Raw genomic sequence first — 123,921 nt, 5'->3', positions numbered from 1 at the left:
ACAAGTAGCTTACTCCAGGCTATGTGTATAATAGTTGTTATAAAGAGTAGTAATAACAGTAAATCTTGAAAACATTTCAAGAAATAAGTAAATTTTTGTTTTTAAAAGATTGCCTGATCCTCAATGATCACTGCTTCAAGCTGCCCTTTTGCTTTGGATGTAGGACTAGAGTTTGTTCATTGTTTCTTGCTGCCGCATGAAGAGTTGCACAGTCCTTCCACTCTCTCCAAGGTTCCTTTTTTTGTTCTCTGTCCAAGATTGATGTTAAAGCACATTAAGACAAGAAGCAGCAGGAGAATGTTGCTCTGCCGTGCTCAGCAGTTCAGTTGGAAAGTTTTCATGAAGAGCTGCACTTAATGAACACGTGACCTATGCAATGCGCGATCCTGCTGTCAGAGCTTTTGAAACACAAGAGGACATGTCCAGTGTGTTTAAAACCGCAAAGTTTGAGTGTTCTGTAGTTGGTGATGTCACTTCATAGCACTGTTGTTTACCAGCTTAGCTGCTTGGTTTATTTTTGTACAGGTGTGTTTTCTGAATTGTTTCAAATCATGTAGACCCTCTTAGACAGCACACAGTTGCTGTCACCTTTGCTATCAGTGAGGTGAGGTATAGGACCTCTGTTCCTTATTGCCTCACACTGTTCTTTCGCCTTCTTCCCCCAGCTGTTTTCATCCTGTTATTACCAGTGTGTTTCACCTAATGCCTTTGTGACAGAAGTAATATTCCACTCTGTGACTAAAGGGATTTAAATGCTGTCTGTGCAAAGCAGACAACTTACAATGGAGAGTTACCTGTTCTGTTCTCCCCTATTTAAATTCCACAAATAAGTAACAACAGCGATGAACCTTTTTATGTTGCTACCACTCTGTAAATGCCTACAGTTCCTTATGGAACTTTCTTCTGTGAATTTGTGACAGGAAATTACAGAAAATACACATGAAAATTTTACTGTGTATTTCATGAATCAGGGCAATTTCCTCTGATAAGGTGGCCAAAATGTCAGAAGGTATTCTCTAATAGTGTTTCAGATCACACTGATCTGGTTTGGTGGGTCAGATTACATTTGTTAAGAACCAGGGATGAAGGAAGCACACAGTTTTGAAATAGAATTGAGGGCAAACAGTACAGATACATTTCTGGTCTGATAGCCTTTCATATTTTCTTATGTAAGGTGACTGCGTGACTGTGGGCTGCCCTTCTCTGTTGCCATCTGAACTGATAGCATGGGCTATGTGACCAGACAGAAAATTTCAAGGTAAAAAGCAAAGGAGCCAAAACCTCTTGCTGGCTCACCTTATTAAGTTCTCTGTATCTGTTGTTTCTGCACAGTCAGTGGCAGAGATCCATTGCAGGGAATCTTTCTGGATGATACTTGTACCCTTGGATGCAGACCCTGTAAATGAGTTTCACTGACTCTTTTGTGACTGCCTAAATCACAGCTGTGAGAACAAGGTGGGTAGCAGCGAGTCACCAGCACTGTGTAGGAGACACACTCAGAGCCAGGAAGGTCACATTCTGTGCTGTGGGCTGTCACCACGGAGTGTGCTTGACCTGCACAGCTGATATGCCAGAGTTCAGGTAGGTTTCATCTGTAGCAGGTATCACTGCCAGGTGAGATGCATTCAAGTGCTACTGCAGTAACTGCAGTAACAAGGGAGGTTGCCCTTGGTTTTGGTCTACATTTCCAGTATCCAGGAACCCATTTACTCAGGCTTTGCTTCATGAGTGGTTGGGTTCAGTCCCATCACTGGATGAAACTTCCCAATCGGTTTACTCAGATGCGTGTATGATTTTGGAAGGATTTAGAGAAGGAGAAACTAAATTTTCCCTGAGGTAGAGATTTTCTACTTCCTCGGGATTACTGAAGTCTAAACGCACAATTTGTACAAGCTATAATACCACCTCCTAGAACTGTTCTCTGACTGAGAAAGATTGAAAGACTGAGGGGAGACACAGCAATCACATTCAATTAGATAAAAACATCAATAAATTATTCTTTTTCATTGAAGTAAAAATAAAACGAAGGATGAACATATGAAGAAATGAAAAGCTGATTTGAGAGAATGTTGAATACAATCTTTTTCTAAAGCCTTTCTAAGGTAAGCGACATTAAAATGGTGGAAAGATTTAGCCTGGCTAAAGCTGTATTTCCATATACGTGACAGCCTAAACATGAGTCCATGCTGGGGGCTGGTTTTTCCTTTCCTCTTTGCCTATGGAATTTTTTCCCATTGACATGCTAAGAAGCACTGATGGCTAGGTCCTTGAGACAGGAGGAGGGGGAACCTCTCTGGTTTTTTGGGAGTTTCGGAGGGAGGGTGTACACCACGAGATTAAAGCAGGTAAAAGGGGAGCGGGGGCAGTTGCTCTCTCTTGTTCGCTCTTAGCTTCAGAGGAAGAGGGTCGCTGGTACCACCACCATCCCAACGCTGGGAGCTGCCTCTTCTTCCGCTGCTTGACCCCACACCCCTGCCCTGCTAGGAGGCCCTCTGCTTCAGCTTGTTGTTTCCAAGCATTCTGCTGAAGCACCGGGACCGACACTGCCCCAGGGTTCGTGATGCAAAGCCTCTCTCCTCCATCCCTTTCCGTCTGGGACACAGCCACCATTGCCCCAGCGCCCCCTGCAGGCGCGGGGAATCATCGCACCAGCCCTGCCCACCGGGAGCCGCCAGCGCCTCCTGCCGGCTGTGACGGTAACTGCACCAAGGGGAAAGTGCCTGCTGCCGAGAGAACTGTTACTGGGTTCCTGTTCTGTTTGTTATTGATTCCATAGTTGCTGTTGTTTTGTTTGCCTTGTTATATATACTGGTAAAGAACTGCTATTCCTATCTCCATATCTTTGCCTGAAAGCCTCTTAATTTCAAAATTATACTAATTCAGAGGGAGAGGATTTACTTTCTGCATTACAAGGAAGGGCCCTGCTTCCCCTAGCAGACATGTGTCTTTCAAACCGGGACAATCCTACTGATGAATTCATTGTTCCCCAGCCAGCTGACATGCCAGCATGAAATTTCATGCAGTCAGGGCCATAAACCAGATCAGGAATTGGTCCAGATGAAACTCATCTGGGAAAATAAATTAATTTTTTTACATCAGCTGAGTTTGTTGTCTCATTCATCTCACAGCTACAGGAACTCCAAACGACCAAGGAGAAAAGGCACAGAAAAATACATGGACAGGCAACCAGCTTTTTTCAGTAGCTGCGTCAAACAAGACTGATAGATGCCTGGGATGCTGGACCTTCAGAACAGCTGTGCTCTCTCAGGCCCTACCAGAAAACTTCTGAGCTCTTGCCTAAGTTCAATGAAATTTGATGGGGAGGTAGAACTCTAATAGGATATTTCATACAGGTTTTGGTGAAACTGGTACACAGGAGGAAGGCAAGAGAGGTCAATGTTTCCTTCTGCACTGCAAAAGTAGAAGAATCCAGCTGCCTGAATACCTCTTCCCCAAAACATTGTTGTCTCTGTTCAGGTGTAGTGAGGACATGGGAAAAGGGGGTTATGATGGAAAGGAGAGAAAGCTAAGGAGAGCAGGCTTTACTGTTCATTGGGCTATTAATTAGGTTTTTTTTTTCCTTTAGAAAGTGCTTATATTTCAGAGCTTTTCCCCACAGCTCTGCACATAAGAAGCAGAGAGAGGTCTCTACCTTGCACTGGAATGATCGAGATGCCTACAAGGTATCTATAAGGCATATTGGTTGCATCAGCCTGATTTTAAGATTTTATTTCCGTCCTCATACTCCAGACAGAAAAGCCCCTCTCCCGCCTCATATTTGCAGGTTGTGCTGGAGGAGTGTATGCACATCCCTGCCCCTTTCGTGGCACCCCCACAGCTCAAGGGCTTGGAAGTGATGGCTCCAGCTGCCACTCCTATGGAGCACTCCCAGCCCTTTCTGAGTCAGCTCAGGTGGGACCAGCACCTGCTGCAGGGAAGACCCAAAAAAGGAGGCTGTCTGAATGTTGTTTGAAGAGTTGTGGATATTCTAGCAAACTACCCGGTGGCCTACAGGGACTGGAGTCCTGCTCCCAAGGGCACAACAAAAAGCCACAGAGGACTGCAGGTAGGACCAACCCAAGGTCCTGTAAGCTTGCAAGGCATTAGCATCAGCACAGGCTTGGAAGGAAAGCTATGGAGCTGAAGCATTTCTGTGGGTCTTGTGAGGTGCACAGGTTCAAGGGGACTGGCTTGGGGACAACAAGGATGTGGAATGTCTTTGTGTATGTATTTGACCTGCAGACTCCCAGCTCTGGAGGAGACAGTGATGTGTGCTTCTCTAGTATAGTGGGTTATTTCCTAAGGTGAGGTTGAGTCATATTTATCCCCTTTATTACCTGCTGATAGTTTAATTAAGTCAACCAAATTTAAGGGTGAGCAAGGCTTTCTAGTTTGGGCCCCTTCACTAATGCAAGTGGAATCTGCTGCAAAGGGCTGAGCACTTGCAGCTGTCCATGAAGCCACTAGAAAATTTGACTGGAAAGTATCGGTTTAGACCAGGTGACGCAAGACTCATCTTCTGTGTCCATAGAGATGGAAGGATGGGCTTCCTCACAAGGGTGTTGGGGACATAAGTTCATTTATGTGTCTAATGTAAACTTGTGGTGTTATAAAATGTATGAAATAGAAATCTAAGGCAGCACATCTGAAAAGCCTAGAGTAAAAAAGGCATGTGGCCACACACTGAACATTTGGGATAAGGTAAACTAATGAAATAGAATTAATCAAGGTAGCCTATTTCATGTGCTGTATAAATCAAATATATTTTGTGGTAGTAATTCTGTTCTCTAACATATGTCCACATGTAGAAAGAATGAATAAATTAACTGTCACACCCAACCTTAATTTTGGCTTGTGCTAGTTTTGGAGGGATTAACTTTGACACATTTGTGGGTTTTCTAGGGTCTAGGCATGCATGTGCTGTGTGGTCCAAGGGCATGCGAATAGTGGATTTCTGTTAGGCAAAATGCTGGATCAGAGTCATCCACAGTACCCTTACAGTGCTTTGCCCTCTGAGTACATTTTAACAAACAATTCTTTTGGAAAGCTTTGACAGCTCGAAAGGCTGCCTGCCTTCTCAGGACAAAGCCAATGTCAGCAGCTCCACAAACTGGTGTTGCTGGCTCTCCACCTCCACCATCTCCTTTGGTTAGCTGAGGCATTCCTGCAGCTTTATAAGGAACAGGATATAGGAAACAGGTCAAGGTAATACTTGGTGTTGCTGAAAATAAAGTTAATTTAAGGTGCTGGTGCAAATTATGTATAGGCATGTGCAGCCAACAACTGAGAGATGAAGGAAACATGCACGCTGGAAAACCTCTAGCAAGCCCTCTATGACATTTACTGTATGTTGCAAAGTCACACCCTAAAGCCTGAATTGGTGAAAAATGTTTGTTATGTCGAAGTTGAGTATCTGTGAAGATAAGCATTGTGAGGTTGTGAATGTGTTCTGGGTAGAGACCTGATCACAGCTGAATATCTCACCAGCTCTACTTGAGAGCTCTCCTGTTACAAGGAGAGAAACTCCATATGAAAGCTGCAGATAGTTTTTTCCATAATTTATAAAATTTTGGATGTTTCATGACAATTGTTCAAGCTTATATTCAGATTGTTTGGTTAAGAGGGGACAGAGAGTTGCATGATAAATAAGGTGCATAGCAGTCACCAGCCTGAGTGTCCATGCACAGGTGAAGGGCATGAGCTTTAATTGTAGGATGGAGCTGTATCCAAGATACCCTATCTAAGGTAAATGTTTTGTTCTTTTTATTTAGCATCCCCCCCCTACTCTTCCTCAGATATAAAGAAAAGAAAACAACTGTGTGATATGTAAAGGAAAGCCTCAGACTGCAGAAATGGCTAAAAAGGGGGAGAACAACATTATGCCATCTCATGTCTTGTCAACAGCTAACACTGACTTGGGTATGAAAATCCAGAACAAAATGTAAAGTGATTAAACTGTGCCAAATAGGAGAGGAGAAAATTTCCGGTCTTCAGCTCAAATAGCCAGAGATTTGGAGAGAAGTCAGGAGATAATTGCCAGGAGGCATGGGAATGATAAGTCTTTTGGTTATGGTACATGGTTGTGTTAACAAAGCAAGCAGGCTTTGTAGTGCTGTAGGTAGGTGCCACCTGTATCAACCAGAAGGACAGGTACTGGATACAGACTGCCCACCCTGGCACTGGTCAGCTGTGTCTATCCTGGGGCAAAAGTGTTTTAGAATCATAAAATCATTTTTGCATTGAAAAAGCTTTAATATCATTGTGTCCAACCACTAATCTAGCACTGCCAAGTCCACCTCTAAAGCATGTCCTTAAGCACCACATCTATGCCTATTCTAAATATTTCTGGGGATGGTGATTCAACCACTTCCTTGGGCAGCTTGTTCCAGCACTTGACAACCCTTTTGGTGAAGAAATATTTCCTAGTATCCAAGCTAAACCTCTCTAGTACAGAGGTGTAAGATTTTTAGCAGTTGTCCCAGACAATGAAGTGCTGAAAAAATAATGACTGATGTGTTGAACATGACTCAGAACCCAGTAGCAGCCCATATGGAGTAGGATAGATCCCGCCTATTATGCAAAGGCTTGAAGGAATTTCTGGAATCTTGCAGATCTAGGATACCTGGCACCTAGAAGACCTGAATTACCGTTGTCTGGTTGAAAGACTGTTTATTTTTTAACTGAGATCCATTTGTTACCTGGCAGCATAGTGTAGCATCTGCTAATTGACTGGGAATGAAGCTCAACTGGCAACAAGGAATTTGGAAACACTGAACTGAGGGAATGTGTATCATCAACTTCAATCCAAGGGTACTTAATCATGGTACAAAGTGGCTGGGGTTTGCTTTCAGTTCAATGTTTCATATGCTCTTATCTGTGTAGATTCAGTATGTCAGAGCCCTAGAAAATTGCTTTTCTTGCCTTTTCATATTCTCCGTATGTTTTTACTCAGGTAAGTGCAGAAACATAGGTCATTTCAGTGTAAAATTTCTTATGTCCATATTTTATGCTTTGTAAGCTTTATAACTAGATGAAAGGTTAATATGTAACCCAGAGAATAATTCTCACTTTAAATGGAAATGCAAGAGCAATGGGATTTTGCCATTCTGGAAACAGTTTTTTTCTTTTGGATTTAGGCTGATTTAAACACTCTCTTTTTTCAAGTGCTGACTTACAGCTAGGGACGAGGAGTGAGCCTGAAACCTGCAGCACTGGTGCTCCTTGACGTGGTGTTGCTGCCTGTGTACAAATAGGGATGGGGCAGGTAAAGGGCTGAGAGCGTATGACTGCAGGATTTAATGATCGTAGCTGGCATAAAAGCAGAGGCACAAAGCTTTCATCTCAATATCTCAAATGACAAAGGCAAAGTAGCTGCTGCAGCGCTGGCCCTGAATGTTTAGGCAGACATGCATCTGAGTTGCAGTGGTCTTGGTATCCTGCCCGGTCAGATAAAAAACCACCTCATGTGCATCTGTACAGCAGTATTTGCATCTCTAACACTGCTCTGCCAGTGTGACAGAGGGCAGAGAGATTCTCAGACGTCACTAAGGGTCCTTCACCTCCTGCAGCCCAGAGAACAGCTGGCGACTTTGCAGGAGTGTGGGGCTCTTGTCTGAATTGCGAGGAGGCTGGGAAGCACAGCACTGGTTCCTACTTCCAGACAAATGTATTTCTAAGAAGGTAAAGAAACAGCCTCAGAGCCTTGCAGCAAGTTCAGTGTGGTGTAAATTCTTGAGGCAATGCAAGGAAAGAGGAATTCAAAGTGTAGTTAAAGGTTGTGAACTTTGCTGTCAGTACTACAGTACAATAGAATTTAAAAGAGGCATATAAATAACAAATATGTGTGTCTTGATGAATATAACGGCATTTTGAAAAAGACAAAGGATTCCCCTGAATAATATTTAAACTTTAATGTTGCAAATTGCTTGAATGAATAAAAATGACATTTTTAGAAGGTCAAAAATTGCTTCAGAAAGGTACCTAATCTTCAAAGTTCAGTAAAGAAATCTGCTTCTTAGAGCAATGCTTCTGCTCATGTTGCTCTGGACTCACTTCCAGCAGAGGAATCTGAGCTGTGGTGGAACTGAACTTCTTTGTCTGTGGATTGAGGTGTATCAGTCTGGACAGTGGCCCTTTCTGGATGCTTTTCATTAACACTGGTGACTGTGCAAGCTCAACAAACCTCTAGGTAAAACCCACCCCAAAGAAAGCTCAGGGTAAAATTCTGAGCATTCTGTGCAAATCACAGTCTATGTGGCAAAGCAAAAATAGCTGCTGTAGCTGGCACAGGAGGCTGATAGGATTTTCTGTAGATGTGTGGTTGGCACTATTTTCCTTCAACCCTGTATGGAGCCTCTTAGTGAGCTGCCTGAAGTGTCCCTGCTCTTGCTTTTGTGTTTTTGTTCTCAGATTAGCAAGATTAGGGGTTTCCTCACTTTCTGGGAGATGTTTAGCCAGGGGCATAGAGTGTACTGTAGTTGGGGAGCTGGAAGGGTGTGGGAGAAGTAGGGGCTCCCCCAATGCAGGCAACTCAGTGTCCAGTACCAGGAACCAATGGAGTGAACTTGCATTTTGGTGCTCAGCCTGTCTCCATTCAAATACACACACAAATGTGTTTCTGGCATCAATGGTGTGGCAGACAATGCAGTTAATTTCACGTCACCATTTCAAAGAAGTGTTCCTGCTCTTAAACCTTATCCCCCTGAAGCAAATATTCCAGGGGAATGCAGGAGGATGGGGTTGGAGAGATGGTAGCATGACATTTTGTGGAAAGGGTAATTGGTGGGATAAAGTTGCATTTTTCAGTACCTGTCTGAATTACAGCTCTGCTGGTGCTACATTGATCCAATGTATGGAAGGGCAGTGTCTGGCTCACTTCGAAAAATGTCAGCAAGGAGAAATGTTGTCCTGTTGGAAATGTCCTCTTCCTCCTCTTCCTCCTTGCCTGGCAGATGAGGTGAGCAAGGGATAAACGTTGCCATCACTTGTACTGAGTTAAACAAATGTTGTGGGAGTTTTGAGCTGACAAAATAAAACTCAGTTTCCCATCTGGGAGGGGAATGTGGCACAGATACAAATCTGGGGTCTGACCTCCCTATGACAAATTCTCTTTCTTGGCCAGTCTTGTTAGTGTCTTATATAGTAACTGACTGTGCCTCACCTGGAAATGGCATGTGTTGCTGTGAACCTTGTTCTTTTATTTTTATCAGTTTTGTGCAATTCCAAGGCATAGTTACAGTGTGGACTGAGTAATTATGTTGCTGCTTTGAGATAATATCGGCTTCCTTCTCTCTAAAGCTGTGCCATGCTAAGGTTGTTTTATTGCTGTTGCATTTTTGGTAATTCATCTGGTCTGCTCAGACTAGGACTGACTTGTAAAAAATGGATTTTTCTGTGCTATCACCAAAGGGTAACATGCATACTTGTTCTTGGAGAGTTCCAAGGATGTAGGGGTGGATGGCACAAGCTACAGCAATATGTGTGGTTAGCACTAGATCAAAAAACAGAATGAATAGGAAGGCTTGGCCTGATCTCATCAGAAAATTAGATTAAATAGACTTTGCAGGCTGATTGAAGCTCTAGTTGTCAGAGTGTCAGTGAATCCTTGTTCATGAGCTGATTGGGAAATTGCTGTTTTCCTTCTGGTAACTGAATGCCTTCCTTCCCTTCATCCTGCTATTGTTTCACTCTAGTGTTTCAGAGCTTGCTCATTGTGGTTGATATTTCCAAGTAAAACAAAGTCACGTTCAGCAGCAAAAGAAATATTGTTTGGAAATTTGCTGTAAGAACAGTTGTGAGAATTGAGTTTTTCCGGTAGATGTGTAAATAACTGAAACTTGAAGTTTGACCATCTGCCCTCATCTGTTTCAGGCCAGCTTACTTGAGTACACCTTTGGATGGGTGCTGACATATTGGGAAGGCAACTTCCTTTCATCTTTCCTGCCACTCTGTACTGACAGACTAAAAAGTCAGCTCAAGGTTACTGTGTAACCTGGTAAGTCTGACTCTTTTCTTGCAATGGTGATGACCTGCTGCTGTTGGACTACTGAAGATGTATTATGGCAGTTTCACAAGTCTTTGGACCAAACCTCCCCATCCTCAGTGTAGGTTTGTCAGCACATTCTTCAGGAATTGTGGTGGGAAGTTGTGGTTAGGTCAGAGCAATACACCCACCAGCTGTTGTCTTGTGTGCTGGTCTGGTCACAGATGCACTCTGTGCAAAGTGGGAGGCTCACTTTGGGGAAGTCTGAAGTGGCACTGGGGCCTGACTCTGCCTTTGTCTTGCAGTGTTAGAGAAATTTTGTCACCAGCCTCTCATCTCCACTAGATACTGTTTTTTGCACAGACCAATCACAGTCTTTGGTAGCTAGAGCGAGGTGCCTCTAAAGAGGAACCCAAACAAAGAAGTCCCTGGCCAATTACACCCTTACAATTTGAACTCCTCATCCTTCATGTGAAAGCATGGACTAACAGACAAATTACAGTCTAGGGTGTTATCACTCTTCATTGGTTCACTGTTTTGTTACCAAATGTTTCAATGTTGTTATCTTCATACTTCCTTAGGTAAGACTTGGTGAAGGTTTCATCTGATTCTGCAGTCAGTGTTGTAATGTGTCTGTTATAGTTCATATACCATGACCTGGGGGCTCTCCATTCTACCTATTAATTTTTAAGTAATATTTAAGCTGCTAGCTTTGTCTCTCCTACTCCTTATTAATGTCCAGACTGTTAGCTCCAGATTTCACTTCAATCCACCTTTGACTTCCATAACATAACCATAGAGTTGAGGTAAAGTTCAACTTGCAGCCTAACAAATCTAAATATTTATGTCTACTTTCAAATAATATAAAAATGTCAACATGCAGGCTAGCCAGAGACAGGTCTTACCTGCAGCACCCATATCTTTGTTCATTTGGTGTGTCTACAGGGTTAAAACCTTGGCAGGACCACCCTGTGTGGGAGGGAGGCAGGAATTTGTGTAGTGTGAAGAGTTTGCTGCTGGTGCCTCCAGTTTTCTGTCTGTTAAAGGTGTCTCATCAGGCTTGACAGTGTGCAGGCAATTTTGCACATGGATATGTGCACCCTTTCAGGCATCCTGGTGCAGAACTGACAGAGCCACTGCAGTTTGACCTCCCACTGTGCTCCACAAGCATGTCCTCACCACCTCCCAGCATGCTAATGGTTCTCAGAAACAATCTGGCTAAAAACAACCCTTACAAGAATAAAGTTTTCTTTTGGACAGCCTAATGGACATGACACCTTAGATTCAGACTGGCTTCAACAGCTCTGAGAAAACCCATTGGCTTCAAGCCCTGTGGAGAGTTGCTACTCAAAGGTCTAATAAGCTGTGAGCCTAAATGCTGCTATGGGATCCCCATCCCTTCTTTCTCAGCACTCCTGTCTGTAAGTGCATGGAGATGTAGGTGGAGCAGTCTGTCCTGTTGTTATCTTCTATGGAAATAACGAAGAAGAAACCAAAGGAAAACAAGGAAGTGGGATTTATTCCATCACAACCAAGGGTTCTGCTCATGCTTCTAGATGTCTGCAGTTTGCAGAGACTATGCAGAGACTATAGCCAGAGAATTTTGAAGTGAATAAGTTGCTAAGAGTTTGTTGTGGTGGAGGGTGGAAGAGAAATTAGATCAATTTTATCAGTCAGAGTTTAGGTGACATTTGAGAAATGCTAAATTAGCCTTCAAAATGTCTTCATATGTCTTGTTTAGGAAAAAAACGGAGGACATTCAGCCTGGGTAAAACAGACAATGAATGAGTGCATATAAACAAATTCCCTAAAGCATTCATAAATGCATTTCCTCAGCCTCCACTATTACATCCAGTAATGAATTATTTTCACATCTGTCTTACTGAAGAAAAAATACCACCATCTGAGCTTGAAGATGAAGAAGGAGCAATATATTTAAACTAAACCTGGATGCATTTGAACCCAGAGAGGTTATTAAAAAAAACCCTGAACATTCGCAATATTGCTCCCCTGTTCCAATTAGAAAAAAAGAAAACAGGTTTAATTCTGTATTTTGTTGATACTACAACTTTGCCATTAGTTTGTGTGGTTCCAATTTCAGACCTTAAAAAATCTGAGATGAAATTGAATGAAATATTTACATATGTTAACTCTTGTAAAGATCATTATGAGGCTTGCCTGGTGCTTGTAGGCCCTGTGCTAGTACTCTCACACATGAGATGCTGTCAGATATACATGTCCTTTCAAAGACAGTCTGTCTTTTGAGGATAACTCAAGCATGCTGGAGCCCCAGTATTGTTTCTGAAGCCATGAACTGAATAGATTTTCCTTGCTGGTCTAGGTGTCAGAGTTCTGTCAAGGGAAAGCCTGGCCCATTGCTGCTTGGCTACAGGCATCCTGGCACATAGACAAGGCCAGTTTTCAAGATTTTCTGAGGCAGTACATCTCAATAGTCAAAGTGGACCACACTCCCCATGCGGATCAGCTGAATACACTGCCTGCAGGAAGGATTAATGCCCACTAATCCTCCATTCAAGAGAAAAAGACTCAGGTGTTTGCCAAGCACCAATGAGCCAGTTTAGTCCCTTCCTCCCTCCCTGCATTTCTTTAAAAAAAAAATCCTTCTCAAAATTACAAAAGCAGATCCAAGCAGTCATGGTGACCCAGCTGTAGAACCATAAGCAGTCCACATTGCAGATTGAAATTGCAGTTGGTAATATCATTGTGTGGCACTGCGAAAATAAAATCACTCTTTTCCTACTTGGTACATGCAAAGTATCATATGCAAAGATTTACATCAAGCCAGAGCAGTTGCAAGAAGAGGAAAAAGAGGAACTGACATCCTCAAAGGGGTTAGAAACCATCTTCCCCAACGCCCTGTTTTACCAGTACTGTGATCTTGGCTGGGTTTATCCTAAAAGGAGAAAGGAGACTGACCCAAAAGCAATATATGACAGGGCACCCATTCACAGATGAACGTTGCAGGGAGTGGTATTTCACCACTTTTCTGTGTTATTTTTTAATTCCAAAGTTAGCAATCATGGTATTTTTAATCTGAAATCCACCCAGAGCTACAGTAACTGCAGGTACTGCTCATTTCAGTCAAGCATTTAAGAGTTTACAAAGATTTAAACTGATTAAGTGTTAGAGAGAGTGATGAATGCCAGATACTGATACACTAATTACAATAATGCATTTGTGGTGATTGCTTACAAGTGTAAATGCCTTACTCATTGAATCCAGTTCTCTTTTTTCCTTGGTCATGGGACAAAATAGATAGGAGTGTCACCAAATCTCCAAAAACTGGAATAAAACTCCTTAATAACAATTTATTGTTAAGAAGAGCATCATTCATTCAGCTATGTGGTTTCACAGTCTGTTTTTTATCTCTTTTATATGTTACTGCTGTTCTCATAAGGCAGCTATCCCAATAGTGCACGAATAGTATCACAATGTTGTCCAAATTCTGTCTTTCTCCCAGATAAACTAAACAATGTTTGTGTGTTCCTTTTGATTTCAACGGCAGAATTTCCATTGACAACAACAGGAACAGGAAATCTCCTTCATAATCCTATGAGTTTCTTCCTGCTCCCAACCATGGTCTTGTTCATCCCTTCTGTTAAGATGCTCTGTTTACTCTGTGTCCTCCTGGGATGAGGTTAGGAGTTTGCTTTATGCAGACTTCACACAGCCACTGTTTTCCCTGTGCCACTTCAACATGTACTAGAAGATACTGGGACACTTGGCTGATTTTGATTCTACATTAATAATCATTATTTTCTTTCTGTCCCAAACCAAGGATGCAAAAATCATGTTGGAAGCTGGATAACTATTTAACCTTTGTTTCTTCCATTATCCATTGTGGCTAATTATTGCTAGAAGAGATGAGGCAAAGCCATGCAGAATATAACTCTGCTTTTCAAATACCATAAACTGAAGAAGGCTTGCTGAACTGTGCTTACAAAAGAGAAACTCTTCAGCTTTGATAAGAAAACAACCAGGATGAGGTACCCAATATTTCTTCTTCATAGTAATTCCCTCCACTAGTTAAAAACACCCAAAATCTGTAAAATCTTTTTGAAAAAGGTGTGATTTTTATGTCTGTCCTTCCCATTGTGTGTGCAAGGATATTGAATGATTCCTTGTTTCTTTTCCTTGATCTCTTTTGATCCCCTGGTAACACTGGGAGCTCATGCTTTGTCGTTCATTATTATTATTATCATCTCGAGTCCCTTTCTAGTCTAGTCTCTGCATCCACAGCACCATTTCCTCTGCATAGAGGGAACATTATTTTCCCTTTGATGCATGTTGGGGGTTGGATTGTTCCCCTTTTCTTTCTGTGGAATTCCTCCCGTTGTTATGCTAAGTAATTGTGGCTACACCGTGAAATGACAGATAATGTTCTCTCGTAGGGGGGTAGGTGGAGGGCGAGGTGGGGGGAGGAACCAGAAAAGGAAAGGCGGGATGGGGGGTCTGGAGCGGGGCTCTCACTCTTGCTTGGCTCGTGGAGTGGGAAGACAGCCTGGGCTCCGCTCTGGCATCTCCCCCTGCCATCCCAGCACTGAGATCCACGCTCCCTGCCTTTGGACATCGCTCTGCTGCTCTCCCATCTCACCCTACTATCTCCGGACACTCTGCTGAGCACCATGACCAACACCGTGAGGGGGAGTCACTTTCCCATCCCCTCTCACCCCTGGGCCGTGGCTGCCATCACTCCAGCCCTCTTCAGCTGCGCAGGACCTGCCCTGCCCCCACAGTACCGGTAACTGAGCGCAGGGAGACAGCCTGCGGCCAAAAGGGACTGGAGCGGAGCTAGACTGTTCTGCTCTGTTGTCAATTTTTATAGCGGTTGTTGTTTTCTGCCTTGTTAGATACCAGTAAAGAACTGTTATTCTTATCCTCATATCTCCTGCCTGAAGGCGTCTGATTTGGACCTAAAATAGTTAAAAGGGAGGGGGGTTGCACTCTGCATTGCAGAAAAGGGGCTCCTGCCTTTCCTTAGACCATACCTGTCTTTCAAACCAAGACAATGCATAATTTGGTGCATGATCGTACTAATACACCTTTCGTATAGGACTAATTTACTGAATGTCCTTGTCCTACTCTTGTGAACAGTCAGCCCACATCAGTGTTTATCTCTTCGACATCTGCATAGCTTAGCAGAAGTGATTTCCTATATATTTTCTAATCACGGATAAGTATACTGAATCAGATCAATATGGTATTTTTCCACTTTCTTTTGTGATCTGCCTACAGGGTTCAAATTGCATAAAACTTGGTAGCAAAGCAATTGCACGAGCCCTGGGGAAAGGACCTTCAGTGGTAGGTGATTCCTCAATGCCCTCTTTGCCTGCACAGTCCTGGCAGAGGGCACCTAGAGCCAGCTCTGCCTGTCCCCCACTAATCCTCCACATTTCCTCCTGTCCCTTTTCTGTATTGCAAGTGGAGCTGGAGGATTAGATAGAAAGGAGAGCCCTGCCATCAGGGATTGTGTGGGGATTGCTCTGGATTTCAACACACTGCAACCTGGTGACAGGAGAACTTCTGATGCACTGTAAGGGATTTATGAAGCTGCAATGGGGTGACAGGAGAAAGCTCTAAAGGGGGGGCTTGGTATGCCAAAATGTCATGCTGCAGTTCTGATTGTAGCTGTGGGTTGTAGTAAAACAAACTTTCCTGATACTTGAAAAGTAGGGTTTTTTTCCCCTCTGCTTTTTAGCAATGCTTTAAAGACTTAAAAACAGCTTTAGAGCAGAAGTGCCACTTCTGTCTCTCCTTGCAGGTATGCCACCTGAAATAGTATGAACCATAAATCACTTTAATAGATAGCAGCAGAAGCTTCACAAATCCTCGTGATTCAAACTTCAGAGGCAGATAACGTAGCAATTCAGAAAAGGAAAACTGGGAAACAGCAGTCGTATTTTGTGCTGCTGGCTGAAAAGCTAATGAAATGAATTCAGCTCATCACACAAAGATTGTCAGTCAACAGAGCAGTGGTTCTGTGTTTAAACGGTTTAATGACTTGACTGGTGAATGTCCTGTAGCTTGATAATAATTTGTCTTTGAGTTAATTATCTGAGTCATATTAGCTTTATGAAGCAGAAATGGGATGGTGGGCAGCTTTTATTACACCATGGAAATATTAAAATCAGACTGCTATACTGTTAATCTTAAATGAGAATATTTTGGCAGAGGCAAGCACTTAGGGCACTTTTACCCTGAAGCTCACCTTCTCCTTGAACAAACAGAAGAGCAATCAGGCATGCTCAGTCTTTTATCCAAAAGCTTTTACTTAACTAAAAATACAGATGTCAGAGTTGGTGTGACTGTCTCCTAGACAGAAGGGTGGTATAGATGCAGAGGCAGTGTCTAAGGATGCAGCTGGATGCAGAAGCATGCAGAGGTATCCAGACTGGTTCTGAATATGGAGTAGAATGACCAGGGTACTGTGGCCCCTGACTTTTTGCCTGTAACCTCATGCATGCACAAGAGTGCCATACGGAGGGCTACTCAAATGATGGGCCTGGACATGGCTTTTGACCATGAGTAAGTATTTCCTGGGCTTTTTCCTGTCTGATTCCTTCTCTCTGCAAACCAGGGTTCAGGCTGCAGGCACAAGTGCATGGTACAAGTTACCTCACAGAAACCAGGGTTCCCTGGGGTGAAAAGATGAGGAAGAAGATGAAAAAGAAGATGACAATGAATCCCCAAACTCTCCATGAAGGAAGTGGTGCCTGTGAAATACTCCAAGCCCACTTTTGAAAGCCTATCTATGACTTTTTGTCACAGTCTGAGGGCAGGATAGCACATTTTATTGAGTTTAAGACTTTTTGTCTATTTGGACCTTTAAAGCATGGATTTTATGCTGCTTAATCCCAGTTTGAGGTGGGAAGGAGTATTCCAATCTTGGCTAGGGAGGGGGTTGTATTTTCCCTGAGACTGCCTTTAGTTCCTACAGATGTGACTCTGAGCATACTTGGTGTGGTGATTTTGGTTCACCAATTTGAAATTTCCCAACCAATGCACCAATTTTTGTTGTGAATTTGGCATAGGCCAAATCGCATCTGCTAGAATTATCTACTCATTTCCTGCTGTGATATAGGATTAGGAAGAAGGTAAAACAGGCTCAAACTTTGAAGGGTACAAAGAAAAACTTTATTACTAGAAACGATAAGAAAAAAAGGATAAAACTCAGAATAAAACTTTTAGAACACTTCTCCTTCCCCCACAAGTTCTTTTCTTCCACTCTGACAACATACAGAACAAATCAGTCAATTTACCATCTTTTTAAAAAAAGGTCCTTCACCAATTTACTTGTGAGAGGAGACTTCTCTCTTCAGTCTACGGAGATTTCTACACAAGAAACACTTTTCTCATGGCCTCGATGTCACAGTGGATCAGCTGCCTGGGAGAGTGGAAATCTAATCACTATGTAAAAATTCCTTCCTTGACGAACAGTCTTCCCACAAGCATTACTGAGGACCATATCAACTTATGGGGCACACTTTAAAGACTATAACAATTCAAACAAAAGCTCTCTTCATCTTTGAAAACAGAAGTCATTCTTCTATTTTCTTCTTATTTTTTCTTCCCTGGGAGGCAGCAGGGGTCTTCTCTCTATTCAAACTAATGGGACCACAGCCGTTTCAACATCTGCTCACTTTAACACAAATGCCTCTGTTCATATTTACAATTAGAACATTCATCCACCCCATAACACTTCCCTGAGTTACAGAGAAACAAGAGTCTTTTCTCCATACATTTAAAAAAAGGGAGAAATTTCAGTCCACGACTCTCTTCTTTCCTTCATCTGGGACCTGACTCTTCCTTTTGTCTGACCTCAGTGTTTTCATGTTGTTTCTGTGTGTATCTTCATTCTGGTCCTTTTCTTTCACTTCGGAGAGAGAACAAAATGTCTGCAAGTCTCATTCTGGGCAGTCAAAGAGTCAATACGTTGCCCAGGCCTGCAGACGGTCATGTGATCTCTTCGGCCACGGCTGGGAACTAGAGTATTTTCAGCATTTGTGTTGGGCTGGACTAGGATCTTAGCATGTGCCCAGCAAGAAATGGCAGTGTGTTGCTTGGCTGCATTCCATTTGATGGGGGGAACCCGGCTCAGCCCCTCCCTGCCTTGCTGCAGGGACCATTGCAGGCAGGCTGGGCCTGACCCTCCACTGGGCCAGAGGGGCATGGCGGGGCGGCCCCTGCCCAGAGCTGCTCCTGGGGTGTTGGCAGCAGCAGCGTTTCTGCAGCGCTGTGGGAGAGGGGGAAGCAGCCAGGATCTCAGCGGCCCAAGGGCCTCCTCTCCCTTGCCCGCCCCGGGCTGGGGATGTCCAGGCCCGTGGGCTGCACGGGGCCTGGCCCCAGCCAGACTAGTTACCTTCTGAGAGGCTGGGAATGAAAGAGAGCTTTCCCGCAGTTTGTTTGCTTTAAAGTGTGACTCTCACAGAGACGTGTCCATCTCTTTCAGTGGTTTAACCAGTTGTCAGTTCTCAAGACCAATCAGTGATTGGTTTTTGTCAGACATAAGGAAGCCTAGCTGCTCCTCTCAGAAAGAAAAAAAAAACAGCAAAAAAAACCAAACAGAAAAAAACACACTTCCTTGGGCTTTCTTTAGTGCTAAAACCAGCGCACTTGGTGATCCAGGAATTATACCACTGCCAAACCCATAAAAATATCAAGAAGATACCTGATATTCATACAAAAATCCTGGAAAGATTTGTGTCCCATAGTGTCATCAACTATATGTTGTTTCAAGACTGGTATTCTGTGATATTCCTATGATACTCCTCTCCTATCTATAGTATGATTTGAATCCACTGAATTTCAGCAGGGTATCAGGGCAGTCTTTCAAGAAATAGGAATGGCCTGTGAAATAGGAAGCAAGCATTACTTGTTTCACGATTCTGTCACCATTTCAGTGGTTCCTCCCATCGCATTTCTTAGGTGTTATGTTAGATAATTCTATGTCAGTGTGCACTATTTTTCTCCTAGCATTTTGCTTGGCCAACCTGAAAAAAAGTCTCTGCAACCTGTATTTTAAAATGTCAGTTTGTTTTGAGGTGGCATTCAAATCAGTTCAGTCCTGCCTGAAATAGTAAATGTAAACACATTAAAAAGGTCTTGTGCTCTTCCTGAACAGAACCTGATCAACTCCTACTGAAACCAACAAAAAGAATCTTCCTGACTTGTAATAGAGCTAGGTTAATCTACCAGAAATATTTATTCATCACCCAACAGGCCTCCTCCAACAATGCAAACTGAAGTTCATGCTGCTATATTTTGAAATTAAATTGATTAGATAATTTCAAAATATAGCAGCTTTATTGCCTTCAGGCTTTTGCAGTCTCCAGCTGGCTAGACTAGTAATCTTCTGCAATTATTCTCATAATTATAAAATAAAAATTATGCCAGTTTTTGATGATTGATTGTGGTTCAGAATGGCTTATACTTGCATTCCTCAATATATGGATGTAGGCCTGATCTAATGAACACACCGTATCTTCAGTGAAAGGTGATAAAGACCAGCTGAGACACATAAACAGAGAACCTGGCTCCAAATATTAAACAGGTTCAAATGTGTAATGCTGAATTCCCACCAGGCCTTTTCTGATATCTGAGTCCCTGAGTGAGCCATATCAACAGCTTGACTCCATGTATTGTTAATTAGGTATCTCACCCATGGCTTTGGGATTTGAAATGAATTTACTGTATTCATGCAGTATGGTGTGTTGCTGTTGGAGAGTTAAATTGTTCCCTTTTCTTTCTGTGGAATTTCTCCCATTGTTATGCTAAGTAGTTGTGGCTACACCTTAAAACGATAGATAATGTTCTCTCGTAGGGGGGTGGGTGGAGGGAGGGCGGGGGGGGGGGGGGAACCGGAAAAAGGAAAGGTGGGACGGGGGTCAGGAGCAGGCCGGAACTCTCTCGTTTGGCTCGTGGAGGGAGAGGACGCCCCGTGCTCGGATCTGGCATCTCCCCTGCCACCCCAGCACTGAGATCCACGCTCCCTGCCTTTGGACATCGCTCTGCTGCTCTCCCACCTCACCCTACTACCTCTGGACACTCTGCTGAGCACCATGACCGACACCGTGAGGGAGGAGTCACTTCCCCATCCCCTCTCACCCCTGGGCTGCTGCCATCACTCCAGCCCTCTTCAACTGCGCAAGACCTGCCCTGCCCCCAGCACCGGTAACTGAGCGCAGGGAGATGGCCTGCGGCCAAAAGGGACTGGAACTGAGCTATACTGTTCTGTTCTGTTGTCAATTTTTATAGCTGTTGTTGTTCTCTGCCTTGTTAGATATCAGTAAAGAACTGTTATCCTTATCCCCACATCTCCTGCCTGAAGGCCTCTGATTTAAAACTAAAATAATTAAAAGGGAGGGGGTTGCATTCTGCATTTCAGGAAGGGGGCTCTTGCCTTTCCTTAGCAAATACCTGTCATTCAAACCAAGAGAGTTGCAGTGATTCTTCCTGGCCAAGCAGCACTCTTCAAGAAAACTGAGGCAGAGTAGTTTGCCCCCTTTTGAGTCAGGTTATACTCATTTACATGAAATTTCTCTCTTTTTTTTCTGTTTTCATAAGAATGTATAAGTTTTTGCAGACTCAACAAGAAACCCCAAGCCACATGAAAATCTTGGTGTAGGGGGGAAGATAGGCTAAGAACCAGGGGAGGAGCTGCAGAGGTGTGTGAAAGCAGAGGCAACTTTTCCTGGTTTTGCCTGAGATAAAGTTAATTTCCTCTAAGTAGCTGGTAGAATGATGTGGTTTGGATTTAGCATGAGAATGATGTTAACAACATACTGATGTTTCAGCTGTTGATGAGCAATGCTTACCCTGAGACAAGGACTTCTCTGTATCTCATGCTTGACCACTGAGCAGGTACACAAGAAGCTGGGAGGGAGCATGGCCTGTGCAGCTGACCCCAACTGGCCAAAGAGATACTCCATACCACAGAATGTCATGCCCAGTATTTAAACAGGGGGAGTTACCTGGACAGAATTACTTGTTGTTGGGATGGGGTTTTGCATTGGTCGGCACATGATGATCAACTCTATTGTGCATAACTTGTTTTTCTTGGGCGTTCTCTCTTTTTCTCCTTCTTTTTCAATTTACTACTATTATTGTTATTATACTTTACTTTGTTCCAGTTATTGAACTGTTCTTAGCCTATAAGTTTTACTTTTTACTCCCTGTTCTACTGGGGCAGAGTAGCTGTGTAATGTTTAGTTGCCATCTGGGCTTAAATCACAACACAGCTCCAGGGCGCTCCTCTGTGAGGGTCTTTTCCCTAGAATGGGGAGTTATGAGGTGGGTCTGAGGGGTTCAATACCACAGAGTGGATGCTGGACATCATGTGGGAGTGGGAGTCAGGAAATGTCTCTTTATTTCCAGCCCTGGGCATTTTGGATCTGAGAAGCTACATGAAGAGCTTGCTTAAGCATGTTGCTTAACCCTGTGGCCAAGGCCATGGTGATGCTGAAATGCCTCTTTTCAATTTGATCCAGAAAATGTTCTCTGCATGCAAAAAACTTCAAAATCAAAGTTCTCTCAAAAATAATAATTTGCTGCAATAGTTTGATTGGCAATAACTATTTCCAGATGACCCTATACCTTGTCCCACATTGTCAGTCCATTCTTTGGGGAATATTCTAGGAATTGCCAAGTGTTTGATGACATTTGACTTTCCTCTATGAATTATCTGCCATCCACTGCATCTCATAAACACCATAATGCTGAGTCACCTTTAAATTGCTATTTTGGTGCCATATTAAAACTGAGCATGCTTCTTCCCCTTACATTACATATGTATAAAGCAGTTATTCCCTTGTCTAGGTTTTTAAAAACTCTATTGGAATAATCCTCCCAAAGAAAAGATTAAGCCATGAGGTGCAAATGGGACTTGATGATATTTTACTACTTGATCACTTTAAAGTCTCTTTTCTCTCCCTAGAAGCTACATGAAGTGCCTTTTAGCTTTTAGCATGATCAAGGGAGTCTGACTTACCTTTAATTTTCTGTGTAAAGCATTTAAGGGACCCAAATCCTTTAAGTTAAGGACACTTTATCAATTTACAGTTACAATAATTTTTCCCTTTGGCATTAGTCTTTCCTGCCCAGGAGGCTGAGTTCTGCTGTCACTCCATACATAACTTATGCAATTAAAGGCTCTTAGTCACTTCTTTGTAAAACCATGAGCACATGTGAAGGCAGTGGAGTTAGAACCCAGACAGTGGTGAGTGCATCCAGGTTGTCTGCAAGCCATCAGTGTAGCCATGGGCTGCTGCTCCAACACAAGGTTGTCATGTGAGACTGAAGAATGTGAATGTTTTGGGGAAAGAGGACAGAGGATTATATTTCAAAGAGCAGTACTTGTATAACTCTGTATTGATCTCAGCCTGAAAGCCTGAACACAAGCAAAAAGGCCAGCTGCTACCTTGTACTTTCCTGAAATCTGTGATGTGAGTTGGCAGGGCAGAAATGGGAAGACTGTGTTCATACCTGAAAGTTCATTGGCTTTTTTAGCTCTCTCAGCTTGACTTAAGAGGATATTATCTCTCCTAATAGAAGTCCCCTTTGATACTATTCGTTTTAGGTCTCCTTGATGCGATGTTACAGAGGCATGGTCATTAGCAAGATCCAAAATGAGTCCCCTTGAAAAGCTTGTAGAGAAAGCCTTGTCTTGCCTTGCTGTGTTTAGATCTCAATAAACAGCCATAGCAGAAACTAAAAAGGCTCCCTTATAACCCAAAAGCTTGCTTCCAACCCATGCAACAAGGTCTGGGTAGGCTGATCATTGTATTGGATGAATTTATTAAAATTTATTCATAGTGAGATTATTTCAGGGGGCAGGGTTTTTGCCCCAGTTAGATTTTTAAATAGTCTTTTTCCTTTTCCTCCTTTTCCCACTGACATTATTGTCTTAACAGGCAGCAGAAATACCCCTTTTCAGCTTTCCATTTTACCAGCTTCAACAAACCAAAAGCTCAGATTGTTTTTCACGTTCCCTCTTTCTCTTGTTAAACACCAAGTGGTCTCATCAGAGACCACTCACACAGTCTTAGAGTTCTTCTGACAAATGCTTCATCAGATACCTCTGGAGATCATATTAGTCCCCTGACACCACTGACTATGGTGGTGTCAGTAACCAGGCATCATCTGGCTGAGGGTGCTCAAGACTTTATTCTCTTCAGACATTTCTAGCTGATGACTTCCCAATTTACAACAAAATTTCTCATAATTAATGTAATTGATTATCAACACAGGGTTGTACTTATCACATTTCTCCAATTTGGGTCCTGAAGATCATCTTTCTATGTGATGCCTAAAACTGTTCATTTTTACTGAGTTTATTAAAGTTGTTGAATTTTAACCCATTTTCATTTGCCTTGCTTGAGACAAAATCAACCACTAAGATTCTAATTATGTACCACTGTAACCAGCTCAGCCTGAGGAATCAGCAATGTCTATTTGTAAATTCATGCATATGCTTGCGTGCCTAACCCTCTACCCCCATATTTTATGCATACTCAGGAGATGCCATCAAAAATGACAAAATGCAATCTAATGAACTATTCAGCTGTAATGCTTATCTAAATTAAACACTGTATAAAATAAATTAGTTTACTAGAAAAATAAATTAGTTTGCTAGAGAAAATAAAGCATATTTTACCTTTCACTAAATACTGCATTTACTCCACAAATTAATCATATTTCTCAAGGTTGATAAATAAAGTAAAATCTCTTCTCCTGTAAGCATTAAGGCTCTATGTTGGAAGGTACACACAGATAGGTTCTACACCAGTTTATTTTTATTTATGGAATGATTTCTCTCTTAACAAAAGGCACTTGTGCTCACAGCATATATGTATAGGGATTTTTTTTAGTGTGCTTGCTTCAATTTCTTTCTTTTGTTATTCTTTTTCCATCAAGTGTTTCTGAAAAGTACATGCAGTCCTTGTGAGGGGTGAAGTGGTAGGTAGTGTGATGCCTTCTGTGTTCTTGTCTGAAACATATCTGCACAGAGAACTAGGACTTCTGAAGGGACACTGAACTTGAGGCCTCTTATCAGCAAGTGTATTCCTGTAAAAAGAGCCAAGAGACTATTCTCAGTTATCTTGGTTCAGAGTTACCTCTAAGTTCTCATATCTTGAGAAATTCTTTGCCAGTGTTGTGGGGAGGTTCAGTTGGGTTATTTTTCTTGTTTTTCATAGAGCTCTATGGTTTGAGAGAGGATTTTCCTGATTTCCTGAATCTTGTATTACCAAGAAAATATGTAATCTGAATAGACATAAAGATTTCTGATATTCAAATGTCAGGGCTTGAACTAAAATAAGTATTAGACTTGCTTTTACTTCTGTTTATGTGTTTTTAGAGACTATTAGGAGCGCTCTGGTGCTTGCAATACCTTATACTCCAAAAACATATTTTGTAAGTCCACTTTTATAATAATATGTGCTTGATTCCACAAGTCACATTTAAATGATTAGGTAACTTGTAGAGTATGGACATTCATTCATTTATGCCTCACAAAAATTGGAGATGTGTAAGAATAATTTTTTTTGTTACTCTGTGGAAGTCAAATCATCCTGTATCATCTCAAAAAGTATAATTATTTTTCCATGAAAAATATCTTTCAAAAAGATCCTCACACCTACAAACAACAAAGTAGTGGCTACATTTTTCTTTTCTTGGACTGATAATGTCTGCACCTCTAGTCACTGGGTTGGCAGCGTGCAGGAGGGTGAAGAATGTTTCTAGGTAGAGTTTTGCTTTGATGACTTTCAATGGTCACAATGGGCAATGTTAAATTTTGTTGCCTTGCATTAGTTGTTTCAAAGTAAAAACAAAAAGAGGAGACAGAAGTTTCTGAAGCAAAACCAAGTTGAAAGATGAAATACTGCTTTACACTTTTAGCAAGAGATGGAAATCTAGTCTAAGAGAGTGGAATTTTGAATTACATGAAAAATATCCAAGAGAGAATTAAATAGCTTTCTCATTCAGATTTTATTAGAATCTTGCACAGAAAGCATACATGTTTTCTTCTATTAGTGTTAGTTTGGAAAGTATCCTAGTCCTATACTGTTTAATGTGGCTTCTCTGAGGGATGAGTATCTGATTTTTCATGCTTCTCAGGAATCTACCAGTCAAATAGGACTTTATCATCATACAAGGCTTTATGTCCTAGCAGTCATGCATATGAATATTTCTGTTCACTGTGGGAATGTCAGAAGGATCTCACAGATGCCTCTTGAAGTGTTAAAGCTGTTGAAAACCAGAGCTCCTTCTGGGCTGTCATGGACAAGCCAGCTGGGTACCCTCTTCTTGTTGTGTTCAGCCCCCCCTCTCTGGGCAATCAGACCTTGACACTGACTTTTGCTGCCTCCTCCTAAGTGTGGGGTCTGTCGGAGCAACTCTGGCACTGTTAAGCAACTAAACAGTAAACAGATGTAGAGTGAGTTGCAAACAAGGAATAATAAACCTACTGGAGACACATGAAATTCCCTAAATCTCCCTCCCCAGAGACAAAGGAGTACCTTTCCAGACTAACTACTAGGAGTAGTTTTCCAGACTAATGGAAAAAACTCAGCTTTATAGCAGAAGATGTGGAGAATAGAAAAAGGTAGTAAAATGCTATCTCCTGCACAGTAAGAAAGCCACATAAAAAATAAGATGAATTATTTATTCCTATATTTAAGCACTTGGAAGGGATGCAGACAAAAGCAGTGTGAGGCCATATAAACGGAAGGATTCTCATATGAGGAAACACATCACAACCATGTCCAAAAGAAAAATGATAAGAGCTTGTAAATGGTACATAGTACAATAATGAATGAAACAAAAGCTGTTTCTTTGAAAATAAATGGATGATGACTTTATTTCAGTCCACAGTCCTACATTAACTCATGCATATGCTTAATTTAGATGGATGGGATAATTAATGTGGTCACCCCAGTAAATATGTAAATTTTAGTGGGATTGAGTCATACTAAATTTGCAAATCAAAGTACTTGCTCAGATAGTTATCTGATTTCCAGGTATTGAGTCTAAAAACTCCATTAATTGCTCTAAAGTAGGTATTGAGTTTATCAGATGAAAAAGCTAAAATCTACAATCTATGGAGCTTAAACAAAGCAGTCCAATTTTAGGGAAGTTATTAGATGCCCATGGGGAAAAAACATTGTCTGGTTCTTATATACAGTCTATCCAAGGTCGCTGCTGTAAAGGCTGCTGTAGATTCATAGTTTTAATTAAGCAGTAGCAAAATTTAGACATAGAGTCTAAATAACAGAACTTCATGGTAATAAAAAGAGATGCCTTATTTATTTTCCTGAGAACATAAAGCCCCATGATTTTATATATCTCCTACTTAGGAAAATATATTTTTGTAATATAGGCAATTATAAAATAATTTTATTCAGTTCTTGCTTTAGAGGGAAGAAACTTGTTGCAAAAGATCCTAATAATAAAAACTCCTTTTTAAACTGAGTCCACTTAAGTAAGAATCATTTTTTCACTGAGAGGAAACAAACTCAATTGCCATACAGCTGGTTAGAGTTAATCTTTAATACAAACATTTCAAGCTGCCTTGTAGTAAAATGAACATTGAAGTTTATCACCCCCTCACCTGCATGAGAAAATTTTCACTTCATTTGAGAACAGTGTGGTGGGAAGATGCCCAAAGGGCTGGGGATGGGAGATACCTAAGTGCTTGGGTGCACAGCAGCAAAGTACTGCCTGACTACTGGTCCTCTGAAACCTACAATGCATTCACAAGACGGGCCCATCAACAGATTCTTTTTCCTAAATGTAATTTGAGTTTTGTGGTTTTGCTTGGGTCTTTTTCCCACTATGAGTTTGTACAAAGATGTGTGTGGTTCCCTACACGATTTAAGTGACAGGGATGATTTACAGGGGGTATGGGATAGGAAAATGCTGCTGTGTAGGTGGTGAGAGAGATCTGCACTGGCTAAGTGCCCTTCATGGCAGCTCCCCATAGGATTCTGAAGAGGCTGCTCAGGGCCTTTGCCACAGAAGTATGGAAGGATCTGCACATGGGGTACACCATGGGATCTGTGAGGGGCTGGTGAACCATTTGCTAGTAGCCCAGCAATAAATGGCTGTCCAGATGTGTCACGTGTGAGTCCTGCTGGGACACTGGCGTGGCCACTGATGTGCCAAGGTAGGACAGCAGGGAAATATCACACTGGAAGGGGAGGAAGAGAGACAAGGACAGTGCTGCTGGTGTGAGCTGAGAAGCTGGGCCAGATGATGTGGCAGGCAGTATCCCAGCCCTTCGTTCTCCTCTTCTCTTGCTATGACTTAGTAAGTGGTTCTGTATGAAACACAGATACAATTACATAGAGTGACAATGGTGCTTTCTCATTGGAAGAGTGCCTGTGTTTTCATTTTAACTGGGGTCCTTGCTCTGTAATTGCTTGTAAACACTCTATCTGTTATAACAGCCAGATGATTCAATAGATGGGTTTTAGTGACTTCTGAACGATAGAGAAGACTCTGACTAGACACCATTTACAATTATTTTTTCTGTTTGGAGCACATAGATTACAGCTTGCTTTAAACAGAGGGTCAAGATGAAGCCTCGCAACAAAGGCAGGAAGCCCCTTATACTGAGCTTGGCACTGGCAGATGAAGCTGCAGTGCCCACCCAAAATATACGTGCTATAAGAGCACAAGGTGTGAGCTCTTGCCAGTCAGCGTCCATCCACTTCACAGTGCACAGGCCTTGTGGGGGACCTCTCTTTTCCTCTGTACAGGTGCCAGTGTGGCTTTGCAGAACACTGTCTGTGCTAGATGTATTCTGGTTTCGACAGGACCTGCATCTCCTGCCCCCCATCACTCCTTTCCCGAGAAGTCCCCCCCAGCCTTTGAGTTCTTCTTTCCCTACAAAAAATAAAGAAAGGTCAGAATTAAAGGAGTCAAAAATAGTTAATCAATTTAGGGACTGTGTTTATGTGTTCCCTCCCTTCTTATGGGTAGTCAGAATGACAGTAAAGGAGCAATACTCAGAAGAGGGGCAGAGGCTTTTGCTGAAGAAGCAGTAGATGAGAGGGTTGACAGCACTGTTCAAGGCTGGCAGGTTCTGAATAATCACAGATGCGTAGAAGCGCTCTTTGGTCTCAGGGAGTATGTTGAAGTTGTCCAGGATATCAAAAAGAAAGTAAGGGCTCCAACAGAGAATAAATGCTGCAGACAAGACAGAGAGAGGAAAAGCTTGACATTTGATAGTTTAGCAGTTTAAGGAGGTAATTACACACTCATGGAGCAAAACTGTCATAATGCATAAATATTTGTTCATGCAGAAAAAAAACAAACCTCTCCCCATTCAGGATCTTATTTAAGAGAATAGTTATTAGATTGTGCTTTTATTTGTCTTTATTTTTATTTTAATGGCTATAAAATATATTACATGTTTCTCTAAGTGTTTAGAGTGCTCCCTCTAGACATATTGAGACATTTCTGAACAATAAACAACACATAAAGGGTAAATAGGTAGCCAGTTAAAGCATCATCAGTTATAGTGAAGTGCTCTTTTAATGGTCCCCAGAGTGAGCAGCCAATTTAAATGTATGTTCAGCCAAAGTGCTGCTCCTTGACAGCACTGCCCATTACAGACACCTATTAAAATAAGGTTCTCAGACACCCAGGAGCAAGGAATGACACTTTCACACTGCATTATGGCAAACCAACATGTCATTTGGCATGCTGGCTGGAAGTGCTGTGTATATGGAGTGTGCAGGATGATTCTCCTAATTTCCTGTGCTGCCACTTGAGAGATTAATTGGAGGAAGGGAAGAGAGGACTGTACTGCTCATAGCTTCTGCTTTTGTTCAGAGGTAGTAGGGAAAAAAGGTGAGCCACAGATCTAGCTTTATTTGCAGGCGTACGGAATTAATCTGTCCCTCACAAATCTCTATGCTATTCCTTCTCACAAAGGTTTTGATTCAGGATTTGCATAGAAATGCACAGATATATGCAAAATAGCAATACACAGTGTCAGAGTGTGGATCATAGCATTCACTATGCAGAACTTTAAGTGGCTTTAAAAAATCCATGGATGTTAGATGTCAATCTGTTTGCACATCAAGAGATGCTGGGTGCCTAACATTCTCAAGGTCTGCTGAAATACTTGAGCATCCATGTGAGCTCTCAACATCTGATGCCCTTGCAGTAGTAGTTGTGTCTGACAAAAGCTTTCTCTGATTGCCACACAGAAAAGTTCAGACATGGAGAAGCTGTTCTTGGGCTTATGAAAAGTATGAATCACACTGGCCTCTTTCATGCCTGCAGACGCTGCCTCTACACAGTGAGCTAAGCTACTCAAGTGGCTGTTATCACAATATTCTCCAATCTGAATTTTGCACAGTGTTGGAAAGAGAAGCAATCTCTTTTTCAGTGTCAAGGGATGACTGTCAGCCCTTGGGAGTAAACAGCTTTGGTTCCTTTCCTGCATGTCTCTGGCAGCTAATCACAAGCTCTGTGTGATGCTGTCTTTATTTATTGAGATAGAATATCAGCCTCCTAATTGTATCAGAATAATATCATTTCCCTAGGAGACTGAGAACACCTGCATTAAGTCATCTGCTGCCCAGATGGGAAAGGAGAGCTCATTCTTTCCATCTCGGCAGGCAATACACTTGTAACATCAAATACAATTGCTGCACATCTCACCTCTTCTCTCCCTTGCACCACCCCAGCAGCTCACATGCCTTGCAGTGTCTCTAAGCCTAAAAGACAACTCAGTTGCCAAATCTTTTGGCAGTCTGGATAGGAAAGAGATGAGTTCTTCCTTTGTTCCTTTTAGACATTGTCTCTTTACTTTCTATGCACACGAGAGGCTATGCATCAAATTTAATTCAAGGCTCATGTCAGATACCTAAAATAGAAATGTATCAGCCAGAAGAGAGGGGAAGGACAAGCTCAGAAGGCAAGTCAGGTGTCTAAGTAAAGCTCCTTCTCCAAGCCATCAACTTTGTCTACTGATGATAGAGGTTGCTGAGGAAAAGCAGCTTCCTCATGTCAGCATCATCCCAGCTCTGGGGCTTTTCACTTACCAAGGATAATTACAATGCTGTACTTGATCGCTTTCATCTTTGCCCTGGATATGAGCCCACGACTGGTGTAGCCACTGGAGGTTTTGCCACCTGGGAAAAGGACAGTTCAGCTAGTGAAAGAATAGGACTGGTGTGTGGATGTGTCTATGTGTACCTTGACAGGGAAGACAGGAATACACTATCCCGTCTTTCCCTGGTGACAGTCAGGACCTCAGTAGTTCCTGAAATTTGACACTTGCAAGTCTGCTCAAATTGGACAATCAAAACCTGAGCCAGCCAAAATAAAAAAAGTAAAAGTAAGCAGAGTAGTTCTTCCTGAAGCGTTGAGGCATTTGTAGTCTTGGGATGGAATACTTAGATCATTTTATAGCTTTCTGTGGCCAGGAATTTCTGATATTGAGCAAAATTCAGACTTGCAAGCACATGTGAAGACATGGAACAAGTGTTGCTGAGCACATGGTAGAAAAAAATTATTCTAGAAATGGACAAAGTTCAAGGAATAGGAATTCTGACTTCTCAAATAAGTAGTTCATATTTTTAATTCATTTTCTCACAGATGTTTCCTATTATGTCTCTAAAGAGAATTTAGTGTCAAAGGAAAGAAGGTAAATAAGGTAGAAATGAGTTATGAATGAACAAATACAGAAACCCCATTCCCACTGCAGCAATGGGGGCCCAACGTGACACTGCATGTCCGAGCACTCCCAGATTTGTGAGGATCAGCTGGAATTGAATCACAAAGCTGTTGTCACGGGTACGCTGAGACTCACCAGGACAGCTGGATATGATGACAGCCTGAGCTTTGCTCTTCATCCAGATAGTTCGAATCACAATTGAGTATATGATGCTGCAGAAGAGGAAGAGTTGCTGGTATTGGGCACAATAAATTTAACAGGTCATAATCCCAGTCATTTGTGCTCTAAGTGCACTCTTATCTATGTGTAAGGAGTTCACAGAAATGGTGGGACTGCATAGGAATAATAAGAGTAAATGACAGTAATAATGAATATGAGTCTCACACAGTATTTTTTCAGAAGGAGATCTGAACACTTTTCACCATGGAAGCCGTTATGGTTGTCCTGGCTTTGTAGATGTCAAATCTGAGGCTCAGAGGAATGCAGTGATTCAGCCAAAAATCTTTTGGCTCATTGGTGATTTTGAGCCAGCCAGTGCCAAATCCATCTCAGTGTCAGCCCTGGAATGCAAGCTCCGATGATGGAAGCAAGCGAGAGACCCACTTTTTCTGTATGTACACTTTGATTTTGTGTATACTTTTTGGGTATGAAGCTGGCGAATAGAATTTCACCCCGGGGAATTTGATAAGGACAAGATCCATGAGCAATGCAAATAAATCTAGCAGTGCTCAGTTTTGGGTCTCAGGATCCTGTGGTGGAAATCAAGAAGGACAGAAGTGTCAGATAAATAGGAAGAGTTAAATGATTCAAAACCAAATCCACCACAACTTGCATATTTAGAGAGGTTTATATACTTTCAATAGGAAAGATGAAAAGGGCCCTAGTACACAGTGACCTTGGATAGTTATAGACGTTCCCTATGCAATAGCCAATCTATTGATTCTATTGATTTAATACAGAATAGATAAAAATATTTTCTTCATGATGAAGAGCTGTTTAAACCCAAGTCCTGCTTGAGGATGTTAATTGCCATAAAACTTAGTGGTCCTTATGTGAAAAAAGTGCAATGAAGGACATAATTTCAGGGTGTTTCTTAGAGGCAAAAATTTTTCTTGCTGTTAGGTGGCTTATTTTTACTATCAGAAGAGGCATTCTTATTAGTCCTTTCAGACTGATATGCAAGTTTTTTCCTACAGCACCCTCAATTGCTAGACATGCTTGCAAAGGCAGAATTTGTGCTCAAAAAATGATGAAGGTTTGGAGGTTCCCTTTCTGTGGAAGTTTGAGCCATCTGGTTTCCAGGCTCAGCATGTGAGAGCTGTAAATTCAAGGTGCTGTCTGGGCTGTGCAGTGGAGCAGTAGCATCCTTGCCCAGTGAGGAGTTTGCTTACATCTGCCATGGACTACAACTTGGTCTCCTTAATTCCTTCAAGAGTCCAGCTGATTTGAACATTTTCCTTTTATCTCATGGCTTTTCAAGAGCCTATTTATTTAACAGATCATACACTTGAGAGTTTGTACTTTTTACAGACAATGGTAGAAAATTCACGTACCATTTCTCATTTGATTGTCCCAATGAATCAGAATGTGTTATAATTATAATTGTTGTAATCTCAAAAATTTTACCAGCTCACCCTTGAAAGTCCTGTTTCTATTTTCTTCCTAGCCTGCTGTCTCTAGCCTGACCTCTTTATTTGCAGTTGAGACTATGTGCTCTCTGATGCAGATTTTCCTTTATCCAGCAGGACACATTCCGAGTTTCTTAAGCATCAGGACAAAGGAGTCTAACTCTTTAGACAAAATATTCAGACTCCCTACTTTCAGCAGAATGCCATAAAGATTGAAATATGAGGCCAGGCTTCTCACTTGCTTTCCCCCGACCCCAGAATTCCTGCCCTCTGGCTGCAGAGTCTGGTAGGGGCATGTCTTTTGCCAGACACAGTTACAGCATCTGTCTTCTCATTGGCATTTCACATATGAGATTACATGCTGATTCATTCGAATCCTTAATTTTTAGAACTCCAGAGGAAAACTGAATTGTTGTTTTCATCCGTCACCCTGTAAAGTGCTGCCAGCTTAGTGCACCTATGTGGGTGCTTTTGCCTCTGTTCATCTTTTTTTCTCTGTAGCTGAAGCCACTGGAGGCTTCCTTATCAGGAGTGGACTAGAGGTGGTGTAAAGCTGCTCAGGGTGGGTGTCAGGAAAGTTTACATGCTAGGTAAACTTCTGAGCTACTCTTGTGCCAGCCACAGCTATTAATTTATGATTTGATCTCTCTGGGACTCGAATTCGTAGTAGTGCCTAACCCTTTTTTTTCCCCCCCAGCAATGTTGACATGAAGCTGAGAAAGTGGACTTTCCAGAAACATGTTACCTAGAGCATAGGATCATTAACAGGCAACTGCATGTGTGTTTCAAAGCCACAGAAGTAAAAAGAGGGCTCTTGTGGAAGAGAATTATTTTTCTTACAAGGAAAAAGCAGCTTTATTTTCAGACTACATTTGTACCTCCTTTCTTTCTTGTAAAAAGTGGCTGGAGGAGGATTCAGAGGTTGATCAAATCGCAAAGAAGTTCTCACTTGAAAAATGAAGTAGTAGATGAGCAGAGAGTAGCAGGAAACAGATGACAAACTGGTATTCAGAGGAGTGTTTGGAAATAGTCTGCACCATTCCAATCATATCCTAATCCCACACAGCCTCGGTATTTTCTAGGAAAATGAGCCTTTACCATGGCAAAAATGCACTTAAGCTTCCTGTTAATTACTTCTATTTATCATCCACTATTGCCTATTGTTCCTTATACTTCATTTGTACAAAGTGATGCAGGTGCTTTGTTTTATGGGAGCTAATTTACAGCACAATTTGTCTAAAGAGAAAAGTAACCTCACCTGAACAAACCATTGCAGGCACATGTAATGAATAAGTGAAGAGATGAGACTGGCAGATTTTAGAACGTATGCGCAAGATCTAGGGTTTTTATTTAGAAATTGAAATTGCAGGCAAAAAATAATAGCCTCACTGAATCAGTTCAAAAAGTGACCTTCAGTATTTTTATTAATGTCATTTCTAGTCCCTTTATTTGATTTAATTCAGAGAAATACCTTTCATTTAATCTATTTTTTTATTTCATTGCAATGCCTTGGGTTTAATTCCATATTTTTCCTTTTAGCTGATTTTGGTATTTTTTCTCTTCTAATTATTTTTCAGCTTCTCCAAAGCAAGTGTTCTCTTTGGAGTTTAGATTTGAAACAGCAGATGGATATCTTTTTCTTCTGTGCTTCAAGAGGAGCTTTAGCAATTGTTTTTAAAACATGAGTTTGGAATTATATTAGGTAAATGTCTATGTATTATATTTATAATATTAAAATATAAAAAGTATATTTAGCAATCATGAATAACAGCTAAAAAAATCTCAGAATTTCAGGATATTCAAGTGCCAAAACATAATTAGGTTCTGGCACAGAATAGCAATGCAGAATAGAAACACAGTAGCTCTTCTGTCTCTCCCTCACAGGTTCTGAGGGGACCAGGTGCAAATATTTGCAGGAGAGCAGTGTGTAATCTAGATTTGACCCATATTTAACCTCTGTTCAACAGTGCCCCAGAGGTTTTCAACTATCACAGATACCATTTGAGCTTTGCTTGGTGTATTTCAGAATAGGAGAAAAGGCTTTGGTTATAGCTGATGACACTTGTCCCAGAAGAGGAGAGAACTAATTACTGCAGGTTCCCTAATTACTTTTATTGAATTTTCTGGGGTTTCATAGATTGATAATATCAACTGCAGAAGAAGTGTTAGAATAATGTAAATAAGAGGGAGCAGGCCAAATTTTTAAGCACTGTACAGAAATACCTGACTCAGGATCTGTGGCTCTTCTTGTACAACACTGAGACAGTGAGGACAAGGGAAGTTTTAATATGAAAAGAACAAATATTCTCCACTTTTTTCAGCTCTCAAAGATATCTACACACTTGGGTTAAAAATATTAATCATAGCTTTTCATTTTCTTTCCATTATTCAGGTCTTGTTCATTGGTACTATAATCAGATAAAAAAACTTGCTGAAGAACCCATAAACTCTTAAATAACTGATTGCTGATTCTCTAGTTGTGAAGAAGTGGTAGGAATAGACCTCAGAAGTAGTAAAATCTTTCAGGCTGTTGCAGTTTTCTTCATAAATTACCTTTCTATATATACATTTTTTTTTTCAAGCAAGGGGTGAGAATGCTGAGTTCTAGTTCATGTTTTGGCTTGGAATCTGTAGAGTTTGCTCACACCACATCTGGGGGTTTAGCTTGTCAGTGGAAGGGTTTTCCGGAGTGAGGATAAGGTTATCAGCTAAATAATTAATTCCATGGGCTGCAGTGTTATGAATAACACAACTCCTGTGAGTTAGTTGAAGGCTATCAGGACCATGTGAAATCAGCTCTACTGAGAGAGCTGAGGGCTGGATGAGAGAAGCTTAAAAGATGATGGTGTCTGGACTGTAACAAGTGAAAACAGCTCAGCCACAACAGCATATCTAGCGTGGAATTAAGTCCTGCACCTGAAAAGTAAGATTTTATCCTTTGTATGCACTTCAGATGAACAGCACCAGAAAAAGTGCTGTCATCAGTGAACTGCTTTGCTCTAGAGGTTAGGTTTTCAGCAGATTCATGCAGCAGAACTAATTAAGAATTAACTATGCCAGCCAGTGTCCCACATTGCATCAGACACTTGCCATGCAGTTAAATCAGAGTGCTTCAGCAGAGAAAATAAAGTAGCTGTGCAAACAATATGAATTCTTGCAGAAAAGGTTATATTTTTTTCCCTGTGTGCACTCTGCCTTGCCTCCTCACTAAGTGTGGTGTATGACACGGTTTCTGTCTTATATGTATTCATGGCTTCTTCTACTCATCCTTGACTTTTCAGTTGATGTTTATGGATCTTCGGTCATTTTTATGTTGTGGCCTTTTTAAAATTCATCTTTGGCTAAAGGTCATTAAATTAAAAAAAATCACAAAATACCTTCCTAAATTTATTAAAGAACACCTTTCATTTTATAAATAATCTCTTGACAGAATTAACGCACAACTGGAACATACGTGATCTGTCTCACCCTTATGAAATAGCATCTCCTTTATCATCAAACCTCCTGTGCATCTGAAAGTATTGGGTGGAACAAAACTTTTACAGAGAAACCGATGCCCTGGAGATGTTAACAGCCATTCCTGCTGTTCTTGAGCCACAGACTGCTTGCCAGAGTATTTGTATGCTGCAGCCACATCAGGTGGATTAGCTTTAAACTCCTGGACTGCCAATGATTTTTAAAGAAATAGATGTCACACCTTTAGGTTATGTTGCCAGATGTTTTACAGAAACATCAGCTGGGAAGTTGCAACCTTCACTTTTTTGCTTGAGACTTTAAAAATTGTTCTAAAAAATAGCCATTTCCTTCCAAATTGCATGGCATTTTTTCATAATGTCTCTGCTGACCTTGCCCTGTTGCTAATCCTCTTTTTCTGTGGCTTTAGACAATCCATGCTGTTCTGAATAAAATAGTATCACTGACAGCTAGAAATAAATAAACATAAAATAAATCCTTCCCTGCACCACTCTCCTTCCTTCCTTCCAGTACCAGACACACTTTGGACCTGTCAAAAATCTGACTTCTGCTGGCAAGGACACAGGAACATTTGTGTTAATAAACTGAATCCAGGAATGTTTCTGGACAGGTGCCAGACACTGTGCTGCCCCTGGCTCCAAAACCAGTGGTTTTAGTTCCTGTCCTGCCATAAACTTCTTGTGTGAATATTGCTTAAGGTTTAAGCCACAAAATTTTAGGATGTTTTATTCATGTCTCAGACGTCATGGCAATCTCATGAAGTGCCAGTTTCACTGCCTTTTGTTTTCCCTCATGTCTTCATCACCTTCTTGCTTCTGGGGATTTACTGTAAAGCAAGTCACAGAGCTGATCTGGTTTGAATATCTTTCTTTGTCGGGAAGGAGGGGAGCATAATGTCAACAGCTCTGATATATTTCTTGCTCTGTAGCTTGCCTTTTCTTGCCAAACAAGTATAGATGGCGTGTAAAAGGAGTGGCTGGTCTGTAACAGAAACCATGCAAATCTGTATGTTTAAGCGTGAAAGAGACGTTTCACACACCTATGAAATGACTCGTAATTGGGCAAGCTGTGGGGCTTTTTTCCTGCAAACACTTATGATGCTGGCTAGAATTTCCCAACTGCTACCTGTGTGAGAAAGCTCATAAGAGAACCCTTTTCACAGTAACAGCCAGCCTCAAAATTTTCTAGTTCCATTTCCTTTCACTATTAAATTGCTTTTTGTCTCTGCAATATATGTTTATTGTTTTTGCTGCTACTGCTGGGCTGCAGATCTACCCACATTTTTATTTATATATTCCCAAGAACATTTTTTAATATTGAAAACTAGGCTGGCTTTCAGATGCAGGAAAACATGCAGAGAAATTATCCCACCTAGGAAAGATAACTTGAGAGTAGTTTTTCCTCTCTTGTCATCCTGTCCTTTTTTAAGGAGAACTTTCTTGATTTTTAAAACTATATCTATGCAATCTGGCACAAGAAATGGAAGGTTTAGCAAACTGACATGTTATGAAAAAAGTGTAAAAATCCCTTCTCTCTAGGAAACAGCACTTGTCCATTTTGAATCCATATCAAAAAGTCAGTGAGATGAGTTTAAGCACCACATGGTTTTGATTCTATCAGAGCTAAACTTGTTGCCATAAAAAACTGCAGAACTTAATCTCTGAGATAAAACAGTAATAAACTTCAAGGCATTTATTTAGGTTATGTAGTCAGTCCTGCCATCATCTAGAAGAGATGGGCTGCTGCCCACCCCATTCTCACCCAGGGTACTAATGAGCAGGAAGCTAAGGGAGACTCATGACTCATCACTTGTTGGAAAAGCAGATGGATGAAGAGAAAAATCCAAGTGACATTGCAAAAATTGCTATTCTCTCAGAGTCCAACCACCGTGTTACCAAATTATGGGGGGAAAAAAGGAGCCCCAGTGAGTCTTTCTTGCTGCTGACAAGAAGAGATGGACACCAAGAAACACAATTGTAACCTTGCTAGTGAAAGAAAGAAAAATAAAGGCTCTGAGAACTCTCACTGCCACTGGCAGCATTTTGAGGCAGTTAAGAAGCTTCAGTCCCCTTCCACATCTGATTTTGACTGCTCTTTTGCATTGGTGGCTCCTCATGGATAGTTAACTTCTATTTAATGGCAGTTAATGGCAGTGCCCTAGAACGAGGCTGATCACTAAGCACAGTCTGCAATATTGATTGACCTCAGTTTAATACAGTTTCTGCAGATTGTCTCTGTGATTTGAGGCAAATCAGTCTCAAATATCTGCAGCTTAGGTTTCCCATTACAAAACAGGAATAATTACATTTGTTCATATTTTAGGACTAGATGGCAACTTCAACGCTTGGAAATTTCTTTCCAGTCCTGGTGAAGGAACACTTGTAGAGTACTGTGAAGCTTAAGAGCACTTCAAGTTAATTTTAGTTTAATTAGTGTTAAGTGCAGTTTCCTGTTCTTCTATTAAAATAATCTTTTGTAATAATGGATAAATACTCATATTGGGTTTATAAGAATATCTTTTAAGCCTGAAGCTGTGGAGATAAGTGGACACACTTAGAGATTCATTCCTTTTTTCAGAGAAAATGTTTCTGGCTGTTAATATCACACAGAGAACACCCAGGGCAAGTAAAACGACCTGTGTATTATGTGATAAAAACCAAAGCAGCTATACAGCAGGTAGGAAAATGAAATTGTAATGAATGAGTAGAAATTAAAGCATTAAGCAGATTGCACGCTTGATAGCTTTCACCACACACTTGCTGGCTGGGGTTCAACCTTACCTGATAATGATCAGAGGAATGAAATACACCAGGAAAGCCACAACTGTCATGTAGGGGATCCAGTAGGAGTCATCAGGCCAGAGAGCCCAGCACTGCACTTCCCCATTGGAGAGCTGCCGTTTCCCAAAAATTATCAGAGTTGGTATGGAAAACAGAAAAGAGAGCGCCCAGGCAACTCCAATCAGCATTTTCGCCTGCCTTTCTGTGTAACGGAGTCAAACAGACAGTGTCAGTGGGGTTGTTGGTGTGAGTGAACTCTTGCAGTATTGACAGAAAGGCAGGGAGGAGGAGGAAATTCTATGAAGAAAGGGAATTTTAGGCTGCAGCTGGCTGATGCTGAACAGGCTTCAAAGGAGAAAAAGGATTTAATCTCTTTCTCGTGATAAATTGTCTTGCCGTTATGAGCTTGTATTTTGCAAGTTTTATTTAAGGATGGTTAAGGCCTGTTGAATCTGAAACACTATGAGAAAGGCACTGGTCGGATTCAGCAAGTCAGAAACATGAAATGCAAATGGTACCTCTATGCCACCAAGAGAACATAATTTATGGATGTAAAGGATATCAGGCCTGCCCTACTGCATGCCTAGTGATGCACCTAGTGAAGTGAGAAAGGTTACAAAACATTTTGTATGAGGAAAATGAAAATGCCTCTGTTCAGGATCAGAACAATTCTGCACAACCAGCTGCCTTAAACTCCATCCGCAACTTTATTGTCCCAAAGAAACATGGGCCTGAAGAGCCTGGGCATCTCCTGCACTTCTCTGTATGATGATGGGGGTCAAATTTAGCTCCTGCTGATGAGCCTAAGCCATGTCAGGAGTGGACTGCTAACCATGAGACAGGGCAGATGATGGCGCTCAAGTGCCCAGCCCTGTTTTATCTGCTGCAAAATACAGGAACTGGGAGACCCTGCTGAACTTCATGGTAAAAAACAGGAGCTAAAGGACCCCAAAACCTCCATCAGGTTTGGGTCTGCATCCTCTTGATTTCTGGCCGCTGCCAAGTGAGAAAAAACAAGTGGGAAATGAAATGATGCCAAAATTTTGTAAATATCAATGGGTTAGAGCAAAAAGTCCCAAGGCTTTAATTTTGAAAAAACTGCATCTTTTGGCTAAAATCCAGTTAGCTCTAGCTGAAAAGTGTGGGGAAAAAGGGCTTATCTGTGGACTACCCATGATTATCAGTGACACTTATTGCTCCTCAGCCAGACTGCAAGAGGAACAGATGGGGACAGATTTTTTTTTTTTTTTTTTTAATCTGGGGAGATTTAGTGTTCAAATACTTTATTGTCCTAAAATATACCCAAGGTTGTGTGTGAAATAGAAAACCACTTTAAATTATGCATATCAAGAAAAATATCTTTCCTCCTTGAAGCTCAAAGAGCAATACAAAAGCATGTGGGCGAAACATTCAAAAAGTAATTTTATGCTTTATAAAACATCAGTTGCAATACTCAGTTATCCTGCTCATTTTTCAATGCTACCCACGTTCAGGAAAGTATGGTCTTGCTAATCTAGGGCTTAAGGGATCTCTGATGACATCTGTGTAAGTGAGAGGGTTAGATTAAGGCCATAAATATTGTACAGGCAAAAGAGAACTGTGAAGTTTCCCAAAGCATAACAGAATAAGCTGAGCAAAAGTAATATTAAGAATAAATTTCGCAAAATATTTCCTGACAGAAAAGACATTTCAAATGTAAGCTAACTACTTAAACTACAATCATGCAAGCCTCAGTGGGGCCTACCTGTGTTTTTCTAACTAAAAAAAGATCAGAGCTGGAAAAGCAATCTTATTTTTTTGTGCTGTATATCGAACAGAACTGGGAAATTTTGGTTGGGCAAGAGCAGTATTTCTTTGTGTTTCATAATACTTTTCCTGCAATGTTAATTTATTTTTATTTTTAAATGTCCCTTGCATTTGGTAGAATATGGCTTTGCTAGTCTGAAGGGCTTTACAGGGCACTGATAGTAAGCAGATATTTGTTTTATTAGAATAACGTTAATTTTCTGCCTCACCAGCAGGGCTTTTTTAATGCTGCATTTTTAATAGTTGCTCTAATATGCTCTAAATGCCAGCAAATTACATAACTAGAGCTGTATCAGTTATAAATGAAATCAAATCACTTCTGAAATACAATATTCTATTGAACCAATCTGACCATTTTCATTCAGAGTTTTTCAACCTGTGGTGGCCAAGACTAACTGCCAGGGCTGGAGTGGGAATCTCAGTTGTGAGCTCTGTCTCTGATTCTCTTAAAAGGTGTTTCCATGTGACTGTCCCCTTTGCTCTGTTCCCACTATACCTGCACTGTGACAATGGATTTGAGTAGTCACCTCTTGGGAGGATCTTTAGTTCCTGCCATCAAGAATGTCAATGCTATGCAATCCTTTCATAACTTGAGTGCCACCTTAAAATTAGGTTTTAAATCCACAGAGAGCAGAGCTGTTCCAGAATCTCAGTGAAAGCACTGTTTTCAGCCCAAAGCCACACAAGGATCACTTTACACCTTTTTTGGGTTTTGTAATTTACATAATGAGCTCTTTTTCCACCTGTTGTTTAGTTTTCATGTTGTTTGCATATACCTTTCCAACATGATGAAGTATTCACAAAATGTTTTCTGCTATAACTTCTCAGTTTCTTTTCTTTTTGATCTTTATTTTACAATTCTTTTCTTAATACCCTTTTGGTTGTAGAATTAGGTGTCTCATAGTAAAAACTTTAGGATTAAAAGGCATATTTATTTCCCATACTGCACTTTCTTTGGTCATTTATGTATTTTTAAAGTATAAAATATGCAGCTGTTGAAGTTCATTTTCTTAAAAACCATGCAAAGAACAGCTCATTGCAAATACTTTTTAACAGGGCTTGAGGCTAGTAACTAAAACACAATTTTAAAAAATTGTTTGACATTTTCAAAGTGGAATTTTTTTTTAATGATATTTCAAGACTACATGGAAACGTGATTTTTCAAATCAGTAAGAAGAAAGAACTGTTTTGTTTCTTGACTGAAGAATTTCAGAGGAATGCGTGTTTCATTTTGCAAAAAAATTTGCCACAGGTTGACTCAGAACTGTTCATGAAGTTTTTCTGCGTCATCACCAATGACAAAGACTTGTAAATCTCTTTGTTCTCTATCTGTAGAATAGCTAAGATGGCATTTCAAAAGCATCCCACATGGCACCTTTGCAAGGAATAGCTGGGTGCAAAAGGTGATTATTTTATGTATATTCTAGAGAATTGCTATGATAAATATACCTCTCTAGAGCCTTCTTATGCATTTATAGTTGCCTTCTTTTTTCCTTTGAACATGGTCTTTGCTTGTGCCTCAGTGTGTAGCCAGACCTTGCATTAGGCAGATGGGAGATGGGTTTTTTCAGTGTTCTCTCTGCTTGTGACCTTTTTCCCCTGACCAAAGCTGCACCCAACTGATGATTTTGCTGCCCTTGACTGGAAGTAACATCTGCTTTACTGCAGTTAAAAACAAAAACAAAAACAAACAAACAAACAAAAAACCCCCAACAAAACAAAACAAAAAAAAACCCTTTATGGTATAAGTATAGAAAATGGGATTTTAAAAAGGCTTTTACAAAGATTTGAAGTGATTTTTCATGGATTGTTTTTCGACTTCAAAGCACATTTCAAAGATTACCCATCAAAATCTTTACTGTACCAGGGTGGTAATTGAACAAGCGCTGCTTTTCCTGTACCATACATGAAGAAGAAATGCCAGCAGGTCTGTCCCACAGCTTATCCTGCTCAGCCAGGTTTATGAGGTGCTGCCCTTCCTGCTTTATGAGCCCTCCTGAAGGAGCTGTAAAACAATGCCACCCCTCCCAAAGCCTGCTGGGAAAACCTTGATATCCATCTCCCCATTTTGAAAGAGTTCTGCACACTGGGGAATATAAAGCTAAATTTCACAGAAGCATTTGAAGCTTTCAGACCTTAACATCTGCCAAAGCTGCAACACTGTCTCAGCTGTGATTGACTCACTGGTTTTTAAGGCCAGGAAGGACCATTAATCTGATCCCCTGAATAGAACCGTCTGGCAAAAGCCATCATTACTCCAAAACAAGAATGACATTTGCATCTGATCAAAGCATCCTCCAGACTTCATGGTTCTTGTAAGTGTTCTTCCTCCTCACCTGCTATTTCTGGTTCTTGACTCAGTGCAACATATTTTATGCCCCACTTTGGCTCTGTGGGAAAGAAATAATTTTGTTTAAACTATGCTGCTAAGAGGCCAGGATATATATGAATGCTGTAAAAAAACCTGAAATCAAACAAACAGAGGAAATTATAAGAAACAATAGATATCCAAACCTATATGCTATCTCTTTTGAAGATACATCAAATGAATACATGAATTCTCAGTACCACACCCTCCACCCAAGTTATTTTTTAATGTGAATAAATAGACAGTATAGATGTTACAGCTCCTACAATCAGTATAGTGGGACAAGGGATAGCTTTTGCCCATTAAAACTTAAAATTGCTGGAATATATTGATAACCATTATACTTTTAAAAATGTCATTTCATTCTTTGCTAACACAATATTTATAAAAATTGCTGAGGGCTAAGGGGAGTTTAATAAATCTTGAAACCACAGCTACTTCGTCATTTGGGAAACTGTAACAGAATTCAAATGTAGCTAGAGCAGGAATGAATAATTCATAGCAACAAAGTTAAGAATTTTGAAAACTAAAAAATGATCCAATAAAGTCATAGCAATAACAAGGTACTGAAAATCTCCTACCTCCTTGCAAGAACTTCATGGGGTAAACTATGGCATGATACCGGTCTATGCTTAGTGACACGAGGACGTAAGTTGAGGCATAGAGAAGTACCACCTGGGGCAATAAGTATAATGAGACAACAGTTGAGAAACATCTATTGCAGAAGGTGATGTCAACGAGAACTCTGAACTAAGAATGTTTCAAAACAAGAAAAGAAAAGAAAAGAAAAGAAAAGAAAAGAAAAGAAAAGAAAAGAAAAGAAAAGAAAAGAAAAGAAAAGAAAAGAAAAGAAAAGAAAAGAAAAGAAAAGAAAAGAAAAGAAAAGAAAAGAAAAGAAAAGAACCCCCCCTTGTATATTCACCCAAGTATTTTTACTTTTTCCTGTCCACAAAATTTAAAAGATTTAATATACTTTAACATGTTTCACCTTTAAATTAGCATTTTGCTGCTAGAAAAAAACTCTACACAGTGCTTTTGTCAGAGTTTAGTGCTATGGGGGCACAAAGCATGAAGTTTTTATACCTGGAAGTAGCGAACGACCCTGCAAACGATATCAGGGGCCATAAAATCTCCAGTGTAGCGCCAAATGATGTCAGTCATTATGTTGATGAGTCCTGTGAATGAATCTACAAGGAAATTAAGTGAAGAAGCATTGAAAGAAGCAAATACATGACTTTAGGTGAACCACAGAGGCAGGAAGGACCCTTGAGATGTATCAGCTCCCCAGTCCTGGGGCAGTCAAGCCATGATCACTCAGCCCAGTATGCTAGAGGAGCTGGGAAAGCCTCAGAAAACACCCCATAATTAGTGTCTAAGTGTGTCAGCTTGATTACAGCTGTGACAAATACTGAACAACTTAACGTCCTTAATTTTTTATCTGTTATTTCACTTTTAAAAGTCTGCGAAATCACCTGGAGTGGCAACCAAATGCTGCTAAAGTCAGTGGAAATTTTGTCAGGAGTTAATTTGCAAACTTAATTAATTAATGACTAACTGTACCTTGTCAGTTTGAAGTTAACCTACTTATGCCTGTACTTTTATATTTGCCAAATTAAATACAAGTCAGGCTATCTTTTATTTTTTCTTCTTCTTTTTTTTTTCTCCCACAAGAAAATCTAAAGAGATATTCCAGCCTTTGTTCTGCTTCTTATTGAAGAAGTAAGTGCTCACAGAAATGCACATTTTACAAATGAATCACAAGAACTAGTACTCCTGTTTTACATACAGGTGATATTAAGTTTTGTTTTTAAAACCAACTTCTCTCTCTTGGACAAGATAATTGTTTTCAGTGCAGTCCATGGAAGAAAATGTGTACCAGTCCAATGTCCTGACACTTCAAGTCATATGTCATGTTGCTCTTCTTGCACAGATTACCACAAAGGGAGAAAACAGGTAAGGAAAAGTTTTCATGCAATTTTTCGGGACAAAACCAAGCAATATGAAGAAACAGTTTCCATCTTTATTTGAAAAAAATTAAAGTGATGAGGTAAAGTGCTTCATTTTGCTGCCACCATTTTACACATTCAAAAACCATCTCTAAAGTTTATTGTGATAAAGATATTTTAACCCCTGTATCACAGGATTTTGATTTGAAATTTATGCCTTTGGAGACAAGATATTTCAACAATCAATTGAGAAATAAACAGTTTGGGACAGTATTTTCAAGCAAATAGGCATGTGTTTCTAGTTGAAAATTGACATTTCAGCTTAATGCTTCAGAAAATTGTTTTACTGAAAAACTTGTTTTGCTTCACTGGAAAATCAGGGTTATTTTTTCTGTATCAGTAATCCTTTATCTCCTCGTTTTCTTCTTTCATTTATCTTCTTCTTCAAGGCTCATTTCAAAATTAAATTAGTCTTAACTACATTGCCTCCCTCTTTATGACCACTGTTCAATTAATACTGGTTTGCTCTTTATTCTCACAGGGTTTCCCAGCCCCATTTTCTCTCTCTTCTCTCTTCCCCTGCCTCTAGAGAGAGGCTGGATCAGAGACAACCTCTGAAAGGAAGTCTGTCGTTTCAAACATTATGTTAAATGTTGTTCATTGATTAGGGTGATGGGGTAAGGAATGAGTGTTCCTCTGATGAGTACAGTGGTTTTAAGACTATTGAAAAGACCATAACTATATCATTAAGGTGGTCTTTGAGAAAACTACAGAGTTTAAGTGTTTCAAAAAGTGAAATGCATCCCCCAGCAGTGGTTCCTTTCCCTTTCCTTACTCCTGAATTATTGATTTACATTCCCTTTCTCTACAGTAATGAAATATATATTGGTTCAAAGTATTACACATCAATAGAGCTTCACCTCAGGGTATCCTCCTGCTTTTGATGGTCTGAGCATCTGCCAAGCAGGTGCTAAATGAGGGTACAGCATTCCTCAGGAGGGGGAGGGTGCAGAGGCTGCCCTCCCTCCTGCGAATCTCAGTGCTCTGAAGAGGAAAGGGAGGGAGAAGGGACAGCACATCAGGCATCTCATTTCCCTCTTCTCACGGCCATCTTCCTATCCCTTTTCAATGCAATAGGAGAGTGCTTTATAAGTGCATCCTGCAGCTGTGGTGGGACATCATCCCGGTGGTTTCCTTCAGGTAAGCAATCTGGCAACAGACAACATACTTCCAGCTTATGCCCACGCAGCTTTTTAGTTTGCATCAGGAGTGTGTTTTTTAACCTGTGGATGGCCCCCACCTCACTGGCTTAAGTGATGGAGATCCACAGGGGAATGAGCCTTTGCTCAGCTGATGCTCAGCCCAAAAGTACTCTCCAGGGTTGCCCTCCTCGCATCTCACACCATGCAGCTGCTAGCCAGTGCTCAGGCTCAGGAACCATGGCAAAGAAGCAGATCCCTCTCCAGAAATACAGAATATGGATATCAACTCTGTATTTTTCATGCTACAGGTCTCTACCCATCCTGTGTCATTACCTACAAATGTATCTATAGCCTTAAATACTTCAGGAGCTTTAAAGACAACTCAGAATTGTCTTTCCCTTGAGAGCTGTTGAGTGAGGTTTTTCAGGTGACTGCAGACTGCAGAGGCTTTTAAATGAGGCTTAAACTTACAGCTGCTTTTTTTTTTTTTTTTTTTTTTTTTTTTTTTTTTTTTGTGCTGGCAGCCTCAGCTCCTCTCCCCCGGCAGTATGTTTTAAGAGTTCCCTGTGCTGAATTTCAGAATTGCTGTGGAGGGCTTGGCATGACCCTCCAAGCACGTGCCTCTGAACACAACACACATGTGCATACCAAAGCCAATGCACCCAGCTGTGAGTGTGGGCCAAATTTAGCCAGATTTCTCAATGCCCTTTAATTATAGAAACATTCCCCCAGTCAATGCCCTCATGCTCTCCTCAGGTTTTAGAAATATCTCTTGTTTTTTCAATCTTAAAAGTACCAGACTAACTTTTCTCAAAGGATCGTTCAGTCCTCTGCTACCTGCTCCAGAGGGTGTTTCTTATCCCATCTCTGCAAAGGACCAGGTTCTCTCAGTATCACACACATCTCGAGGATTTGTCCCGAAGACTTTACATAGGGTCGCCAAGTAAAAATGTGCTTTTTGCTGGTGATCAGACAGCATGAAGGGAAAATGCAGCAAACCTACAAATGATGACAAAGGATTGCTATATACTCTCCAGAGACACAAGTACCTAGTGCAAAACTTTATTAGTGATTTAGACACTAAATGTGATGCCCATTAATCTTTTATCTTATGCTCATTGCACCTTCAATAACTAGACTATATTTTTCACACCTTCATAACATTTTTTTCTTACAAGCCTCTTTTTACACAAGGCCCCAGTGTGCCAGCACTATATACCTGGTACAGAGATAATGAATTGCCAGCAGATCTTTTGCCACTGGTAGATGAATCCTCCTCACATCTCAGATGCAATTATATCCATGACCACAACATCTTGAAATCTTTATTTTTCATGTAATTTTAGTTGCTGTAGTAGAGGTCAGTGCATGGAATTCAGTCAGTTTCAGCAATGAGATCTCAGCAGATCACACACTCCCTGGCTGCTTTTGGCAAGCTTACACCTAAAATCGTGTCACTGGGTTGCATCATTGCCGTCCTAAGTGGTGAATGTCAGGTACAGAAAGCTGACAAAGCCAATACATTGCTCTGAACCTCAGTGTCCTCATTACTTTGAGTATCCTCACCACTCCTAACGAAGCTGGTGGCTCGCAGTGTGTTCTTTCACTCATGAATATTCCTTGGCCAAACAGCACCAAGATAATTTCTGAAAACTATCCTAAAAACCTTCACTCACAGCTGTGTGCAAGTTTGTCATTGCCACTGCCTTCTTAATAATCTTCTAAATTCTTTTACTAAGCAATGGTGTGTTTACTGTCATACTGTGTCACCATTGCTAGGCAACAGTGAGGTTATAGGCCCTTTTAATTACTCAGAAAAATAGGCAGAAATTCAATTAATGAAACATACTCTCTTTTGATCTAAAATAAAAATGCCAGCAAGTGATAATTTCTGACTTTTAAGCCACATGCATATTCAAAGAAGGATACAGATGAAACAATTACTTGTTGAAGAGAGGACATGGCACCAGTTGATAGGAATGGAAGACTAGCAAGTCTCTCCCCCTCAAGTTTGCTCTTGAGGGAGAGTGGGTTTTCTAAAAATAAATGTAAAAGAAAAATTCCATGATATTTCAATAACAGAAGTAGAGGAAGATAAGGAGTAAAGATGACTTTGCCTGGGCAGAGGGAGGGAAGAACAGTTTTGTGGTGTTTGTGCAACTGGACAGGTCTGCAAACCTTTATCTGCCTCCTCCCTGTCACCACCATGGCCACAGCCAGTCCACAAAGGCAGAACTAATGTGTCCCTTTACAAATCTGTCAGCATTTCAAAATGCAGCATTTTTAGACACCATTAATCAAAAAGGCCAAGAAAATGCCTGAGAAGGAGAAGCACCCTGTTGTTTCCAGAGGAGACTGAAACATGCTGAATATAGAGCTACAGCATCTGTTGTTGGGAAGTATGTCAGGTACTGAAACAACCTGTGAAAATCCTGGGCCTTAAAGGCCAACATAACCCAGGTTTCCATCACATTCAGCAAAACGCCTTTGGATTTTTTTATGGGCAGGACTGAGTACAGGCATTGCTTCTACACTTTTGAGCCCAGGAACCACTTGGTTCAAGGAGGTGATTGCAGAAGCTTGGGTGATGGGTGCTGCCTCATATGACTGATCTCAGAAATTTAAAAAAGAAATCACTGCCTTTGGAGGAACAAATCTGAATTTCAGCTTGCTGTTGATGTGAGTGAAACAAATTTTTGTGTCAAAAAGCCCTCCACAGAGAAAGAAGTCCATTCTAGAAAGCAAATGGAGGTAATTAGCAATCTGGCATAGGAATAGACAGGTTACAACTGTCTCAGATATGTTCATAGAAAGTCATTGACTTGATGGTATTGCCAAAGGGATGTACCTGTACAGACTTCAGGGTATTCCTTTCTGTACTGCTAAGGAGGTTCAGACAAAAATCCGCACTAGCAAAAACTAGCAAGTCTACAAGAAGATACCTCTATCATTTGATTATTAGTACTGACACCACTCTTCACTCCAGACACTAACCCTGAGGATGAAAGTTTTTTCTGTCAGAAATGGAGAGCAGATTGCTGGTAAGCTGTGATGGGTTAAAAAGCTCCATATGTCATCTCAGCTCCAGTTTTATTTTCCCCTGATGAGAACAGTTCTATTAATTTGGATGTGGTGATCCATGATTTCTTGGTGAAGCTGTGCCTCTTACTAAAATACTCTCTCTTTTCATGTCACTTACAGAGTGATTCCATTTTAACGAGGTATATTTTGTTCTGCTTTGTAGACAGCACCAAGCTGCACAAGGCAACACAACATTTTGTAAGGCAAGACAAAGGGTGCAAGCTCCTGATCAGGGATGAGCATTTCATATGGCTTGGTTTTTTTTGGACCTCGTGATGTACATTCCTGTCAACTACCACTCCCTAAGGAGTGTTTCCTCTGGAGGCATCAGAAGCAGTAATTCACTAACACCTGCCTGCAACGGAATGATAGACCCTTAAAAACAAAAGTGGCATCATTGCCCTACGACAAAAATAAGGTCCTGTCCATGATTTTTGAACTGATGAGGCAGCCACTGCTCAATCAATTCAGTCGTCCTAAGTTCAGCCCTCCTCAAAAGGACGTTTACTACCAAATTGTGGGCACCCTTCTTGTTGGGAATTTCAAGTTTTCAAAAGGGGAACTTAAAAAGTTCATTCATTGGGTTTTTTAAATATTTCCCTAAACCAAATCATGATTCTGTTCATTGGTGTTCATTTTGGGATGATGTGGGGAGAAAGTTATATAACATTCAAGCAAGTGGGGATCTTTCTATTGCAAAATTTTTCCCTTTGTGTCATATGATTGTTAAGTCAACTGAGTTATTGGGGAATGGTTTGGGTGTTGTTTTGGGTCCCTCATTAAAAACTCCTTCCCCTCTTTCCTCTCCCCGTGTTCCTAAACCCTTTTCCCACTGAGGGGCAATCAGCAGGAGGTTGTCACTACAATGCACAGGGTTGCTTCTGACTCCCTGACATCTCCCAATCCTCTCTCTCTCCTTGCCAGAGTGGCATTGGCCATGCCGCTCTGGATCTCTCCCCCAACATCCTACCAATGCCCACATACCCAGTTTAATTCCCTACTACTGCATTACAAAATGGCCCCGCCATTTTGCTTCCTTCATATCCCAGTCTTCCCACCCCACCACCCCAAAATGGCTGCCTTCCTACCTCTCCTCTGCCTTTTTCCGCACCCTCCATTGCACCTGGTTCCTCCCCGTCCCCTGCGTTGATGGGTGTAACTGCTTTGGGACCTTCCCCTTCCATCAGGAAACCCCTCTCTATTGTGGACCCCATCCACTCCCCTTCCGTTGATGGCTTCTCCCTCGCTAACCAACTCCCTTCCGCTTCCCATATCACCAGAACCAGAAGTGACCCAGACAGTGACCGGAAGCAGGCCATCTTGGCCTCCAATGCCACCCACCACCTGGCATCTCTGGTCTGCCCAAAAAAGCCTCACTCTGTGATCAAGCGCCCTCCATCCTCTTCAGATTCCAACCCCGAGTCCAAGGACCACTGGGCAAAAATCCAAAGAGAGGTCATCCGGGAGGGACACTGGGAATTTGCAAACAAAATCACAGCCTTCCCAATTGTTTACAAGCAGGGGAGGAGGTCAACAACTCCTCCATTATGGGAGACCCTCCCCTATGGGGAGCTTAAGGAGCTGTGCAAGGTGGCTAAGGAGCATGGTCGGGGTTCACACTACTTCAAAAATCTTTTGGAAACTACCTTCTCTGCCCATGTTTTAGTACCACATGATATCAAAAATATTATAAACTGCCTCCTTTCCCCAGCTGAATATATGCTGTGGGACAGGCAATGGAAAAGTAATTTAAAAACCTTGTCTGACACTTACTCAAAAGATGCTAGCAAACCAAATTTATCAATTAGCCAAACAGCAGGAGAAGGAGACTTCCAAAAACCTATAGACCAAGCCCAACAATTGCTGGAAGCTGCACTCTATGACATAGCCACTGCAGCAAAAACATCACTTCTCCTCACCCCTGATGATTCTGTCCCAACCAAAAGTTTTGCCAACATTAAGCAAGGGGTAGATGAATCTTTCGTAAAGTTTGTAGCCCAATTAAAGCTTGCAATCGAAAAACAAATTGAAAGTAGCGAGGGATGGAAAGAGGTTTTAAAAAAATTGCTACAGCAAATGCCAACCAAGAATGCAAGACAATCTTAAGGGCCCTACCCCTGGACTCTGAACCCATGAACAAATGATTGAAGCCTTCACAAGACATAATTCCACTGAAAAAACAGTATCGCAGGCTGTGGCAAACAGCATTGCAGAAAGGGTAGCAGGAGCCTTTGCAGTGGTTGTGGCAAAAGAGAACCAAAGATATTTTAACTGGGGGGAACTTGGTCATTTCCTAAAAGACTGTCCCAAGAGAGCAAACCATACAGGACCACTGCAGATGCAACCCAGGACTCCAGCAGCAGTCGCCTTACTAACCGCGCTCAGGAAACTCCTATTGGAGCATGGAACAGCCCTGCACTACAACATCAAATCAGAAGCCATTTCACCCTACTCTGCCCACCATCACAGAGTGACAGGAGGACCAAACATCAGCCTCAACAGCTCTGGAAATTCCAGCCCACATCCAGGTGATGTTGCATACAAAGCAATTCAGGTGGGAACCTGGAGTCAGCTGGTAAGTGCATTGGGAATTAGTTTCACTGATGAGTGTGTATATTGGGTCCCAACAGAAAAGTATGGACCACCAGATTGTCCTTGGGACATTTTGATCATTAGGGACACAATTCATGGGCCTGACGATATTTACGTTTTCCCTGAAGTGCAGACATTAGGCCTCAAAGACGAAATCCTTGTTCCCCTTGCTGCACTGATCCACCATTTGAACTGTATCAGGGAACACCAATAGCACAAGTTTTTCTTTTACCCAAAGACTTCTCAGAACAGGTTCTGCTTAATCCAACTGTGATGTGGGTACAGACTGTGGGCTCCAATAAGCCCAATCCAATAGAGTGTAGCTTGTTCTGTAAAGGGGAAAAGATCCACCGCCTAGGTATGATGGACACTGGAGCGGATGTTGCCATCATTGCCCACTCCGGGTGGCTATCAAATTGGGAGCTGTGACCTGTGGCGGGAATGACCTTGAGGACTGGAGGAGTTGATGTCCAATGAGAAGCAAACACAATATAGTAGTGGAAGGTCCCGAGGGAAAAATGGCGACCATCAGGCTATATGTAATGAGGGCACTTATCACCCTCTGGGGCAGGGACCTTTTATCCCAATGGAGGGCTTCCATTCATATCCCTAATAGGGATTTTTAGCTGGGGCCACTGTACAGCATGCAACACACACCACCCCTCAGCTCACCTGGAAACAAGATCACCCAGTGTGGGTCGATGCATGGCCCCTCTCTAAGGAAAAATTGCATGCCCTGGAAGCCGTCGTGGAGGAGCAGCTTTCCAAGGGTCACATTACCAAAACCAATAGCCCTTGGAACTCCCCTGTCTTCATTTAAAAAAACCTGTCAAGGATAGGTGGAGGCTTCTCCACAACCTCAGAAAAATCAATGAGGCCATTGAGGATATGGGTCCCTTGCAACCCGGTTTGCCATCACCATCAGTGTTGCCCCAGTACTGGAAGCTAGCTATCATTGATATCAAAGATTGCTTTTTTAACATCCCACTCCATCCCCGAGACACCCCAAGATTTGCATTTTCAGTTCCCTTTCCCAACAGACAAGCCCCTCTAAAGCATTACCACTGTCTAGTCCTGCCACAAGGCATGAAGAACTCACTAACCATATGCCAGTGGTACGTTGCCCACATTCTGTCACCTGTGAGGAGCTTGTTTCCTGAAGCAATCGTCCTCCACGACGATGGACGACATCCTCATTTGCACATCAAAACAGACTTACCTAAACATGACTCTTAAAAAAACTATCCAATCTATCAAAACAGCTGGTTTTGAAATCAGCCAAGAAAAGATCCAGTACACCAGTCCTTGGACATATCTTGGGCTCCGGATTCGAGAGCTCACCATGGTAGCCCAGCAGCTGGCCATCTGAGACAACCCAAAGACCCTGCGAGACCTCCACCAGCTTTGCGGATTAACTAGGTACATCCTCTGCTGGGAGTAATGATGGAGGACCTTGTGCTGTTGTTCAACCTTCTTTATGGCAGTGAGGACCTGGACTTACTACGCACACTCATGCCCAAAGCCCAGGAGTCCATCAGGAAAGTCCAAGAAGCCTTGTCATCACAGCAAGCACACTGCTATGACCCAAGTCTGCCTTTCCAGGTGGCCATCCTAGGTAAAGCCCCCCGATTTCACGGTCTCATTTTCCAATGGGATGCCCAATCAAAAGACTCTCTAATTATCCTAGAATGGGTATTCCCACACCATCAGCCAACAAAAGTTATCATCACCTCTCAAGAATTAATTGCTGAATTAATACAAAAGGCTAGGGCTTGCCTCCACTCTCTTGTGGGGTGTGAGTTCACATGCATTATTTTACCATTGGCAACCATTGGGGATTTAAAGTATTTGCTTCAATCCAACGAGAGCCTCTAGTTCGCCTTAGATAGCTACCCAGGCCAAATTTAAATTCATTTACCTAGCCACAAATTGCTCAAATCAAATTTTAATTTGGTCCCAAAATTCAGACAAAGTAAAACACCTCTCAGAGCCCTGACCATTTTACTGACAGCTCTGGGTCATCCCACAAGTCAGTAATGACATGGAAGGATCCCAAGACACAGAAGTGGGAGTCTGATGTCAGGTGGTCGAAGGATCACCACAAGTTGCAGCATTAGCAGCTGTCGTCAGAGCCTTTGAGAAGTTTCTAGAACTTGTTAATGTGGTCACTGATTCAGCCTGTTGCCAACGTAGCTATGAGGACAGAACATTCTCTTTTAAAAGAGGTCTCCAACCAAAATTTACACAAGTTGCTTTCTAAACTTACTCATCTCATCTCACACAGAAAGAAACTTTATCATATAATGTATGTGAGGTCACACACCAACCTCCCAGGAGCCATCACAGATGGCAACAGGAGAGCAGATGCACTAGCCATGCCTGCTGAGACTGCAGACATGCCAGGCATCTTTGCTCAGGCAAAGATGTCCCACATCTTCTACCATCAAAATGTTCCTGCTTTAATTAAAATGTTTCGTTTCACAAGGGAACAGGCCAGAGCCATTGTAGCCACCTGTCCCAACAGCCAATCCTATCAATTGTCATGTTTAGGATCTGGGGTCAACCCCAGAGGCTTAAACAGTTGGCAGATTTGGCAAACAGACATGACTCATTTTGTGGTATTTGGAAGAGTGAAATATGTTCATGTGTCTGTTGACACATTCTGAGGAGCAGTGTTTGTCTTGGCCCATGCTGCACATACCATCAAACATCTTCTCCTAGTGTTTGCCACCTTGGGAGTCCCAAAAGAAATAAAAGCAGACAATGGACCTGCTTATACTTCCCACAAATTAGGAGATTTTTTTAACCAGTGGGGGGTTAAGCACAGCAAGGGCATTCCCCATAATCCCACGGGGCAGTCAATTGTGGAAAGGACCCATGGCACCATCAAGCAGGTCCTTGATCAACAGCAGGGAGGGACAGAGACCATGTCTCCAATTGAGAGACTCTGTAAAGCTCTATATGTAATAAATTTCCTAAATGGTTCTTTTTCTGAGCCAATTTCCCCCGTACTCCAGCACTTCTCAAATTCAGCCTGAGCTAAGCTCAATGAAAAGCCGCCAGTGCTGATCAAAGACCCTGAAACCCAACAAGTATCAGGCCCTTTCCTATTGATTACTTGGGGGAGGGGCTATGCCTCTGTGTTGGCACCATCTGGTCCAAAATGGCTCCCAGGGAAATTCGTGAAACCTTATTTAAGGCCAATAAACACTGCCCCCACCAACACTGACAAAGTTTCCTCCAAGTCTAACAAGACAGGGTCACAAGATCAAGGATGAGCTGCCTGGAGGTGAAGACCAAATCATCAGCAGCCAAATCAACTGGTCATCAGAGCACAACTAAGAAAAGACTAAGAACCTACTGCACAAACACACCAAGCCACAAGCTAGGCACCACCTAGCTACAGCTGCTCCGCCCCCTGTAATCTCCCAGAAAAAACCCTACTCACCAAACTTACCTTCGCATTCCTGTCCCTTTCTCCCTTTCTACCCTAAGTTTTCCAATACCCTTCACCACCCTTACCCACTTCATTTATGGTTAATAAATAAAGGGGATGGAGGGAAAAGCAAGAAATGTGAAAAGAAAAAGATAACCCTTTCCTGTAAGTTAATAATTTTGTTTACATCTCCTGACAGAAACCCCATTCCTATCCGAGATGGGAGTCACCTACCGTGGTGCAATCCATCCTCACAACTGCCTGAATGCTTCTTGTCACACAACATGCTTTTGGCTGGATAGTCCCACAGCCAAGTCAAAACGTGTGGGTCACTCTACCCAAGTCCCTCCAACAACAGGACCTGTGCCTGTCCATGGGCTCTGTCAATAACCCGCTCGCCACGTGCCTGGTTGGGATTACCTTCACACCCAGTGAAAGCCCTTCCTTGGAGAAGTTGCCCGAACCAGCGGGCACCTGGGAAGAGTGGCTTCACCCTTCTGAGCAAGGGAAGAGGTGGTCGGAAGTCCTTCCACCTACACAAAGAGAGCCACAAGAATTGGACTTGTTTGGGTCAGCCAAAGCCAACTACTGTGTTAACTTTTACTTTTGGAATCCATCTTCCTGGCCCTATGATGTTACCCCAACCAAAAAAAATTATAATTCAGCTGATTGGTGCAACTACACTGCAGAAACACAATCCAAAGCTTCCGTCTCCTTCCTTCCCACAAAACTTCCTCAAGATGTCTTCCTTATATGTGGAGACCAGGCTTGGGCAGGAATTCCCCACCCCCACCCCATATTCAGGGAGGTCCATGCTCCCTTGGCCAGCTTACTACCCTCACACCAAACAAGCCTTCTCCAAGATTGGAAAAACAAAAGAGAATTGGCATGCAAAAAGGTCACTCACAGAATTTAATGAAAATTGTGATCTCACTGTAACCAATCGGTTATGAGGCAAGAGATTTGCAGCATCATTATTCCTTCCATGGGTGGCAGCTGCAAAGTCTCTGGGTGAGCTTAATCACCTGGGGTGCTGGCTTAGTAAGCAGGCCAACACAACCTCAAAGGTGCTCAGTGACCTCCTCCAAGATGAGGAGACCACCAAGGCATGCCACCTTACGAAATCGGGCAGCTATCGACTTTCTCCTCCTAGCCCATGGACACAGTTGCCAAGACTTTGAAGACCTCTGTTGTTTCAATCTATCATCGCATGCCAAGTCAATTTTGAAAATCATCCAGCTGCTAAAGAAGCAAGTCTAGGCAATCAAGACAGAAGAAGAGATCACATATGGGTTCAATGACTTCCTTGGGCAATGGGGACTCAAAGGGTGGGGGCTTTCCTTAGTCAAGAGTGTTTTATGGATTTTTGTTATTGTTCTCATAGTGTTACTTATGTTCTCATGTTTTATATGTTACCTCAGGGGAGCAGCTGGAGAGGATTTTTTAATAAAGAAACGGGAGTTGTGGAGGCCAATAGATCAACTAAGAGTCTGCCAGTCTACCCTGGAGGGAATGCACTTAGGCTAACCTCCCTTATCATGGTTAGGAGAAATTCCTCCCAACATGCCTCTCTGCTCCAGGCAAATTGTTTGTACCCCATTAGTCCTTCCCCCTTTGCTCCACCCCTGGACCCTCATCTGATTCTCCTGTTGCTCTACCCCGCCCCCTGTCTTTCCCATATAAACCCTGCTCCCTCACTCCTTTTGAGCCTGTGAGCCAGTGGGTTTGTGAGAGAGCTCCTTTGTCCCTGGCACCCTTCATGGAAGAAGCACAATAAACTTATCAGTGGGACATATGAGGCTCCTGTCCTTGAGCCCAAAGTGGACTCACAAAAGAGCTATTTCACTTTGCCCAGAAGTGCGGGTGTGCCTGTGTCACCAGGACGTCCTTCTCAGGACACTTCTCTGGAAGGTCGTGGCATTCCACCAGTGCTCTGCCATAACAGGTGTGATTGTGCTTACACAGTGCAAGCATCCCAGTTCTCTTCCAGGGAATCTCTGGCAATGGGACAAAAGTGTGAGCCAAAATTTGGGGTGCACTAAGTTTTTATGAGGAATCAGCAGGGACACCCACAAGCACTTTGTTCCATTGTGGTGCCTGCATTGGAGGACATACTTTGCATTGGACTAGCAGTTTTGCCACGGGTACCAACAATATGTTCTGGGCTGTTCTTGGGCATTTCTTCCTTCAGCCTGGAACAGAACACCAAATGTAATATATGAAGCAAAACATGCTTGAAAATTGTCAAGGGAAAACCTGTTCAATCGATGTGTTAAAGCTTTGTGGATTTTTTTTTTTGTGGCAGAAGTGGTGCTTTCTTTCTCTTTCTGATTCATAGGAAGTGACAGAAAATTTTGTTGAACTGCATGTGCCTCTAATTTATTTGTTGCATTTCTTATATTATTGCTTTCTCATGCCATGAGGCAGGCTCTATTAGGCTGGATGTTGTAAAGGATGGATGCAGTGAGGTCCCAGCCTCACTCTACAGCTCATCCAGGTTGAAAGATGAAAGGCTGAGAATAGCATATACTGCACAATACCAATCTCTTAAGAAACAGCACTTACAAGAGAGCTGGAGATCAGATCTCTAAAAATTAAAATTCAACATGCCCTGCCATTTTGAAAGCCACTGAGGATTTGTTTCATTTGCCTTTATTAATATATCTCTTCATACCATTATTTCCTACTGCATCGTTGCTGTGGGATACAGCAGAAGTGGGGCTGGACTGATCTAGTAGTTCTGCCAAGAAGGAGCATGGGACCACCAAAACAAGGCTGAATAATGGGAGCAGCAGCAGCACATCAAATACAGGTTGGAGGGAGTGGGCAAAAAGATGGGCTTAGTCACCACATCAGCAGTGGTCTCATTATTCAGAAAAACTGGTTCTTCCCACACAAAACTTAAGAACTGACTGGAGAATTGTTTTCTTGTAAAACCAGGATGTATTATGAACCAGTCAGGACAGTAAAGGCAAGTAATTTTCATTCAGATGTCTCTTTCTTCAGAACTCTGCAGATACTATGGTTTGGGATTGGCAGTTGCCCTTAGGGGGAATATGTGGGGACAGATGTAGTTGGTGGTAATTCTGAACCCCAGAACAAAGCTTCCTCTTCACATCTTCTGTAACTTGTACATAGATGAGACCACTGTCTACTAGATGAAATATTATTTTGTTGCATGCAGTGGTTCAATAGTTCATTCTGTGTAAAGAGAATGTGTCTCAGTGTAAATGTAGAAGACACACTCCTGTGGATCAGTTTGTCTTGCTTAAACACAGAAAAACAAGGATATGACTTCTCAAAAGACAAAGGAATCACATTGTTTGTAATTTGTTGCTGCTGTATATATTTCAAGTGGTGCCTGTACTTGTAGCATTTCCAGAAAAAAATTGCCTTCTGAGATGCCAAGTACCAAACAATTAAATTTTTAATTATTTCCTTCCCCAACATCTTGTATATAGATGCTTCTGCCATTTCCTCTGAATCGTCTATACTAATGCTTTTGCCAACTCTTTACCTCAAGTATTTGAAGGACTGCAGACTCATATCTTGGTCAGAACAGAAACTGCATGATTATTCTTATCTAAATTGTGGACTATCCTAGGAGTATTTTCTGTTGGTGTAGTTCAGGCACCCAGGTCACTATAGTCATTGATTTTCCACACTTCTTCTAACGCTGCCTTAGTTTGCTCAGATATTGTTGATGCAGATACTTTAGTCAAAGTAGGAGTGGTAAGGATAAAGCCTTCTTTCTTTCTTCACAGCAAACTGTAAATCAGACTCTCATGGTGCTCAAGCAGTGACATTGCATGCTGCAGCTCAATTTTTGTCGGTGCTTAAGCTTTCCATTACAGAATAGTAGAATAGTACAAAAATTCGCATTTTTGTATCTACTTTGTCTCCCCTGGTGGTTGTTTATAGCATGAACAAAAGCACACTGCTAAGTGTCATTGGCAAATTCCCGTGCAAAATCATCATGTGGAAAAGGTAGATAGGCAAAAGCACACTGAGTTGTTTTCCATTAAATATGCTGCAGTGCCAGAACAGGCTGAAAATTCATTACATGTAATATGCATCTCAGTCCTGAAATTGACCTGAACGTAGCCAAAAGGGACTTCTGAGCATTTGGTCTTAATAGAGCAACTAAGTCTCTGTAGCACATGATATATTTGACCTGGATTCCATAAATCCTATTAATACTGTGTAAACATTTGCTAACAAGCTAGGCAATGGAGTTAAAGGAAGAGACTCTTCAGAGAAAACCTATAAAATACATTAACATGAGTTGGACATATTGACAGGTGACAAACTACCACATGAAAATGTTGGATGTGTCATCCTACAGCTCTTTGCAAAGATGGGTAGAAGGAAATGTGTCAGTGTTAGTGACACAAATGTGTCACTAACACATTTAGTGACACAAAGACAATCTAAGTAAATAAATATCACTACTTTAATATGCAAGAGGGGAATAGAAAAACCCTAATCTTCTTAATGTAACTTTAGTGCATGCAAAGGCTACTTCCAGAATAATTTCTGTTCTATTGCAACTAGATGTGCTTTAGATAGACTAAAAGGTACTATGATGTATTTGTACTTTTGATGTCAAAATTTTAAAGTCATAACTTTTAATGTGAGATAATGAGATCCTAAGTGATGATTCCAAGTAAAGTGTCATTATGGCCAGGCTGTTAGCAGCACCACACTTGTGCAATCCTGTTTCTCAGCATTTACTGCTGGCACATGAGGAAGCCAGATAGTAAACTCCACACACCTACCTGTATTTAACAATAGAAGTCAAATTCTCATGTAGAGTAACTGTTAAATAAATGTCCTCTATGTCAGGTGACAATCCTGCCTGGATATCCATCAAGGAATCATAAAATTTAGAGGTAATGTTTTCCAAGTAATTCAGAAAGAAATCCATTTCCCCCCCTTAATGTGAAATGTTGGACCCAAAGGATTTATATGCCAAGCAGCTTTTATTAAAAACGAAATAAAAAACAAACATAACACAACTGTCAATAGGATTTGAATGTCTGAAACAGGCTGAAGATAGGAAAACCATAATCAGTCCTTCAGGACCACATAACAGTTCTGTAGCTGTCAAAACAAGAATTAAGACTTCCTCTAAACTCACATAAATTGGCACAGCAAAAGCTGATTGCTGCTGATGTAGAAAATGCACGGTTCGTTTCGTTAACAGTCAAGTATATTGACAAAATATATTCAGGGCCACCACTAGGCCATAGGAAAGGTTATCAAAATAACCTGCCTAAACCATCCCCGTGTCTGGTTTTGCTCTGGAGGCCTATAGAAAACACCAAGTTTGCCTCTTGCCCTTCATGTTTCCCTGTGCCTCACTACATGCAACAAGAATAAAACCTCACCTGTTCTTGCACTCTGCCTTGTTTGAAAAATGTGGTATCTTGAAGAAAGTAACTTATGAAAAGATGTATTAAATAGGACCATTGTTTTTCCATCCAGATTTAGAGATGCTGCTGCTCTGTTTTCCCAAACTATGTCAGTGATATGAATAAAGGCTGTGCCTATGCCCCCCATGCACCATGTCTGGACTACAGCACTGCATGGAGCTGGTGCATCAGATGTTGTCAGTGTGGCCAAGTCAGACCCCTCTGACTGCGCTGTATGTAGACACTCCTTCCCTGGGTTCCCAAAGTATTCAACCTGAGACTGATATGAGGGCACAAAAAACGTTCAAGACCTACACAGAGCTTTGCTGTAATGGAGTCGGAGCTCCCCACCAGTGTTTAAAGTATTTGGATTTCATCTAAATTTTATTTTAAGGGCTCATCCAGCCAGCCAGAAGCTGTGTCAAGGTTGCAATAACAACCCAAAACTGAAACTCCAACATGCTAAAATCATAAAAGACAGTAGTTTTTTCAAAATATCTGGCTTCTTCTCCTGACCAAAAAAATGCTTGAGCATCTTTGAGATTAATAACCAGATATTTGGATTTTCCCTGAAGGTAATTCACTGAGATTGATTGACTCTAAAGAGTGTAAACGACTCTAATTTGAAAGCTAAAATCAATTGACTTGTGCCTTTTCCACATCCTGTCAGTCAACATCCTGGAAAAGTACTTCTGAAATTGGCATGTCTTCCCAAATGAAAGAATATGAAGTTGTGTGTTTATTTACAATTCACACAGAAGATGTAACTATGGGAAAATATTCATGAAGATACAAGGATGTTTATCTACATCTGAAGCAATGAATGGTCAAGAAAGGGATGTGAGTATTTTTGCAAACATATTGGAATCAGAATTGTTTCGGGTGGAAATGATCTTTGTAAGGAATAAATAGCATAAGCAACAGATTTCATCATTTTGACAATATCAAGAATTTATAACCACTATCATTTCAAGAACGTTTTCTGCAAGGCACAAAATATGTATTGTGGAAATATTGTTAGCTGAAACCAATGCTAACCTACCAAAGCACTCATATTGAAAATGTATTTGGTACAATAATGAGTGAGTGTTTAAGGATATGGAAATAGAGTTGAAAATGCAAAACACTGTCTTGCAGGAGTACATTCATTTGTGACATTTCAGAATGATCAAATTAGTGTTGAGCAAGAGCAAACTATTTTGTTTGTGATAGTATCTGTGCACAGAAGTCCAATAGAAAAACTCAAAACCATTTCATTTTACAGATCCTTTCAAATTCATATTGACATTATAAACCATGTAAGTGGAGCACAGAGATATTTAAAAGCATACCTCCATGGAAGCATGGCTTTGTTTTTCCAACATCTACTTGTATCTATATTTTTCCAGTCTATTTGTATTAGCTGGGTAGAGGGTTCACAGAAATGCAATTGTGTATTGTAATTTGACTTTGATCACAGTAATTTTCTTTCTTGTGTCTCCTAAGCAGTCTTTTAGAAAATACAGCATTAATGATATGCAGCAGTGGATGTTGAACTGCTTGCAAGCCACTCAGACAGCTCATAAAAACATTATCAGAAAGCAAATGCCCTTTGTGCTCATAACTTCTAAACTACACAAGCTTAAGTGCCTTAATACTTCTAATGCATTGTAATATAGTGAGATGTTGTCTTAGGTTACAATACAGGATGTGACCAAAAGTATGTATTCTATCACCATCTGTTGAAAACAGGTGGGGCAGTGATTCTTATCCCTGTGGGAAATATTCTCTGCTAATGGGCCATCTGTTACAATCAGGTGGGGCAGTCATCCTTATCTTTTCCACAACCCATCTTTTCTCCAGGAAGATATCATCTGTTAATGGGCCATTGAGTCCCACTAAATGACTGATAAAATTACATCATCCTATTGGGAAATGTTTCAGCCAGGGGGAAGAGCCACTTCTTTCCTACCTAGATAAAAACTGAGATCTGGAACACCAAGACAGCCTTTTCCCACTGGATTCCAGAGGAAAAACCGAACCTTTCCACATCATCGCTGGACCTTCAGAGGAAAAACTGCACCCTTCTACAGGACCACTACTTCAACTGAACCACATCTGTCATCCAGGAGGACTACAGGCACCATTTAATCGGACTGCCCCTGACGGGGTGTCAGGTTGTATTCTGACTCTATCAGTGGTTTTTTTGGTTTGTTCTCTGTAATACTGTATTTCTATTTTAATTTTCCTAGTAAAGAACTGTTATTCCTATTCCCATCTCTTTACCTGAGAGCCCCTTTAAATTCAAAATTATAATAATTTGGAGGGAGGGGTTTTCATTCTTCATTTTAAAAAGAGGCTCCTGCCTTTCTTGGCAGACACCTGTCTTTCAAGCCAAAATAAATTTTGGTGCCCAAAGTGGGGCACGAGGGCATCGAGAGAAAGAAGGAATAACAGTTCTTGGGTAACCTGTTTTTTTGTGTGCTGAATATAGAAACCTCATTGGGTGGCACCATGTGGTCTAGCTTACGCTGTTTTGGGTGGCACGTGGTCATGGCTGTATTCCTCCCATTTGCAGGCCCTTATCTAAAGCTACTGTGGCTGTTATCCAGTTTGCTTTATGGGTAAGGAATTCATGGATTTTTTACTTCCTTTGGAATGCGGATACATGGATTCAGGACTATCACACTATAACTGTATGTTTGTGAAGTTATGTTAATAATGGTACCTACTGTGAGGGAATGACACCAGGGAATATTTTCTTCCAACCCTTTACCCAGTTTTTTACGTCCACCCCACCAGTTTTTGAAGGGATCAAATGTCCTCAAAATGCTAATGACGATGGTGTTGCTGATATGCCTGTTTTATTTAGCATTCAGAGATAAGGGAATATTGGCTTGGATAATCACTCTGATACCTACTCCAGAAACAGAAATGCTGCTGCAGAGACTGACCCTGCCCCAGAGACTAGGGATGCTGCCCCAGACCCTGACCCTGCCCCACAGCTCACCTCAGAAAGGAACCACCCAGAGTAGGTGGGGGTTCTAGTGAAGGAGATACATGACCAGATACTGAAAGAGTACCTTTCCCCAGCTGGTGAGAAATCCTCCCCCTGCCTTAAAGAGGGAGACTCTGATGGTGCAGCAGTGGAATCCATAGGTTCCAACTGTACCACAAGGGCAGTCACAATTAGCAGCAGTTGCCCCTGTGGAAACTAGAAAATCTAAGATAAAAACAAGGCACCTAAATAATAAGGATCAGGAAGGAGGGCCCTCACAACCAGCAGGGGAGCTAAAGGTTGAAATCATCACCAAGTCCCTGTCATAAGAAAGTCTCCATAATTTGCAAAAAGACATTGTACGACAGGGCCATAATTACTTAGTGTCTGAGACCTTATGGGTACAGGTGTGCAGCTGGATGGTACTGAGGCAAGGAATTTGGGACCCTTGACCCAGGACTCAGGTGTGGATCAGATATTCGTAAGGGAGCCAGGCCTCCTTTCCCTCTAGGAGCAGCTTTTGATGAGTGTAAGAGAGAGGTTTGTCCACAGAGAGAGAATGCAGGAGCACCATCATAGAATGCACTGGAAGACCCTTAAGGAAGGGATCCAACAACTGAGAGAAGTGGCGGGAGGTACTCTTTGGGAGGGATGGACAGTATGACAGGAACCCTGACAAGGACAGATACACAGGGCAGATGTTGTGAAATTTGGCAAACTTAGGGCCATCTCAATTACCCACCTTCATTGCAATGATTAATGCTGATAACAACCTGGAGACAGTGAGTTCTGTTGCAAACAAACTTAGAAATTTTGAGTGTGGTCAATGACCCAATGCAGGCTCATATCTCTGTTGTAATTAGGAGCCTCCAAGAGGAGATAAGGGAGGAGGTGAGGAGGAGCAGTTCCCATGCAGCACCAGTGTGAGTCATAGGCCCAAAAGTTAGAGCCCAAAGTTCCCCAGCAAGGGAGAGAGAGTACATCCCAGAAGCTGACTTGTGGTTCTTTCTGCATGACCACAGGGAAGACATGAGAAGGTGGGATGGGAAACCCACTTCTGTCCTGGCAGCACAACTGCCAGGTGCATCAACTCAGGGAGGGAAACACTAACCAAGGGACTTTGATTAAAGTGAAGGTAGCCTCCACCTCCCATGACCAAGGTGCTGAGTATTACAGAAGGGAGGATAATCTGTCAGACCCACTTGAAGGAATCTCTACTCTGTATGCCCAAGAAGGAAATAATAACCAGGGCTAGAGGAGCCCAGCCTCTAGCCAGGGAGAGGCACGGGAAAACCAGGTCTTTTGGACAGTGTGGATCCGATGACCTGGCACATCAGAGCCACAGAAACACAGAGCATTGGTTGATACACAATGTACATTAATACCATCAGGACATGTGGGGGAAGAACCTGTTTCCATTGCTGAGGTGATGGGGGGATCTCAGAAATTGACTCTGTTGGAAGCTGAGGTGAGCCTGACTGGGAAGGAGTGGCAGAAACACCCAACTGTGACTGGCCCAGAGGCACCATGTATCCTAGGCATAGACTTCCTCAGGAACGGGTATTACAAAGACCCAAAGAGACTCAGGTGGGCTTTTGGAATAGCTGCTGCAGTAACAGAGGGCATTAAGCAGTTGAACACTTTGCCTGGACTATCAGAAAACCCATCTGCAGTAGGACTCCTGAAGGTAGAAGAGCAACAGGTACCAATTGCTACCTTCACAGTGCACCGCTGGCAGTACTGGATGAATCAAGATGCCGTGATCTCCGTCCACAAGATAATCCATGAGCTGGAGAGACAAGGGGTGGTCAGTAAGGCCCACTCACCCTTCAACAGCTCCATCTGGCCTGTGCACAAGTCTGACAGAGAATGGCGATTGACAGTGGACTATCATGCATTGAATGAGGTGACTCCACTGCTGAATGCTGCCATGCCAGACATGCTGGAACTCCAGTACAAGTTGGAGTCCAAAGCAGCAAAGTGGTACGCCACCATTGGCACTGCCAATGCATTTTTCTCCATTCCTCTGGCAGCAGAATGCAGGCCTCAGTTTGCTTTCACCTGGAGGGGTGTTCAGCACACCTGGAACCGACTGCCCCAGGGGTGGAAACACAGCCCCATCATCTGCCATGGACTGATCCAGGCTGCACCGGAAAAGGGTGAAGCTCCAGAACACTTGCAATAACATCATTGTGTGTGGGAAAATGGCAATGGAAGTATTTCAGAAAGGAAAGATGATCATCCAGATTCTGCTTGGAGCTGGCTTTGCCATCAAGAAGAGCTAAGTCAAAGGACGTGCCCAAGAGATCCAGTTCCTGGGAGTAAAGTGGCAAAATGGACAGTGCCAGACTCCTACTGAGGTCATCAATAAGATCACTGCAATGTCTCCACCAACCAGCAAGAAGGAAACACAAGCTTTCCTTGGTGCCATAGGCTTTTGGAGAATGCACTTTCCTGAGTACAGCCAGATTGTGAGCCCTCTCTACCTGGTCACCCGCAAGAAGAACAATTTCCACCGGGGTCCTAAACAGCAACAAGCTTTTGCCCAGATCAGGCAGGAGATTGCTCATGTGGTAGCCCTTGGTCCAGTCAGAACAGGACCAGAAGTGAGGAATGTGTTTTACTCTGCAGCCAGGAGCAAGTGTTTGTCCTGGAGCCTTTGGCAGAAGGTGCCTGGTGAGACTCGAGGGCAACCTCTTGGATTCTGGAGCCAAAGTTACAAAAAGTCCAAAGCCAACTACATTCCCACAGAGAAGGAAATCCTGGCTGCCTATGAAGGAGTTCGAGCTGCCTCTGAGGTGATTGGCATGGATGCACAACTCCTCCTGGCACCCCGACTACCAGTGCTGGGGTGGATGTTTAAAGGAAAGGTTCTCTCTACCCACCATGCAACCGACACCTCATGGAGCAAATTGATTGCCCTCATCACGCAACACACCTTTATTGGAAACCCAAATCGCCCTGGGATTTTGGGAATAATTACCAACTGGCCAGAAGGTGAAAACTTTGGTCTCACTGACAAAGGGGAACAGGAACAAGTGACCCAGGCCAAAGAAGCCCCACCGCACAACCAACTGCCAGCAAATGAAGTATGCTACGCTCTTTTCACCGATGGTTCCTGCCACATCATGGGGATGAACTGGAAGTGGAAAGCAGCCGTATGTAGCCCCACACGACAGGTCACACAAGCTACCGAAGGAGAAGGTGGATCGAGTCAACTTGCTGAACTCAAAGCTGTTCAGCTGGCCCTGGACATTGCTGAAAGAGAAAAGTGGCCAAAGCTCTACCTTTACACTGACTCATGGATGGTAGCCAATGCTCTGTGGGTTTGGCTGGAAAGGTGGAAAAAGGCTAACTGGCAATGCAGGGGAAAACCAATCTGGGCTGCTGATGAGTGGAAAGACATTGCCACCCGGAGACTGCCTGTGAAAGTTCGTCATGTAGATGCCCGTGTCCCCGAGTCAGGCTAATGAGGAACACTGAAACAATGAGCAGGTAGATCAGGCTGCACAGATAGAGGTGTCAAAGATAGACATAGATTGGCAGCACAAAGGAGAATTTTTCTGGGCTTGATGGGCCCATGATGCCTCAGGTCATCAGGGCAGAGATGCCACTGATAAGTGGGCACAAGATCAAAGGATGGATCTAACCATGGACAGTATTTCTCAGGTTATCCATGACTGTGAGACATGTGCTGCCATCAAGCAGGCCAAGCGGGTCAAGCCCCTCTGGTTTGGGGGCGATGGTCCAAATATAAGTATGGAGAGGCCTGGCAGATTGACTACATCATACTGCTTGCCAAGGCAAGCCCTATGTGCTGACCATGGTAGAAGCCACCACTGGATGGTTGGAGACCTACCCCGTGCCTCATGCCACTGCTCAGAACACCATCTTGGGCATGGAAAAGCAAGTCCTGTAGAGATATGGTACACCTGAGAGAATTGAGTCTGACAATGGGACCTATTTCAAGAATGGCTTTATCAATACCTGGGCCAGACAACATGGCATTGAATGGATATATCATATCCCTTAACACACAAGCTGGGAAAGTTGAACAGTGCAATGGACTACTCAAGACTGCCCTGAAGGCACTTGGCAGGGGAACCTTCAAGAATTAGGAAATGAACTTAGCAAAGGCCACCTGGATAGTCAACGCCTGAGGGTCCATCAATCGAGCTGGTCTTGCCCAGTCTGAACCCTTGCACACAGTGGATGGAGATAAAGTCCCTGTGGTACATATGAAAGGTATTTTGGGAAAGACTGTTTGGATTAGTCCCACCTTGGGCAAGGACAGACCCATCCATGGAATTGTCTTTGCTCAGAGACTTGGTTACACTTGGTGGGTAAGGCAAACTGGGAATTTGGGAGGCACTTGATGAGTACATGTTGTGGTGTCCCATTGAACTTGGCAAGCTGTAAGTACCAGCATACCCAGGCAGGGACACTTAGAGATGGTCTTCACTTACAACCAGATGGCAAAGGCACAGGATACATTAGTGATTTGTTTGTCCAAGAAGTTTCAGTGTTTAAGAGAGAAGATTTTACCGCATATTATGAGAGGACACTTCAGAGAAACTAGGTTGATGTGCAACTGATGTAGTTGTAATTTCTTAATATTAAATTAGACACCTTAGCAAAGGAAAGATTTCAGGTGGGTAGTTTTATCACTCTGCAGTGTTTTGTGCATTAAAATTTCATTAGAGTTTCTGTTTTAGAGCAATGAGATTTGCCACTAATTTGCCACTCTTTGACACAAAGAAACTTATTTGACATTTGAGTAACACAACACTATAAAACCTCACAGAGCAGATCATCAGAGATTGGAGATGCATGAATTCGATGAGTGAATTGGTACTGTTAGTAGTCTTCATGGGCCTCATGCTCCCAGTACTGTGAGGATTATTCAAATGGAGTGTGCCATCCAACAGGCTCAGTACTTAAAGTGTGTCAAGCTTGCTGTATGCCTGCATGTGCTTCTGACAGGGGTAAGAAGGAATCCAAATTTAAATTGATTCTCTGAATGAAAGATAGAAGAAGTGTTCATGGTATCCTCCTTTCAAAAAGATCATCAAAAACCACTGAAACACCCTTACTTTACCAGGGTTATGTACCAAGTTGTCCTCAGGAGTAGGGACACTGGATTCCATGCTCAGGATGAAGGAAAAAGCCACTCTGCTTTTCAGCCCTTTTATAGGAAATCTGCTACCAACTTCCATGAGCAAACAGCTGTGACCTTGCAGTTCTTAAGAAGATGGTTTAAATAAGAATGTCCCCTTGATTTCTAAAAGTTTTGCATATTTCATTAAAACAAAGATGATTGAGCAGCAAATGGCATTTCTTGTATTTCAGCTGGCTTATCAGATATTGCTGGAGAGACAGTTTCATAACAAGCATTGAAATTACCATATTTAATATACCTTAAATTTTTTTCTCTGGACTTACTAGTAATATAGCAGTAACTCCAGAACTCCCATAACACATTAGAAAACCAGTGATTATACAGTTCCTATCTCTGCAGCATGGAAAAACCCCTTTCTAAGAGGGCTTGCCATCCTTTCCATATGTGGCATCAGCTCCTGATTTTCTCCCTGCCTATAGGAGCTGGGGATGAAAATGTGTAGAAATCATTCTTCCATTCAAGACTAGAAAATGTCCATCAAAAAACCCAATACTATCTCAAAATATATACAGACTCTTGTTTGTGTTTTTTTAGGAAACAAATAAACTTCTCTTTTATGTCATTTATCTTCAAATTCCCACAATTTCACAGCAAACTGCTTCCTCATGCAGACAACCTCTTATTCCCCTCTTCTAGTGTACAGGCTTCTGGCATATTTGAATAACGTTTTGTCTATTGTTCTCTTTTGCTAGTTTACTATGAAAGTAAAAATGTCTTGCAAGAAAAAATTCCTTTTGTTTGTTATCAGTAACCTCTAAGAAACTGGCATAATCAACCACTTCTGCTTTTCAGTGCTGTTATCCCTGTTCCTTAAGAACTAGCAAAGAAGTTTGACTTCTGAATGAAATGTTTGGAGATTTTTCCAGATGTAATTTCCATCCTATCTTGACTGATCATGTTCTTGTTAAGCAGGTCTTCATGCCTCTTTCTTGTTTTCTACTGCCTGCTAACATAATAGGAATGGAGAAACACATGACTTTCCCACAAGTCTCTTGAATTTCAGGGCTATGGTGTGTGTGTGGGTGGGTGGATGTGGGTGTGTGTGTATTACATGTGTGCAAAATCAGAATCAGATCCCCATTGCATCCTTCAGTATTTTCAGGTGGTTCTTTTCCCCAACACAGTGGGGCACAGCACTTATATGCACTGAACTCAACAATCTTGAAGTTCTTTCCTAACCTAATTGATTCTATGATCCTAAAGATTCTCCTTTAAGGCTAATCACGCAGCTGTAGTGTTAATGCACAGGTTTGAAGTAATATTTATCACTTAAACTACACTTTTGTTCCATATCCTATTTAGATCTCTGCAGCTACCTGAAAGGACATTGTAGAAAGTTGGGGGCAGTCTATTCTGCCTAGTATCAAGCAATAGAACGAGAGAAAATGGCCTCAGGTTGTGCCAGGGGAAGTTTAGTTTGTATATTAGGTAAGATTTCTTCACAGAAAAGAAGCATTGGTCAAGCATTGGAACAGGCTGCCTAGGAAAGGGGGTTAATCACGATGCCTAGAAATATTTAAAAGACACGTAGATGTGATATGCCAGGGACATGATTTAGTGATGGAGTTGGCAGTGTTAGGTTGAACTTGATCTTTTCCAACCTAATTGATTCCATGATTCTATGAACAAATTGTCTTTTGGGCAGAGCCTAGAAAATCTTGGACAAGTTCCAGATTGCAATTAAGAAACAAATCTGAGCACAAAATAAATAATCCTGCACTTTCCATCAGGTAACATTGCAATGCCTTGCTGTGCTTAAAAATAAACAAATGAAAAGGTTCTGAGAAACACTTTCTCTGTAAAACTTTGTGTTTGGGGATGGGATTTGAGTTAGACCCTTCTGAGGTCTGACTGAAATAGCAGAATCTTAGGTTCATAGATTGTCAAAAATTAATAGTAATCCTGACATATTTGGTGATGTACGAACACTGACTTATATAGTAAACTTTAGGGATCTAAATAAGGAATTAAATCCTTCTGTGCAAGTCCGTGAAACTTAAGCCCAAGTATAAAGCTGCTTGGAGTGTTTTGCTCCATTGGCTATAAATTGAGCATGGGGAGGAGGGTGACTTTGTATTTTACATACCTACAATGAGGCACCTAAAATAGATGGCATGAATAATCCCTAAAATAAATACCAGTATGCAAGAATGCAGTCATGAGATTTAATCCAATTATCTCTGTGACAATTATGTCCCATTTTTCTTCCTAGGACTGATGTCAAGATGCGAGCTTTCTTCAGACCTACTTCTGTATACATGACGAAAGGCTAACAGGGCATCTGCCCTCCACCCTCCCTGCTATTACAGAATCACAGAATATTCTAAGTTGGAAAGGACTCTCAAGGATCATCAAGTCCAACTCTTAAGTGAATGGCCCATATGGAGATCAAATGCACAACCTTGGTATTATTAGCACCAAACTCTCACCATCTGAGCTAATCTCAGTATTAATGATGTTTAAAGCAAAAGGTGTAATGTTCCAAATAACAGTAACTTCCTCAGGTGGAGAAGGTCACAGATTAAAATTGTTTTGGTCAAAGACTTGCAAACGTAAATTGTCACCTACTTAGTCAACCATCCAGCTGTAAGTCAGCAAAGGTCTCTGAAGATACTTGCTTAATCTGCATTTCACTCAGCTGTCCAGAAAAGTTACCAAGATTAGAATTTTGTTGTTCTTTTTGCTGTTTCTTTAAAATGCCACATGGCTGCTCTAGCATATGAGCTCAGACCATCCTGCAATTTTGTATTACAGCCCTAAAAGTGCTGTAGTTGCCCATACAAACCTTTATAATTTCCACACAGCCCTACTGGTATCAGCCGAGCTGTGACAGTGCAATAATTTAGCTACACAGTGCAAGCCTCAGCACAGAGTTAGAGAAATTATATTGCAGGTGAAAGTGGGGGTAAAAGGCTACTGGCAAAAAAAAAAAGCAGCTGAAAGGAAATGCTTTCATTTTAGTCACACAGATGTCAGTCAGGAAAAACCTTTGTATGCAAAGATCTGAAGGAATGACAGCTTCTTTTGAAAGAACAGGAAAGGTAAATGTGGACCTCCTATGTGGAAATCTGTAGGTGGGCAATTGGAATCAAGTTTAGGCTGTGTGTGTCTACTAAAATGAGAAAACAATGCCTTTGATAAAGATAGGACATAGAAGGTCCATTCATCACTTTTAATCCTTTCAGAAATTACTTATTAGCCAGGAAAAACAAACAGAACAACTGATTCCATCTTAGTTTAAAACTGCATGATCTGGGGTGAATTTGGGGAAATAGGATTGTCACTAAGATGTTACATTAATATTTCTTATTTCCTTTCTAGGGATATCCAGGGGCCCAAACTGTAGTGATGGCATTCAGAAACACTCCAGGATGACTTAACAGAAGTCTGGTTCCTGCTTGTGATTTTAAACATACACATACACTGCAAAGGAATAATCATTGCACTGTATTGCATATTTATAGGCATGTTGTAGTTAATTTTTCCCCTGCTTTAGAAGCAAGAAGATTTATGAACTAAAGCCCATTAAGTCCCTAAAGGCTATATAAGGAAATACTCAAAGACTTTGTACAAGAATCAACACATCTACTGAAAATACTTCATAACTCAAAAAAATACAGATTAAAAAAAGGATATATCTGGCTTCAGAGTGTTAAAGGGATTGAGATGAAGCTGAAATGAAGGCATATCATCTTTGTTGCTAAATTCTCAGGTTGCAGGTGTTCTCCTGGAATATGAAAAAAACCACATGATCATATCCTACATTAAAAGTGATACTAGAACTACTGACAAGAAGAGAGAGTGTGTCTGTTATTTTTCATTTGCAGAGGGAGATACTATTTATATCCCTAGGTGCTCTGAAAATTCCACTCTGAGTCCCTATGTATGACGAACACATAAACTGTCCCCTTCCCCAGAACAATTTAGTACAGCATTTAGGCACTGTAGGAAAGAAAATCCTTTTTTCATGAGTTCTTCTTGCCTGTGTGAACCTCAGCTCTGTACTTGGGTTTAAGCTGCAGAGTGATTTTTGCTACCTGAAAGGGACATGAAGACCTCTGTTCACAGAAAATGGACAGAAAATCACTGTTTTAAGGATGTCTGCCTAGTGGGTTGTGATTGCATTAATTACGAATCATTAAAGTAGGCTATATAAATAAAAGTTATTAGAGGATTTTTAAGGGGATGATGATGCTTGCTTCCAGTAGCAAATGTGGATAGCTCATTACTTTTATATTGCCATTAATGGGAGGGACACTGCATGGTACTCTTATAGTTACTGCACATCAGCTTTTTTTTTTTGCTTTTTTTTTTTTTTTTTTAATGGCACTTGTGCTGCTGTTTCCTACTGCCGTGGGCTCCAGTGGACAGTCTTATCAAACACTAATACTGTGTCCAGCCCTGAGACCACTTAGGATTTGGTTTGGAATTGGATTCTAAAGCAGAAGTTGTTGTCAGCAAACCTACAGCTCATTTCTGGAGTCTCCAAATGTTCCATCTCTACAATAGCTCCCAGACAGCTTTTTGGGATACCTCATTCTGGCCTAAAACCCTCTGGTTACTGCATCAAGATTTGATCCATTGTTGTTTCTTTGTCTTTCTTCATGTACTTGCTTGACTCCAACCCTTTTGGAAGGCCAACTGCCTTAGACCCCAAGATTACTGCCAAGTCTCCAAGATTACCTTTTTTTCTTACAGTCCCAGTCTTGTGGTATCATAACTTTACCTTTTCAAGGAGGTAAATGTTGCACCAAAAGAAATTTTTTTTTGCTTTAGACCTCACAGGGAAGTAGCATAACTCCATGGATTGTTTGAGCAATAGTCCCAAATTCAACATTCCTACACTACTAGACTTGACAGGAACAAAGTATTTTCAGAATACCAAGTTTTTTATGTCAGACCTCTTGCTTCATGATTTCTCCTCTAAAATATGAAATCAACTCTGTTTTCTGTGAGCATTTTCCTTTGGCTTCCTGACCAAACACTGTGGAATAAAGACCCCTAAAAACCCTTATAAAACATATCTCCTTCACATAAAGCTTCTTTCTGTTTCTCAGTTTTGATGCTGAAGTTCACTTTTGGTTTCCTTTCCTGCCTTCTGAGGATATTCCACTTTTTACTCCATCTACATCAGGACTGCTTTGGGAGAAAATGCATTTTAAGAGGGATGCATGTATTGGATATTTTCCTCAGGAAAGCAGAAACTATGTTTTGACTAGCTATTTATGCAGAGATAAATGAATACATGCAGACATGCAGAAATACTCACGGTTCTTTACATAGGAAATCTTAGAGTATAGTAAAAGATGATTCACAGTATCAAGCTGGAATTGTACAGCACTAGTGTCCAAGTTGCATATTACAAACTAGGGAACTATGACTCATCTTCAAATCTGAGTAAAAGTTCAAAGGAGAATTTGAGTTTCTCCTAGATGTTAATAAAATCCACCAGGAATGGCAATGGATATCAAATCTGTTTTGCCTCACGCTGACACAGGGTATTGCAGGCTGTGGCCACATCTATCTTATCCTGCATTATGTCCCAGTTTGTGGGAGCATACTAATACATACCTAACTTAAAGTAAGTCCCATGCTGCTTTCCCTCTTACTGAATCAGTCTTCTCGACAGGATCAGGATGGAGAAAACATTTCTTCTTTTCCAGGCAACTAATTCACATAGTTTCATGGGATGCATTGAATAAGCAATACTAATACTGCTGTGTTTACACCCGGAGACCATTTTAGTTCTTGGTAAATTGAATCACATTTATTCTGTGATTGCAAAAGGAAAGTTGCACTAAATGCTATAGTTTCCATAGCCTGTAGAGGAAAGGTGGATATAATCCATTTCTTTCCCTGTTTATCAAGCCATGTGTACTGTCAGGTGATTTGCAGAGTTCTTAGACTTCCAGCTAGGTGTTTGGGAATCAAGATGCTTGCAAAAGTGGGGAATTTGGATGCCATTGGGTACTCTGTAAAATTACAATGTCTGTGCCTGAGGGAATATTATCAAATTACACTCTTCTTCCCAATCTTGACAAACCTTTTTCAGCAGTGATGGGAGCATGCAATGCAGAACATAGATGATCCATTATAGAGATAGTTTTCTTACATTAATTACACTTTCAAGAGGTTTTAGGACATAATAAATATAAGAAATACATGTCTTTCTTTCAGTTTAACAATTAATTCTGCATACAATTGTAACTTCCTCAAAGTTTTCTTTTCTGCAGGTAGAATGATGAAACCTCTCACCCTTCTTCAGCTTTCATATTCTTCCTACAAATTAGCAGACAATTAGTGTGGAAAGAGAAGGAAGACAGATTTCTGGGAATTAGTTTAGTTTTGTGCATTAAATTTCTGTGTCTTAGGTGGACATTCATGTAAATCATATTGGCAGGTTCCAGCCAAGATCCAGCTGGCAAGATAGGCAAGTTTTCCAGTATAACTGGGAACTCTATAGACTTTTTGGCTGCCAGCAGCCCACCTTCATTAAGGTGACTTGCTGATTTAGCTGCTAATTGGATCTGTGCAATTAACTTCCAATGCTCATAATCACTGTGATGTCTAAGCTACCTTGTAAAACTGATGAATTTGTATGTATGATTTCTCTAAAGTGCAGAAATAGTCCAAGTATCATTTTCCAGATGAAAAGCTGTAATGGAGACCATTATCTGTCAATAACATTTTACATGTTAATTTTGGTAATGGTGTTATTATATTAAGCTTTTCTACAGATCATAAAGTAACAAGTCATCTTCATTCCTTCAAGTCACATAGAACAGTGAAGAAAGTTATTGAAGGACAGGCATAGTCCATTAAAGCAGTCAGTGCCCTACTGGTTTTGGTGTAGGGGGAAAAAAGAGAAGGACAAAATTTGTTCATGTTTTGCTCTTGTAGCTGCACAGTTAGATGCACTCATTTGGTGTGTTTAACCAGGAAAATTAGTTGGTAGTCTCTGCCTTCAGTCATCTAATCCAAAGTCCCCCTAGAAGTCAGCAACTGAGCCCAGTCGGTTTTAGTCTCACAGTCATGCTCTCTCTGGGCTGTTAGAAGCAGCACAGAAATAAAGCAGCACTCTTTGCTTTAGCAGGGTCCATTTCCACCTATATGCTTGCATTGCCCTCTCGTAGCAGGTTCTCAGTGTATTGGCTTTTTAACCAAACAGTGAAAAAACAAGTGCAGCTGATAAGGATCAAGAACTTCAACTTTCTGGGAGCAACTGAAAAAGGTGGCAATGATACAAGGATCTTTAATCACTCCTCAAATTACTTCCTTGTCTTTTTAATGTCATTCTCAAGTCATCCATTAGGATTTGGTATTTATACCATAATATGGACTATATAGCTACATATGTTTACAGAACATCTTTTTTTCCCCTGTTTATATGTAAGCTACCATAGAAGTTAGGCGATGTTCTTCCTATTTTCTCTCTTCATTACAGCCACAGAAATACCTATGTGAACACATATTTCCAAACAAGACTGTCAGACTATAGCTTAAAATTTGGCATGCAGTAAAGTGCCTACATGTGTTTCTACCCCTAACAATGGACAAAATGTAACACTGTTCCTAAAGTACTGATCTCTGCTAAACGGTGGAATAGAAACACACTGAGCTAAAGATCATGACATTTCAAGTTCCAAATTTCCAGATGTCAATGTTGGAGAAAAAGATATAAATAAACTACCTACTTCTTGTCAATAAAAGGAACTTGAATACATTCCTCTGTTAGTAGTTGAATGGAAAATAATGAGAAGTAAAATTCTATTCATTCATTCTTTTAAATTAATTTCATTCTAATTCAGACTTTTTAAAATATATTGTTTGATTGGTTTTGGAATTGGTCAAACAATAACAGTTCTTACTGTACTAACTCTTTGGCCCATAAATTACATTTCTTATCCACTACTACTCAAATAACTGGGTTTGATTTTTCCCTCATTTCCACTGCTTTTACATTTTGAGAGCAAACTTAAGAAGGCCTTCATTTGGTAGAGCTGGGTAAACTGACCTATACAGATATAAATGTGTGGACAAACCATATTTTCTGAAAATAATATTTCACTTCAATATTTCCAGCTTTATACAGTGATTGTGAACTCATCCCACTCTTTGATCATGAACCACTTGGTGATTTCAGTTGGAGGCAAACATCTTAAATATACTAAGACTCTGAAGTCATGTGAAATGGCATCAGGTAAGGGAAGATGTGAGAGATTTCCTGCCAGGAGAGATAGCTGTGCCATGAGCATAACTTGTACTAAACTTAGAAGAAATCTATTTGGGGAAAAGTGTTTAGAAATACCCTCCTCACAGGATAATCTTCACAGCTCTTTCTGAGAAACTAAATTACATTGGAGATAGAAATACGTAGGAAACCTAGCTTTAGTTTCAGTCTGCGCAGACAAACTTGTATCTAAGAATAAAATTTTTACAGAAGAGGAATATACCCGAAGGCAAACTGAAAACTGAACACAAGGCAAACATGGCAATATTCCTTTTTAAAATTAGCTGATGCTGAGTGATTAGTACTATTGTTCAGCTCAGCTGTTAACTCTTAGCTGATTTCCTAGTGCTTAATTCCCAGATAATTTCAGAGAGATTTTTGCATGAACTCAGTTAGACATAGACTTAAATATGGTACTGACACAAGCTTTGTAAAAGTGTATCTTTAATGTGAAATATTGTGAATCCAGGCTTCAGCAACATCCTTAAGCATTCTGAAGTTGAAGGGATTACTCACATTCCTACAGATTCCTGAAACCTTGAGCACCATGTTGAATTATAATGTAGTAAAGGATCAGTAAGTCTTCTCTAGAAGTGGTTGAACCACTGAATTCTGTTGGTGTTGAAAGAAGCCTCAATCAGTTAGTTACTTCTTATCTGCGTCTGGCTTGACAACCAGGCAAGAACAACAACAGCGCTCACTTCCTATTCATGTATTATGCACAATTTTGCTTTGAATACCTTGTTTATTTTAACACGAAGGCTGTATTTTAATTTCATTTTGGTACTACATTAGTGGGAAAATGTAAGAATTGAGACCACTATTCTACTATTGGGCCACAGATCAATAGACAAAAAAGCTTTTAAATGGCTTTGAAATGCCTTCATTGATAAAGCTATATCAATTATTATTCTTACTGCTACTGGGCAGAATTAAGAAATATTTTAAGAACCTCAATATAGATGGAAGTAATAATATTGACTAAGCAGAAACTGTTTGCCAGGAGATTAAGCTTTAGTTGGTAGGATTTAAATATGCTTGGCATGTCAAAGCAATGTGACAAGTCAGTGTTTTCATAATGTTTTGTGTCTACCTCATAACTTGTTCTGAAAGGATGATGGCCATTGCCAGCTTGCTTTGTTCTTAATAATATTTTTAAAGATAAGAAAGTGAAATGGCTCAATTTCAGGAATTAAGTAATTTCCTTGTGCCAAAATACTGACAAGCAGTCTTGGTGCAGGAAGATAAATTAGAGTTCTGACTCTTGCATCATAAAAAAGAAATTGACATTGCTTGAAAGGCGCCTTGCTGTTCAAGCTGGAGTTACTTCTTTAAATGTTGCAGATGTGAATGTCAAGTGAGTTTTCTATGTGAATTTTTGTAATATGAAATGGAACAGACTGTTGAAATCAGGCAATTTTAAAAATCAAGGATTATTTTAGAGAAGGGGAAGTCAGAAGAATCAGCAAGTGGAACACACAAATCTCAGTCAAATTATAAAATCAGCTGTATAGCACTATTTGCTGCCAACATCTGATGGTATATTTGCCTTGTTGTCTTTGCCACTGTCACTGATTCTTTCAGCTCCCTCAAAACAGCACTTGCAATGCCTTCCTCTCCCTTAAATGCTGACAGCATTTAAACCCCTAGTGAATAGTTCTCCATGCACCTCCACTCTAATACAACAAGTCCTCTTTCCTATGGGTACAAAATGGAAAAATTCCCACTCAGACACTTATGCAGCACAGCAACAGTAGTAGACTCCTTCCAGTACACCTGACAGTAAGTAGAAAATGGATTATGTCCATCTGGGGCTTCCGCTCCTCTTCTGTTCTTTGCCTATACTTCTGCTTGGTTGCCTGAGTACATTCCATTAATCTGTGATTGGGAACTCTTTGAGCAGAGACTGTTTTGAAACTCCCTTGAACACTGTAATGCTAGATCTGTGACTGATGCTTCCAAGCTGTGGGGTGAGGCTGTACTGGCCTGCCTCACCTGATAGAAAATACTACTGGCACTTGAAGGAAATGGCATAAAGGTCACAACTGAGATAAGAAGTAAAACCATTTATTACAGATGACTCAGGCAAACAGGAAAAATAGCTGTTGGCACTTCAGAAGAGGAGTCACTGCAAAACTTCATCTCCTTACCTTGCAAGGATTCTTACATCACCTGTTACAGGTCTGCCTCTTTGCATCAATTTGCGCATCCTAGTCTGTTTTAGCTGAGTAGTTTGGCAAACTGAACATGCTCCTGAGCAGATGTGGTTGAGACCGTGGAGTTCATTTATTTACAAAAACACATGTTGAAAATTGGGCAGTGTAGTGCCTTTCTAGTTTTCTAGGTTAAACACAGGTACAACAGACACCAAAGGAGGATGCAATATTGTTGGAAAATTATATATTAAATGGCTCTTTAGTGAAAAAGTGCTGTAATTCCTACCATAGCTTGGGGAGGGGGTGGGGGGGAAGCAATAGAAAGCATATATATATATCCTATACACAAACAGTACAACACAGATGTCTTGTAAGCAGGGATTAGTAGCAGGACACAGTTACAGAAATAGCACATATTTTCCCTTGGGAAACTTAAACCCCCACAAATGTGGTCCATTCAAGACCACAGAGAAACAATGCGCTGCTTATGCTCATTTCCTTTCCTTCTTGCTGAGACTGACATTTTACAAACTAGGCTTATGCACATTTCACATTCTGTTTAAAAACTACTAAGTCCTTGGATCAGCAACCTTTCATCCATTAAAAAAAAAAAATCTAAATGCATTCCTCTCCACTTTTATGTTGTTATATTTCCCTTACTTTGTTAAACCGGACAACATGAAGTTATTTTCACTCTTCACTGCAGGAGCATAATTGATGGAGTAGTTTTAGTAGAAAAACACAAGAGATTTAATCTTAAACTAGTTTAATTTAAGCAGTTCCATGACAACAGCTGGAGACATAGCTTCTGGGAAATGCAGATGCAAACTCAGATTGGGAGATAAGATTTAGTGAGATCAACGAGTTGCAGCTGTTCTACGCTACATCTAGCACCATCTTTTTAGAACACAGTCTGACTGAGTCCTAAGATAAGCATTATGGCAAAGTGCAACTGGACATTAAGTGGCAACTGAATTATTCACCGTTCAACTGGCATTTTCTTATTTGTCATTTTAATAGGGATTCCTGTGCAGGTCAGGTGCCCTTTCCACTCCCATACACTACCTGTGATTGCCAGCTGAGTAACAAAGTAGGTCATTCGAGATTTCCGCTTCCTTCTCCAGGTAGAGAAGAGCACGACGGCATTTCCAGCAATTGTGACAATAAAGAGAATCCAAAGAGTCACCAGCTGCTCTGTCTGCAATGGAAAGAAGGGAAAAAAGCATATCAATGGGTGGGTGGATAGACAGTCACTCATCCTCAGACAAATGAAATGAGAATGGAAAACAGGAGTGAAATTTGAGATTTGCCAATTGATTTCAATTATTTAGTCTAAAAGACATTCTTGGTTGTTTCCAGAAAATACTTAACATGCATCACTTCTAGTGATGTTCACTCTTGTTTAGTTTGCAGTGGCTGTATATTACTTTTCACAAAACCACTAGCAGTATCTGTATTCTATACTTAGTGCTGAAACGAGAGCCAGCTCTCAGCTTTCTTGTGCTGCTCCAGCAAGCTGTGAAATAACCAGCTGTCTCACTTCATAAGGAATGTTGATAGATAGGCTCCTTTGGAGATATGGGGAAATAAATACTTCTCTCTTTCCCAATTTCAGTAAGTCTGGGTCATTCAGAAGCCCTATGAAATGCAGACATCCACTCCACGATCTAGATGTGCACCAAGACTGAAAAGGAAGCATGACCCACTAAAGAAAAGTATAATTGTGTAGAGACGGAAACGTGATGACAAAACGTCCCCTAGTGGTGTGTGTACAAAGAAAACAAAGTAAGAAATATATTCATGCTCTCAAAGCATCAGAATGCTCTGGCTGCCAGACCAACAGGGTATGTGCCAACGTTTGCTTGTTTGGTGAGTGCACACCCAGTCTTTACATTCTAGCAGCTGGGATGAGTTTTAGGTAACGCCAATGCAGTTGTTCTGGATCTTTCCGTTCCAGACAGCAAACCCACAACGTGGGAGTTAGAGGAAGATGGAGGAGGCAAGTAAGGGCTGCAGCTGAGGAGGGTTGCCAGGTGCTGGCTTTACAGACGTGGCCTCAAGGACCTGTCCTGAGCAGGCTGGGAGAAGGATGCTGTCAGTAAGACCCCACCTACCTGACTGGGCTGATGGTAGAGCAGAAGCCAGGGAGAGCTCTCGTTAAAAGCATTTGTAAGCCACTATGGGTGAGCATAAACCAGAGCTCCTTCTGCTTGCAAAAAAAATAGCTCACTGTGAGCGTGGGGAGGGAAGGTGAAATGAAAGGAATGGAGCAGGGACATGGAGATTCTTGCTGGCCAGCAATCATTGTCCCTCCTCGTCCCTCCCATTGCCCCCCCCCCCCCCCCCCACCCAGGGCAGCCTCTCCTGGGAACCAGCCTCAGCTTTGCTCCAGGCAGAGAGCCACACTACCTTGTGGATCATGCTGTCATGCAGGGAAAGCAAGACCTGATAAGGATCAATTTGATGTTGCACTCTGTGCCTGAACCCAAATTAGTTTAAACAAACCATGAAGGCTGTATAGAAAGGATTTAACTTTTCCCACCATGAACCCACCCTTTATGTCGTCTCTCCCAATTTTAAAGTTCCGAAGAGACACAACGATTCTAAATTGTCTTAGTATTGTCTAGGTAATAGCAGTGTCTCAGAGATGAGTCACCATTCATCTCACCTATCTTGGGATGGGTTGTCTCCACTGAATATAGAGTGATCTAAATGAGACAACCTGTGTGGGCTAGATACGTAGCTTCTAGATTTAAAAAAAACCAAAAAAAACAAACAAAAAAAATCCATTTTTTGGGGTATCTGCAAATCTCTTGAATTTCTTGGAAACTAATTTCCTTTAAAAAATGTGGCAGAGATATGGTGAAGCTATTTTTATGGGGATGCTTTTCTTAGTACAGGAACTGGAAGGAAATGTCTTTTTGGAAGACAATAAAATCATAAAAAATAAGATTTCAAATCACTTTTGTCCTTGAAATCTATGATTTCTCCTCAGGGTTTGTTTTGCCTTTTTTATTTCAGAAAATATATTTGTCACATGAAGAAAACTAAGGGATTAGACTTGTTCCCATTTTCTTTCGTATAAAATCAGAAAAGCATTTTCTTGAAAGGAATTATATTCTTGTATTATACTGATATAGATAGGAACAGACCAAGGATCTGACACTCAAACCTTCTTATGATTCCCACAGAAGAAATAGCTGTGGAGCAACAGAGACTGTTTTAGAATGATGTTTCCCTGCCATTGGAGCACAGCATAAATGGTCAGATTAAATCCCTTCTGCCAATCTAAAAGCAATGCCTAACAGTTAAGCAATGTTATACTCCAGAAATTAAACCAGACTGCAAAGATAATTTAAAAGTGCAAACACTGAAAATAGAGGTAAGTCTGGAAGGGCCGTAGACAAAGAAATAAAGCTGAAATTTCTATTAATCTATTTGTGGGAGCTGCCATTCAGACAAAAGGGAAAAAGATCTCATTCCTAGGGATTAAGGAGCAATAACAGTAGGCAACTTAAATCATCACAGCCTCTCCCAGTCTGTATTAACTTGCAGAATGAAAACTTCCATGGTTATTAATGGGATGCCCACTGTGATAAAGGCCTTTGCAGAGGCTAGGATTGGAATTCAAAATTATATTCATGAATTGGAAACATGTACCGGAAAAAAAGCAACATGCTGTCCAACAAGGAGAAGTGCAGGACTGCAGTGTAGTGAATGTAATCACACTTGGTTGGACCAGCCTTCAAAAGCATCAACCCTCACATGGTGCACATGTGCAAAGTGCCCTGGAACATCATGGTATCACTCTACCGTGAGAGCAATAGCCACCACTTTGGGATCAACACCAGGCTGATGTGCCTCTGCTCTAATCTTTCCACTGGGCCATGCCCACTTCTGGACACAGTGTTTCAAGAGAGACACACAGATGAGTTGACATAAAGGATATAGTCAGGCAAAACAACTGAATGAATCAAGTTACTAAATCCAGCAAAAGCTGACTGCAAGAAAAGATGAACATAGCCTTGAGGACACAAAAAGACTAATGTAAAAAAGTAAAGGACTAATCTCTTCTTTAGATCCACTGCAGACTGAACAAAAATCAAAACTACGGTACAGAATTCAGAATGAAAATTTTAAAAGAAAACGAAGGCTTTAAAATATATCAGAGAGACTGATTGAGCCTTAGAGCCTTCATATATTTGAAGGCTTAAAAACAGTTATTAGATTAGCGAGATAGCTGATGGATCTTTGAACTTCACTCCAGCTGAATTTTCTCTAGTTTTATTCATAATCTTCAGGTTGTTTAGACATAGAAGTGTTTAATTTCATCTTGTTCATTCCTCAAACAAAAATCCTTTCTTAATAAGGATCTTGGACAAGGTAATTTACAAAAAACATTTCTCAACAATATATTGTGCAAACATCAGAAGCACTGATAAAAATATGATAATCTTATCTCCCAAACCTGTGTTGACAAGAGCTTCTTTTGAAACGGACATTAGTAATTACACTAGATGAGAATGCCATGAGACACTAGTGTCACACAGCAGTTATTTCAGGTTAGGAAAGCTAGAGATGCTGCTGACATTATTAAGGTCACCAACAAATGAAAGTCAAGAGGACTTCTTTGGCTTGACTTGAGCCATTGCACATGTTGCTGTTCCACAAGGCTGCTGTGTTTGGAGCATGGAAGTGCTTGACATCCAGAGAGCATATTCATATTTTGTTATGTCGCTCCAAGATTAAAATCAGGTTTAGTCAATGAAGAAAATGCCTCTTCATGGGTGAAATGTAAGCCAGAAAACCTGTCTGAAGATTGTGTGCATTTTCCTTTGGCTATAAAAAAGGCTTGTCATTTTCTTTCTCTAATAAAATTTCTGAATCCAGAGGCTGGTATAAGTCTAATGAGAGGTGTATTCGATTTTATATTTGAGGCAAAAATCACCCCTTCAAACCCCTTTAAGCAATATCATAGTTAAATCCTTTTGGAGATGTTGGGTGGTATTTTTGTACTGCAATGCCATACCTCCTCCCAATTCTCACCAGCCAGCTTCCTTGCTTTGTAATCTCTCAGGATTTGTATCCCTTCTGCTGGGGAGCACCAGCTGTGACTGTGGAATAGGGATATACCTGATAGCCCATTCCAGTGGAGGTGCTGTTCCTCATATGTTGAGGTGCAAAAGCCTTTGTCTGATATTAGAGGAGTTGCTTAATAGAAAGAGGGGTTCAACTATCAATGGACAAAAGCTTGTTTGTACTTGAACAGGGACCCAATTTAAGGCAGTTTAGCTTTAGCTGCTGAGGCTGCTTGGGAAACAACCTGAAAAAAATAGGTTTCCAGGTAAGAAATATAAAAATTTCTATTCCTAAAAGAGAGAGATACTCCATGCCTGGCATGGCTGACTGGCCTCTTAATATGAGGACTGAAAGCATATGGTAAGTTCTTGGTCCTGTTGACCTGGTGTCTTTCTGCACCATGTTCTTGGTCTCTTGTGTAAAGAAGAGGAGTGATCCCTCATATCACAAGTCTCTGAACATCTTTTTTCTTGACAGTTGATAAACTCTGGGAATACACAAATGATCTTGCCTTCAGTATATTTTAAAAATTATGGGGTTAGCATTGCAGCAACTGAGACTATAAGAGACCTGCAATCATGGAGCAAGCCAAGCAATTTTGCGAGTGTTCTTAACACGTAAGAAGAATATATAAATCCCCTTGTTAAATTGGGTAACTGTCATGTTCATGGTCAGGTTTACAATTAGTAGATTGCATTGCACTTCCTTGAAGGACGCATAAAAAGAGAAAAATCTTTTCTCATTCTCTAAAATAATGACATTAATTGCAGACCATGTAGAAAAATGGAGCAGTCTAGATTAGCAAAATTTTTTATTCTACTGTAGAAGAAGATCTGGACTCTTGAACATTGAAAACTGAAAATGTTCATGATGGATTTGCTATTTTAACATCCCCCATTTAGGATGAAAACTTAAAACCCTTAAAAAAACCAAAAACCCCCAACCAAACAAAACCCAACACCCCTCCCCCAAAAAAACAAAACAAAAAAAACCCCAAAAACCAAAACCAACCAACCAACCAACCAAATAAAAAACCCCACAACCTCCCCAAAAAATCCACAAAAACCAAACCAAAACAAAAAACCAAAAAACCCCAAACAAACAAACAACAAAATCAACAACAACAACAAACAAACAAAAAAACCCCCAATCAAACAAAAAACCAAGAGAATTAATTTTCCAGAGGCAGACAGATGCCATGCAGTTTGACTGATTTCTGTCAGGGATTTATAATCAGCTTATCTCTAAGGCACATTGCACTTCGGTCTGCAACACTGAAGGGAATCAAAGAATACACCCATTTACCCAATTAGGGAGTTTTAAAGGTACTGGCTAAACCTCTGATATAATTAATTGATTTTTTAAATAAATAACAAAATAAACAAAGCAAAAATAATAAAACACTTCTTTGCCATACTGCCAGATTCCTTCACAGCAGAAACCCTAGAGGTTTCTGGGGTTGAAATCCTGCCTACAATTATCTGGCATGGGAGTGCAGAGAAGATGAAGCCAGATTCTTCTCAGATGTGCACCATGAAAGGGTAAGAGTCCACAAACAAATGTTGAAATATGGAACATCTTGGTGAGACATTAGGAGAAAAGTGTTCATCATGAGGGTGGTGAAGCACTAGGTTGGGAACCCAGAGAGGTTGTGGGATTTCCATCCCTGGAGATATTCAGAACTTAAATAGATATCTGAGATATCTGGCATCGTTTGGACTTGCTTTCAAGTGGTTGGTTCAGGCGACCTCCAGAAGTCCTCCTCTACTTGAGTTCCTATGCACACACAGAAGTATGCATAAGACCTATTTTATTAAGGAATATTCGTAAAACTAAAAAAGTACTTAAACAGACATAATCAGATGAGTACTTTGCACACATTGCATATTATTTATTGTATCACAGAAACATGAACAGCTCTTTTTGGGAATCTTTACGTAAATTAAAATTTGCTCTGCAAGTAAAGAGTATGGGTGTAAAGGCTACTGGCATGGAAAGGGAAAAAAACATATTACTCTTAGGAAAAAAAACTTTAAAAGTATAAGATGGCATTTTTCTTATATTTATTTGAAGTCCTGAGATGAAGAATTTCTGCCAGGTGTGATGAGCTTAAACTGTGGGCTTTCAGAAATGAAGTGTGATGCCACTGAAGGGGTAATGACTATGGTTATGCTTACCACCTACAAAATAAAGGTTCTGTAATACACAGACACAAAAAGAATGAACTTGGTTAAACTTCCAAGGAAATATCCATGTTTCTTCTTGTGTTGGAACTTTCTACACAAGCTGGGTTGTGAAAAAACCCCACAACTTAACAGCAATCTGCTTGAAGAAAAGCTGTAGGTGCATTGTGTATACTTTAATTGTAGACTACAGTTCTGACTGTCAAGAACAAAAAAAAGTAAGAGGCACCAAATATCTTTCAAGAAGAGGCACAACAAACAGAATACTTGGCCTAGAAGCAAGCTTCACACAGTAAGTGCTAATGATCTGAATGTGAAAATTCAGATGATTAATTCATCTCCTAATGCTCAAGAAAAGAAAAGCTGAAAAAAACAATGGCTGAAAAGCTCTTGATTTATTTGCAGATAGGCCTTGTCTCAGTAAGAAAGAAATATGCTCAAACAACTGGGAAGGTCACTGAAATCTTCAGCCTTAGCTGTCACAAGCAGCAGGAAGTTGTACTGTCCACCCCTGTAATGCAAATATACTTTGAAAGAAGGCTCTCAATCCAGCAAGGCAAAACTGAGATGTTTCTACACAGAGTTCACACAAGGTATTCCTGAAAATTTTGGGAAAACAATTTGATTGACACTTAAAAACCCAGGGAAAACACAAGTGAAGGTAAGAAAGACTGTGAGAAAGTTCAAAGCTAGGTTTTATATTTTGTCTTTGAAAATACTTCCATTATGATTGAATTTGAGAGAAACACATTCGGGCAGGCAAAAAGCCCTCTAGAAGTCTTTTTTTCTTTTTAATTCTTTTGGCCTGGAATGGAGCATAATTTGAAGTGCATAAACACCAGTTCAGCCCCAGGTTTGACTCTGGGACTGCTGCTTTCTCATTTAAATGCTACCAGTTGTGCTTGATAGTCCTTCTATCCCCTGTGCAGAGGCTGCCTCACTGAGCTGCTTTCTAACTGACTGCCTGGGTTATCCTCCCAGCCCAAGGTTATGGAACATTCTGGCAAAGCTGGGATGCATTGCCACATGAAACCTTCACAACGTATCAAACGTGCTGGCAACAGTCACTTCCCAAGGAGTCGTTATTGTCGGAAAAAACATACAGATGGAAGGAACACGAGTTGATTTTTTCTGTTCTGTTGAGCTTGAGAAGCAGTTTTGTATGAGTTTGTGTCGATATGGTATTTCACTTGTAGTCTGTTATGTTAATGTGTTACATACAGGAAAGATCTATAATATTGTCTTCCTTTTAGACTTAAGGAAACAGACAAGCTGATAAAGTCTATTCACTAAACCAGGACACTTTCTCATAGAAAGGGACAATTTTGTCTTTAGGACTACTTTCTCATCTTTTTGAAATCCAGGAAAGCTGTATATATAATTTTTTTGGTGAACCTCTGTATTTTTAAAAAATCTATTTCTTAGCTCTGATTTCACCACCATGGACAAGCAGGTTCCCTTCAGTGCATGCCATCCAATGCATGTTAGTTCTTCTAATCTTTCCAACCTCAACAATTGAACAAGCCCCTACCATGCTACAAAATTCTCCATAGATGTGATGGTGACAGTCAGTAACAAATGTAACTAATCCAACTCAATTCTATCACCAGATTGTAGAGATCCAAGGGCCTGCCACTGCGAGTCCAACACTTCAGCCCTGAAGGGACAAGAACAAGAGAGGAGAAACACCCCTCTAACGTTATTGTGAGTAGTGCCTCCCTCCCATAGGCCTTTCCAGGCATATATTAATAACTTAAGTTCTATTGGTTTGCACAGTTGTTCCACCCTGTTCCACCCCTGTTCACCTTGCATGTATGCTTTCTGGAATGTTCTTACCTTCCTTGATTGCCCATTGGCTATGTTTTGCTGCATTGCTCCACCCCTATTATGCTATTGGTTTCCCTGGTTGGCTGCCTCTCCTCTGCACCACTTTCCCTTGTTCCTCTTGGACCTTGACCCTCAGACCCCTCTTCTATCCCATGTTTAACCCTGTGCCCTCTATCCAGCTTTTGTAATTTTCCCTAGACTCCCTTTGAGACCCAATAAACCTTCTCTTGGGTTTCCATACAAAGACCTGTCCTTTGCCTTTTTTGTCAGCCAGTTTTCTTTCAAGCAAGTGTCCTCTGGGCCCCTAAGGTGCAGGTCAGTCTTGGAGGAACCCACTGAAGTGCACCACTTCACCAGATAGTTCTTATTTGCCATTCTGTTGTGATTTGGTACAAGACAGATAATAAATGTGGGCAGTATTGCTCAGTTATTGCAGGATGTTTTACCCATTGCACACTAGGAAAATTCCACAGAATTAGACAGATGTTCCTGATTTAAATGTCAGCAGGAAACATAATTTTTTAATGGTGCACCTCTCTTTATTTTTGTAGAATATTTTCAACGTGGATAGATAGTATTATGTCACTCAAAGGTCCATCCATACTTTTTTTATTTTTGACAGCCCTATTTAAACTCTGAAGTGTTGTTTTCCTTAATCACTTAAAATGATTATGCATGCCTAATCAGTAAAATTAAAATATCTCAAAAATGTAAAAAGAAATTACAGTTTCTAGGCATATTTATATAGGAGAGGCAGACAGGTGCAAATCATGTGCCTGTGTGGAGCACAGGGACAGTAGTATGAGGGTTGCTAGTGTAAAACAGCAGAATCAGCTGTTTCAGAGCTGCTTCCTGTTGTGTTGTCATACTGCCAGATCCCTTCTGTGTTGTGTTTAAGCTGCTGAATGAGGCCAGCCTGGCCAACAGCACTGCAGCAGCAGTTTCCCAAGGAGATTATTCTCAGCGCAGCCTCTCACGAATAGTAACAGTCATTACAGCACATTGCAGAGGCTATGTTCAGGAGTCCCTGACACTTTATTTGTGTAAATTTAATCCTCCTCCTCTCCCCCCACTGAATGTTTGCAAAGTTACCTCTGAATTATTTGATGTGTCTATTTTCTAAAATGTGTGATTGCATTTGCAGAGATTACTCCAGAAATTTGACAGCACCCATTATTATTTTCCTATTATGTATTCAATGATGGGATGCTCTGTGATATTTGCTTGAAAATCAGAATGAGCAATAGCATAAGCAAATGCTTTTCAGGAGATAAAGCGACTGCTACATTTGGATGAAAGCATAGGGACATTAGACTGTGACTTCAGCAGTCTCTGAGAACACCTGGAGCCAAGTCCATGTAACTAGATATCCTACAAAACCCCTCGACATGTTGGTCTCTTCAGCTTTTTTCTGGTGATGGTAAACCCCAACCTTTGTAAAGAACATTAGCTCCATGGATATGCAGCCCATGTTCTTAAAGTTGTGCTTACTTGACTAGGTTATGCTGTCCTGTTTAATATCTGACTCTGGGCTAAAACACGCAGGTACAGGGAATGCTATAATGTGGTGGGAGGACAGTCAAAAACATATATTTAAAATAATATGTGATGGTTTTGATAGGCACACAGTTCCTCCTGAGAACTGTAACACTTCAGTGTCACTACTGTGCTAATGCTCCACGGCAGAAGGACCAGGGCTCATGGGGCCAGAAGCAGGGGTGTGTCAACACTTGGACGAGTGGCTGGGGTTCCCACTTGGCAAGGGAAACACTGAGGTTCCCAACAACCTTGGATATAAACAACAAAATGTTTGTGTTCTGCTGCACAGGTGAGGACTCTACACAGCAGGAAACAAAAAGTACTACTTGATGGATTCCCAGCTCTGCTGGGAGGTAGAAAATGATGGTGGGTATATAGTTGCACTGAGAAAACTCACAGATGCTGTTCCTTTCTCTTTTTGAGCAGCCCAACCTTTACTTTCCTGCATAAAAGCAGGTTATCTCCTTTCTCAGAAAAGCTCTTAAAACAGAGAAGATCCCTACCTAATCGTCCTGAAGAGAAGCACATGCTCCTACTGTCATGAATGCTTCTGGGCTGTTTGGTATCTGGCAGGAGGAGATGCTTCCTCCAGCCCTGACAAAGCCTCACAAATCTTGTGCAAAATTGGACCAAACCTATTCTGAAATTCCAGCTTTTCTCTAGGTAGGTTTCTGGTTTGTACGCAGTCAGATTTGCAGAGTTAAGAAGGTCCTGAAGTAGAGGAAGGCTACAGGTATTTAGATGATTTCTGCTCTTTCTGGACTACTGTATTTGGCAGGTGCAGTTGATGCTTACTTAGAGCCCTTTTACACATAGATTAAGCACATAAGGAGGAGATTGTAAAGGGATGTATTGACCTCTCCTTTGGCTTGGGAGGTTGGAGCTGTAATTAATACCAATTTGCACATCTGTTCAGAATTAGGTACTGAAACAGCCAGCAGAATTCCCTGTAGTTTAAGTCAGTAACCTGCCTGGATACCCCACAGAAAGACAAACAGGAAGAAAGATGATCTGGGTTTTCAGGACAATTTGCCATAACACAGCAGCAAGACCTAAATGGCAGTGAGAAGGAGGCAATGCCTTTGCCATGGGAAGCACAAGCTGATCTTGTGTGGAGTGGTGTGGATACACCCAGTCCGGCCCCAAAAGCTGCCATTCTGTGTGCCAAGAGTCAGTCTAGTTAGCTCACGTGACCCCAAATCAGACTTCATTAGCAAAGCTTTGGTGAGCAGCTGGCCCGTTTGTAGTAATAACTTCCAGAAGAAAATCTGCATTTCTCTAAGTGGAGGAAATACTCCATTTTTGAGCTAATATAAATCAACAAGATCTCCCCCAGCCTTCCTCCCAAAAAGACAACAAAAACCTGAACTGGCAAAAAACTCTCTAATCTGAAACTGTGCAGAGTTTAGTTGTTAAGTAGAGGAATAGGCAGAAGCTCAAATTTTTCTGAAAGAGAAGCATTCACAGCTCAGCCTTCAACAGGACTTTCTGGCACTGAAATTCTTTCTGCCTCTAATGCACATTATTTTACTTTTGTCATGTTGCCACTACAGTACAACACAGACACTATCTGGGGTGGGTACCAGCTATCCTTTTGCAGTTTGGGAGGAAAAGAAGACACCAGCACATGCTTAGGTAGTTTGAGCAGCATATGAGATACTCTGTCATTAGGTAAAATCATTAAAAAGTCATTAATACAGGCACAAGGTGTCAGTCCCTAGTCTCTGTTTATAATTTTAGATCATGTTTTCCTACAACTGCTTTGATAAGGTAGGTTACACCTGCATTTTCCAAGTAGAAATAGCTTGTGTGCTCTATCTGCACCCTGGCATACAGGCTCTGGGGTTAACCTGTGTAGTGACCACTCACCCACCCTGCCTTCACAATCAGCCACAGGCTACAGTGTGTTTGAAAATCCAAACCCTATTTGTAAGCTGCATGTTGAACACTGAACTCTGTTTTTCAAATTCATTCAGCCTGTTCGAAACTGAAACTTAAATTGTTTTAGCTGCTTAACCGCAACATTGTAAAAAGGAAGATGATGCTGCTTGGCTTGCTGAAGTAGGCAAGGATGCAGCCTCATCATGGGCAGAGCTGGTGGAGGACGGCCAGCTGAATCAAGAGGTATCAGCAGCACCTTCCACATGTGAGATTTACAGAGTGCTGAAATTGCTGGCAGGGAGCCCTGTCTTCCCTGAACTGTAGTCATCAGAGCAGGTGCTTTCTCCTACTTTCCTACAGCTGCACCAGCTGTCACCCGTCTCTAAAGTAAAAATATTTCCATGCCTATCAACAACTAGTAATTGATATGAAATCAGTGAATCTCCTTGCAAAATTCATGCTACATGTGCCAGAGCCAGGCATCCGGCACAGACTCAAGTGCAAGTCTAATGAAAAGCCCTCACCTACAGAATCATTTCCTTTAGCAATGGATGAGCATGCATGACTATCCTTGGTTTCCTAATTATTGTAATTTACTCAATCTCTCCTATTAATGAGCATTTTTCTGCCTGGGGACTTTCTAATCATGGAATTAATTGTCACTTTTACCATTATAAAATACTACTCCCATGACATTGTTCAAATTTACAGCCCTGACTGTGAAAAGAAGACAGGAGATAAAGTTAAAATATTATTCTTGTCCTTTGTGATTTTTTAAAGAGAATTTTAGGAGTCTAACATGGAGAGGAAAAAAAAGGAATAAAAAATAATTTTCACCCTTGAAATCCTAGGTAGGAAGTATTACCTTAGCAATTATAAGCAGCATGTTAAAAGAGACCCTCATTAATTAAGACTAGCACTATGGATCATCTATTTATTAGGGCTGGGAACCTGCTGTAATTCCACTGCTTCCACTAGGATTGTGTCAGAGCACTACCAATTTCACAGATACAAAAATTGCTTCTGAATATATCTCCTTTTACCTCATGTGTTGTCAAATGATATAAATGCCTGTATCTTTCCAGCTGAAATTGATCTCTAGAAGGAGATAGAACTCTAGAAGGTATGACAGGGTAGTCCTAGTCAGACTTTTTAAATTACTTGAGCTTGTACAGCATACCATGAAAGTAAAGAGACCTGTGGCATTCAGAACGAAATTAAGCAGTAGCAACAGGCATAGAAATCTGAAGGAAATGTGGACTTCAGAACTTCTTTAATCTTTTCCCTACATTCACATATTGCTAGGGTGATGTTTAGTTTCAGAGATGACTGAATACGCTTCCTATTCAATTCAATAGCATTCGCTACTGAATGACTCATCCGATGCATTCTTAACAACAGATTTCAAGAGACACTGCAACTTTTGTTCAACTTACCAACAAACAAACAAACAAATTAGAACCTGTCCCTCATGACTAAAAGAACCCCAAACAACAAAAAAACCCTCTCGCTTGTGTATGATGTTTGTTACAACTGGAAAATTGAAAAGAAATCCCTTATGTCAAGATGATGCCTCTAAGAAATTACATTTAAAAACGTGTTTAAAATAATACAAGCTTTTGACTAAAGATGTATGTGTAATTACAATACCTCTACAGAAAACCAATACTGTCCTCTCTTGGAAGGGGATAGAGTTAGCTAAGACATGTAAATCTGAAGTCAAATTTTTACAAGTATTTTGCTTTTCAGTAAATACTCACACATCTGGCAGCTGTCTTTGCAGGGGAAAAACCCCACCAATATCTGGGAAAAAATAATCTTAGTTGCCCCCCCATATATGTGCTGAAAATGCTCCAAAGCTGCAAGCATTTGAGAAAAGTAAAGCACGCCTTAAAATAATACCTTAAAGGAGTAGTAAAAGGATCCCAACTCCTCTTCTGCCACCACTTCTGTGAAAGTCATCGTTTCTGCAAAGGTGACAGGGGTAAGATCCAGACAGCCGGTGCCTCCCTGGGAGCTGCTGCTGGCTTCTGTGGAGTTGACCTCCATCACTGGATTTCTGGATTTTGTTTAAGTTGTCTAGGTGCTTGTTTTAGTAAGAGTTAATGCAGCCAGGCTTCTCCTCTAAAAGCGCAGCACAAAACCTGCTTCTCACTGGCTACCAGAGGTGTCGGGCTTCAGTGCAGCTGAGTGATAGAAAAAAAAAACAACAAAAGAAGCCAAGCTGGCATTCCTTTGAGCTTTCTTTTGGTACAACAACAGCCATCCACTTGCTCTTTCCAACAGCAACAGCCAGTAACAAATTCAGCACACATGGACCCAGCCATGTGCTTTGTGGACTCTGGATTACCTCGCACCCCAAGCTGTTAGCTCTGGAGTAGTTAGGCACACCTGTAAAAGCATGGAGCTCCTCCCTGCTCTAAGCCCAGGAGACTGGGTATTCCACTCAGCAGCATCACTTACTTACCTTAGCCAAGCTCAGTATGATTTTGATTACCTTTAGTCTTTCAGTATATCCATAAAGCACCAACATATTCTCCCGTATTAACAAAACCCTATTAAGTTTGTAGGCTTAAGGTACTACAATTTCCTGTCAATATCTACCTGACTTCATTAATAGACCTCTCCCTCACCTTTGCAAAGAGCTGGAGTGTGCTGCACACCCAGGAAGGCAGTGCTTTCTTCACTGCATGGAAAAATCTCTCTGGAAAGGCACAGCTCCTAGATAATTAAAGGCTCAAGACTCTTCAGAACAAGGTAATCAATTATCTCTCTATCTACAGATTTTCTGGGCACCGACCACCTGTTTATTCAGATTCTTTTGCCCAGTGGCATCACCCCGACTTTACACCAGGGTGACAGATGAGAGTGCACTCACCTTCCCTGACCAGAGCTCAAAGTCACTTGTAAATACAGCACTTGTTCAGCTTTGCGAAGATGCTCTGCCTAAATGACAGTGCAATCCTAAGCAGAACTTGATGCATTTCACAGTCACACACCACCAATTTAATCTCTCCTTACTTGCTCATGGCAAAACCCAGTCCTGCATTTATGTAGGCACAGATGGCCATGGGTGAGCTCAGGAGTCTTTAAACTCTTCTCTCTTGCTAGCACAGCACACCTTCTCTGCAGGTGCTGGAGCAGGGGTCTCCACAACATGCCTGTGTGCCTGATCTTCTTGTGTCTGTGCTCATCCTTGCCCACATGAGCAGAAAGGGTAGGGTAACTAAAGGGCCCTCCAGCTCCCAGGGCCTGCATCAGCAGGGGAAATTGAGGGAAATTCAGGTCCAAATTTTGAGTGTGAACCCTCCCAAGTTAGGACATGCCTGGATCTAGGGCTTTGGACCAGGCTGTTCTAGAGACTGCAGAAACCTCTAAATGTCTGAGCAATATTCAGACTCTCCAGAAGATGCTGCAGTCATCAGAGTACTTCAGCAGAGTCATTTAGAGGAGGGAATCAGTCTAGACTAATAGAGATAATCAGTACCAGTCACAAAGCAGTCAACTCTGACTAATATACACCACTGATCAATATTTAACAGTGACAAATGATTCATGGGTTGGAACATGAAATAGATAAAAAAGAAATATTACAAAGAAAAAAGATAATAACAAATATTATAGAACCACAATATTTTGCTGAAAACCACTGGGGAAATGCTCATATATATTAGATAAAAGAGAGGGGTAATACTTTTGCATTTTTTTCTGACTGTACAGATTGACTTTCAAACTCTGCTAAGAAGTATTTAGGTAGCATCCAAGCTTCTTGAAAATATTTTACCAATTTTTCCCCTCTTGTTCTTATCTTTCTTATATTTACAGAATTCTCCTAGCTAGAGTTAAAATTTATTACACTGAACTTTTGGGTTTGGTGGGTTTTTTGCACTTTCATTCCAACTGAGCTGTTAAGCTCAAACATATTACAGGCACTAAGAGACTTTTCAGTATCTACACCACACGCCAGATCATGTGCACCTGTCAGGGCTAACCTAGAGTGACTTGTCTTGTGGCTTTCCCAGCTACTTTTTCTAAGTACTGCTTACGGTGCTGCAAAAGGTTATACCATGCCCTGCTCCAGCACTGTCCAGAGTGCACACAGCTAATTTGGGTTTTCCATCACTATTAGCTTTTCTGCCGGTGAGTATTTCTCAGTTACAGTCATGTAACCATGTTTTGATTAGGGCTGGTTTTGTCAAAATGCTGTTTAGGCACAGAATTTGAAGCCATGGGCTGTCTGTGGTACCACATCTAGAATTAAGCTAATTTTCTAGAATAAAAGAATTTGTTTTTAAACTACTATAAATCATTACAACTCTTTGAAATTTGGTGTTCAGAATTTTTCCCAACCCCACTCTCCATGGTGAGATCATGCAAATTCTGAAATGAATGGCTAAATAAAATACTTCTATGATTGAATCTCAAAAGCTTAAAAAAGGCAAGATCAAATCCTAGAAACTCCTCTATGCTGAAAGAATAGCTGATTGATTCCAGTAACTCACTTTGTCTTTTTCTTCAGTTGGGACCTTAGAAAGTCTCTGAGAAATTTCAATGTTTTAAGAGATTGATACAGTTGTACAGGGAGAGAAGTTCAGCATTCTCTCTGCTTTAATATAAAATGCTGTCCAATTATTATTGTAAGACAGTTTTTTATCTAATGTATAATAAAATATGCTTCTTTCTTCTTAACCTTCAGAGGGCTTTTTTTTTCTAAAGTCATAGTATTGTAGTACTGCACTACAGCATGCTTCATAAGTTGGAAAGATGCTGAAAAATCCATGAGCAATAAGAATGGATTATTTGAAAGAAGAATAGAGAGAACTTGCTTTAGAGGCCTCTTAATTTGCCATTGCCTTTATCTCAGTCTTGGAAGTTATACACATTTAGTTTTCATAAATAAAATCTTGGTCCAAAGGACCAGAAAACCTAAGAGCAAAAATGGCTCCACTGAAAGGTGAAGAGAGTATTCTGTGGTAGCTGTGTGCAACAAAACTGATATCCTTCATGTGCAGATACATGGGGGCAGATGTGCACTGCCTATCTTTTATCTCCCCATAGTGGCATGACACTCCTGACTGGAAAGAAGAGAAAAACTTGTGCAACTACAGAAAGTGAAACCAGGAGATTGATGTGATTTGGTAGATGTAGGTAGGTAACTCTGTAAAGAAAAGGTTAAAAAAAAGGAAAAACAAGAAGAAATTAATCAAAGTTTTTAAAGATCAGGTACAAATTCGTGATTTTGATTATTTAAGCCTGAAATTCCTTGTGCAAAAACTCTGGTCTTTCCTGCAGAACAGCTGTGAAATGCAATAGGTGGAGATGGGTCGTTTTGTACACCACATTGTGGATGCTCCATGGCAGGCAGAGGTGCCATCACAGGGGATGTTACATTCCAAAACTCAGCAGCAGTAGGAGGAATATCTGGTTCCTCCTATACTATCCATTTCTGTATCTTGACTTCCCTGGCAGAAACTGTCGTGTGGCAGTATTTTTGTGCATGATGTTGACAACCTGCCAAAAGTTAGCCAGCGTAAATATTCTAATGTGTCTAATTATTAAAAAGATTAGGCACATCTGAAATGGGCAGAAAAAAGGTCTGCACAAGTGTATATTATTTTTTACTGAGACTTTATGGTAGATTTCTTTTTGTTTAATTTAGACAACATTCAGAGTAAAATTGAAAAAAGTATTTGGTTTTTTGTTCTTTGGAGTTTTGGCACCCTGGAATAGTTGGGAATAATTATATTAAATGCAAAGAACAAATAATGGCATCAGACTGTAGCAAGAAAGAGAATGAGATATTTCTTAGTTCTAAAAGAACAGCAAGTTAATTGCTTTTCTGTAAAAAACAACATGTTTACCCAAATCTTCATATGCCAGTTTTGGAAAAGGAAGTTTAGCCTGCTCTTCCCACTGCATAGCTCTTCTCCTCAAAAACTGAACATCCGGAGCAATTCAGAGGGACTCAGCTGCTGGTTCTGGCAGCATAGAACCACTTTACAGCTGTGTGCCCTTATCCCTGCTGCACAGGAGAGCAGAAAGGACACATTAGTTACACAACTCCTGTTGTCTGTCAGAAACTCATTCTCCTTTGACTTAACAAGCTGCTTAGTGCACGCATTGGTTTCCTTTGGTGCCGTGTTTCCAGAGGGATGCAGACCTAGGCATCACAGGTAGGCAGTACCCAAACAGACTGGACTGATTCCCTCAAATCTGGAACCAAAAATGTCTTCACGTAGTCATGGTGCCTAGGATGTGTCTGGGAAGGGATGCCGGTGTTTCTGGACTCTTGTAGGTTGCTGCTATGTGTGAAACAGAAGGCTTCATATATGCTTTATTTAGGATGCAAGTATCCAACCACACATCTGCACTCATATTTATGCAATTTTTGAGCCCCTCCAGGTGGCGATGACATCAAATTTTTATATCTTCAATACTCGAAATAACAATGATGTTTTATAGGCTAAATACACAGTTACTGGGTTTTCTTGAGAGAAACCCCTAACATCCTTTGTCCACCTTCCAGAATAAAGTGGCTGTAACTAGGATATTAAAATTTGGGAGTCAAAGTAAGATTTCAGAAGCTGGTTTTAACCTCCTCCCAAGCATTTAATGTCAGGGTCTGCATCCCAAAGCAGGACCTGGCAGCAGCATATTGACACTGCCAAACTTAGCCATTCCCAGGATGCTCTTTGTGAGGTGTGAATTTCAGCTACACTCTGCAGAGATTCCAGGGTTGTGACTCTGTCCCATCTGCACCACATGGATCACCTTGGGTCACAGGGCCAACTAACAGCAAACTGCATTCATTGCATACCAAAATTTTTTGTTTCTGGAGTTAGAGGCTAGCAACTACAGCTGAAAAGTCCTTATCTTTGATGGAAACATTTGATTTTCATCCAGAATCTGAATAAGCTTAATTTTGAAATATTAAAAGCATCACAGAATGAGATAACTGTTCTCTGTTGGGCTCCAGGCTGATCTCTCACCTGTCAAGACTTTATCCAGCTTTGAATCAGAACCCCAAACTGACAGCAAGTTAAATTTTCCTCTTAATGTCAGTTTTGAATCAGATCTTTTGCAAACGCTTAGATTCTACCCACAGTAAAACACTAAAACTGTAAAAATCACAGAAAGATTTTATAATAAATGATAAAATACAAGTTACTTGTTTCTCTTTCTTATATAATTTAAACCATTTTTTTAAAGAGGAGATTTTTCCTCATCTTTATTGCTGTTTGTAGTCTTATTCCAGATTGGTTCATTTTGTAAAAGGGATACACAGCCATTTCTCATTTCTTGTTAAGAAACTTTTGCAGAAGAATGAGGAATCCTTAAGGGATTATCTCTGAAAAGAAGCAAGCAGATAAAGAAAACATGCAGAGGAATTCCATTAAATATTAATATTGTGTTAGTGGAACTGTCAGACACCCTGAGATTTCAAATCCCTTCACTCTGTTTCCCTCAAGATTACCATCAAGGAAATAATATATTTTGCAAGGGCCTGATTCTCCATTCTTTTAGCATGTTGCAGAGCAGAATTTCTTCCTGTTCTGTGACTAGAATGGCAAGTAGCTTCCACAAAAAAGGAGCCAAGCCCCGTGAACTGAAACAGATGCCTGATGAATGTGCATTCCTGTAAAATATTGAGGCAGTCAACATAGTCACTTGGAGTGTTCTAACTTTTAAGGAGCTGAGCAGGTGGCCAAAATGTATGGCATCCATCAGGTGCTGGCGTGTAGTTATGTGTATAGATGCCAGTAATAGGTAGAATAAATTCACAGCTTGCATCACCACCAGAAAGATTTTTCCTTCAAAATCTACCACTTCCAATTGCCAAAGCACTGTCTGCCCTTCTCAAAGCACTGCAGCTGGAAAGGGAAAAAAGCACAGAAATAAAGCCAAGCTGCCAAAAGGGAAAGGTGGCTTCAGGTGAGCCCTGGCCAGCTCCGAGCACAGCTGGCAGGAATGCTGCTAAGCTGCCCGACTGCATTGCCCAGCACACCGTATGGTCATTAACAAGGCAACTGCAGGGAACAAAACGCCAACCATATGCTTGTCCTGCCCTGCTTCTCCCTCTGCTTAATGCCCTGTAGAACTACAATCAGCACAAATGTACCTTGAGGGGGGGCCAAGAGGCTGTGCAGATGCAGGTACTAGAGCCTATATTGCCTACAGCTGGCATTAGCAGCTTGTTGTAAAATCTCCTGAACCACAAGCCAGAGCCTCAGCAGTCCAGAGCTCTATTTCCAGTGTACAGGAAGGGCATTGGAGGAAAATTGGGTTCAGGATTTCCACAAGCCAACTTCTTAGCCACCACTGACGCATAGTGCATTTAAGATATATAATTAAGAATCCTTTTCAATTCTGCTTTCGCACTGTTGCTTAGAAGCAGTTTTCTTTCCTTTCCCCATGTTTAATTGAACCAAAAAAAAATTTAACAGGGTGTTGGACAAGATGATGATTGTAGGTCCCTTCCAACTGAAAATAGTCTAGTCTAGTTTCTTCTATACAAATTCTTAATTCATCTTAATCCACAGAGTATGATAACCACATTGTATCTGCTTTGGGAGAGAAATATTCCTCTCCTCCCACTCCTTACCTTTCTGTGTGCTGCTTCTCATGAGTGCACACAAGAGGTCATTTCCATTATTCCCATTCAAGCCTGCACTGATACAGGAATTACTCCCCTGTTAGATTTCAGAGGATGCCTGAATATGATAAACCTCTCTCTTCTTCTGCAGGAGATGATCCAATGGCTAAGACTCAGGCTTGGAGTTCAGGGAAAATGGTAAGCACCTTGTTCTTTTGCACATTCCCATTCTGACCCTGACCAAGAGATCTCCCCTCCCACAAAGAAGAGTTTTGGAAAGTGAACATGTGACAGAAGCCCTTCTGGATGTCATTCCTCATTCACCTGGATGCTCCTGCCTGCATAGTTATCACCAGCTCTGGGCACACAGATCAGTTGCAGCATTCAGCTGATGTTCAACTGTAATTTTTGACAGACCCTCTATATACAGTGACCCGATTCTCAGTTTAAAGAGACTACACCATTGGTCTTCAAGTGCCAAATCAGAGCCAGTGAAATCAGCAGTACACTAAAACTGTGCCAAGCAGGAGCAAAAGGTTTTAAAAAAACAGCAAGTCTAGGTGAAGTTTAAAATTAAAATTACAAACATAGCAAAAAGATCATAATTAATACATAAGAACATGTTTTCAGACTATGCTGCCATCTTTAATCTCTGATCAAATAGTACTAGAGATGCTACAGAGATAGCAGAGGGCAACAAAGGGAATTAGTCTAATCCATCAATACTAAAAGCTTGGGGAAAAAACAGCACAAATCACAATGTAGATCAAAAAATGTGCCCATAGAGAGGTAGTGGGAAGAAAAGAAAATGTGGGAAGAAAAAATTTTAAGCGTGTGCATCCCTTCTCTCCTTTCTATGGAAGAAGTTGTACCTGAAGTAATGAATACACTCTGTCTTGCGACGATGAGCAGCAGAGTGGAATTTCAGATTTACAACAGAGGTAGAAAGCCGTTAGATGAATTGCAGGACTTTTTATTACCAATTACAATTTCATGGCAGAATTATTTTTTATTAAATATAAAGAAGCCAGTTGAATTCTTTCTGCTCTTTGGTTCAATTCCACTTGTAAAAAGAAGAAGAAATTACACAGAGCAGACTAAAAGTGCTCTGCAGTATGAGGCTTCTTTCTTACTGCCTTCACATGGATACACACACAGACACAGAGAAATAAAAAAAGTCATTGTATGGAAGGGAAACAAGTTACACCCTTTGAAAAACCCTAAGGTAGAGTAAAATAAATGTACTGTACTGCTATCATTACTGCACCTGAAGAACAGTTGGACAATGTAACACCCTTAAGTATTAAGCTGAGGTTTTTACCATCTCCAGAAAAAGACACACTTTACCCCCTTCTCTGTCATACAAAATCAGTGTGCAGACACAAAATAAGCTTGTGAAATGACATGACCCAGGTCAGAATTAGTATGTGGGCATGGGGAAGAAGATAATATTGGCCATAATATATAATTGCATCCCCAGTCATCTCCATGAAGAGGGATTATGTGTATTTTCAGGCAGCAGAAAGGATGAGCTATTCAAACCTCAGCAGCTTTGTGCCAGTACTTACTTTAACTTCACGGAACTGCAGCGCAGTGGAAAGGAAGAGGTACCAGAGAGAAGTGAAGAAATACCCACTGAAGACACTGTCTCAGCATATCTCAAATCTCTAAGGCTTTGTTCATGCTTATCTGTCACTGCACATTGACATGAGCAGGGTGTATAATAACATGTTGGCCAGAAGACCAAATGCCATTAAAAATATATATTTTTTAATTTTTTTCTTTAGTGTTCAGCAAATAATTAAAAAAAGATTCAACAGGAGCAAAAACTATAGATAAAATTTATATAAAATATATTTTGTATGTAAAAAAGTAGTCTTCTGCAAGCCAGCTATTTTTAGACTATAAGGTAGATGTAGATTAGTCTGGTGTGATACAAACCTTCATTTCCAAAATAACATCGTCTTTTGCTAATATATTTTTCAGGCATCTTCTTTGGATGTTACCTGATATTCTTTAGCAGTACATTGATGTTCCTGATCACACTATGAAATATATTTTCATTAAAAATGTGGAAATGAACTTCCGTCATTTCCATTTCTGCGTAAATAAAACCATTCAATTACGATTCCAATCCAATGAAGAAGTGAAACAGGACTGTCTCACATGCTGACTTAAACTCAGAAAGCACAGTTCAAAGAAACAAGACTGTTTCAAGAACAAGACAAGAAAAATACAAAATTTAGCAACCAGTTTAATGTTGTGGATACAGCTGATGTAAGTGTTCACTTCCCCAGTGAACAAATAGGCAGCAAATTCTAACTAGGCAAATAAACTCAATCCAGTATTTTTATGTCCCCACATTTTGAGATTGTTGTGTCTCTTAGATCATCTGCATTTCAATAAGGTGACAATGATGTGGATATCTCATGCTAATGATTCCTTGTTCACCATAGCGAATGTGAGTATTAGAGTATTTGTATTATAATACAAATGCTCAGAGAAATGTGAAGTAGGATGTTGTTTTCCGAGTGGGTATGATTACCCTAATGATGGCATTGCACACAGGCAGCCCTCACGAGCTAGCTGAGGACAGCTGCTCTAGGTGCAGTAAGTTGAGGACCCATGCAAATAAATGGACTCAGCCCTTTGCAGCTCACAGATTGGGCCCAAGCATGCGAGCAGCTTATCTGGCTTCCTACTTTTGGGAGGTAAGCTGTGGATTCTTCTCACATTAGTAATGATATGTCAATATGTATAAACAGAGATTTAATGTCTATACAGATAAAACAACATCTCCTTTAGTTAGCTGAGAAATTTCCAGTGCTTGTCCAAATATACCTCTGAAACAGGTAATATTGTTCTTGTAATAAAGCAATGCAGGATAAAATAATAAGTATCACCTAGGAAGCAGGAATGTGAGACGTTGCAAGCGCATAACAGTGGTGTGGGTGGAATACATGAAATAGCAAATACAATACCTAACTTGCTAAGGTCATTAGAAGCAAACCAGAAATCAGTGTGGGACACATTTGTTGCGCCTGCTGCTCAGAGCTAAGTTTTCAGAACTTTTTAAAAGACCAAAATTGTTGAAGAGTTCCTTAGGTTTTATCGTTGGAACAGAAAGAAAATTGGAAGGGAAAAGAATTATTTTTAAGCATCCACATGTATCAAGCCACTGAGACATTAAATGAAGAGAAAGGAAAATGTCTCTACACTTGAAGAATTCAAAGGTTTTGTAGCACAATTTGTTTCAGGAGAAAATACTGTTTTCTGTGGTTATGCAAAAAGATTCCAGACTTTTTTTGAACTGCTGCTTGGGGATTAGATGAGGATTTAATATCCTTTTCAGAGAAAGGATTAATTAAAATCTCTCTTCTTTGGGAAAATGATGAGCAAAATAATTTCATTTGCATGTAGAGCTTTTGAATTTTTTCTCTACAGAAACGAAAAGTATTTGATGATTTCTCATTTAATATCTTTTTCTTCAAAAAAAGGAATAATTTTATATTTTAATTCATAGGACTTGCTGAAGGGATTTTAACGGGCTTTCAAAATGTCAAAAAAAATTGAATCATGGGAGTCTCCTATAGAAAACTTTGAAAATCTGCTATTAGGAGCTGAGGAAATACTGCTTAAACCTCAATAAGAATCGTTCCTTTTGCTACATATTTCGCCATGCTTAACAGTGAAATTGGTTAGAAAGTCCACTGGCTAGTGATAGAGCTACTGCATTTTTAATTTCATGATCATATTATGAAGGCTTACTTCTTTTTCCACAAAAGGCCTCGATTGCCATCAAAAAGCTGAAGTGTGCACACACACAATTGTTTCTTGTTTATTTGCACACCTTAGCAGCTGGTATTTTAGAGAACTTGGATGAAAATCCAAGTAATCTGGCCCTGCCTCAGGGTGTAAAAGTTTGGAAATCTAGTGAAAGGAATGACACAAATTAGAGCATCTCATAGGATACCTGCTATTGCCTGGCCCCCTCCTTTCTCTTCCTCTCTTTAGAGCAGCAATCCATGATAGTTGCAGTGAAAAAGTAAAATATTCCATTGTTTGTTTCATGATAGAAATTCCAGTAGACATGCGTGAATTCCCTCCAGCACTGATATGAACAAATAGGTATTTTACTGAACAGATTAATTTTTTAAAATGCAAAAAATATTCACTTTGAGCTATCAAGACTAAAAAAGCTGTGATTCTTAACTTTTTTTGTCAAAACTAACTTTTTTTGAGGAGTTTGACACCATCAATCCTTTGACTGTACCATTTTGTAAAATGCAATATCTGGCAAACTTACATAAATGTATACATCAATCTATCTGTCTATCTATCTATCTATCTATCTATCTATCTATCTATCTATCTATCTATCTCTTTAGTAGAAATTTTAATGACTCAGGCTAAATTTCAGAACTTCCTGTACTGAAAATCATTGGCACGTAATGAATGGATAGTTAGTTTAAAAAGACAAAAAACAAAAACAAAACCAAAACAAAATTTAAAAACCCACAAACAAAAAAAACCAACAAAAACGAAAAGAAACCTGAACAAAACCAGCAAACAAACAAAAACACAAACCAAAATAAAACAAAAAAAACCAAACCAAAAAACCCCCAAACACACACAAATCTATGTAATAGATGCATAACCCATACCAGAAGTGTAGGAAGGTAAGAAACCGTGAGTGACAAACTGAAAGTACAATCTAAAGAAGCAAACAAAAACAACGGCTCTACTGGAGAACTTTACACACTTGCTTGTACAGCTTCTGTTCTTAAAAGCCTGGGATGTCAACTGGATTTTTTTGTCTTTCATCTGTCTCATTTTTTCAGTCCCAACATGCACAAAGTCTAAGGCAAAAGCTTGTCAGCGTTTGCTGCCCTGTTTGATAAGCCTCAGTGTCCTTTGCTCAAACAAAGCAGGTGATACGCCTGATGAGCACACTCAAGTAATTACTAAATAGTTAATATAGCAGGGAACAGCATCTCTTGGATGGAGTAGAGAGCAGAATCGGATGATCTGGTCTACTGATTTAAACAAGGCTCAGCTTCAAGGAGTGTTTGCCTGAACCTTATAAGGCAATCTTAGCCCATATGTTTATCATAGATTCAAGGAGCTCAAGAAAGGATTGATGGCCTGCAGTTTTACAGTCACTGCATGATCCTGTAAGATGAATATGGATTAACTGTCCTAGCATTAAATATTTAATATAAAAAATATTTTCTTAAAGGTATGGAAGTGTGACTTGGTCCTGCATTTTAATTATGCTTTAAAAAATCCTGTCAACATCTAATTTGTTCTTTTCAAATCCCAGCATTCTCCAAAGATAAATCTCTTCTGTTTGAAGAAGGTTGAGAGAGTCAAAGGAAAAGATCAAATAATTAAGCATTGATGAATTTAAAACCACTGTTCCAGACGGTCAAATAGATTAGATTTCAAAGACAGAACAGTAAATTATACATATGTATAATATATATGTACAATTTCTCATTCCATTTTTGTAATTAAAAAAAAAGAAAAATATATCTTTTATTAATTCATCCCACACTCTCTAGATACTCGATACTAGGTCAGCAATTGCATTAAATAAGTTATAGTGAAATCTTCATGGTACCTGCCCAAAATTAACCTGAGCCTGTACCACATCATAGCATATCCATAGCTCTGTCTAGCTGAGACTGGGTATGCATTTCATCCTCTGTACCTTTTCTCCTATGCTACTTTTGGGAACTGTGCTAATATACCATGAGGACAGGAGCTACGAGCTCACTTGCAGTGAAATGAAAATAAAAAATTTCAGGTATGTTGCTTTAGGTCAGGTAACAGGTTTTTTTAGTTTAATTGCAAGTTAATGTAATTCATTATAGATGAAGCTATAATGTTTCAAAACTTGTAAAATGAAGAAAATTAAATATTCCACTGGGAAAGTGCTGAAGGTGAAATCTCTCTGACCTTTTATTTTAGCTGGAAGTCTTTGCTAAGTTGAACACTGCTTGTGAAAGCAAAAACACCATTAAGTTTTTATCACATTGGCCTCTTACTGGTTCTTAGTGGTTTACCTGCAGATGAACCCAGTCTTATCTATGTGTCATCACTAAAGAGCAACACCCTTCAGTTCAGGTCAGAGGCAGAATATTTTTCCTCCTCTCCTCTATTCCTGGTATCAACCAAGCAGGTGGATAAGAAGAGCTGGATAACAGAGAGGGAACATCCTCCCACCTTTCTCATCTGGGCTCAGCCCCTTTGCCCACAGTGTAACACAGCTCACCTCCAGTCCTGGGTCCAGGCTGAAGTTTCCCAGCTTAGGGACCACAGTCATGCAAGGTTAGGGATATAGTTCCCTAGGCAGATAGGTTAAGGTTTTTGGCCACCACCTGCAGCATCAGCGTAGTGACTGGGTTTTTAAATGCTTTTTTATAGCGGAGACCATTAAACCACAGAATGTCCCTCCTGAACACTATAAAGTGGATAAATAATGAGTTCAACTATAAGTGGTTTCTGCACCTTCACTGCTGCCTTTCAAATGGAAGAGTGAACTCAAGAATTTGACACCAGCAATTAAAAGAAAAGGGTTGAGCAACAGTTAATTTACAGCATGGAGCAGCACCCTGAAAGACACCCAAGGTAATACCTACTTGTACAGCGAGGTTATAAAGTGATCACACTGCCTGAGTGGCCACATTCTGGTGATATACTTCACTTCATAAAGACTCCTCATTAATTAGTACATTTGCTTTTGATTGCTGATGGCAGGGTTTCAGCTGCAGCAGGGCAGACTCTGGGGACAGGGAATTTGCTTGTAGGAGCAAACAAACCAAATCCACTCATGGAGGTGAATTGTCAAGCTTACCCTGGTGTATCCCCTACACCTGTGCAGTGGGAAAAAGGCTGCTTGTGACTAGCATGACTTTAAAATGAAACTTCACCCCTCTTGACACCTACCTTTCTTCTGGAGACCAAAGCAAATGTGATTTTTTTCCCCCATTTCATCGTGAAAACTTAGTTTGATCCTCAACCTGAAGAGACAAGATAAAATACCATTTGCACACAATCATTGTCCCAAAATTATATTTAAAAAAATCATAGACACAGCTGTCCTATGGCCTGTCTTTCTTGTAAAGTACATTGATGGTACCAAAACCAACTTTCCCAGAAGCCCACTACCACAATCAGGTATAAGAAAATTGGATACAGCAGCTTGCAAGTAGCTGATCAGTTTCTAGCATTTTGCAGTATTTTGACACTTTTCCCTCCAGATGGCTTCTAAAGACCACTTTAACTCCATGCATTCTCTGAAAATTAAGTATATGGTACAGGGTCTGCACTTTAAAAGCAGAAGTCAGCAGGGTGGGTTTCTCAAGGTGACTACAAGTTACTGATATACCGATCCTGGTGGTTCCAGATGGTTCCAGCAAAAATTTGGAGGAAGGACACAGCTGACAAATTACATAAAGCTCACCACAGTATTAGTCACAGTGGTGACACATACACAGCTCGTCCTCCCATATCATTGAATTTTCCACTGTCTTGAATCCATGGGCATACCTACACCTTCAAGTACTTCCAGTTGCTGCACAGATACATTTCATTATTCTAGCTTGAAATGGAGGAAGATAAAAGCAGGATTTCTAGCTCATGGAAACTTTCTTCCCCTCACTCCCCAAGCCCAAATTCTTCCACTCCATGTTTCCAAACTCTTGTACAAATTGAAAAGCCAAAGGTCTTTGACAGGGCTCTTCACTGAGCAGCTGCCTGTTGAGAGCCAAAAGTTAATGAGCTTTCGATTTCCTAAACTCAAACAGAGACACTGCAAGCTCTGGTGTGGTTCTGCTGGAATTGTTTGGGATTCAGAAAACAGACACTAAGCCTGATGTGTATGAGATCCAGTACTTCAAATAAATCACTGCCTTTTAATAAAAGAGAATCGTACCTCCTACTTTACTAGCAGCTGTTTTGTCAAGTTCTGCTTTCCAGTCAGTAATGATCCTTTTTACTGTCCGTGAGATGTCAATGCCATAAAAGGCAGTCTCTCCTAAATCAGGGGTTTGTTGGAAACATCTCATCTACAGATCCTACTCAATGCAGTAATAAACCAGCTTTGTCAGAGCAATTACAAATTCAGAAGAGAACTTTGCACTGCTCTTCTCCATCAGGCCATAATGACACCCAGCTAAGAGAGCAGAGCACTGATTTCAGCAGGTAAGATCCACATGTATTGTGACAGAAGACACGGGTGTGCTTAGAGCAAAGATCTTAAAAGTCAACAAATAAAATGACAGAAAACTTTGGGTAACTGAGAGGAAAAATTATTGCTTAAACCTCAGCTACATTTACATGTTCTCAGCTGCAAGCAACTTAAAACTTGCAGCTCCTCCTTCAGGTGTGGGTAAGCATCAGAGCATTAGCACACAGCAAGATGAATTCTCTATCCAGAAAATCTAAGACAGGAGCAAAGCAAGAAAAGCCCATCATCTCTTCAGTAAATGGTCCAAACTTTAAAGGCCTGAATCATTTGCAGCTATAAAACAACGGTTCAGTGTTTTCAAATAGCTATTGCAACCATCATTATTCAATAACATATCTTCCCTTAGAAAAAGAGGAAAAAATAATGCCAGTGCATAGAAGATACACAATATATAATGTGAACATTATTAAGTACCTTATTTAAGCATTAATCTTTAAGCTTCACAAACGTTGTGACAGGATACAATGATAGTTGCTGGAGGCAACTCTTTTTTCATACTCACACAACAGCATTATTTATAGCAGCAATGCACATCTGAACAACAAAGGAGCAGGAAAGGCAGGGATGAAAGATGCATTGTAACAAGCAATAAATCATACAGCACTGAATCACTGAATGCTAAAGAAAATGAAACTACCTGAAAATAACGCCATGATTTAGCAAAAGTCCTTTAAGATGTGTTTAATGTTAAGTACATATTTGTTTCTTACTGAAGTAGTGAAGATGAAGCTTTTATTCAGAATTAAGTATGTTCTTAAATGTTCTGCAGTTAGGATCTAAAGGAGGATGACATTTATGGTGATTTCCATCCAAGTCTACAGGATAGACAATGTTTTCAGGGAAATTCATAAAGCCGTCAAACACATAGGCACGTCTCAGCTGATAACAACAAATATCTGACAAAATAAACTCTATTAGCATTCCTTTCAGATTGCATAAGTGGCATTCCTGTAAGCATTCATTTTTCACTTCCACTAAAGTGCTTTTGCTCATGAAAAACTGCTTTAGGAGACTTAAATATATCTAAGAGCTGTTACAGATAAGCAGTTCTTCTTTACTCATCATTTTCATGCCTTTCTAGGGCAACAATTCAAGACATTCAGGAATGAAACATTGAATTTATACCTTTGGTCTCCATATTTGTAGACTGCCTGTGATTTTCATATATGTGGAATTCTTTGTGTGTATTGTGTGTGCATACATTTGTATTGCCTTAAATAACATTTAAGCATCCATCTTATATTCTCTTAAGAATTCTCCATAATCATCACTTTCATTAAAAAAACTTTGTTCATCAAGCCATGAAGATCTGGTCTTTACAGTATTTAGCACGATTATTTTAAGCAAATAATTACTTTTTCACTGATTTAAGACAAAAACCTGTAATAGTAAAAATTATCAAAATTTGAGGGCATGTGGCCTGTTCAAAGACACAAAAGAACAGTTTAATCAGGAGAGGAAGTGAGTGAAGAAAGACAGTGAACCAGTTTTCAGATCCATCAGCCTGGGAAGAAATATGACATGATGGACACAAATTGCAGGAAGTATTTTAAGGTGGATATTAGGGGCAAAAGAAAATTCTCTAGTAATAAGGCAATGGAAATCTGTGGGACTGGTTGTCTGAGGATGTAATAATGTAAGCCCATCCCAGGGGTTCTTCTAGTTCAGCTAATGATATACCAGGATGCGTTTAGGAATAAGTTTGTCTTGCCATGAGGATAGGAGATGTGTCTCTTGACTTGTGGTTCATCTATTTTTTGTAGTTTTTTTTCTAATTCTAGGGTAAAATTTGAGTACAAAGTAATAGAAAAAGGAAAATGGAGGGAAAAGCATGCTAGTTTCTTTATGCCAGACTGAAGAGACAGATGCTACTTTGTTCTTGGAGAGTTGAGGCTCTTCAGAGTACCCCTTAATGATGCACATATTTTTATCACCTCAGCTGCCTAGATGTCCTGGAGTCTACAAAACACCCCACAGATCTGGCACAGGCTGAGATATTTCCCACAGATAACTTGACAGACCTCTACAGCCATTAAGTAATTTTCATTTATTAAGATAAATGCATGTCTTGGCTTGCAATGCAAGATGTAACAAAAAGTATGTATTCTATCACCATCTGTTAAAACCAGGTGGGGCAGTGCTCTTTATTTTTTCCACCACCCATCCTTCCTCCTAGGAAGTATCTTCTGTTAATGGGCCATTGAGTCCCACTGCATGACTGATAAAATTACATGATCCCACTGGGAAATGTTCCACCCAGGGGGAGGAGCCAAGCATTTCCTACCTAGATAAAATCTGAGATTTGGAACACCACAGCAGCCTTTTTTCGCTGGATTCCAGAGGAGAACCGGACCCTTCTGCATCATCACTGGATCTTCAGAAGAAAACTGCAGCCTTCTACAGGACCACTGCTTCAACTGAACCACATCTGTCATCCAGGAGGACTGCAGCCACAATTTAATGGGACTGCTACCAACACCCTGACTGACAGGGTGTCAGGTTGTATTCTGACTCTGTCAGTGTTTTGAGGTTTTTTGTATTACTGTATTTTTATTTTAATTTTCCTAGTAAAGGACTGTTATTCCTATTCCCATATCTTTACCTGAGAGACCCTTAATTTCAAAATTATAATAGTTTGGAGGGAGGGGGTTTTACATTTTCCATTTCAAGAGAGGTTCCTGCCTTGCTTAGCAGACATCCGTCTTTCAAACCAAGACAATGCAAAAGCACCTCCTGGGTGTTACTGGAAGTTTGCTCTCTGTTCAACAGGGACAAGAGGTTTCCTTGTCATTTTCATATACATGCGTATATGTATGAGTTTTAGCTTAGCAAAACTAGCTCCTGCTGCTAGTGATGTAAGGTGATGTAAGGTAATATATTGGACTGTGGGAAGCAATCTTTGAAAGAGAGAGCATCCTCATTCATTAAATTAGTTTCAGCCTGAGTCTATAATAATGTGACAGCATCTTCGCAATGAAAGCCTTTTGATTCATACTCCCTCTTTAAATGCTGAGAATCCAAGCAGCTGCAGAGGTCAGCATCAAAGTCTGAGTCATAAAATGAGTTTCAGACTCAGTTATGTAATGAATCTGAGCACACAGTCTTCTTTGCACAAAAATAAAGCAGAACTCTATGAATCAAATGAGAAATGGCCAGAAGAAGAAAATGTTTTTTGGTCTTTGATTTAAGACAACTGGTATTTTTCAGTTTGAAGACCCCATAAAAGTTTTCCAGTGAAGCTGTCTACAGTCTTCAGTGAATTTCAGCCTCTGATGATAGCTTTGCTTTGCTTAGTACTCCCACTGATCTCTTAGAAGTTGAACACAGGTATATGTGAATTCCTTAAGTTTGTGTGAAGTTTAAAAGGGAACAAAAATTATGTTCTTCACAAGCCTGCCTGAAAATGTTTGCAATTACCTTGCTGTTCTGGTTTTAACTAAAGAAGGTGCATCCTGCTCTGTGTAAGTAATATAAAATTAACAAACTTTTCCCCTCAAAGACACAACACCTAAGGATGCAAGAACAGGTGTATATCAGAGCAGAATTAGGCTCTAAGTAAGATTTCTGTTGGGAGTTTTTCCTATGCTTTTATATTAAATTGATTTCAGAGGGCTTTTAGTCTGCTATTCCAGTATCAGCTGAAATCAGTGATATTGATATTAAAGAAAAATAAAGACCAAGTAGTTGCAGGATTAGCATGTTTTCATTTTTCTGTAAACAATTAGCTAAAGACCAATACATTCAGAGCAATGCTAGATACTTCTCTAGTTAACTCATTCCAGCTGCAATTACAACAAGCCCAATTTTAAAATTAATTCAGCAAAGTTTGCTACATTCAGTGTGCAAATCTGTAGGACTTCAGCCACCAAAGCCTCCAACCTTGTCTGCAACCCTGGAAAGAACTCAATGCAGCATTCTGAAGAGCTTTTGCAATGAACAGAAAGGTTCACACTTGAACTATCAGACATTACATCTCCACCAGTTGGTGCTTTGATCAGCCCATTACAGTGACACAACGGAAGTGATGTACAACACAACACAGCATGGTAGCTATTTTTACATGCTCTGAACAGCTGCACAAAACAACACATTGCAAAGAGAAGAAAATGAGATTTGCTGTGCCCTCATCTGGGGCTTTTTACCACCCGTTTATTATCTATACCAAGCTGTTAAAATGGTCTGTGCTTGGGAGTCCTAACAGGATTGAAATTATCTAGGTGAAGTGAAACTGTTCTCAGCAGTTGACCTTCCTGCAAGTAGGACATACTTACGCATCTGATTTTAATTTAATAAATAGTGTTTTATTTTCCAATAGGAAAAATATTATTGTAATTTTCTTCAGCTATACCTCAGGATACATTTTAAATGTGGTGCCATTTTATTTAAATGTCAGAACCTATGTACATATTAGACAATTTTCACCCAGAAGGAGCACAGAAATATTAGAAATCATTATAGAACTGTTTAATTTTAGAGGGAATGTTGCTGATAGCAAAAATATGGCAGGCCAGTAATCCCTATTTATTGAATTTTTCTGTCTTGCACTGAAAGGGACAAGCTTTCCTAATTCTTCTTCCATATTTAGCAATTTACTCAGTTTAGAGCTTTCCCATCCACATATTGGGTCGAAGAGCAAACTTCCAGGTTCATATCCAAGTTGTAAATTGTATTTGAAAATCCTCCATCTTTCAATATGTCTTTCACACTACCCAAAATCCCTTTCAAAACCACTTTGTTGCCTCCTTTAAAAAAAAAGCTATTTTAATCCATGCCACCATCTAAGTCTTCTCTCTTTATGCAAACTGCCTCATCTTTCTTCTGGATCTTTTTATGGGCAAGGATTTGGATATTTTTCATTTTGCTTTTTTAAAAATCTGCATCTCATAGGAGATCTAGAATTAAAATATGAATTACCTTCTAATAACAACAAAAAAGTTGAAGGGCCTTCTGAAATATACGGAAAACTTCCCAATAAATTCAGTAGGGTGACAATTCCATCCTGAAAAACCAGCATATTTTCTAGTGCTAGTCCATGGAAATGGTTTTAGACACACATGGATATGTTCTTTTCTCTAGGTTTTAAACTTATATATCTTTCTTAATGTCTCCACCTATAATCTATTTGAATTTAAAACAGTAACAGGCACTGGAGAGAGAGAGAGAGAGAGATTAATTAACTATCCAAGAAATCCAACAAAACCCACCATTAAAATATTTGGAAGCATCTTTTAGTACCACTTAATGTACTCCTAGTAGAAAAACTGTACATATCATAGATTCCCTCCTCTACCTCCACTCAGTCAAGTTATTGCACATTTCTCACATAACACTTTCTCTGATGAGACAGGGAATCCTTTCTGTACTTGGACAGCTGTGAAACTGGGAGGCATCTCAGCATGGACATCAGAAAGCCCTACCTCTTAATCCTTGCCCTGCCACCATGTCACTGTTATACAGTTGATACAGCGTTTTGAGCAGGAAAAGACAACTTGAGTATGATTTTGCTTTCCCAGGACCATTGTGTTGCTTTCTGTTGGTGCCCGGTTGACACCATAATAAATAATTTTCCAATTACAAACTATTACCTAGTGGAAATTAAAAAAAAAAAAAAAAAAAAAAAAAAAAAAAAAAAAAAAAAAAAAGATAAAAACTTTGATTAATTTTATAACATTTCTTAAACTGTTTTTATTTTGCTGTAGATTTTTGCACATTCCTGGAAGTTTTTTTCTCACTATCTTTGTAGCTAGTCTAATACTGTTTGTTCACTTATCTTTCCCAAAGAACAAGATAAACAAGATATATTGTTATTCAGCTTTCATTCTCCTATTCTGATCTCTTCCTTTCTGAGAAGTCAGCCAGAAAGTGAGAAAGAGCACAGTGAAAACAATACTATCAGAAAAAGACACTGTATTTTAAGAATAGATAGGCATTTTTTCCATTCATTTAAAAACTATCTAGTTATAATTTCAAAATTGCATCTAATATCATGAAGCATCATCTTTCCAGTAGTTTTCCTAACCAGTCATTTTCTTTAGAAGTTTCAAACTGGAGATGATTTTAAGGTAAGGTAAACTTATATAGCAATACCCTTCTGCAGAAAAGAAGCAAAAAGTACTCACATAGATTCTAATCACATCATATTTCCAATATTTTTTCAAACAGAATTTTTTCCACCAGCTGTGTTAGCTCAAGAACATATCCAAAAAGTACCTTTTATTATCAGGTTTTTACTATTTTATTTATTTTGGGGAGAATTTTGGTTTTCCCCTCTTTTCTTTTGCTCACTGTGTTCCTGGTTAACGCAAGGTGGAAAGGCTTTTTAAACTAGTGTGTCACAGCCTTGCTCCTATTATTTTGTTTATTGAGCATCGTCATAAAATCAAACACCCAGAATTTAACCACAACTATTTATTCTTTATTTGTAAGAAAAAATAAAATAAAAGGACTTGATTTTCTAAACTAAACCGGCACACTCAACTTCTGTTGAGATAATGCAAGCAAAGCTCGGGAAATTCTGGTTCTTTGATCCCTCAGATTGCATCATCAGATCTCTGGGGTTTTTAAGTGCTTTGCTCAATCCTGCTTCTAATGAAAGGCAATGATTTTAATGAATGAGTAATAGGAATGGCATTCAGAAAGCTTCAGCTGATTAGCCTTGCCAATGTAACTTTGGTTCAGTGAAACTGTAGAGCTTTAGACCTTAGCCGATTAAAATCTGATCCTCTCATGAAATCTTTAGGATATATGCTGAGTATTCAACTGCGCTGTATTGTAATGCAAATGTAGCTTAGTTAATTATAATGGAAACAATGTTTTATTAAACTGTTACATAGTTTTCTCATTTTGCCAAGCAAATGCAAAATAAATGTTTTGTCATGATTCTCTTCTTTTCCATTTCTCTAAATCCACTGCTATAAGTCAGTCTGTCAGAATTTATTTTATTTATGTTTGTTCAAGCAATGGCACAAGAGAGAAACGTTAATGCTTTGCACTCCTTGCTCCATTTCAGCTGCAATTCTCCTCCTCTTTCAGGTTGCAACTCTACTGAATGGTTTTTGAATGTTTTCAAATGAGGTTTGTTTGAGAGGCAAGATACCCCTTTTCTTCCACATGTGGAAGTTTTGGGGGTATTTATGTTCTTTGCCCACTAATTTTAAATCTCTGATGTAGATACACTCTGCTGCTGAAACTGCCACTGCTTAAAACTCCTGAATTTTATCTCCTCTGTTCAAGGGGGCATGTTTACATAGCCCTAAATGCCACACTGAACCAATCTGAAGTGTCAAATGCAACTCATTTGTCCTTCCAGGCGCCTCTTTTCACCAATGGCAGAGAGCCAGAAGGATGCATGGTTGCAACACCTTTCCCAGGACTGTTTCTGAAGACTGCTCAGAAATCATTCCAGCAGGACTTGTGGCCCATAGGGAACTCACCACACTGGAGCAGTCCATTCCCAAAGAATGGGACATCTAGAAATAATTCATGCTAGACAACTTCTTGAAGCACTGCAGCCTGTGGGAAGAGCCCACAGTGATGAAGGTTTGTCTCCTATAGGTGGAACCCTATATGAAATAGGGACAATTTCAGGAGAGGAGGAAGGAGGAGAAAAGAGTTGTCAACTTGCGTCACAAGCTTGGCTTGCGCTGCAGTTGCCTGGGAAACCTGGCGCCATGGGCTGGCCCCTGAGTGGATATTCATTCAATCAGGATGCAACCTATGACTGGCCAAAGCAGCTGATGATATGGTCAGGTGTGCGAATTTTGAACCCCTATAAAAAATAGCCTCCATGAATAAACTGATGTTGCTGTCCTTGAACGAGCTGAGGAGTGAACTGTGTCTGCCTCCGACCCCTCTCCCATGGCAGCAAGCACCACGAAGTGACAAGCGAAGTTACAGTCAACAGATTGTGTCACCACAATCCCCATTCCTCATTCCCATGTGACACTGGGGGAGTGAAGGGGAGGTGGAAGAGTTGGGACTGAAGTCGAGCCTGGGAAGACTAAGGTGGGAAGTGGGGGAAGGTGATTATGTTTAATTTCTCATTTTCCTTCATTGTTATTAATTGGCAATAAATTAAATTGCTGTTCCCCAAGGTGAGTCACCAATGAGAATGATTGGTAAGTGACATCCTTATCCTTATCTCTGTCCAGGAGATTTTTTCATCTTATTTTCTCCTTCTGTTTAGCTGAGGATGGGGAACATGTGAGCAGCTTAGTGGGCATATGATAGCCAGCCAAGATCAACCCATCACAGGCAGAGTGATGGGTGGGTAGAGGGATCCTGCTCTAACTGCTTTCGTCTAGAGATGCATGGGACTCATTTTCTCCTTTTTGCTCTGAGCAGTACTTGCTAATGGTGGGTATTTTAAAGCTTTGCTTGCTTACTGTTTGTTACTTTGGGCAAAAAATTTAAATATAGGACCTAATGCAAATTGGTCCAACATAAAAATAGGAAAATTCATTTAACAAACTGGTAAACATCAGGTATTCTTAACAAGAGTTCTTTAGTTTTCTTTTTTATGTGATGTTCTTTATACATCTATGAATGTAGATAGTGGCTGCTATTTGTGAAAATTAAACCCACAAGAGGACCTTAACACTATAAGAAACATTCCCTCCTCAGCTGCACTGGAAAGGACAAATGCCTGTAAGGTGGTAAAAGCACATCAAAGGTCAGCTCTATCCTCAGAGTTTGGGTAACTCAGTGCTTTGTGCCCTGCAGAGACATTATAAGCTCAGATATGCTAAGCATTTCATGTCCTTGAAAGAAAAGTAAGGGTCTTCCCAGTGTTATGACAGGTATTTTTGGACAATAAATATAGTTCTAGGCATCGGCACCTAAATTTTATAAGGAATTTGGCAGAAGCCACAGATCCAACCTGTCTCACATACTGGTGTGCATGATTAAAGGGATGCAGGCTGGCCCAGCCAAGGAGGTGTGCTGCATTACTACTTAATGTGTGTTACCGTTGCCAAGTAACATAAATTCAGTGCTGCAGTCAAATACTGCCATAAGTCAACAGCTACCCTTCAGCTAGGCATCAATCTTGAAATGAGTTGCTGAGATGCAAACATAACCTTTTCATGATTTCTCTGCAATGGAATATTGTTTTGTCCCTCCTATTTTCCTCTATTTTTTGTCTTCCCCACCAAGATACTAGCAAAAGAATGTGACAAAAATATTTGCTGTCTGCCAAGAATTTTTAACTCTAAATAGTCTGTCATCATTTCTTTAACACTTAGTCAACAATTATTATGCTCAGTTCAAAGTTTTGGCATGTTACTTCATACTCAGCTGGTTGAACCTGGAGTCAGGACTTCCACCAATTTCCTTCCTTCTTCAGTGAACCAGACTTACTGGGCTTACATGATACAAGGTTGTGCAAGTTTTGAGTCTCAGATGTTCATCAAGAAAACCTCTCTATGGCTCCCAGTGTATAATGAAGCTGAAGGGAAGCAGATAGAATGTCGTATTTTCACCCTAACGGTCACAAGCAAGCTCAGATTAAAAAAAAAAAAAAAAAAAAAGGAAAAATCAAAAAAAATAAGAAAAAGAAAGAAAAAAAAGTAAGAAAAGAGAAAACCAAACCCCTTTCACACTGTGCTGGTTTTGGCTAGGGTAGTTAATTTACTTCACAGTGGCTGTGTTTTGGATTTGTGCTGAACACAGGGTTGATAATATAGAGAGGTTTTTTCATTGTTGTTATTGCATGGTCTGCACAGAGCCTTTTCTGCTTCCCATACTGCCACACTGGATGGGAAGGTGGGGCTGCATGGGAGACTGGGAGCCAGGACAGCCAGGACGGGTGACGCAAACTGACCAAAGGGACATTCCAGACTGTGGAAGGGGCAGAGACTCTAGCTGTGTGAGAAACCGAGACCCAAGAGAGGCCTCCTTGGAGAATATCCTTTAGATAAGAAGTTGTTTACTTAGAATGCCTAATACTAAGAAATATTTTACCCCTCTGCAAACTCCTGCTTTATCTGTTTGTGATTTAATTGGTCCATTTTCAATCCCTCAAGTAATTGGTTCCTTTTAACCTAAAATCCCTAGTAGTTGGCTAATTTCACAATTGGTCAGTTTCCAAGACCCCCTAACCCCTACAAAAGTTGCCTTTGGACCCTACCCATTGGATTTGCTGCCCTGGACCCCTTTAAAGAAGAAATAAAGATTCTGTGGAACTTCCTTTGGGGCTCTTCCCAGTCTTTTCTCTGCTGGCTAAGGAGGTACTTTGCAAGCTGAGCAGAAATCACAATAAGAGATGACAGCCTAGACTTTAGGCATTGCTTGCATCCCCATACCTTGTGGCTGAAATCTGCCTGAGACACCAGGAAAAGCTGTTCTTTATGAGACATCTGATCTGGGCTCATTGTGGCAGCTCGGGGCCAAACCCCAGGTTCTGACAGCTACATCAGACCTTGTGGTATCATGCTCAGTACTTAAAATTGAGGGAAGAAGGAAGAAGAGGGGACATTTGGAGGGATGGTGTTTGTCTTCCCAAGTGACCATTACTTGTAATGGGGCTCTGCTCTCTTGGAGATGGCTGAACACCTGCCTGCCCATGGGAAGCAGTGAATTAATCACTGGTTTTTCTTTGTTTGTGTGTGCAGATTTTGCTTTTTCTATCAAGCTGCCTTTATCTCAACCCACAAGATTTTCTAGCTTTCACACTTCCCATTCTCTCCCTGATCCCACTGGCAGGGGAGTGAGCAAGCACTTTGTGGGCTTTGGCTGCTGGGTGGGGTTAAACCACAACACTCTCTTTTGGATATGATCAAGCAAAGCACTTACATGTATGGAAACTCAAAATACACAAAGTTAATTTGGCTTCAATGAAAAGGTAAAGACATGTTTATGCACCTCTGTGAAAGTTATGCAATATTCGTTAAATGCTCTGAGAGCTTTGCATTGTGGCACTACATAAGTGAAGGCCACAGGAGCCGTCTTACCTCTGCTGAAGTCAAGGATGCAAACAGTTTCCACTGGAGAGCCAGGATGTCTTCAGCCAGGATATCCAGAGGCTGGGATTATAAATTAGGGAGGAAGGAGTTCAGGTTTAGGTTTATTTTGGTTTAACAGAGACTTTAGTTAATTCATATTTAATGGATTCAGGTTCAGTCCCCATTCAACTAACAGATGAACATTAAAATGGAAATATTACCCTTTTTTTGACTATTTTTAAACTTCACAAGTAGCAAGACTTTCACAACTGAAAATGTACTTGAGAAATTAATAGAAAAATTAAGGAGCCTGATACAACATATTTTTTATTTGTTCAGTGGTTTTACCCTTCAAAAAGACTTATAGTACTAAATGCCAGGAACATGTGCTTGCATAGCTTGACTAGACAGAATAATTCTTGCTAGTTGATATAGCCAAGTTGCATCCTTCCAGCAGTAGCTTCAGAGACTTAGTGTTGCTTCTTGCTTATTGAGATTTGGTGCATGTGCAATGCATTGGCTGGATTCTTTTTCAGAGCATTTAAGTGTACAAAGCTCATGAAATCTTAAAACTGGAAGACAGAAATTTCAGTTCTTTACTTTCAAGGTCACCTGTGTTTAACATTGATGCTGCGATGTAATTATTTTTGTTTTATGAGCAAAGGATGTCTCTCTTCATTTATGTGAGTGTTAGACAAAATTTTGTGCTACCATTGCCCAAATTTTAGAGTAGGACTACTATCTATGACCACTATACACATCTGATGAAATGCTTATGTTTATACAGTTTTTGCTCTTTATCTTTTTTTTTTCAATGACATTTAAAAAGCTTCAGGAGAAGAAACATCCTGACGGTTACAGCTGACCTTTTAATAAAATACCATGAGGTTCCTTGTAGCACTGTTCACATCAGAGAGTCTTTTTGTTGTCTTAGCAGGCTTTATCACTTATTCCTTTGGTGGTATCCTATGCTCATTTCTGTTTCAGGATGTGTACTTCAGGTCACTTTATGTTGCAGTCAAGTATTTTATAACATGGGAGAAATCCATGGACTCAAAATGTTGCTTAAAAATACTTTAATTTAAATATTACTTGTAGGACAAACTAAGAGGGCTTTTAGCTTGATTTTCTTAAAAAAAAGCTAAAATATGTAATGTACTGGTTTGAAAGCAAACCAGCAGGAGATTTCAAGTCGGAACTACAATTTAATAGGAAAATTAAAATAAAATGCAGTAGTACAAAAACACTGACAGAGTCAGAATACAGCCTTGTTGGTCAAGGTGTTGGTAGCAGTCCAATTAAATGGTGGCTGCAGTCCTCCTGGATGACAGTGTTTCTGTTGAAGCAGTGATCCTGTAAAAGGGTGTCATTTTCCTCTGAAGGTCCGGTTGTGGTGTAGATGGGTTTGGTCTTCCTCTGGGAATCCAGCTGCTTGTGGTGTTCCAAATTCCAGATTATATCCAGGTTGGAATGCTTGGCTCCTCCTCCTGGGTGGAACATCTCACAAGGGGATGATGTAATTTTATCAGTTATGCCGTGGGACTCAATGGCCCATTAACAGAAGATATTTCCTTGGAGGGAGGATGGGTCATGGAAGAGATAAAGACCACTGCCTCACCTGTGGGGCAGATGGTTTTAACAGATGGTAATAGAATATGTACTCCTGGTTACATCTTGCATTGCCACCTAAGGCATGTAATCACACTGTACATCTTTGCAATTCTTACCTTTTGAGTCCGCTGGCAACCTGCAGTCACGGAGTGCTGGATGTGTCCAAGACATAAAGATCCTGTAACTTCATGAACGCCAGCTACAGAAAGTACTTCACAGTGTGAAGTGGTGTCTTCACAGATAACCCACAAAGGAGAATGGGTTTTTTTCTGCTAGGATGAGGCCACTCAACAAATACATAGATAAATACACACAGAAGCTACCAAAATGTATGGTACAGCCACCAAACTGCATGGACAATTTATTGCACGTGGTGACTTCTCCCCTGCCAAAACAGAAGGGAATATAGGAGAACAGCATAGTGAATACAGTATGGTATTTTAGGAGACATACGTATCATGCTTTAAGAATTGTATGAGAGATTGCATTAATTTTAACTTCGAAACATAAAGGGAAAACACTCTCCTCTTATTTAAAATGCATAATTTTTAACACCCAGAGAAGATTCTGTTCTGCAACAGCACACTTATTTTAGTCTTGAGGCAAAATGCTCAATCAATAAAATCTGTCTTCCCTTTATTTTTGTTGATGGTAATGACCATTGTCACTTTTCTTATACAATCTCAAGTGTTCATAATTTCAGCATTTGTTCAAAGTTTCAAGTCTTAATAGCACTGAGTGGATTATTTTGCAGGATAATGATTTGTAAACAGAGTGATGGAATCAAGGAGAGGACGCAGGAAGCAATTTGCTGCACTTTTTGTATCAAATACAAAGAAGTGACCATGAAATACAAAGCTTGTGTTGCAGCATCCTTCTTGGATATGGATTCAACTGAGAATATGTTGTTGAGGGAAGAAGATACTTAGGATTTGAAGGAAAGTACAGCAGTTTTCTCAGGATAATGTATATGAGTGAGTTTTCACAGACTGGCTCCTGCACTTAACTACTGATTTTGCTTCTTTAGTTAATCACTGCTATACCTCTAAGAACATTCTTGGGAAATGTTTTTTTTTGCCACTCTCTCCCATACTGCAGCTCAACTGTTGCTGTAACTTGCACTGCAAGAACCGTTTTATGAATTAACCAGAGGCTGGAGAAGTGTCTGCTTACATTTGCACAGAATGCAATTAAGGATAGCAGCGTGGCTTTTTAATAAAAAAGGTCTGAGAGGCTGCAGAGTAATCTTGATCCATACATGGTCCTTCAACTTCAAATTCCAGTGCTGTACACACTGGAAGATTTCTCCTACCCTTACCTTGGTCTTTCTCCTGGCCAAGGAAGTAGATTGAGTATAAAATTCCCTCGACACTGAACTTGGCAAATGGGTGGTCATGTGCTTTTCTATATCACCTCTATTGCATCAGTCACTCCTAGCATAGTTGAAGAAAGCAGCCTTTACTAGATGGCACTAAAGGAAAATAACCCCATCAAATAAACAAACAAAAACAATCAACAAAAACCCCAGACAAGGCAAATAAAGCAAAACAAAAACCAAAACAAAACAAAAAAAACCACCCCCAAACAACAAAAAAACCCCTAAAAATTAAAAACCCAACCAAACAAAGAAATCTCATAAACCCAAACAACCAAAACCATCACTAAAATCCACTTTCAAGCATAAGATAGTTTTGAGGTTGGGCATTTTTTAATGTGTCTGAGATGTTATTCCCTATACACGCACACACTTTCTTAATGGTTTGGATTTGGTAGATATACTGTGGTCCAAAAAGAAAAGTCTGCATCCACTTTGATTTCCTGCTTTAACTCCTTGCTGGACTGTAAGCTGAAGTGTATTTGATAACAACTTCAAAAGTTCTGACTTACTGAACCCTAGATAAGGGATTGGTCTTTGATCTCAAGAGCCTTGCCAAGCCCCCAGGCACGTGGGACGCAGAAAGCAGCTTGTTCAGCATTACATCAAACTGCAGGACTCCAAACTCACCTCTTAATGAGCTAGGCAGCATCCTACTTGCTATGCTGGTAGTATATATCCAGGTTTGCTGCCTAAACAGCCCTTGTTTTCGCTTTCCTCAGAGGACAATCTAGGCCTGCAGAAGCCTCCTCAGGCAATTCACTTGACAGATCTGCTACAATATAGGATGGTGCTGGATGGGGCTTTGACAACCTGGTCCAGTGAAAGGTGTCCCTGCCCATGGCAGGGGGCTTGGAGCTAGATGGTTTTTAAAGATCCTTCCAACCCAAACCATTCTATGATTCTATGAATATTCCTCCTGGCCCAGAGGCTCTTGGTGCAGCTTCACATATTCTCAGCTGAATTTTTCTCCAGCTGCTCTCTCCTGACTGACTCCTCCAGCAACCCTCTGGAAACACTCTCTCTAAGGGAATTTGTGCCCCTCTACCTCATGGAACAAGACACAAGACCACTGCAATATATTAATAATACTGTCAAAGTTCAATAGCTGCCTTGCCCCTATTGGGACATTCAAACTTGTATCTGTTGAGGTGGCACACTAGACTCATCTGAAACCAACATGGGACAAAAGCTTTGCATCTTCTCATTTACTTTTTAGAAGCTATGCTACCCGTTAAGATTGCCACATGACCACTTAACGAGCAATTTAAATCAAAGGAGTGCTTTCTTTAAGAAGTTCGATGAGTTGATTTGTGTTGGGGTCCAATCATTAGAATCCTATCTGTGCGCAATGTAACATGCTAGATGTGTATTTCCTCTAGTGTCAGAAGTAAGGGCTATTATGCTATTTAAAATATTTGGTTTTTAACTGTTCCCACAGTACTGATCATAGAAAGACAGATTAATTCTTCCGAGCTCTATGTGTGTTTTGAGCTTCAAGACACCCAAGAGTGCAAGAACTGCAGGTATTTTGAGAGAAAATGAAAGCCATCTTTTAAAGCAATCTACTCGTATTAAACTAAATGTGCATCAAGGTCTGCTTTTTGATAGATATACCACTTTCACAGTGTCTCTTGGTGCTCAGCTGTGTAATAGTGTTTTTTCACAAGTGCATACC

General features: G+C 40.6%; 1 protein-coding gene across 2 annotated transcripts; it reads right to left on the bottom strand.

Moving 5' to 3' along the window:
- Positions 1-26,528: 26,528 nt before the first annotated feature.
- Positions 26,529-93,696, bottom strand: NPSR1 (neuropeptide S receptor 1). Of its 2 annotated transcripts, XM_088166103.1 has the most exons (10): positions 93,373-93,695; positions 80,027-80,159; positions 43,832-43,935; positions 43,330-43,423; positions 42,717-42,770; positions 38,575-38,776; positions 30,828-30,904; positions 30,058-30,147; positions 28,009-28,189; positions 26,529-27,886 (listed from the first exon to the last, which is right to left on the bottom strand). In XM_088166103.1, exons 1-10 carry the CDS (start codon positions 93,517-93,519, stop codon positions 27,793-27,795), a joined length of 1,176 nt encoding a protein of 391 aa, XP_088022229.1. In that variant the 5' UTR covers positions 93,520-93,695; the 3' UTR covers positions 26,529-27,792. The 2 variants fall into 2 exon arrangements, with proteins under 2 accessions (XP_088022229.1, XP_088022234.1); XM_088166108.1 differs by lacking the exon at positions 42,717-42,770 and having other exon boundaries at positions 93,373-93,696.
- Between the last annotated feature and the right edge of the window lie 30,225 nt (positions 93,697-123,921).

Source organism: Sturnus vulgaris, chromosome 1 (genome assembly GCF_052056855.1).
Source record: "Sturnus vulgaris isolate bStuVul1 chromosome 1, bStuVul1.hap1, whole genome shotgun sequence".
NCBI lineage: Eukaryota > Metazoa > Chordata > Aves > Passeriformes > Sturnidae > Sturnus > Sturnus vulgaris.
This window is presented reverse-complemented; position numbering and strand designations above follow the sequence as displayed.

Coding starts and splice junctions, on each gene's coding strand:
- NPSR1 (XM_088166103.1), bottom strand. CDS start 93,519: ATGGAGGTCAACTCCACAGAAGCCAGCAGCAGCTCCCAGGGAGGCACC. Junction 30,905..38,574: donor ATTCCTCTGATCATTATCAG/GTAAGGTTGAAC, acceptor CCTCTTCTGCAG/CATCATATACTCAATTGTGA. Junction 30,148..30,827: donor CATCATATCCAGCTGTCCTG/GTGAGTCTCAGC, acceptor TCCTTTTCCCAG/GTGGCAAAACCTCCAGTGGC.